At 39.1% G+C, this 144,179-nt stretch overlaps 5 protein-coding genes across 9 annotated transcripts in view; 1 reads left to right on the top strand and 4 right to left on the bottom strand.

Moving 5' to 3' along the window:
* Positions 1-33,825, bottom strand: part of LOC107188703 (multidrug resistance protein homolog 49) — a 116,609-nt gene extending 82,784 nt beyond the window's left edge. Inside the window, exons 1-5 of the mRNA XM_015577048.1 lie at positions 33,615-33,825; positions 7,720-7,818; positions 5,439-5,883; positions 4,485-4,688; positions 1,581-1,873 (exon numbers count right to left, since the gene is read on the bottom strand). The gene's annotated coding sequence lies outside the window, so the exon portion shown is untranslated. The remainder of the gene's footprint in view (positions 1-1,580; positions 1,874-4,484; positions 4,689-5,438; positions 5,884-7,719; positions 7,819-33,614) is intronic.
* A 22,460-nt stretch (positions 33,826-56,285) lies between these two features.
* LOC107187819 lies at positions 56,286-114,084 on the bottom strand. The gene is given in 50 exon segments (XM_015575996.1): positions 56,286-56,482; positions 65,819-66,062; positions 68,202-68,384; positions 68,502-68,650; positions 69,540-70,365; positions 70,613-70,725; positions 70,797-70,977; positions 72,363-72,563; positions 73,032-73,174; positions 73,547-73,646; positions 73,727-73,994; positions 74,405-74,580; positions 75,155-75,670; positions 76,712-76,909; positions 77,579-77,768; positions 81,766-81,906; positions 83,333-83,540; positions 84,349-84,487; positions 84,572-84,762; positions 85,379-85,499; positions 85,916-86,411; positions 86,570-86,890; positions 87,255-87,395; positions 87,460-87,655; positions 87,886-88,205; positions 88,283-88,413; positions 89,078-89,701; positions 90,512-90,693; positions 90,840-91,002; positions 91,065-91,147; positions 91,620-91,808; positions 92,169-92,828; positions 93,289-93,724; positions 94,048-94,537; positions 95,119-95,312; positions 95,599-95,825; positions 95,900-96,094; positions 96,568-96,856; positions 97,490-97,860; positions 98,521-98,731; positions 99,046-99,260; positions 99,987-100,184; positions 100,279-100,534; positions 101,628-101,942; positions 102,298-102,683; positions 103,103-103,233; positions 103,329-103,471; positions 104,244-104,467; positions 104,574-104,657; positions 113,675-114,084. Coding segments are annotated over 49 exon segments (12,264 nt in total). The 5' UTR covers positions 104,637-104,657; positions 113,675-114,084; the 3' UTR covers positions 56,286-56,356.
* Positions 114,085-125,181: 11,097 nt separating this feature from the next.
* LOC107188029 (glutathione S-transferase 1-1-like) lies at positions 125,182-133,496 on the bottom strand. Of its 5 annotated transcripts, XM_015576268.1 has the most exons (7): positions 133,419-133,496; positions 133,140-133,323; positions 129,816-129,976; positions 129,134-129,192; positions 128,916-129,057; positions 125,956-126,123; positions 125,182-125,403 (listed from the first exon to the last, which is right to left on the bottom strand). In XM_015576268.1, the coding sequence occupies exons 3-7, from the start codon at positions 129,957-129,959 to the stop codon at positions 125,266-125,268; spliced, it is 651 nt and encodes a 216-aa protein (XP_015431754.1). In that variant the 5' UTR covers positions 129,960-129,976; positions 133,140-133,323; positions 133,419-133,496; the 3' UTR covers positions 125,182-125,265. The 5 variants fall into 5 exon arrangements, with proteins under 5 accessions (XP_015431754.1, XP_015431763.1, XP_015431748.1 ...); XM_015576277.1 differs by lacking the exons at positions 133,140-133,323; positions 133,419-133,496 and adding an exon at positions 133,051-133,123; XM_015576262.1 differs by lacking the exons at positions 133,140-133,323; positions 133,419-133,496 and adding an exon at positions 131,183-131,425.
* Positions 133,497-134,438: 942 nt separating this feature from the next.
* Positions 134,439-141,971, top strand: LOC107187931 (tryptophan 2,3-dioxygenase). Its single transcript, XM_015576142.1, has 7 exons — positions 134,439-134,467; positions 134,937-135,097; positions 136,505-136,713; positions 139,479-139,838; positions 139,928-140,177; positions 140,466-140,559; positions 141,789-141,971. Exons 1-7 carry the CDS (start codon positions 134,439-134,441, stop codon positions 141,958-141,960), a joined length of 1,275 nt encoding a protein of 424 aa, XP_015431628.1. The 3' UTR covers positions 141,961-141,971.
* Positions 141,972-142,346: 375 nt separating this feature from the next.
* Positions 142,347-144,179, bottom strand: part of LOC107187942 (cathepsin O-like) — a 4,639-nt gene continuing 2,806 nt past the window's right edge. Inside the window, exons 6-7 of the mRNA XM_015576153.1 lie at positions 143,145-143,413; positions 142,347-142,422 (exon numbers count right to left, since the gene is read on the bottom strand). Of these exons, the coding sequence (XP_015431639.1) occupies positions 142,385-142,422; positions 143,145-143,413 (307 nt within the window). The 3' untranslated portion in view covers positions 142,347-142,384. The remainder of the gene's footprint in view (positions 142,423-143,144; positions 143,414-144,179) is intronic.

Raw genomic sequence — 144,179 nt, 5'->3', positions numbered from 1 at the left:
TTAAAATGCCGTATACAATAAACGTATAAAATATCGTATAAAAAACGTATAAAAAACCATATAAAAAAGGGATAAGATACGGTATAAAAAACGTATAAAATACCGTCATATAATAAACGAGCGACAACGTCTGTTACACTGCTCAAACGATGAAAACCTCCATGCAAGGCTTATCGCATCTTCAAATAAATCAACGGTGAAGCAGTAATTAACTGACTGCAACATTTAGTGCAATCTCGCCGATAATTGCGTTGTCGTTGAAACGGTCAATTAGCAGGGAACAGAATAAGAATCCGTGGACTTCACAATAGCTCAAGAAGTATTTCCCCCGATCCAACCGGTTACGAGGCCTGAACGTAACAGAAACGAATCGATGGATCGCAGTTAAACTCGACGGGAAGATCAATCCGCGCCGTCGAGCCCGTTAATTATAATTAAACGCGATGGACCGAGCCGCGGACGCGAAACGATTGCGCAACCATCGACACTGTCGACGCGCCGGTTGATATAAATTGAACGCCTCAATGGGAGGCCTCGTGACTTTTTCGAGTAATTAATGTTTCATCTTTTCGCGGACGTTTTCGCGCCAGCCAGCCGTCAGTGGCCTGGAAACGCCGAGCAAAATCTTCCACGGTTCTGGCGAGCGTGTCCGACGACCTCGACTAGTGTTCGAGTTCTCGAATCGGCGCGCGACTGTACGGAGGTGTGCAAATTATTTGGCTCGATGCACGTCTTTCCACAATTTTCTAATTCTTCACAGAGTATATAGTAATAATAATAATTTAGTAACTATTTATACTCTTTGGTAAGTATTATATATCCCGTCCATATGTCACTTGATTATTTTGAGAAAAATGGAAATCGAAAGAGAAATGCAATTTCATTGATTTATTCGATTTTTCGGTAAGATTGTGATCCTGAATATAAGTCAAACATCTTTTAAAATTAATTCACAGAAATTACAAAATAATAATCGGTTGTAAAATTTTGTGACACTGTCTATAGTCGAATTAATTTAGAAATACTAAAAGAAGTAAGAATACGTGAAGAAAACTAACGAAGATGTAGGGGAAGTGATTATAGACTGATTTGAGTGTAATCAGGGGAGAATTTTTTTAAAAAATTCACTGTTAAAGTGCCATGATTCTAATAAATTATACAAATTTATAAATTAACTAATTTTGTTACTGTGCTATTGCGGTATTCACTTGATACAAAGGTTGTGAAACATCCGAGAAAATGCATTATTGTAACATTTGAATCGTTATTATAAGAGTGTACTAACCAGTCATTCTGACTGCTTCGGTAGTTTTAGCGTTGAAAACATAATTTTGGATAGAATAAGATCTTTAGTGTCTCTTACATTAGTGTCATGGTGTCTAGCATTCAGTGTAATACAAAGATTGAGGTAGTTTCTATTTTATTTGGAATCATAATATACCCCTTAATGAAACGATGAAATTTTGAAAAAGATAAGAACTTTTTTATGTCTTATATTTTCTTATCGTTTCGAGCCTAACAATTTGAACACCTCTGTCAAGCAGAAGTAACGTGCATATTAATTATAATTTGGTACTCACCATTTTGAAGAAAATCTGCCGCTGACGGCACCCGAGTCGTAGGAACAAATGATAAATTCTCTTTGTAGTATCAATAACTTCGTTTCACTGAAATTTCCTCCTCTATATCCTTTAGTATCTCTGAGGCACTCTACGACTCGTCAAACTCGCCTCCCTCACTTTTTCACTTTCTATTCTCCTCGATTATGGAAGAAAAAATACTGCGTTAAAGATATCACTGGTTTACTTTGGCTTGTCCCCTTGTCTCTTTTGCGAATACTAAAAACGCTGGAAACCTAAAAGAAAAAAAGAACCTGCAAACAGAAACCAAAGATTAGTCGAGTCGTGTTCCTGGTCTGTTGTGGTTAACGACATTCGATCGATACTAATTACTAAAGGCGTCGCAGAGCATTCTGGACCGAGGATTCAGATTTCGTTTTAACAGCATGTTCATCGATTTAAGCTCGGTGCACATGGGTGATGGTGGCGTTGTCGCGATTTCGTATCGATGGCATAGATTCGACGATATGTCCGAGCCAAAAATTGTTCGTAAAGTAAAAGTATAGACATTGATAGTACCTAGACTGTGGATTTCATACATTTATAGTGTACCCTACTCTCTAACATTCAGTATGATAAAAAGCTTCGCAAAGATTTACGATGTTTCTATTTTATTTAGAACCATAATAGAACCCTTAATGGAGCGAAGAAATTTTTAACCCACTCCATTTTCTATAAATTATTATTCTTGGGTAAATATCTGTAGTCTAGTAATAACAAATACATAGACACAGGAGTTAATTAACCAGTAATGTATACAATATATAACAGATAAGATGTAGGAAACTCGTACAATTAGCCCCCTGAGGGTCGGCACCCGTAGATTTGATAAGACCTAATCTCCCAGGGGCTGAATTCTACAAACGTGCTATATCTTGGCCACGTAAAAAGAAATCCAATACAGAATAATTTACACAAAACTGGTCAAAATTTGGGTTAGCCACCACTTGCATACTGCCAAACCTCTGTTCATGTCTCTACTGACAATGTGTTTACTACTTCACTGTATTGTTATCGTCTATTAGTTGCTCGCTACATTGACCTGTACCATAACGAACCACCGAATACGAACGACTCGATAAAAACTCTCATACATCGCGCAGATGAGCGGTCATTGACACAGAAGCTGCGAAATCCCTACGCCAACGCATCGCTCTTGTGCACCGAGCCTGATTCAGTCTGGAATACTTATACACGAACCGTTCGGCTTAGCGCGAGGACAAATCGAACAACGGCCTGGGATGACGCTCTCGCGTGTTGAAATACACTTGTCGCTAAACGATGACAAAGTGCTCTTGAATAAACTCGACGTTAACCAACATTCAGTGGAATGTCTGCCCGCCATTTGCCACGAAAGCATATTGGCGAATGGTGGAACGTTCGCGACGATATCTCGCGCGTGAAATACAGACGAATATATGTACTCCTCAGGTGTGTGCGTTTCTTCTCGTCGGCCCATTCGAAATGTCCATTTTTCAACGGCAGTCCCTGCCCTCTATCTAAACGTTCCATGGGCGCGCTCGTTAGAATTTGAACTCGGGGAAAACCACGGGGATCCTCTGGCGATGGAGATACAGGCTGATTCATAACGTGTGATCGCAACTTGTCTGATAATAAACGATTATTCGTCGTATTTGTAAACAATTTTAATATTTGTTTTTTTTTGTTCATACAGACTGTTTTACTTTTGTAATATTTGTTCGATAGACTATTTCAAAGAATTAGGGAATCGCCAGTGTGGACACTCCTATTGCACACTATTTAGGCTCTAAAAATTAACAAAACCACATTATTCTACTCAATTCTTTAATCTAGAATAAATACGAATAATAATTAATCAACTAGTCAAAATTTACATACATGACAACCTTACACCGTTTGTTTCCTTTATTCTAATAAAAGAAATATTTTTTTTCAATTTCGTCTAAAGTTTCAATTTTTATAGCGAAAGGTATTTAATTTTTTCACATAACAAGCACATTCGTCATTACCCCAAAAAGTGATAAATCCCTTATGACAAGTATACTCCTCAAACACAATTAAATGGTGAAACTCACAGTTTAATCGCGAATTTTAGCATCAGTATTATACTCATCAGACTTGTGAAACTCGATTTGAAAATACTCGAACTAAAAAGGTCTCCGACTCAACAACAATATCCAACAGACCATAAACACTGAAGCTCCGAAACCCGCATCATCCTTCACCCCTTTCGATAGCCAAAACTTTTCCTTATACAAACACTTTGTCGAGACCATTCTATCCCAAGAAGACGTTACTCACGTGCAGCTTAACACAGAAATTGAAATCAGGCCCGTAAATATCCTTCCGAGAGGAAGTTTCTTAAAGACTTAGGGAAGATGGTGGGGGTGGCATGGAACTTCTTAGCCGGGCGGGGGCCAGCGTATATTTACATAAATATATATTCATCCGCGAAGTTACACCCACACGTTATAAATTATCCGGTATATACATCTTGAGAGTACCCCTATCCCCTCGAAAGCTTTTTCGAAAACTGTTCTTCCCTTATATATTCCGCTCGCACTATAGGTAGGATACCATCTCTCGGCCACGAAGAGAATCGCAAAACGCCTGGTCGAATCCAACGGGCCGTAAAGTCGTAAATTTTCCACTGTGCCCCCCCCCCTTCCCTGAGAGAGGATCGCGCGACGAGGACACGATTGTTACAGCGACACGTGATTCGTCCGGACGAACCATCACTTTCACCGGGATTCGCGGATTACCAGAGAGGTAGGCGACAGAGATACGAGACAGATACCAGCGGCGACGAGCCACCGACGAAAAATCGTATCCCTCTTTCCCAATCTGCCGGTTGCGTTTAGAAAGTTTCCTGGTTGGATGTACCTGTCCAACGCGATACAGCACTCGCTGATGCGTGTTACACGATCGGGAGATCTTTGCGTCAATTCCAATTAATCGTAGCGCGTGCCACGATTCATAATCCCCCACGGACCGGGAGCAGCCTTGTCTCGTGCACTGTCTCTTTAATACACTTCCGGGGAAGGCTGTCTACGCTCGGTCCTCGTACGAACTCTCGATAAATTGAATCTGAAAATGGAGTTCGGTGATTAGAATCTGTTTCAACGGCTGGATCAGACGATTGCGATGGAATACCTCGAGAATCACTCGTTCGATGAGAGGATTTTTTACTTTTTGATTCTGGTTTCTTTGGTGTGATTGGTGAGGCTGGCTGATTTGACGATTGTTTACAAAGCCTGTGTTTCGAATATTTCATTCGGTAGGATGCAGAGCGAGGGGAAAATGTATCAGTGTTCTAGTGACTCTTATTATCCATTGAAATAACTGCTTTGAATGTAATGATAGGTTAAAAGTTATTTACTTCCGGGTATACTGTCATAACTAGACGATTTTATGCATTCATACAGGGTGCTTTATGTCAGCCGATTCTCTCGAATATCTCGAATATCTAGGAGATATTTTAAATTCCAAATTACGCGCGATGTTTAGGGACATACTTGTGGGTATCAATTTTACGAAGGTAAACATCATACATATTTTTAATGTTTATTTTAAGCTTACCAAAACCTCTACTGGTACCATTTTGTTCTACGTTCGTTCGATTGTGAAATGTAAGAAAATATTGAAAATTACTATATTCGTAAATATATGTTCGCCACTGTATGTCAGACAAAAGGCCGAGCGTACTATAAATCGAAAGAGATCCAGCACCAGAATCATTTAGTTAACGGTTAACGTGTCATTTGATATCCGTTCAATCCTTCAAGTCTGATTACGAGTAATTATCGAGGCTCGAGAGCAAGTATAATCATCGCTTACCTGTGCGAGAAAACAAAACATCTGTGGCGTGTTACGTAAAACAGGAAACCAGGTCGCGGGCAGACCATAGCTAGGCGGACGCGTGTACCAACACGGCCGCTCGATCGTCCTCCGTCAGGTATCTATCCGAAGATCGTTGATTTTACCATTCACCGTGGCTGGAACACACGATCTTCCGATACGTCGACTGTCGAAAAAATATGACCAGTTGTCGTCGTCGTCTTCGTCTGGAGTCCCCGTAGGTCGAGATCTTTTGTCACCGACATGCAGATCGGTCGCGCGTCTAGTTCACACACTTGGTTCCTATTCAAGCTGTCAGGTTGCGATCCTCCCGTTTGAACTGCTTAAAAATCGCCTACAAATACTCTCGTATGTTGATCATCTTGTTGTTGGTGTTCCCGATGAACCTCCTCTGCTTCACCATGTGGCCGGCCGCCGATCTAACCTGCCCGAAGATAAGCGTCCGGTTAAGAGTGGCCCGATTATCATCGAGGAATCGTCGTAAATAAACATTGATAACTGCACGGGACTGGACACATTATCGAATTCGAAAGCGTTCGCCATATCGTATTGGTATTTTTTTTTTACCCTTGAACATCGTAATCGTCGATGATATTGCGTGCGTGGCTTTGACGTAACCGGTCGCGAGGATCCCTCTGGCCGATTCTAATTAATTTCTGTGCGAGCGATTCGCGCCTGAAAACTATTGTCTCAACCGTGGGGCATAAGGTCCAGCTACTCCGATGCAGAACCGGCCAGCTTTATTGGACTTAATTCGACGGCTCGGTTTTAATTCGATCCCGGGTGGTGCCTTGTGCCACCGCGTTACCGTTCGAGTTTTCCGCGCGTTTTTGTAATGCTTGAGAACTGGAGGATGGAGAACGATCGGTCGCGAGACTACGAGAAGCATGACCGTAGCTTATCGGAGCAGCCGATCGGTTGGTGATTTCGCGTGACACGCCTATGAAAAGTCATGTGCGGCGAGATAAACTGCGATTTATGATTTGTCCTCGAAAGTCTACGACTATTAAAACATCATAATAGTAGTGGTTATTTTATGAGACGTTAAGTTTTAATGGAAAGTATATATGAATGTATAAAAGACTATCATGAATGAATTTAGTGCAAAAATAAATTCGTTTTTTCTTTCATGTGGATAGTATTATTCGACATTTGAATTTATATTCAGTGACTGTGTTAACCCCTTGTCTTATAGCATCGAGTCAGGCTCGTTTAACGATTTCAAAATAGATTTAATGAACCTGAATATTATTCGTTTCCTTTAGGTCGAAGTGAAATACTATTTTACAGATTAATATTTGACTTTTCGAGTAAATACACGATTGCAATAAGTATAGACATCCTCTTGTTCCCGGAATGTTACTGACAGTAAAGTAATTCTGGAGAGTACGGTCGTCAAAGAAATCGTAAAACAAAGGATAACGAACGAATATATGCTGGCTAACGATACTGTCAAATAATTTAACACTGTAATAATATTTTTGGAGATCAGAAAAAACAATAGTGATTATGTACAATTGAAGAGTACTCGTAAAAAACTCTGTAACCGATGAAAAATCAAATGTTTCAAGAGAAAAAGGGAACTTATCAGAGTTTGAAGTATTTACAAAATTTGATTTATTTTTATTGCTAAATGTGAGTAAGAATACAGTAACCCAAATGCACCATGAAATTTTCTATTTTTTGCATTAATGCAGTCCAAATTCATGAAAAAGAAAATTGTATTTATAAAATACCCTGTATACGCCACCTCTTAGTTGTGGAAAGAACTCAATATACTATTCGCTTAAATTTGCAAACATTATAAGTGCCAGTTTTATTTATTCTTTGAACTGGCACTTACAACTACGGAGGCGACGTTAGACGTACCAGTGACATCATTATTTTAGCACTATTCGTAACTACTTACAGAGGGAAATTCCACTTACATTGTGTACTACACTTTTCCCATTGGCACGTAGAATATTTTGTAATAAAAAAATTGTTTCAATGTTGACACTTACAGTGTTTTCTCCAATTACTCACGTTCGATCGAATGAATGAACACGAAATATTCGAAAAAGAAGATTAATCGGTAGAGTGGCACAAATTCGCCGTATGCTGAATAAACATCTAATGTTAATAAAACCGCTTTAAAAGGGAATGCTATCGAAGTAACACGCGCGGTTAGAGACTTCCGCGTAGTACCGTTCGCGTAAAAAGTGAGCACTGCACGATACCAGACCAACATTTAACGCGGAACAAGGCGATTCTTACTTACACTCATCGGTTACGGGCTGTGTTATCGCACTGGCAGCTCCAAACTTCGCTATACGGCCTCTAGCTGATGACCCTGGCAGCCATTAACGAGCACGGCAGCCTATATAAACAGAAAAATGTCAATGTCAATAAATCGGTCTCCGTGGAAGAGACGGCACGATCTACGTGAAACAGAGTACCGAAACGGGTTACTCGATTTTTTTTCGCCAATAGACACGTAAAGCAAATACTTTTCTCGATTATTAAGCCGTGTTCCCACGCGTGTAACGCGCTAGACTCGCTCTAGGGACTGTCTAAGACTCGTGCACGAGCGTGAACACGGCTTTATACTCAATTCCGAGATCACAATTTAATTAACTCTTTCCTATCCCCCGAGTTTCTCGTGGAAAAAAATTCCATCACGAGACAGTGTTCACGACCAATTAAGCCCTATCATTCGTCTGAGAATCTTTTAGAGTCTTGGGAGACCTTGAGTAGGGCCGAGCTTGACCCAATGGCGGCCACGTTGGTACTGGTAGATCTTTGTAAGTGTCCTTATAAGACTGTGTCCATGACCAATTAAATCCTATCATTCTTATTAAAGTGTTTGAGAGTACGCGGTGCCCTTAAATAGGGTCAAGTCGGACGCGACGATCGCCATGTTGGCGCCAGTAGCAGAAGATCTTTAAAATCGACCAGTGTTCTTCATGCATACAATTTAAAAATTAGGTACATTACGTGTTCAATTATAACAGGCGTTAAGTGAATTGTAAACAGTGCATATTTAGGATCAAGTATCTCTACACCAAGAAAATTATTACTATCATTCGTATAAATCTTTAAAAGTGTTGAATAACTACTAGTTTGAATCCTCTACTGGGGGTCAAACTTTGCCCAGCGACCTCCATATTGGTACCAGTAACAGAAAACATTCGAAGTTAGTGCTTTTCGTATTTTCGACATGAACATTATGTACTGTAATTTACCTAAATTACACGTTTAAAAACATGAACATTAGCTCATGCAATTTATCTAAATTGCACGTTTAACAACAATAAATACTCATGTTACTTACAACAGAAGAATCGTCGTCGAAAATACCCAATTCATTCCTTTCTATATAGCCTCTACAATTTATCATGGAAACCATTTCACAGCGAAACCATGTTGATGATAATTTCATGATGTAAATTTCGCACGTAACTGGTTGAGATGGAAGCTCACAAAAAATGCAGAACAAAATAAACTCCATAATCACATTATTTATTATTTTAGTGTATGTTCAAAGTGTTGTCACCCCATAGTGTGAAACATTGTTGGATACGTTTTAATCTCCTCTTTGTAATGGCACACAAAAAATAGGGCATACCGTTTAAAAAAACGTTAATATTAGAAAAATCTTAGAAGATAAGACCTTGAGATGACCTGCAATCTCATTTCTCCCCCTAAAATACACTAACTTGCTCCTGAACCATTTTTTTGTACCGTGACAAATAAAAGAATAATTGAAGATGGCAGAGTTAGGTGGGACACCCTGTATATAACCCCACAAAACCAATTCGTAAGTCTTCGAAGCCGGGTTTCAGTCAGTCTGCCGCCATATTGGTACCCGCTGAGCCGAAGACCTTTAAAGTTAGTTAGTTACTTTCGTATTTGCGCTCGAATCGCAGCTGAGCGACGTCTTCCCTGGTAACAGGCGTGAATTTTATTCTAGCCAAGCTCATATTTCACGTCTGGCATCGCGATACGAGGAGGATCGCCGTTATCAATCACTCGAATCCCGTTCCCTACCACCTCGAGGCGGCGCGTTCGAAACTTTCCCTTCCACGACGACGAGGACTACGACGAGACAAGGTGAAAAAAAAGAGGGGGGAGGGAATGGAGTTTCTGTGCAGTAGCTCGCACGAATTTCAGTTTTCCCTTCGAGCAAGGAATTCCGACGGCGCCCCGAGGCCGTCGAAATACACGAGGGAACTTCGTCTAGACATCGAGAATCTTTCAAAAAAGGCCACCGCCGCTTCACCATCGCGAGGATTCTCCTTTTGCTGATTTCGGAGTATCTCGAGCCGAATTCTCGTGGAAACACTCTCTCCCCGATTCTACCCCGGAGGATACATCCCCATCGAGGAACGTTCACCGCGACCAATAAGACAAAAATTCCATTTTCTATATTATTAAGAAAATTTCTATTTTCCATTGCGAAACTTTCCGTTTCCTTTCAATCGTTCGTCATTATCGCGACTCCATCGGTGTTTTCCCGATAATCGAGGTCTCCCTATCGTTATATGTCGCGATTGCGAAATTGCCTCTGGGAGAAAGCGACACTTTCTTGACGAGTCCCCCGGTTCGCGTGAATAAAAAAGATGAACTCTCCTTTCGCGATTTCCTTCTCTGTGCACTCGCAACCAGATTTATACGGTGTAATTTATTTTCGTGTATAAATAGATCGTTCGCGTGAATAACTTCAAGTTGTTCGCGAAGGCTGGTCTCTGAAGTGGTTCGCTTGAAGGTTATCGGAAACCGAGATCGACGTGAAAAGCGAGCCTGCTTTCGAAAACCTCGATACGGAGGGTCGAGTGATTTTCATGGTGGCCATCTTGCCGGCTCGTCGCACAGTGATCCAGGACTAAAATTTAGCTGTTTGAATGAATCTATATCTATGCAAAGTGTATATTTTTTTGGTTGGTAATCATGGTCGAATAATTGAGAATCAAATTTGATAGGTCCTAAAACAGTATGGCAGAGAAGTAAATATTGTTCGAAAATTTCATTGGTTTTATCATGTGTTTAGTATTGAATATTAGTCTTTAGGTATTTCTTTTGTTTTTAACCATTTGATAAATTTTTAATAGATTTTTGAGTATATGAGTAAATAATTTATTAATCCCCTTAATTTTTGAAGTAGGACATACGTCCTACTCAAAATATCTTAACCCTCTTGAACAAGAAAATAATCATAAATGTTTGTTCTTTATTTAATTTTAAAATAGTAGATCTCATTAGTTCAATCATTTTTTATTTAAAACAGCTAAATTTAAATTCTGGATCACTGGACACAGCACAGCTGTTTTAAGATTTCAAATGTTTAACTCGATGTATTCGCGTTTCACTCCAAATGTATCTCAACGTTCTTATCAAGTCAAATGTTCTTTTCTACAAATTTGAAGTAAGATCGATCACAATGTTTCCATTATTCAGCAACCTTTTTGCGTTTGGATAACGAAACAGTTTTCGCTAATCAATTTATTTTTAATTATTAGTTTTTAAACAAATACACCTATTAATAATATATCATAATATTGCCTCAAAGACAACGGAAGCAGTCATTTCACGCGTTCTACTACAATCCGAACTCCTACATCATTCTGGACGTCGCGTCGTTCGAGTAAACAGTTTCATTAAAAAGATCGCGTGGAATTCACGACACCTCACTTGTGCTGAATTGGAAAAAGAATTCGTCGCAATCAGATGGGGACCTTGATCTTATCGGGAAGCTAACGCCTATTAACGGAGCGATAAATCGTGCAATCGAAGCGTGTAAAGTTCGCGATAAATGTAGCACGTTCTAGATCTCTAGTGTACACAGAATTCCAATTGTAGCGTAATTCAATCGGGCGTATCTAATTCCAGGAAAAATGAAATACGTCATCGATTTTGAAACGTCGACTATCACGCATTCTTGGATGAAGATCACGGATTATCGCGGAACGACGGCGCATTCTCGCTCGATTATTTCGCTCTTGTCGTATTTCACGATGAATTTTACCGCCAATTGACCTACCATGGACGTTCAATCAACCATAGGGCCGACGAAACTCGCGCGTTCGATCAGACTAACGTCGATGAAATCGTTCCCTCTATGAACAGGACAATAAATTCTATGAAAGTTCGCGAGTTAACGTGCGAGTACGTCGACCTCGGCTGCGATCGATCGTGTATCTCCGAGTTGTGTGCTTAAAGGTGCACGCACACCGATCTTAACCGCACCACTCGTTGCAACACGATCAATCATGCGACTTCTGGTGAATTGCTCGAGGAATCGCAAAAATAACAGTTGTCTCGAGGTCCCTTTAACACGTGGAACATTTCGAGAATATCCGTAAAATATCTGATGTGATTTTTTTTTCTGGTGGCGAGCAAAGTGGATCAAGATCTGCGGTAATAGAGATTTGTAGTTTTGTATTGACTTCGGTGAGATGTAAGTTCCACCTCGTTTTTCGAAAGTTTTACGGAAAATGTGTGATTAATAGCCATTATTATTAGTTACTATTAGATTCTATTCTATTTCGTTAATTTCATTTTCCTCTTTTAGAAGCGGAGTACGATGGAGAACGATGATGAATATTATTGAAGCGATGCAGGAATTGATTTTTTACAAAATAGATGTGCACTTTGATGAAATGGAAACAACAGTGTACATACTTCAATTTTCGCATGGAAGAACAACCTGTATCGATCATTTTCATTCATAAACGTCAAGTTAAATATACGTGGCTGTAGAATAGGCCATTTGTAACAAGTTAATAATAAAAATTCTTCAGTTTATGAATAGCTGTTCAATTTCTGACAAACGTTCATTTTTAGTTGATTTTGACAGAGACAAACTAGAATCGGAACGCTTCCGCCGACTAATTGTACATTTATTGATCCCACTTTCGTAGAAATTAAAGTGGCTGAAGTGAAGCACGCTGAGAACGGTAATTATTACGTACCTAATAACGTAATAGATGAAAAGACGTTAGTTAAGTACTAAGATAGCTTACACTGATTAGTTCACTGCGTGAAATGAACGAATAAATTATTTCACCGTTACTATAATAGCCACTAATACTAACAATTAGATTTCAAATGTTTATGCAAATATAGATTTTTATGGATTAATTTTTAAAAAACTGGAACTGAAATAAAAATTGTTATTAAGGGTTCCATCAGATTCAAAGTAAAATGAAAACCTCATTGAACCTTATTAAACATTTTGTTATACTGTGAGTTTTAGGCAACTGTAAATACTATAAATGCATTAAATTCCATTAATAATAGGTATACTAAAGGATTAACACTAGAACTACCAATGTAGTCAAAACAACTGGGTTAGTACATTTTTATAACGATCATTAGAATTTTATTACAATGCATTTTCTCAGATCTTTTACAACTTTCATTGCAATATGAATGTGAGAATAATTAATTAACTTATGAATTAGTATATTTCAGAAACTTTCCCATGTTTATCGATCTAATAGAAATGGACATACATTTATCGTTGATAGTTCTAGTGATAATATTTATGTTCACGTTATGAAGTGTTCTAATATTTATAGACGACAGTGTATGCACACTCTATGATATTACACTGATACATCTCAACGTCTTCACTGCTCCGACTTGCTTACGTTACACGTGGGAACGCGGCTTAACGCACCGAGCCTCATGTAAATCGCGACGACGATACTGTTATGCTTTCCTTTTCGAAAGTCCCCGATTCCTACACACACACGAATGTCCCCGAGTGAATAGAATTTTAAGATTTACTGCGAACCTCACTCGGGTACAATAACTCCGTCGAGTTCACGTTGACATTTCCTAAACACTCAATAAAAATTTCATAACTTTCAATACATCGCTGCTGGAAATGACGAACGCATTGGAACTCCGAGAGCAACTCGAAACCGAGCGCAGCTCGCGATTCGCAAATCCTTCCAAGGAATATTATTGTTCAGTCAAGAACACACATCTGAAACATCACACCGTCATCCATTTAACTATTGGATTCTGCGACAGATACATGAAGTCTTAAAACTAGCGAATCAAGGATGATCAATAGACAACGCAAATTTAGGTACATATTTTCCAAGAATAATTTTCCCTTTAAAAAAATTCAGAATATCCAGGAAATTGACACTTAAAACACTGCAAAAAAAGAAACCTGAAACACCGCAGCGTTAAAATTTTAACCGCTAGATACGGTGGAAGAAAACTTCATCCTTAAAACTGTAAAATCAGGGACAATCGATAGACTGGGTGAATTTAGTAGTTGTTCAGGCGGGAACAATTTGCATGAAACAACAGAGAGTCCACGAAACTGATACACAAAAACAGTGAAGACACACCTGAAACATCGAACAGTCGACGATTTAACCGTTGAATCCTGCAGAAAATCCGATGGATTCAGTTTTAAAACCGTTGGATCGAGGATGATCATACACACCGCAAATTTGAGACCAGAAACGAACCGGTCGAAAGCACCGGCGCGACTAGACCTCCCGATGACTTTCTCCGGCTGTTTTCTGGTCGTCGTGCACACAGGCACGATGCAAATTATAGAGGCTGCCCTTCCGCGTGCACTAGGCTGCACGATTAGGACGCGGCTGGAACTCGAGGATCGATCCACCTAAAACCGCGAAGGATATCGACGGAGGGGATAGGGCTGAGTTTAATTTAAAGTTTCGCTTGATAATTCCGCGACACGTTGATTCGATTAGCCTGATTCGGTTGGTCACGAGTAGAACGACGGAATTGTCATATTTTTATGGTACGATTCTTGAACATAAAGAGTAGAACTCTATTCTTCACTTACATGTCAAGAATATATTCTTCAATTAACTAATTAATCATTTCGCTTAATTAATTGTGAATCATTTAATTTCTATCGATGAATACTTTGTAAAGAATTTACAAAGATGACCATTTCAATTTGTTAATTGAACGATTTTTTATCCTGAACTATCGTGGAGTATGCTCAATTGAAGACGATTAGAGATAATTTGGAGCGACTTATTCTGCGATAAAAGTAATTACGATGGTATTTATACCACTCCAGATGTACAATAAAGTTTACACACATTTAGACGACTGAATCAGAAAACGAGAATTATCGAGAGATGAAGATGAAATGACGCATGTATTAATTCGTCCCCACTGATCAACAAACTAATATTTCGTAAAGAATAAAGTGAAGAATGTATAAACGTAAGGTAAATTAAATTGAAAATATTATTTCTCTAATTGAAATATGCGATTAGATAATAGAGAACATGATTTCTTCGATAACCTTGTAAGCTGATCTTCTTACTGTTATCATAGTCGATCGAATCTAAGGATAACAAAACGTGTCTTTCTAGTATTATCAACATTTTTACACAACATACCACTAACGCCACGCGTTTTCGAAACTAATTCCGGAATCACATTCAGGTTGCCAACATTGCCATAAAGTGTTACGAAATATCGCGAACTTAACCATGTCGACAGAACCGGTTCGCCTGCCAAATGCAGAAAGAACTGACCGAGAGCTAAGAACTGAAAAGTGACAAATGTGTCCCTTGCGATTCGAAGAATCAGTGTATCGCAGAATTGCAAACGACTACCGTGTCATATCCTTCGAAACGTTTCCTGGTTCACCATCGATTTCCATCTGCCACTGTCACGCACGACCTTCTGCACGGAATACAAGGAGATTGTTTTATCTAATTGCTTCCATCTGGCCGTTACGAATATACACTTAATTCGACCTTGATGAAACCCCAGTTCCCAGGGGCCTCCAATGACTTCGGTAGAATCATACTCGACAGAAGTTCTCTTCGGAGAAGAACCAGTGGTGACAGTGGAATAATTTACAAAACACAAACCGCATTAAGAAATAGAAGCAATAGTTCGACCGTGATGGAACTTAAGTTCTCAGAGATCTGCAATGTCTTCGGTAAAGTCAGACTCGACAGAAGTTCCCTTCAAAGAAAAACTTCTGCTGACACTGGAATAACTTTCAAAACAAAAACCACAAGAAATAGAAACTACGAATTCATTTAATTTGACCATGATGGAATCCAAGTACTCTGAGGTGTCCAATGACTTTTTAATAGAGTCAGGCTCGATAGACGTTCCGTTCGTAGAATAACGTCTGCTGACAGTGGAATGATTACCAAAACAAAAGCCGCATTGAGAAGTGGAAGCTATGAATCCATGTAACTTGACCTTGGTAGAAACCCACTTCTTAGGGGTCTTGACCAAAAACTTCTTTAGAAAAAGTGATCTAATCACTATGGACCAGTTCCTAAAATAGAAAGCATCGAAGGACTGGAGACATAAACTCACTTGATTCAAATCGTGACGAAATGCATTTTTTCAGAGTTTCCAATGATTTCAGTCGATTGAAACTTGACATAAGTCAAGGTTAACAGAAACAATCTAACCGTGGTAAAATAATTGTCAAAACAGAAATTGCACCTAAAGACAGAAGAATACTAAGAAATAAAAAATAATTGTTTAAAATAATTGGTATTGGTAGCTTATTTTTATAATTAAACAACACAACATTTTTGATAACAAATATTTCTTCGAAGTCGAGTAGTTTTCGAGATATTAAGAAAAACATATTTTTCACTCGCGACTTTGAGGGCTGTTTTGAACTCCCTAGATGTGAATGTCAGTAGTTACAAAAAAGGACGTGTCATATATTTTTCGAAATACTATCTCTGTACCAAATAGCATGAAAATCGGCGTGTTACACTTGATTGATGTCCCTGGTGAAGAAATGGATCAAACTTGCATAAGACTATAATCATTTTGGACACACAATACTCATTTCATAGATGCTGTACCTACTCAACAAATGTGTTCTCGAAATAGCTTATCTCATATCGATGCGATAATTTCCAAAATAGAAACCGTATCAAAAAACAAGAGCAATCCAATCGGCGAACTGATCGCCACGGACGCGACAGAATGACGCAAAACCGGACGAAGAGTGACACATTTCATTCACCCGTGTCATTTTAACGCCTGTTTAATCCATGGCAATTGACGGCAACCTTTTGGGGGAACGCGGTTATCGAAAATGTCGACGGCGGAGGCGACGTTTAGGTAGGCAAGGCTGGAAAATCGATACGGTTCTCGGAAGTCGCGGATGCGTCATTGAATCGATACGCGATTCCTCGGGCCAGAAATCGGAACGCACCCGTACCTACGCGGTGCAACGTGCAACCGATGTGCAGATACCGTCGCGTTCGCTGCCGTTTGCGTTTTTCAAATTCCGAAAACGAAATTCTCCAACGTTACGGCAATCAATCGTGTGTCACTCAGATGGAAGGAGAATCGTTGCCGATTTCTAGGGTTTAACAAGTGGTTAACTGTCCGAAACCAGTAAACGTATGTCGTATTTTGTAGTTAAGAAGAGTGGGGAATGTACAGGGTGAATCATTTAAATGGATCAGCGCGAATGTCTTCGAAATTGTCGATGTTAACGAACAAACTTTCACATAAAAGTTGAATGGTTTCGAGAGGGAAATCATTTGAAGTGAGTAGTTTCTTTGTAGGTGGTCCCCTATGGGATGCATTATGGTTACATTCCTTCTTTTGAATAGAGTCACATACGAAATATTATATTAGATACATCTGGTTGTTACCTAAATTTCCACGGCGATTGTAACATGAAGTAATGAAAACGATGCTTCTGATGTGTGCATTAATAAAACGTTGAAATGGCAGAATCGTCGAAAGTTCTGTATGAAAAATCTATACAATACATTATTCTCGAGTAAAAAAAAATTTTAAGTATTTAACATACACTTCAATAGTTAGCAATGTCATATCATAGTCATTGACTGCCAAGTGGTCACGTATACGTCCGAGCGTCGTCTTTACACTGGCGCCACATTTCCGTTTCGTCCGGTGGAATTTCGCTCGCGGTTTACTCACGCCTAATGTAACACGTAATCTTCTATTTACGAAACATCTTACAATAGCGAAGATAATCCACGTTGCGCGTTCTTTACCGAAAAAAAAAAGAAAAAAAAACGGTAAGTATATTACGGTCGACCTTAAAGCGATTTGACATTAGCGGTTCTTTTTCAGCCGCGTGAAAAACATATCACAAGCGCAAGACGACAAATGGAACAAAGAGACCACTTGTAGCGTGAAAAGGATGGCAAAACAACTACTTGGAAGCCACTAGTATGAAACTGCTCTCTTACAATTAGCCGACAGTTCACGTTTTCTTGTCTGCAGAACGGACGGAAACACAGGTTCTTCGTATGGTTTCGTTGCATTTAATAAAAATAGTATCTATACGTTACAACGGTACTATCTTCTTCATGGTATAAGAAAGGTGCTTTCAAATATATCAGTTATTTCCACGTAACGATAAGTGAACCCCCGTCTATTTGCTGTCGGCGTTTGGATAACGTAACGCAGCCGATATCAGCAGCATGGAAAAGATTACATAGATGTATACAGGGTGTTTCGTAAGGTAACAGAATGAAGGAACGGATTATGGAGAAAAATAAGAAAGTTTTACAGGGAAAGAAACCCAATTTAAGGTCGCCGATTTTAACGAAACTGTTAAGACTTGTAATTGATACCCTTCTCCTTAGAAATCACCTCCTATATGGGAGCAGATACTCGAAAGTTTTAGCGTTATTTACTTTCGAAGTTTATCGCAGGACCTAAATGCAAATTCTATTGCCCCATTATTCGCAGGTGTTGTAACGTCGAGGCAATATCCATGGTTTCTATCGTGACGAAACAGAGTACAAATACGTCCCTTCCAAAAATTATAACGTACTTGAATGGACATTGTCCCGATACTCCCATACCTGCCAATAATCGAGCAACATATATATTTTCTATTAAGCCCCTGTATAGAATTTATTTCACTTTCAAAATCTCTTATAAAAATCATTAAAATACAATATGTATAATCAAATAAAGCTTCACTTTCGAATCGAAAATATGAGTTACCTGTGAAACGATTAATTTCTAGGCATACGTTGACTCATTTTTCTTTCAGTTCTTACAGTTTCTACCTATTTGCATGATACACCCTTGAACACAACAATCACACACAATTTCCTCCGCCAACCTACACACAGAACCGTACACTTTCGTTACTCACTCTGCGTCACAGGTCGTCGATGACTGATGCAGCACAAAACGTATCAAATTTTAAAAACGTGACTGTAAATAAATTACGAATACCAAATGATAAATGAAATTCATTCGGCCACAAGTTCACCAAAGCGCGCGCGATCTTGAAAATTCTTACTACACTTTAACATTCGCGGCGACATATTTTCGGCGAAAGAAGTCTCTCTCGCGCGGAACTTCGTTATCTAAACGACGAACGAAACGGGACCACCGTTTAGCGGTAATTGAAACTTATGAGGCGTCCATCGTAAATTAAAAGGTTCACGACAATGAACAAACTGCCTGTCATTCCGGCGCCGTGCAACGCTCGCGATCGTTCCCATTAGCGATTGCAAGAATACGACGAAGATTTTTATTTATCTTCGCCGGTCCCAGTCGACGCACGTTATCGTTATCTGTAATAAGACGGGAGCGGGAACCGGAGGTGACGCTGCGAAGCTGATTTTCTGCAGGATGCGTCGTCCGGATGCAAAAACCGGGAGGGAAAAAAAATGGGATTGACACGATGAAACGTGGATTTCCCCCTGGGCTACCGGTTGCGTCATCGCGTCAGACGATCCAGCGGATACCGATCCTTGGGAATGAACTCCCCTTGGGAATAAATTTTGAAACTGATCCAACACTGTAACGACAGCTCGTGTAGGAACGTTAGATGATGTAGATTAACAATAAACTAATTTAAAAATTCCTTGTTTTTCTGGAAATTGATTGAAAATAAAGTAATCCCAGCGAGTTCGATTACGACATGAATTGTAAATGGTTAAGGTTGTTCATAATATCGAATAAAAATTACACTTTCTCCACAATGGGCAGAATTAATGAGAATCTTGTATTTTATAATTTAAGTGAATTTTTAACATTAATTCGTTCTCGTTCGGCGTTTAGTAGCATAAGTGTCCTTATGGGTGACTTGTGGGTAGTAGTGTATATGTAACACAGTGTTCGTTGTAAATACGAGTCCTATTGTTGGTAAACGAATATTAAATAAGCGGAGAAGGCATACGAATTACTGTATTATATTATTAAGAAGTATCGCTGAAATTAGTTCAATACTTTGAGCGATATAATTAATGATTTTCACTTGTGACTTCAAATAAATGAGATTCATTCAGCACAATGGACGTAGTCTGAGAACTTACTACACGCAATGAACACGATGGACAAAGGGGGAGACGCCTGTGAAGTGGCATGTTGTTTCACCACTGGACTTCGAAAGCTCTCTCCTATCCATCGAAAATTGAAGGGCTTGTTGTTAAAGCCCCTTGAAGCGTTCCCATGAAATCTCGGCTTTCGAATAAGGCGCTTTACATCACTGGCTACTTTGTTGAATGGATTAAAAGGGCTGATATCGACAACTGATAAAGGGATTGAATATTCGAAAAAGTAAGAATCCAGATGAGTAGAATCCCTTTACAGGAAATCCTCAGTAACTAACGACGTACAGGCTGATCGTGGAATAATGAATGAAAGAGGGACAAATTCGAATCTCTTTATTAAAAAGTGAGCAATGCGGAAGCAGAATGGATCTCCCCTACCATCCATTAAAATGTTTCAATTTATAATCGACACACTTTGTATATTAATAACGAATAAGGAAAGATGGTACTGAGAACTGCTACTCACTATTACAATGAGATTCAAAGTGGGCCTCACGCTAGACACGGTGAGGAGTGAATCCCATACAATGCATCCCCTTTTAGGGATACTGATCTTACAGTGAAATTAATGAATAACGACACTTGAGATACATGTTACAGCTCTTGATAAACTCAGAAATTCGCACTTAAAATTTTTTGTGAGGAGGGTAGTCCCGACCTGCCATGACATTGCTATTTAGTCTAGTTATAAACAATCCTTTATTACACAGTATTTCCATCACACAATTTCGCTCTAATACAGTAAGAAAATTAGTGAAACCGCTGATTAACGTGGTTTTGTTTTAACACGACTAAAAAATTGTGTAGAATAATGTAGTTTTGTTAGTTTTTGGAAAATAACTCCCTTTTTCTGTGTATCCACATACTAGTTCTAAATTTCGTATAACATGAATTCGCAAAACACGGAAATTTTTAGGAGCCTAACCACCGTTACACAAGAGTTACCTATAATTATCACCTTACTATATGGTTACCGTCAAACATGCCAAATGAACTTCTTAATAGATATGTATATCTCACCTCAAACGGAAAAAAATAAGATAACCTGTTCCCTCATTTACGATCACTCCTCCGTTCTACTCACTCTGCAGCCCAATACCTGGTGTTCTAGAGACAGACATCCATGTTAACACACCAGAAGCGTGAACTTCATCTCAAACAACCGGGCGCGAATTCCGTCAACGGACACCGTTCCGACATCTTACGTAACGAAAACTCGTATATTCATAAAACTTGTTCCGACCTTAAAAAAACATAAAAACAACAATACGTATACAAGGACAAGACGAAAAACGTGTACGCTCTAAAACTCTAAACATTGAAAAGGAGAACAACTGATCTATTTATAATAATTAGTAATAGAATAATTGATATAACCTATTCGAAAGTTTTTACTTTATACCGTAGGTTTGTAGTGGAGACAATTTTTAAGGTAAGTTCGTCACGTGTGAGTCGTACTCTCACCATGTATCGATTCCGACCAGCCGGGAAAACTAATCGCATCGACGCGCCGCCATTAATATATTCCTATCGCGGCGCGCGTTTTAAAAATCGAATTAAACGGGCGAACGCGCTCGGTCAAAGCGGTTGCATGGCCGCCGCGGATTTTCCCTCGCAAAAGGCCGGTTAATTACTTGTGCCACGGGACGAGGAGATGATGCATCGCCGTCGAAACACGGGATATACATAAATTTCGAGGGTGAAACGAATACTGGCGCGTGCTTGTTCGCCACGAGAACAGATTTCATTACGGCGCAAAATATTGCTGCAGAAGCCGTCCGATTCTAAATAATTTCAAAGCCGATAATGCACGGCTTGAGAGCGGAATATCAGCCGGCCTGTGATTTTATTAACCAATATCGATGCCCCCTATACACTGCGCGGAAATCGACGTATAACTCGTTGCTGGATTCCTGGTCTGTATGCAAATTCGTATCCTTGTGGCTCTTTCTTGTTTCTTTATTAATGCAGTAACTGACATGCCTGTTTACAACAATTAAGTGTAGAATTTTAACGTAAATTCTGTTTATTCTTACTATTTTCAATTTTTGGAATACATCTATGATACATTTTTATTAGGACATTTTTTTGGGTGATTTGGACAAACTAATACGACGACTTTTTGTGAACCATTCTGTTTGTTACTGCTATTTCATTATGTTGGAAATGCAAGAAAAAGTACATTAGACATTCGAGAAGTTCAAAGCAGACTTTGCACAAGTTTATTCGAAGAGTATATAGTAAAAAACAGGAATATCTTGACCTTTGAACTATTAATGAGATTAAATAATTGTTTGCCAGGTGTCTACTCACACCAGAAGAAATATTATTGTATCATAAAAACTGGAATTTTTCCGTTTTTTTGTTTTACCTCTCGTTTATTATGCAAAACTCTATGTAGATAATTAATTTAGTCATCTCTGCCAAAGAGTAACTTATACATATTTCTACCAGCGATTTAAAAGTGACAGGTGTGCGAAGATATACATGTTAATGAATTGAGAACATGTTATTGATTTGTTTTGAAATTGCAACTGGCATTATGACTGCTTCGGTAGTTCTACTATTAATTACCCTATTAATATACCACATAAAGTCCATAATATATTCATTGCCCAGATAAACAGTATTCAATAACAAATGAAGGATTAGAAAGTAATTACTTATGTTTTATTGAATGAACTTATGAAATGACAATGTATGTTTTGAATGAGTAAAATCAACCAGGTGTTTAATCAAACTATTTACTCAAATTTCAGGATTAAACTTTTAAGTACTCCTACTCGCTAAGCTTCTTAATAGAATGTCGAATGAAGTATATTTTAAGTCTTTAGAAAGGGTCTTTGTCCTTAAAAATGGCTACACAAATAAAGGCAGTGACAAATGCTGGTTTAACACCTATATTCCTCCCTGGTCCCAAGTAATCACCATCGCGCAGTCGCTTAAAACACTTCTTGCCAAAAACATTTTGTTTTAGCAATCTGTAGAGAAGATATTCGAGACTGGATGAGTGGGTTTAGTACGCCGGTATATGGATAACACAAAAGCCGAAAACGCGTATAATAGGGTTAACCGATTAAACGTGGTAAGGAGATTAAAGAGGATCGAGCGGGAAACACTTCGATTATCTTCTACTTACTTTGGCTAAAATACGGTTACTCGGGTTAATATTATAACTGTGGAGAATTTCAAAAGATGTTGTTGCGTGTAAAATAAATTCAGATCGTTCTAATATAGCGTATTTATAGGATATGATAGATTATGCTTGAGTACGGAGCAACTTTGTTAATCTTAAGACAGCAAAACATGATTAACGATTTTTCAATGTTCTCGAGATCTTTTAGTGCATTTGTCAGTTTCCCATATGAATGACACATTTTTTATCTGTAGTACACCATACTAAAATGTTGAAACGAATAAATTTGATTATAATCTTGAGGGTTAAGAAGTTTAAAAGAATACATTCCGTGGCAAATGTTGGCTCATACACAAGTCTCGATTTGTTAAAGAGAGATCTCTAACTCCAAGATCGTTTTAGATCGACGAAGTGTTAAACGAACGAACTTCGATTGAAAAATTCAATTACATTTGAACCTTCGCGAAATCATTGCGATCCGTTAAATCTAATCATCCGGTTAACGGTAACGCGAGAGCATTCGGTTAACCGTAACAGCATTATCCGTGGCTGCTCAGTGCTAACTGAACAATCGGTTGCTAACCGGTTAATCGTATACCGCTGCGGTTAGAATGGAACCGGTTAAATCAGGACCGTGTGTCTACACGCCTATCACAGATTACACAATAAGTACCAGGAAACATTTAGTTCGAGGCATGCCTTTTTGTGATGCTGCAAAACCACGATTCCCGAGAAACGCGCTACCGAAGATCATTAAACATTCTCCTATGACATATTTTCTATTGTAACATCTGAATAGCCTTCGCAAAATCTCGTTAAGTAAATGTAAATAACATTCATTTTCTGTCGTGCTTAATACTTGATCATGCATACTTCACACTTGTCAGGCTGAATCGACGAACGAGCAAAAGTTTGGATTCAGTCATTGTCAGTGGATTTACTCGCTAAACAAACAAACTTAAATAAACGTATAAGTTATGCAACTTATGACGTATACTAATAAAAAATCGACTAGTTCATTTTAATAATCTGGTAATGTAGTTCACATTCAAAATATCTTTCTGCCCTCTTTTCCACTAAAAATAACGGTGAGAGCTGCAAAATGGTATAAGTATCACTGGAACATAGGTTTCAGATTTCTTACTAATATTGAATTTAATGAAAAATAATGTAGTAACGTGAAGAAAGCAGTTCCACATATGAATGAATCAATCATCGTAGTCTCAAAGATTTCATAAGGTCTCAACGTACCGCGCGAACCGCATTCAAATGAGGCGCCACCGAACGAGATCTCGGAACTTTCCGATGCCCCGGGACACGTGAACTGGGTCTGCAGAGAAGCGCGCTCTCGCCTCTGGTTTTTACACGTCGCCCGAACAACGGAGACATTTGTTTTCGGTCGATCAAAACGGTCGTGGCATGCGTGAAAACACCTCGTACACCGTCGTATCCACATCCCGTGGGCCTTGGAACTGTATAGAAAGCCTGTTCCCATGCGACACACGTTTCCCGGACGCTCCACGAAATAGACGGGAACGGGTTCGAGAGGAAAATATGCAGCCATTCATCCGCCGGGAATGACAATGAACAGATAAACGACGTCCACGTGTTCCTACGCGCACGAGAAAGAGGTATAATCGGATTTGTTTACCTCTGAGGATGGTATATTCGCGACAACTCCTGACAACTCGCGCCGCCTCTCGTCGCCAGGGGCCAAACACACTTCGACAGGGTCCGTTAGTGATTCTTCTCTTGTTGAATTTGAACTGGGGCTATTGAAGATTGTACAACAATAAATGTTCACGAAGCGTCACTATCCGAGTGTGATGAACTCGTGAATCAACGTGTGATTCAGTGGTCCTACCTAACATCTAAGATAACACAACTTATAAGATAAAAACGATGACTTCTCCCAAGTCTAAAAGCAAGCAACAGGTATATATGTACAGGAAAATTCTCAGGTAAGGTCACTGAATAATTGCACAAAGTTTCATCCGAATCGAAAAGACTTTGCAGACTATTTTTTGTACATCAGTGATATTAGCAAGTTGCTTTGAATCGAGAATATTATGATTTCGTAATAGAGACGTTTACCCGCTGTGAACAGGTCTAATAATGTATGGAGGTCCAAAACAGGTTAGCCCGAGGCTGTTGACATTGAGAACATTGAGATAGGTTTCGAACAACGAAAGTTTCATTTCAAATGCACTCTACTCGCGTACTCCATACTTTGGAGAAACCTTCAATACAAATTTAATTCGATTGTATCTAGTACTTATCACGAATCGATTCCGAGCACAAACGTATAGGCACACATGTTTCTTTCCAGGAAAGAAGGTATTGAGAATATGCAGTTGGTTGATGACCTGACGTCACGCCGTCTAGGCCTTGGAAGCGTTATGTGGCCAAAGGTCTACCTGGAGTGGGGTGAAACGATCATTTCTTCTGGTAAGTAGTGTATATCAGACTGTTACATATGAAGATTGGAATAATATAATATTGTTTTATCAATGAAAATTATCGACAATGGCCATTGCTATTAACCTAACTACGTATATTACTGTTTACGAGGCTTTAATCGTTTTCACAAGAAAATTGACCGATCGTTGTTCAGAATGAACTGTAATTAGCACTGCATACATACAAAACCCTGTTAATTTTCTTATACACATACAGTGGCCTCTAACTATGTTGCCATGGTCGGGGCTATAGGGGAGCAAATTGGCAATGAGTTCAGAACCCATTCCATGTTAAGTTTTATCATCATAGCCTCGGCCTCAGTGCCTGCGCAAACGCTGGTTCGTGCTGGTGCGCCGGCGTACGGAACGTGTTGGGAGAGCGAATCTGTGTGGTCGAAAATACGTGTGAGGGGGAAGTGCCTCGCGTGGCAATATGTTTAGTGGCAATATAGTTAGAGTACACTGTACGTTCATATTCTCCGAATAAGACTTTGGAGTGATCTACATTCAAGTAGCTAACAAATCCAGTGTTCCATGTACCAGCAACCTGTCACATAGTTCGAAGAACAGAAAGCCTTCACGGCTAATTTCTCTAATCTCCCCATTAAGTTTGCCCATGTAATGGCAGCCACCAGAAAGCAATTACATTACACGACCCAGCGTGGTAACCAGTATCCCCGGATCCGGGGATCCGAAATGTGAACGGAAAAGTAGCGATGTTATAAAGTATATGGCGGGTTTAAGATAACAGTGCTCGGCTCGACCAACCGGTAGATTTCGGAGCCGGCGTGCAACCACCTTTGTACCCTGCTGTTATCAAACTGACGTAAGATTTGTGTCCGCTAAGATAAGGGCATTCCCGCTCGTAGGTAATGCCTCCTCTGTTTCGACAATCGAAAAACTGCTCGCTCATGATCGCGCGGAGCTCTTCGCGTGATTCACGACGGGACTATTTCTCGCGCAAAGGACGCTCGATCGCGTGGAAATCGCGTATTAGAGCGATTCGCCGCCTCCGCTCCGTCTCTCGCTCCGCGATACTGCTTATCGTCGTGGCGTACCACTCCAATCGAACTCGGTCACTTACACCGCTCGTTCGAGATTGCCTCGGAGTAGAGGTTTGTATGTAAACTACAGAATTCACGCATTTATAGAACGAGGTGTGACAATAAAGTTTCGGGAATAGTATTGTTTTCATCAAAGTGGCAGATAAACAGTTGCCGATCGTTTTAGTTGTTATGCAAGTTGGTCGCAAAAACGTGATTGAGTTCCGTATTACGTGACAAATAGAACATAATTTAGGAGGTGTGACAATAAAGTTTCGAGAATAATTCATTTAAAAATGCTAATTTGAAAATGAAACAGATACGAGGCCAACGCTCTCAAAGTAGTCCCATTGAGGTAAAATTTGTAATAAATTAACTCATATGTAGGTTTCGATGAAAAGTTCGTTGTGGATGAAGGTTCACCTACATAAATACTCAGGAATTGACATTGCCCTGGTAGTTTTTACATACAACATGGGATCAGTTTACTATGTGATCGTAAAAGTATTAAATTCTAGTGTATCTATCTATCAACACACAATTCACCACTCGACTATGGATGTTTATGCAAATTCAGATTTTTATAGAGTAATTTACGAGTACAAATGTTAAATAGGACATTACTTCTTCTCTCAATGACTTCATTGCGTGAGTTAAAAATAAATCGTAAGCTTCATTAACCCTCTCGCACTGTTCAAAAAATTATTACTCTATTATTCCATAGACTAGATGGAACGAAACTTCAAATTGAATTGAAAAGAACGGATTCATGAGTCGCTAAACAGTAACATGCGTTAACTACTGATATCAAATTAATACCTAAATGTTTGTACTCGAAAGTGCAATTAAAAACTCAACTTCGACATTGAATCAAATTGACTTTCAAAAATTAACCTCGTACTGAAAATTCCAGTTAATTACATTCTTTGCATTCGTGTACGCCATAAATGCATTAAATCCTCACTCGACTGATCACATGACTTATTAAAACAACTGTTTCCGTAACAGATAACCCACTCATTTTGATTGAAAATAATTTTAATAATGACTCAGACCGTTTCTATCGAAACGCTGCTCAATTACAGAAGACACGCCAAGCAATAACAGAGAGACACGCCGCAGCTTGAATCAGCCTTTATGCGGTGTGAATTTCATTTAACACGTACGCATGACAAACAATCGTACCACGGCCGAAGGCTTTGCGAATATTTACACGTTTTCAATTCCGAGGCAAATGGAACGCGCGAACGTTTTCACGGCAGTAAAAGTCGTTCGAATTTTCGTTGTCATCGCTGGAAATATCGCGAACGATTCGAACCCTGACACCGAAACCGTTTATCTCTTATTTTGCATTTCTTATTTACTCAGTCGCCAGTTTATTGCCGACAAAGTTGTTCCATGCACGAATGTCTGACGTTACCAGCTCTCGAGCTCCCCACTCCCGGAACATCTAACCCAGACCTAACCTAGAGGAAGCGACCTCTGTTACATTTAACATTATTTTACCATTCTGCTTATAATCCGCTGATAACAGTGTAAGAGAGTTGAAATACGAGTGTACAAGACCAGGCGGAGTGCATGTATACTCAGATGTCAGATTTCGTTTGTAATAGATTGCTTTATAGCATGAAGGCACCGATTGTATCGTTTTTCAACACTTTAAGGACCGGTTCCAAAATTTCTGTTTCGATGTAATTAGTCGAAGAATAATAAATTTCCATATATTTTGCACAATCTGATCAACACACGATTCACTACTATTCACCTTAGTTTCACAATCTCATTCTCTAAGTTTATACTCACAACAAAAACATCAGTAAAACAACACCTCAATCTAAACATATGTTATCAAATTTCGGTCCAACCACTTCCAGCACTGTATTAACACTGAACACATTGCGACGACGATCCTTCGCATCAGTGTATAACTACAAATTCCTCATTTTTATAAATTCACACCAGGCACTGATTGATCGCCAAGCGCGGGAGATTCAAAACAAAAGCGTTCGACGGTCATTCAGCCACGTACTTGACCCAACCATTTCTAGCACTGAATAAACACTGAATCCATTATGAAGACGATCCTAAGTATCAGGGTATAAATAGAAAGTACCGATATTTTTATAAATTCACTCCAGGAATTAATTGTTCGCCCAGCGCGGGAGATTCGAAACGGAAGCGTTCAAGACGCTCGGTTCCGTCGACACGGATGCAGAAAATCGATATTTCTGTCGTGGATGCCGGAGGTCGCATGCATGTAGACATCCTCGGGGTCGATCCACGACTCTACTCGTGACACCCGGTGTTACCTGGCCCGGCAGGTCAAACCCAACCAAACAAGACGATGCACGCACACAAGGAACAGTCGACGATCACACGACCAATACGGAATTCACTTTACCTGGCCCATGTATATATACATATACCCCCCGCGTGCCGACTCGACTGACTTCGTATTCGGCCAATACACCGGTCCCGTACACCGAAATTTAAATTCCATGGAAACGCCTAACACCGGCAGCTACGTAAACATCGCCAAGAAAACGCAACCGGTATTCGACACAGCGGGACACTGTTTGCTCTTGACTCCGATGCCGTTTCCGGGGCCACGGAGATTTCCTCGCACCCCCCTAAGGGAAGTTTTGCTCGAGCGGGATGCATCGTGTTTTCCGGGCAGCAGCGGCAAGAAAGCACTCAATAGAGGAAAATTTCTTGGAACCTCTTTCGAAGTCACCCACGCGACGTGTCTCCTTTTCGTTCCTTAGAGAACTTTAAGCCCCTTTCACGCTGGCTGCTTTGAAGTTTATATGGAATTCAAGGGGACATCTTTCTTATCCATTGAGGTGTTTTGAAGATATTGTGCCGCTTTTGTTTACTTGGTTTTCTTGTAAATTGTTGTTTTCTTTATTTGTTGTATGGGTTGGAAATAAAGGCGATTGTAGAACGAAGACGAGAGACCACGCGGTAGGTCATGGTGGAATAGTGTCTTGAGCTGTTTGGAATGTTCGTGGCGTTTCGCAAGTGATGTCTTTGTTATGTTCTTGGGAACGTGTAGATATTGTCTTGGAGGTATCTTCTATGCACGTGATTCGTCTGCGTTTTGTTTGCTTTTGTGGGAAGTAGCAGCGGAAATGTGTGTGTACAAGAATCTGCACTACTAGGATTGGATCATTTCACTGTGTACACCATATATTGTGTATCAAACATTGATTTATTATGGAATTGTTCATTCAAATTGCTGAAATATGTAACTTCTATGGAAAAGAATAAATTGACGAGTCATCAAGAAGATTTTTAAACAAAAGGAGACAAATTGTATGTAACACATGTAATGAAATAATATGGAATATTATTATTTCTCGACATTACACACGCGTCTGAGATTCAACTTCTACCAGAAAATAAGGATAAATACTTCCAATAACAGACGATGTGGAAATTGTTCAGTATTAATGAAGATTTTCATGAATCAACGTATTGGACACTAATAACGAAATGCATAGCAAGTGCGTTAAATTTCACTGAGCCTCAGTTGGCAACTCTTATTTTGTTCCTATATTTATGACTACTTGTCAGTACTAGCTTCATCGTGGCCTTATACATAACGTTATGCTAAACCTATGAATACATTAGATTCCGATAAACTCAGAGGGCGCGCAATACTTTGGAACATCGGTATGGATTGTAGATATTAATATGTTCTATAGTTCGCTTTAATATACATTCGATGCTGGTAGTTTTAATGTAAATAAACAATTATCTCGATATAGGCGACATATTCCGGAACACCCTAATAGTTTGATATTACAAATAGAAAATATGTCCCGGAAATGAGTCTCAAGCAACTGATTGCGTCTCGCTTGTATGTGAACCTCAGTTTGTTATCTACGCTGCATTCTCGCGTATGCGTCACTTGTATATGTGTCATTGTTACAGTATGAAACGATTCGATGCTTTTAATACTTTCCATGTGGGTCACTGGTAACCTGCACTTTGCGTCAAAAACGAGACTGCTATCAAGTACACGACTCTATACTTCATTTGAGCGTTGAAATAAGACAGGTAGAGAAGGTCAGCGAAGAACTTAGCTACTACTTCCTTCTAATTAAATTTTCGCACGAAACCTGAAGTTTCTAGCAACATGGCATTCAACTAAGAAATGAGCAAATTCATTATCCAGACACGTATTGCACAAAGTCATTCAAAATTTTGGAAAATCCACTGTTACTAACTCCACCAATTTTTGTAAGAAACTACAAGCCAGTCATTTTGACTGCTGTGGTAATTTTACTGTTGTTTTATTGTATTTTATATGTTAGTATATGCTATAGTTCGTAAAATTATACTATTTATTATCGGGATAAAAAATTTCAGAGAACGAACAGAAGATTTTTTAAGAACTAGTTGCCTATTTTTCATAGAATACACACGACAAATAGTACTATAAAATAAAATAATACATCATTTTGATCATTTTGAGGATGATGCTTATAGATACTCTATCTCTTCTTTATGGATTATTCAAATAAAGCTATACCCATTTCTGCGTAACTTTTTCGCAGCTGATGTATATGTATGTATTATACGGTAGTGCAAAAAATATGGATACTGCCAACCATAAATATCATTACAGTTATCGAATATAAAGCAGACTTTAAGAGGCGACTGAATTATGAGTTTCTGGAATAAATATGATCTAGAGACCATCAAACCCTCACTAGACCATCCTTATGCTAATATCAAATAAAACTAATAATGCAAAATATGTGAATTTTATACAATATCACATTTTCCTGATACACAGTAATTGCCACAAATACTTATGGAAAAAAATGTACCCTATAAAACAGTGTCGTCACACATTAGATCCCCTTACTCGATTCACTGGTAACAATTTTTTAACGAAACACATTTATGGTATTCGTTTTAAAGAGACGTTGAATTCTCCAGACGATTTTGTTACCAACAGACGACACGCAAACATCAACCCAACGATAAAAAAGTTAAAATGCTCCAAAAAAAAAATTCGTCTGAACCACGTACGACATGTTCTTGCACGCGAGAACGCGGCTTAATCTCGATGCCTTCAGAAACCTCGTCTCCGTACACAAGTCTTCCATACCCGAACACGTTCCTTTCCGCACACAGTATTCAATTTACGAGTTCGCTGTGTATCTCTCCGACCAGCCTATGCTTCCATTCCTCATCGCGTCTGGCGAGTGTCGTCGGAGCAGACGGCGCTCGTCGTCGGCCTCGTCTCTGGAAGCTACTCTTGGCGGAAACGATATATAGCGTGCTCGTAAAACAGACTTTCCGCGAGCGAATTCTATTGATGTTACAGGAACCCGTTGCTGTGCGCGTTGCTCCATTTTGACGCGTCAAAGAACGTGCCAGGTAACTAATGACTAAGACTGCGGAAATCCACGAAAATTCCCAATAATTTTAGACACAGATATGTAAAAAGTGAAATTGGATTTGATTTCCCCGCACTATGGGCTTTAGTACGTGTCAGTGATAATACATGAATAGTAGTAAAATTAGAATCTCTATTTCGTTGCATTTTGCAAGGTGAACAGATGCTGTAAATAGATAAATGACTGGATTGCGAATCTAAATTGGTTCACGTGTAAAATTAATGGTTCGGAAGATACTGTGAGATGCAAACTTTGGTAAAGATGCGTAATGTTCTGGTATAATCTTTAATCGGGTATATCTCGTCTTATCAACGGGGCTATTGCGCTGTCAATTTATAGTTCCGGAGCCAGTGAAATTTAACCTTTTTTTTTTTGAAATTCTTATGCTTCTATACTTTCTTCTACTATTTATTATTACTATAAGCGATTTCAGCAGGTATCGAATAACGTAAGGGAGTTTCATTTCTTGACAGCTTTAACCCTTTGTTAGACAACTTTAGCAGCCAGGTAACTTTTGCATCAGTTTTTCGTATTTAAACTATTAGCGAAATAAATTTCAGATGACATTTAATGTCGTGAATGCAATATATTTTTTTATCTGGTTAACACTATAACATCGCGAATTTTTTTCATTTTATACTAAGTTAACTAATGCATCGAAATATTTTCAGCAGTAATCAAATCCCATAAGAAAAAAGGTGACTGGCTCCAGGAATGTTATAGCTCAGACGGGATTTGTCGGAAACGATATGTTTGACACAATTTGCGTCATCTGGTACAAACCCAGTACTCAATTTAATGCCATACCGCGTCATCCATTGATAAGGAGTAACACATGACATAAATTTTTCTATAGTTTCCGTTTCTGTGAAACGTACTATCAAAATGGGAATTTGCAAGGACATCCACAGTCTACTAGTTTATTTAAGAGTTATTGTATCAATTTCAGACTACGTTTTATAACACGTTTTATGCGGGGGCTGTAACTCGCCCTTACGTCTCATAACTATATAAAGACATTTGTGTTATAGACACCCTTTTTTCAATACTTTTTTAAAATGATCGGTTTTGCTGTTCTAATTCCTACCTTTTTAAAGGGTAAGGAAGGTTTAGTTTTATCTACAAGGGAATAAAATTAAACATAAAAATACCAAATTCTACAGAAATCACACAGAAAGGCAAAGACTAAAAGAAGAAAAAGAAATACATAAGCGACTACAGTCAGCCTAAGTCCGTGCACCACCAAAGGAGACTACGCTTATTAATAGAAGCTTGCAATGTTAGCATTTCATACAATATTCAACTGACCACTGGTGTCAACTGGAAGCATAGAAACTATCGAACATAAACAGAGTCGAGACAATTCTCATGACCCATCAAATATAGAACTCTTCGCACCCCCACGATTCTATCAATTCTTTCGTCATCCTTTCTATAAGCCATACGTGCACTTTGGCTCTAGATCCATCTAACGAGCAGAGTTTTCCATTTTCCATCAGAACTGTGAAACATCGCCTAATTCTGTCAGCACCGTTCGGCCCTGTCGTTGCCGGATATGCTAAAGCGAATGGGGGATCGATAAGAGCCGGTATTACCCGGAGTGTCGACCTCGAATATATTCTGTTCTCTACCCGACGAAAAACCAGCTGGCTAGAGGTGTCTCGGTCCAACGATCGGGCTAATGTCCCTCGACAGAATCCGCGAAATCACGGACATCGATGCTCCGATCGTGGTTAATCGAAACAAAGAGGATCGATCGAATCGCACGCAAAATCGCGATCTATTTACCTTGGTCGATTTTCTGTAACGTTCGCCGAGCGTTTATCAGCGATGCCCCCTGCCCCGGCTCGCTGCCACTGGCTCTCTGTGTATCACCGTCTCTCTCTATCGGACGTCCGCGAAACGTGTTTGTAAACGATCCCAGCGACACCACGAAAATCGACTGACTCTCTCGGCTCTGTTGCGACGAGACGAGGTTCGACACGTTGCAGACAGAAGGCCGTTTTACACTGACCCCCTGCCACTGGAACTTCTACGTATAACCATCGTCTACGTCCCTGCCCACGGTTGCCATGTTGCGTGTGGCTCCGTTCCCCTGTGGTCGTGTGCCTCTACTCGCGCGTCTCTCTGCTGACTGTATACGTGGGTGTGGGTGTGGGTGTGGGTGTGTGTGTGTGTGTGTGTGTGTGTGTGTGTGTGTGTGTGTGTGTGTGTGTGTGTGTGTGTGTGTGTCCGCGCTCGCGTGAACGCGTGTTCTATAGTCTGCTCGATGGTACACGACTCGGCTGGTGATCGTTTTTTGTGCCTCCCCCCCCTCCCGCCCCTGGGAGAACCGACCGTGCGTGCACGCTCGTGAACGACTGTCCCCGGCACGACAAAGAACTCCGAAAACGCTTTGTGACAGCGATGGTCGCGAGGAGATCACGACGATCGCCACCACAGTCCTCCTGTGCTCCGGATCGGTTCATGGCTGATCCAGTTCACGCCTTGAAACTGTGTCCTTTGAAAGATCGTGATGGAGAATGACTGGATTGGTGAAACGAATTTTGACAATTTCCTTCCAATTGTCGACGGCTGATCCAGTCGATGCCTTGAATCTTTGTCAATTGATAAATCGTGATGGAGAGTGCTTGGATCGATGCAACGGATTTTGAAAGTCTTTTTGTAATGGCAATGGTCACTAGAAGATCGTGGATATCGATCGTTTTTGTAGTTTGAATCGATCGACGATTGATCCAGTTTGTGACTTGAATCTTTGTCGATTACAACATTGTGGGGGAGACAAAGCCTCTGGATTGAGGAAAGGAATTTGGAAGGAACCTCTTTTTGGATAGCGATGGTTGTAAGATTTTCCTAGATCATTGCAGTCTCCGTGCTACATATCGATTAACGACCGAAAGAATCGACACTTTGAGTCTTTGTCAACTGGAAACTGTTAAACACAACTCGTCTGTATTGATGAAGAGAATTCTGACACTATTCATTTTCATGACTGCGATGGTCGCCAGATTTTGTCGTTTGGTAGTCTCCGTACTCCGAAATATTTCACAACGGCACCGGTTGATACACTAATTGTCTGTTAATATGAAATTGTTGAGAAATGGTCAGTAGAGACCAAATCTTTAAATTCGATAACAAAGACTTTAAAGAAACCTGTATTGCTGCGACGATCACAAAAGTATTTCAGTAATCAGCACGATCTAGGCGCTCTAGTTCGGTCCACGATCTACCAAAAAGATAGTTTGAATCTACGGTTAGTATAAAATATCACCCACGAGTCATTGCTTCTAAAGGATTTTGAAAGCTAGGAACTAGAGCATATACTGTCGATTTGAACAACCGATTTCAATCGAGATCCCCAAACGCGTCACATTCGAAACCTCGATATTCGGCAAGTATCGCCGATTTTCAGTCTCTTATGCAATCAACCGATAGCCCTCGAGAACATCTTGTCGAAGAAATATTCATCAGTCAGAGAATGCACGTATAACGAATCGATGACAATGAAAAATCACGAGGTACACTCGATCGTGCCCGATGTTCTCTGTAATCCGTTCCAACGAATGTTTCGTTGTGAAACCGGGATCGATGGTAGCCACGAAACGCAGTCCACTGGGTGCAAAAATTTCCACGCGATTGCGTAATTTCCTTGCCAAATTATTGCCCAATAAACAACGGCGTTAACGACGAAAAGGAATTCCTCCGTATTCTTAATTCTCCTCCGTAAATTAATGAACGAGATCCAAACGAACGATCCGTTTCGATAAAATTCTGCAGCGAGTTGACATCGTTCGATTGATTCTTCGAGGCTTGTTAACACTGTGGTTCCAGGATAAATTCTCATTTTGTCGAAAATTCAAGCGTAACGTGAAAAACACAGTGAATCCAATTCGGCTGTTTACGGTCTGCATTCGCAGCCAATTAGATAACACCGTTTGACGTCATCGGATTGCATTCTGTCCGAAAAATGAAAAATGGTTGGCTTCGCGATTAGAAAGATTTATGTAGATAGAATCGTCCGCGAAAGGACGCTGTCTCGTCGCAATTTTTGTTAAACACACGTAATCGTTCTTAGGATGATTAGGCATACCGACGTAATCGAATTTGTTTTTTGTTTGCAAAAAAATTCGCGGATGAATTGTAAACGATGCGAAATAGAAAAAGACGAGACACTTTTTAGGCAGATTTACTTATCTTCGGACCGATTAGACCGTCGTTGACCTTTGGCTCTGCGTCTCGGAAATCATCATCGTGGATTTCTGTTTTTTTTTTGTTTTGGTACTCTTTACATTTCGTACTACTTTACAAGAAGATTTCTACGTACAAGGACTGGCATAATTTTTCTGAACCACTTAACGCTAATGAAAGAAGACAAATAACTCGATATTTATACCCTTCACCTTTCAATAGTTTTTTACTTTCTTATTTATTAACTGATTATTATTTCATGTATGTGTATCGTAATACCTTTATTAGTGTAAAGTAATATATTACAATCACGTTTCTTGCTTGTAGACTATTCGCCAGATTAATTCCAATCGTGTTTAACCCTCGTGTACTGTTCGGGTCAATTTGACACGAACTCAAACTTTAACTTTTAATTTGTATGTCTTTATCAGAGAAACATGTAAATTAATTTGACACCAGCAGTTTACATAATAACGATCAAGTGACACGTAAATATATTTCCTTAGTTCAATTTTAATTGTTATACCAAGTAAAATTCAAGGAATAGTATTGCAATCATTTATTGAACAAAACACGAAGACTAATTATGCCTGCGTACGTGTTTAAGCTGGAAAAATCATCCGATTAACAGATTCATCTTACTACATTTTGCTAAAGTAGATACTCTCTAAGAGCCCTGCGGTTCTTTCTCCACTTAAGGTCATTATACTTTTACTCCTCAAAACTTTTTTAGTGCCCTACGTGGCTACGGAATGTCCCAAAAGTCGATTATTGAGTTAAAAAATTCATCATTACAGTAAGTGAAAGGTATACAGGGTGAGTCATTTAAATAGATCCCCCGAAATATCTTGGAAACTATTGATGATACGAAAAAATGTTTTATGAAAGTGAAATTTGCTTTCGAACAAAAACCATATATTTTTTAGTGCAGTCGTATATTTGTTTAAGCTAATTTAATAGAATTCTAGATTTTCCTACCATACTTGCTAAAAAAAAATGTACCAGCTTAAAGTTTCTATATTAGTGCGTATCACTCATATCTGTTATAAATGCATAAAACTTATACTTTACTCGTTAGTAACCTGTAAACGTCATAAATGTACAGCATACATATTTACACTATAATCAAAGACGTTACTAACTTTTATCATGTCTAAATGTCTCCTGAATGTCTGTACATTTCCATTTATCGAAAACCAAAGTATAAACCTCATGAATTGTCCAAACATGCACAATCAAGTCATTACTATTATGTACGAATTCCATTCACGTTATTAGCAAATTTACCGAACCAACCATTTTTTCTGAACAATCTTTTCAGTGTTATGTTTCACGTGTACAGAAAAATTTTGGCTAAGGAAGGGTTAAGTGATAAACGAGACAGCGAGAGGAAAAAAACGAGACTACGAATACACACACGATGTATCGCGACGAAACTCTGTGACCGTGGATCACGCATTATCATTAATCGCTGTGAGGCATTCTTACGTAAAATTCCCATACAGCTTTGTCGACCAGTTGCATAACGACCGGCAATTCGTTCGCCGATCTTGTCAATCCGCTCGAAACCAGACTCCTCGAGAAGACGACGCCCGCAGACTTTTCGGAGTGTTTCACTCGGATCTCCACTACGTCGATCATCCGTGGCCCGTATAGAACCCCCTGTGTCTTTTCAGACCTATTTTATTTTATCTTACAGGCTTACAAAAAATTTGAAAAAATTCAGAGATACTACTTCCTAGGATCTCTAGTACATGGTTCAATACTTGTTAAAGTTGAATATTAAAAGCTTTTTTAAATAATAATTCCTTCGTTTGAGAGATATTTGTAAGCGAAATTCCGTTTATGCCATAAAAAACCCAAGGGGGTCACAAAAGGTTAAATGCATAATAAGAATCAATATACTCGATAAAACTGACAACGCCAAACCAATCCGGAGGATCCATCCAACCAAGAATCGTTCCGACAAATCGGCCCTTGCTACGCAGGGCTCAACGGCCGCCATAAATTCGCGGACGTGCCTAGACCGGGGAAGGTATTTCGAGGAGTTATTTCGAGATAATGAACGATATCGGGCCCGCAGCTAAAAATAAAGATTCGAAGCCGCGTAACTCGGGCTTGGAAGTACCCCTAAATTATTTCGCGAACGCGACGACCGAGCTAGTGGCGAACGAAAGTGGTTTATTCGGTCGATTTTATCGGCGACGAAAGCCGCTTCCGCCGGCCGAGAAGAAAACCCGGCCCACTCCGGGTCCGGTGATTTAGTAACTTTAATGCCATTCTGAAGTCAATTTACGGGAAATCAAGTTAAACGCGGCTCCCTTCCGGTAGCGGCCATTCCGCGTGATAAATGAAACACGTATTCCGGAAGGACCGCGAGCACGGATGGTCTTAACTTTTCACGAGGATGATGCGAGCTTTGATCCGTTATCCCATTCTCTGTCGCGGAATTAACTCTGAAAATGCAGCCCGGTTCGCCGGAAATGAGAGAACGGGAAGTTCTGGGGAGGGAGAAAAATGTATTTGACACGGTCTCCTTCCGGTCCCGCCTGTTAAGAGGCGTTTACATTGGCCCATTAAATCCCAAGCAGTGAAATATGGCGATTTTTACACATATAATTGTTTATTACATATAAATGTGTATGAGGAAGAATACAAATGCTATTAAAAAAATGTAAGATCCGTACTTTTTATGTAACCAAGCGTTGCGTTTATGCAACTTTGGGCAATTTTTTGTTGAATATATAACTTATATAAATAAATATAAAACAAGCCTGTAACTGTTTCCTCTGTAAAAGTCTGATCCTCAAATTGTTGTTCTATGCTGCAATTCAGTGGAAAAAAAGTTCTTCTGTACTTCAAATAAAGTTAAATTCTACACAATTATAACACTGACAGAGAGATAACTGCGATTAATTTGAGCAGTGACATCTAACCCTTTGCGATCTGAAACTTTCAACCACAGGTATAACACATACGTGCCACTATTCATCAAGTAGTTAATCACCTTCATTGAAAATTCAGATCTTTTCATGAAAATTCCAAATCCACAGGAAACAATATCTTTCCATCATCAAATCCCTATAATTCATAGTCAACGAGGTTCAGTCAGCTATTATCGACTCTCCACGACCCAAAGATCGCGCTTTGCATTCGCAACAAGATCGTAGAGCCGCCTTCCATGTAAATGAGAACAGATTCGTCGAGTAGTCAGCGAGCCATTTTCAATTACCAAAATCTCGGTGCCTTACCGAGCAACTATATTCGATCTTTCGTCGTCGAGGTCTCTGGATCTCGCGGGATCTTCTCCCTTCCCCCCTAACGTCGGTGTAATTTGCATACGATTAATCTTGATCAGCAACCCGCCGCCCTCGGAGGCTCGTCTTCGTCGGCTGGAAGCAGGTTAAACGGCGAATACCTCTACCGGGGCCCATGATGGATCGTTACCCCCGCGTAGTCGGGTTACCGCAAGGACGAGTTCGCCTACCAGAATCGATCTAATTAGAGATAGCCTCGATCCGCGGTACCGGATGTGTTTCCGTCGAACACGGATCCAGAGGATCGACGCAGCGCGGCTTCCGGCCTGGAGAACGACGCTTCTTGCCGCGCGCGCGTACACGTATCTCGTCAATGAAACTTATACAATTTCGCTTCATTGATCAGAGCGAAAATCTGAGTAGAACAGCAAGGATTGCCAGAAGCGCGGATCGTTCGGTTGGATGTGCCCCGTTAATTAAACGGCACACCATGATCGTAGTGTCGCGAAACGGCTGACAGATCGGCCACGTGTTCACACGATTTCGGGTTCTGGCAAAGTACAGTCTGTCTAGTAAGAGCGTGATAGACAAAATGTTTCGCTGGATGCAGCTATCATAAAAATTTCAGTGAACTCAGGTAGTCTAATCCTTCCTCTACGACGCTTTCATGTCAATATATTGTCCAATCTCCGTTATTATTTATAATTGCCATGAATTTTCTAAGTTCATACGGAATTTGACGGATTTTTATATTTTTTCTTAAAGCTTTCATCTCATATATCTCCACACATTTTCAATCGGGTTCACGATTATGAAGGCCAGTCTAATTACCTAGAGACAATTTCCGGTTTTCCGCTCCGTGCAACCACGGTTCCAATGGTTATGATCATTATCCTCTTGCAATATCGATTACTCCTTCCAAACCAGTTCTCAATTGATCTTAATAAACCTCTTGTGTAAATTTTTATCATTTTGCAAAAGCACTCCCCAACCCGTGTACCTTCGCAGGAAGTTTCACAGTCCGTTGAAGTTGTTAGTTTGATGAAATTGACCAAACACGATTAATAAAAATTCACACTCAAGAAAAAGCTTCAACGTAGAAAGTCACGCTTTCCCAATTCCAGTCGATATTTCCGTGTGCCCAAACGTTCTTTTCTAAAAATACTGCTTGAAACGTGTCGCGTACAGCGCACTCATACTTCAAAACGTCGTTTCCTCACGAATTTCCTCCGACAGTTACTAAAAATTTACTTCCAAAACTTCCTAGAGGAAGTGTCAGGCTACCTGAATTCACCAGACTTTTTATAATATCTGAATCCAGGAAAAACTTTTCCGAATCATGCTCTTATTAGACAGACTGTATGTCTATTTCGAAATTAGACGCAGTTCTGTCCCGTAGGCTGAAACAGAAATAGAGAGAGGATCGAACTGGATCATAAAGAGTCGTGGTGAAGTTCACAAGGTGCAGGTGACCGGATTTTCGAGAACGACTCGGCCTTGGCAAGTGCTGAGTTCGTCGCGATGTGCTGGATCGTGGGGACCGTGATTATAATTAATCGTTCATTATAATCAGGCCCTGGCGAGGTTCACATGAGGGGTGGGGGATTGAATTAGACGCCGACCATCTATTCCTGGCCGGTGTGATGGATCGTCCCGCGTAACGCGTTGAGACCACCTCGAGACACATTCGGTGAATTGATCTAATTAGACAGTCCTCCCCTATCGGTCGGGCAGTCGAGGAACTAGAGATTGAATTGCTCTCCCGCGGGTTCCGTCGGAAACCGACGATGCCGCGCGCAATATCCGATCAGACGTGGCGCCGTGCCCCGAAGACGTGTTCTAATCAAGCAAAACGGTTTATGCGGATTCGCTTTGATCGCCACGTCCTTGGCGCGTTGCGATTAGGGTATGGGGCTTTAGAGCTAAATGACATTTTCTGGGGAAGGTTACCATTTCCAGCCTTGTTCCTTCGGTCGAGGTCAGATCGTTTGGAGAAATACTATTGGGTGGCCTAAGAAGTTCGTGTCAGTTTTGATGCGTTAACATTTTGATGTCCTTTTAATCCCTTTGACCCTTAAGTAAACGCACTGGCAAGATCACAAGTGGGAGCATGGGGATTGCAGTGATTCTAAGTGTGTTTCTAAAATATAAGTAAACCAAGAGGTATTAAAAAATAAAAAAGATTAGTATGAAAATTAACATATTTTTACAAGAAACATAAGTCAAATAGATAAATTGAAGCAGCTGTGACCCCATGCGTCTATTTAAGGGTTCATCGTTGAAGTAGTCATCACAAACCATTCTTCGAATCAGCACAAACCATTCTTCTACATATTTTGAAATCAATATAGAATGGACTCGTACAGTTACTTTCTAGTTGATAGACTAATAGTTCAGGAAACCACTTTTTGATTATTGGATTCTTATTCGTAGCTTGCAGATATTGATGGAATTTTATATAAACAGAGTTTTCGTTCTTCACTTTTAACAGCTTTTTTAGAATAAAGAAAACAAGATGTCGTTATTGTTTTGAATTGTTGTGAAAGTGTTTACTCCTCTGTTGCGTTTTGCATATTCATATCCGTTTATGAATACGTGAATTCCACGTTCTAGTTACTAACAATGGACTTCATGTTGGTAACAATAAACTTCATGTTTCCAGCTTCAAAAAGGGATAAAAAAGTGCTTTACGAAGGGCTTAATACTATTATATTTGTTGCGTACGGTCCTAAAATTCCACCTCTGTAATATTACGTTCGATAAACTATAAACGACTCTTTTCTACTATTCAGGTATTATATTACTACATATTGTATTTTTTTATACAAATTTTCTTGTTTTCTTTCATTTTTTTTTACATAATTTAATTCTACCTGTGCAAACGTAGCTGGATTTTACATGTACGATACCTTATTATACACATACAATATTACATGTATAAAAAAATAGGAGTTTTTTTTCGAAAACTAGTGTTTGATACAAATTTATAATCATTTATACAATAAAATAATGAAATAAACAAAGGCGAATTTTTTTCCTTAATTTTAGCAAGGGCTTAAGGGGTCGAATAGCAATAGTTAAGTTAACTATGCATGTTTCAATTGATGACATTGTTTAGCCTCTGTGCACCATTGAAATACAACAACGACACTTGAAAATCAGTAACTATATAGTCTTGGCATGCGTTCACCTGTCTCAGTTTTGCAAGACAAACATATTTTGTAATCGCTGTAATCCCAACGATCGAGATCATTATCCAGAAGCGTGACATACCGAACGTTTTATCTGTTCTCCAGGAAAACGACCTTCGCGATTTCGGTTTACGTGTCTGAAAGAATGTTCGAAATTTTCCACGCCACCAGTAAATCGTCAGGGCAACGAGCTCGGTATTTTCGTTTCGCGGGAAGAGGGGGGGGGGGCACGTGAAGTTAAACGAGAACCAGCGGGAGGCAAGGGTGACCGAATAAATTCGGCCAGTTTCAATTTCCCGATAGTAATGGCGGACGGCGTCGTTGCGCTACCCCCCCTCCCCCCTTCGTCCTAGCCCGCTTGCTAACACGAGACGCCCGCGCATTTATTCTCGTTTCGTTCCGTATGAATTATTCCCACGGACCAGCGATTTCGCCGCCATAATTTTCGTTTGGACCTGGGTTGCCGGCCGCGCGCAGTTCCGTCTACATTCTCCGTTCTGCTGGAACGTTACTCGTTTGTCGCGCCGCGCCGGGTGGTTGTATTCGATAAAATTACGCTTAATTAGCGGTCGACCTTTCTATTTAATCGCTTCGTCGATAAGCCTTCGGAAGGACGAGAGGTCAAGGAGAAGTGGGTACCAATGCAACCTAAAAAGTTTATGGAGTTAACGATCGATACAATGATTTTGTGCAGTGAAAGTGTCTGATTCATTGAATGATAAAAATGATACTATGTATTTATTAGACAGTAAGGACATGTACAAATGTCAGTAATAAATATATAGGGAATGGTCCACGCAGTTGGGACCAGTCAACTCTTTTTTAGACTACAATTAGAGCAACGATTCCAAATCTTTTTTGACTTCCGTACCACTTGATAATCAGTTTTCCGAAATTGTAACCCCTAATATACTAGAAAAATGTTTGTAATTTGTATAATTGTTGTTATTTTAATATTTTATTGTACCCCTAAAATACCAAACATGTACCCCAGGTTGGGAACCGTTGAATTAGAGGATAACAGAAAAGAAAGAAGTTGAAGACTTTGAAGTAGTTTATTTTTCTATGAGAGAATCCTTTAAAGTGTAGGTAGTACACATATAACGTGCAGTTTCAGATTTTTCAATAGCGTTTAAGTATTTTATTTAATTAATTGAAAATATTGGGGGCTGAGGTCTACCACCTGAACTCCATCAGTGCCTCTCTACTCCGAGTTTCTAATTATTCAGCTGACCAATTAAAATGTCTAGTTGGTGATCATTGAACCGGAACTTGATCATTGTATATATTATAATAGTGAACCACCTAGTCAATGAACATCCTTATCAGTACCCAAATTGGCCCCTAATGAAGCTAGCTACAGTGCATACGAAACGTTGGAATAATTACTCCAGAAGCACCCTAATGATACCCAAAAGCCTCAACAATAGTAACCATGCGACGTCATGGAAACCTTAAACCTATGATCAGATCAAATCTTTTCATCTTCTCATCGACGCGAATGACATGGATGATAACTCCAGTATCAAATTGTACTGTAGACTCGAGTAACTTTTTGGGTGAAATCTTTTAAAACAGCACTTGGTATATGATTCGAAGAGAAAACTAACAGTTTTGGAAAGGTATGAAAACAAAATTATCTATATTCATCTAATCTATCAGAACTTAGGGTACTCGAGCTTCGACACCTTATCATGATTCTTAATTACTGTTATATCTTACCTTAGATCGGAAAACCATATACTAGATATCAGTACGATAAGTCAGCTAAGACTGACAAGTGCGATTGCTAAAATTAGGTGTCAAAATTATAAAAAAAAAGAGAACAACACATGGGGTACCTACTCGGTTACCCCAGCTGTTCAACAATCATGAACATATTGGTTGTCCACACAAGGTTCAATTAGTTAATTAGTCAAACAAATGCAAACTACCAAAGAACCAACATATAACAGCAGCAATTAAAAAATGCAGTTCGCAAAGCCATTCGTATTCCCCCGTATTACCCCGTAGATTCCGTCATTCAGCCACATTCAAAACGTCGCGTTCCCGATTGGCCGCGAGACAATTCGATTCTTGCAGTACACCGCCATCGAATCTGTCGAATCATGAAATAACAATGAATAACAAAGTCGTGGGAAAGCTTGTCTTTCAAATTCCTTCTTTCGTCGATAATGGAATCGTTCCCCAATGAACGGTCCCGCTCGATAAGTGCATCGAGCTAGGTTTTGCCACCGATCTTTCGGCTGAAAAAGAATCGATCGGCACGAGCTGGCGTCCAGTTCGAACGGAAGTAAATAACGGGAAAATTGCGTGTGGTTGTTTACGCAGCTATCCGGCACGGATTTCGCAACCGGTGAACGGCGGTTAACCATTAAACGATGACGGAAGAATCGATAAACCGCCAGCGCGAGCGTGCAACCGATCCCCTGTCGCGTATGTCCCTGCGTATTTTTTCTCGCGCATATCACACCCCGTTCGCAAGTGTCGAAAAGTCCGCATCATTTACACGGATTACAACACGAAATACAGTGGGTAACAAAAGTATTCGGACACCCTATGAAACAGAACAACTTTTTTAAAATTTCTTCCAAGTGACTTGAGTTCCTTTGTGAAGTTAGGAACATTAGTTTACTAAATGATGTGTGAAAAAAACATCTGAAAAAGTTGCAATTGGACGGAATCGTGAAAAAAAAGAGTAAATGTTGCTTTTTACAACTTCTTTATTTGAGACTGTAATGAAAATTTAATAAATACATTTCGACGATTTATATCAGTCACATACATGATGAAAATTTCATCAAAATCGGTGAACGTTGCTATGAGATACAAACGATTAAAAATGTTGAAATTGCTACTTAACTAACATAAATCTTCGATATGTATTTATTAAATTTTCATTATAGCCTCAGATTAAAAAGTCGTAAAAAGTGCCCTTACTATTTTCTTCGCAATTCCAATCAATTGCAACTTTTTCAAATTTTTTTACACAATTTTGAAAAAGTTGTTCTGTTTTAAAGGGTGTGCGAATACTTTTGTTACACACTATACATGACCTACCGCATCGACGGTTTCACACTGATGTAAGAACAGGAAAGAAAAGGAAGAAGGCAGCGCTTTCCCTGGGACTGTTACGTGGACCCGTCAGTAAGGCTATCTATCAGACCCTGCTTAGACACGGGGATATTTGATAGTCAATTAATCGTCGGTTGTGGCACCACCTTTTTCAAACGTAGTTGTCACACGACGAAGTTTGAGCATTGTAGATTATATTTTCATGGTTGAAAATTAACATTGAAAGTTTCATCATGTTTAAAAAAATTCTTGTAATGAAAAACAAAATTCTGGAAAAAGTTCCTTTTAGGATACCTGAAGTTACCACTACGTAGCGCGAGTATTACCATTTTCAATTATGTCTCATAGATAATGTACTTCAAAGTCAAATTCTGGGTCGCCTTGACCCAGTATGACGATGGAGGATTAAGGGCAGTGTTTGTAGAAACCGACGATATATTTGAGTAGTTGTTGAAAAGGTGATATTAACTCAGAAGCTTTCTAGTGGCGAGTACGTGAGGTGCCGTCACAGATATCTCGAATCGCCACACGCGAGTCGTCCAGAACAACACTTCGAGGGTTAAACCTCTCGACTACGTCCAAACTTACTCTACGGATGAAGGGGAATATCTTCGAGAAGATGCTTGAGAAAGGTTGATAGAGCGTCCCAGTTTGACCGAAACGCGACCTAGTGTCGTGTCACGAGGACTCTGAATTTCATGGATAAATTGTATGGAGTGGCTAATGGCTAGAACTCTGGAACTCTCCATAGGAATCCTCATTTGCCATCGATAAGAGTAATGTGGCGTTCATGATGATTGTAGTGTTCCTTTCCACTATCCTTTCTCTCTCCATAAGTAAGTAGGTTATGGTCAGATCTATCAGAAAGTTGTATTTTCATGACGTCCAAGGTAATTATAGAGAGTGATCATCAGATCTACCGAATTATTGAATTCGCCGTATGATCGCAATTCTACTGTATATTGTGGGTGGTCCACGATCATTCATGATCATTCAGTGTTATTAAATTGAAAACAATATAAAACGAGCACAAGACAGGGTTACATGAGCGTCAGCTCTCATTATTCGAACGAATTAACATAACCAGTGAAAGGGAGAACGTACTGAACTCTTATTCTTCAAACCATCTTGTCATCCCAACCGCCTGTCCCTTCATATCTACGCACAAACGATATCCCTCCACTCTGCCGTGAATACACTGAATCGGACATTCATTGGCCTTAATCGTCCCCCCCCCCCCCCCTCCCCACCCGCCGTTTGCGCTTTTAATCAACGTCTGGTTATGTCCTCGACATTTATTCCCTGAAAGACACTTATTGATCGATCGTACGCGCCAAAGTTACCGGCGGGGTTAAACGGCTAGGTACCCTGTCTCGGGCGAGCAAATCGATCTTCAAGGTGCATTCGTTTTAACAGACGAATAAATTGCACACCAAGGATTTCCAACACGGCAGGGTGTTCCTCCCTCTCGTCGGGTCCGCGGGAATTCTCGAAAAGCGAAACAGCCGTGGACTTGGGCGCCTAATACACAGCCTACTTTCTTGCGTTCGCCAAACTGAGAATGTATATATATTCTAGGAACGTCGTCGTCGTTGGTGCGCGCATCTGCGAATGACAGCAGTTGTTTCCAAGTTTCACAGGAACTGCGCTACGTAGCCGGTTTTCCGATTCGCTCGGTTACTTGCATTCACGGCGTTTCTCCGTAACAGGATAACGTTCGTAATAATTCTACGCCTGGAGCGTCGCCTCGGCCCTGGCCCCTCACGGTTTTAACGTAATGGATGGTAGATCGAAGATCGTTTCGAGAGAAATTTCGTAGGAAGTAAACACTATAACGATGAATTTTAAATTTTACAATTGAGCTGTTTATTTTGAAAGTGTTGTAGTCCAGCTTCGAGATAGTCGGGAAAATGGTTGCTACGGTTATAAATTAATATGAATAAATTATGAACATAGAAACAAAAAAAAGCGTTACCTGCGCTAGTGTCGAAATAAACCGCTCAATTATGGAAACCATAAAGGTGCCTTGATTTTTAATTTATTGTAAGTTGTACGTTATATCATATTTTATTATATTAGGCGCAGGCAAATGTAATGGCCGCTGCGTTTATTATATTTTATTAAAAAGGTCTGGAATAACAAGTACTGTAGCGATTAATTATACTATTTTTCCCATGGAATGATCGTTAAAAGAACTCATCGTCAGCATCCCGGAACTATGAGAATAAGAGAACAAATGTTTTAAATTCATTCAGTACAAAAGTACAGTATCAAATATTCCTAGTAATATTCTAGCAAAACCACTGTTATTCAAAACATTCTCTGTCACAGTACCCTAAATACTGAAGGTGGTAATTTTTGTTGATTCACCCCGTATATGTATATATAGAACTCTATACATATTGAATACATGGAATTGACGAAAATTGAGTAGATACTTAAATAACAAGGCCAATATATTATTAAAGTATCATGTATTTTTAAAAAGTACTTATTCCGTCCTTCCCTCCAGGGAATCAATCATAGATCACACTCTGTCAAACATCAGAAATATCTCCAACAAACATACCAAATCGAACACCTCGCTCCGTATACAAGTTAGCAACGAATACATAAATTAGAAAGAAAAAATACGTTCGTACACGCCATTTCGCGTCGTACGTCTCCAATTCCGAAGTTTCCAAGTTCGGTCCCGACAGACGCGGTCCCGTCACCGCGGCGCCTTACCCTCGATATCCCTTGCATCGATTACATGTAAATTGATGGCAAATTGATATCGTTACGACACGTAGTCAAGCGACACCGATCATCGATCCATCATTCTGTCCGGCGTCGTTAAGAACGCGGATAATTTGTCTATTCCGCGGCCGCTAGTTTGAAACTGAGGAGCCATTAATGGCTCGGCGAAGTTGAAAGATTAAGGGATCCAACTTGATCGGAGAGCTCCGCCAGGTACCTTTGGAAAAGATACAGCGGGAAAGTCCGTGTGAACCAGATCGAAAGATACGTGGAAACGTCAAAAGGTAACGATCGTTTAAGACATTAGACCCTCTAACGCGTTGACGAAACCAGACCGACATCTATAAAAAAGTACGAAAAAGTGAGACTAATTTTTTTTTAATGCTATTATTTTAATATTTATGAATCTCTAAATTGCTTTTATACAGCATTGTACCATAGAGGTGAGCTCTTACTTTCGACCTAAGTATTCCCTCAGAAATTATGGGTGACATGATTTTCAAGGTATTAATACCATCTACAACACTCAAGTATACATAGTCTATTTTTGACATAATCTCCCCTAAGCTTCACTTACATTGTTCGTCTCTCAATTTTTTTTACTTCCTTCAAAAATTTACTGAGAGCTCTTGAGTATAGCCATTCTTGCACTGTATGTTGCACCACTTTTAAATGGAACTTAGGACCAATAGAGATACGTTCACGTTTTAGGTGGTCAATTAATTCGTAGACATTACTACCACTTAAACCAACTTCTGCCATAAGTATTAGCCTCTCAGAAGTCAAACTCATCAACTTCACGTGATAAAACTTAAAAAAAACCTTGATGAACTTATTAAGCTCGTTTACTCAAATTTAGCTGCGATAGAGTCTTTCTAACACTGACTTCATTCGTTCTACAGTATGTCCAATCGAAATCATGTAACTACCTATTTGTAAGAATAATTAAAAATTTCTTTTACTTTCGACTTTACTTCGTATTATAATGTCTGAAACGCCCTTGGTTAATCTACGCCACGTGTCCTTCGTAACTCCTTCGTCATTTCGTGTCCTCTATCAAAAGGATCGCATCAAGATAACAATGCACTTTTGGCCACACTTCGTATCAGCGATATAATGGCGGTAACATTGGAACCCCCGCGATTTCATAATCACGATAATATTCCACGATGTGTTGCGATTTAGCGATTATTATAATTTTAGCAATTGATTACCGAGCTGCTTAGAGCGCAAGTTTCCACACGGTATGGCCCCGTTTTATTTTGCGATCGTTGAACAATTTCCCTGAATTATCAATTTACTGAATTATTAATAACGACTGTTCATAATAGATAATACGCTGCGCTGCCTGGCGTTATTTAACGTGATGATTGTTCCGGGGCCGATCGCGACGCGTGCAATTCAAATTTAATTATATAACGCGCGGAAAATGCAGCTCGGTCGATCGTCGTGTTCACGTCGAAATTATTTTCAATCATATTCGCGATATTCACTGCGTTTCGTCGTCTCTCTTGTTGACGGAGGAAAGGGGGACAAAGGAAAACGACGCAAAAGGGTGATCGATCAAAAGAGAGCGACGTACACTTTGAACTTTAAGTCCATTGGGACTCCACCGCGATCCACGACGATTATACTTCGCTTGTGCACGGTCAATCGATAAAGAGCACCGTGAATTGTCGCTCGTAGGTTAGTTTCATACACGATAGTTACATCTGAACGATAAGAAATCGGTAGGATCGTCTTTGCTTTCAGATCACTGTAGTTGTTCTGGTGTTACCTAACGATTCATCGATTGGATGATGAATTGAGTACCATACGTAATATTAATAATTATTATTGGTATGTTATAGCAACCTTGACGCCGTACTCTTTTCATAAATAAAATCTTTTCAGCTATCTACAAAATGGCAGAAATATTTCAGGTGGACAAAATTGTTGCCCCATCCCGCGTATAGTTCTCAATCTACAATGAATACTTCGTCGAAACCCAAATGTAGTAAATTCTCGATAAGTGATCGGAAAGATCTCTACGTTAAATACTTCTGCTTCATCCCCACTACGGTAGAAAGATTAAAAGACTGTATGTCGATAAGACAACATTAATGCAATGATGAAATATTCTTATCTTTGGTTTTTTTGTTATAAAAATTTTATTAAAATATTGGTGAGATTTTTCTGATTCAAATGAGACCAAACACGATATAATTTGGATCATGTGTAATATATCAGAAACAACAATGGAAGAGTTAATTAATCAACATAATATACGTAAATATGATCCAAATTATATCGTCTTTGGTCCAATTTCAAACAGAAAAATCTGATCAATATGTTAATAACATGAGAAAACTATGAAATGGTGTCTCTCTACGATAACTGTTCCAAAACAGTCCCGTGTTTTGAGCACTAAACGAAGATTTTCTGTATGCGTTTATAGTTCTAAAAGAGTTACATTGACTCCGTCAGTATCTTCGATATATTCGAGCCCCGGCTATCGTAGAAATGAAAATCCATTGGCGACAAATCGTCTTCGTTCGCATTTAAATCCCAGCAGCCGCGTGAAACTCCGCTTAGACCTTTTCCCCGGAGATTAATTCAAGATCAACCGGGTCTAATTCCCTATTCTTCTTGCGAGCAGAGCACCGACGAAGAAGGTAATAACGTGTCCCTCTGTATCGACGGGACTTAATCCCTGTCCCCCGTTTCTTTCCTTTCTGGATACCATTCCGCCAGGAAAGTCCCGTCACGTAGCCAATTCGGCACGGAGTGCTCCTTAGCATGCTCGCTAATTCTAGCCGAGGCTTTAGGGCTCCATTCGTCTGACGAACGGTAATGTCGGGCCAACCTTAATGGCTGTTTCATTAATAAGAGTTCGAGGGAAAGAATTGAAAATTTCTCCGAGTGGTATTACGAAACACTGGGTATCAAACAGTGAAGCTGAATTTAATATATGTATATGTGTTAATTCCAGAAGAGTTCTGTATTATGTAGGAAGTTTGTTTGTTTCGAGAAGTCTTGTGTAAATCAGAGATGGACAATGAAGGCTGGATACTAAATATTGAAACTAAGTTAATATTTATGTGTACATTGGAGATGAGTTTAGTATTAAAGAAGGAATGAAATTAGTTTGCTTCAGAAGATCATTGATCAAATGAAAGTTGTACAATATGAGATATGAAACTTAAATACCTTCCTCCGTTTTATCTTCTCTTGTTCCTTCACTTTTCTCATGTTAAATTTCCATCGTTCAACAACTTCCATTCCATTGCTGTATCTTGTTTTGTTCCCCAATTTTCTATTAACACATTGGCCACAGGTAATATGAAAACCCGAAACGAGAAATCTCGTTTTCAGACGCGTGCAATATCTGTTTATTATTTCCTTGGGCAATGATGTTTCTGTTACGTTCGATTATTATTGGCTTTGTTACAGAGTATAATTTCAGTTTGGTGCTAGAGTTCAGTGGACGAACAAGTACGAGCAAAATGTTAACAAAACATCCTGCCGTACGTTGGTGTCTACTGGGTGGTCGTATTATGTTCATAACAATACCACCAAGTACGAAAATTTGTAGGTGAACAACTAACATACCAAATAAATTACTCGAAGACCCGCTCAAATGCAAATGACAAGACAACGAACCTTCTCCAATTAACAAATTAAATCAAATTCTATTTCCCGCCATAAATTCGAATAACGTATCCACTAATCTCCTGATGTCTGATTCATACACACCTGCAATCTATAAACCATCGATCTTCCAAAATCCAACAAACAGTTACAAGAATAACTGAATTCTTCCCTTTCACATCATAACTCACGCTTAAATAAAATATTTACAATTAGAAAATGGAACGAGATATCAATAATTCTTCCAGTTACCCACGCGGATATCAAGTTTTCCTCGATATACGCAAATAAACCGCGAAACGACCGAGCAACGAAAGGACGAGGGTAGATCGATTTTATTGGGAACAGCAGAACGTTTCCCCCGAGGGAGACTGAAAACTCTCTGACAAACATTAATTCGAGCTTTATCGGCCGTGAAGAAACCGCCCAGCAGTAATATCACGGGGACTGTATGTACGGCTGACAAATCCGCGAATGATTGCCATTATAAATAAATAAAAAAAAGGCAAGGGGTGGTCGTGGACGTCGGAAGAATAATGAGACTGGTCCTGTTGGATGGAATTATTGTTCGGTAGTTAACAAGGAGAAGCAGGATCGAGGAACGATTCCGTCAGCAGCTGTTTCGCGTTACAATGGAATACTATTTCCGTGTCCCTTTTACTGTCTGTGCTTGACAACCGTCATGGTTTTCTCTCTCCCGTGACGAGTGTAGAATGTGTTTAATCGAGAATGAATTTTGGAGAATATTCGAATTCAGGAGGAACACAAATGGTTTTGTATGTTTCATATCATTGCTGGGAGAATTTTTAAACCACGAATGTTCGCTTTGGTTAAAGGAATAATCATTTTATTGGGGGAGATTAACGGTAAGTAGTTCTTTTAACACTACAACTACCGAGAATAAACACATCTATTACTATCGATCGATAGACATCGCAAACTTTGGAAAATTTACAAATTTATAAATTAACTAATTTCTTCACTTTTATATCGTAATAAGAGTGTAGAGAATTCTGAACGTAGTAAAGAATTCTCCGCCGGCAGACTGGCGTTCTGATTAGTCGGGATTTTTCGTTAATATCTCGTTAACATTTTTGCTAAGGAAAAACTTGTTCCAAATCACCTTACGAGTGATCCATTTCAGGGATCTACAACACTTCTGTTACACCCTCTAAATTTTCACTCCCGTACTATAAATGAAAGCCTAGTTACTGTTGGGTAGCTACAGAATGGTAGGAAGTGTAAGTGTTTCCTAACTCTCCTTCAATTTTCCTGCACCGTAATTTATTATCCCTCCTTTCCCATGCCCTCCTCTAATTTTCTTGCACCGTAATTTATAAGCGTAATAACTTCCCATTATTTCCTCTTTTAATCGAAGATATATACTTGGTGTCGGAATCTGGGCGATTAAATCGACGCGGAAATAGGTTCCACGGCCGTAGACCATCTCGTGGACGTTCGCAGAGGAACACGCCGAAACATTTCCTTTTCCTTTTTACGACGACACGATTATTTCGCTGACCACGACGGAAATTTCCGCCGAATCGAAGAAACACGGAGAGGTGAACACGATTCGTGCCGCGTATTTCTCGCCTAGCTCCGCGCAGATTCCCGCGCGGAAACTTTCCGACGGGGACACCGTTGACGGGCGCGAGAGACGAGTGTCCGTCGACGATCCTCCAATTCGATGGACATAAAAAGGATGGACGAGCACGTGTCACGTCCACGCGAAAACCGTCGTCGTTTGACCAACGATAGTCGTCGAGAAAATTAACGCGAGGTGACCACGTTTTTTCTGGACGAATTCGTTTTCCTTTCGACTCTTCACAACTAACGTTGGAAGAAAGTAGGGTAACCAGGATCCGATGTTTGCTTGGATAAACAAAATGACTTGTTTAGTCCAACGATTAAGGGCGTTAATGAAAATGGGGAAGATTTTATTAACGATGAAGAATCCATTAACGTACACCGATTAAAACCGTTTAGAAAATGTCTTTAATAAGGAACTCTAAATTACGTACATCTTGCAACGTTTCGAGTCATGATCGAAACTTACGATAACCATTGTTCAATAAAACCTTAACTAATCGGCTACGATAAGACCGTGTGAAGCGTTCACGGACGCTATGTTACCTACAATTTAATCGATGCATCGCGCGACCCAATACGCCGAGGAAACCGGCACGCAGCCTCCGATAAGTGTTACGTGTCATCGTTGGGGGACTACGTGGAAATTTTCGAACAGCTGACCCGGTTTCTTCGTTTTTTTGCTACGCGAATCCCCGACCATATCGTTCCGCGGAACGAGCTGTTATCGGTGGAACGCGTGTCAATCGGCGGTGGAGGGGGAAACGAGCAGTCGCATCCTGAAATTAAAGCCACGCGTGGCTCTTGTACACGGTCAGCGACGCTTAATTAAAATTCTAAATAATAATACTAGTGCACCGTGTGCCGCGTATCGATTGAGGATCGAACGATCTGTATTCGATTCGTGGAGAAAATAATGTCGTTTTTCAGTGACCATGCAGAGTTTCGAAAATGTTCTTAAGCTTGTAGAAACAAAAACAATTGTGATTATTAGACTGCGGATTTTTATGTAAACTGAAAGTTTATAAAATAATAGACGTAGACAGGAACAAAAGTAGGATTTTCTTTTCGTCCCTTAAGTACAGTGACAATTTATTCACACCTTTTTGAAGTAATAGTTAAGTGTAACAATTTTCATGCAATTCTTAGTTATGTATTCCCATTATCTTCACTTTTAACGGTTTTCCATTCCAACACTTTCTTAAATTTTGAAATAAAATTCGCAATTTGGTACGTGATTTAGTAAAATAAATGTAAAGTCACTGTATCTTATTGAATTTAAGAATAAAATGGAGAATTCGTTGCATTCGATCGAAGTTTTGTCTTTTATTGCATTTCAGAGGTCCATACAGGCTGTAAACGCATAAAATCCGCAATCTAGTAATCATAGTCTGACCTAACACTAGAACTACCAAGTCTGTGAAAATGACGGATTTCAAATTTCTTCTTTTATAATTACTGAAAGAAGATCCTTTTGTCAGAATTTATGTTCACGTGTAATTTATTACAAATTTCACATTACACAATATTCTATCGCCTTGTATTGTGTATTATACAATTTATTTTATTATACATTCAACGCTGGTAGTTCTAGTATTAAAGTCTTTTGCAATTTCTCAGTAGGTAGGCCATAGATTTCTAGCAATTATTTCGTTTACTACATCGACATAGGTCAACGACGACATTGATCTGATTATCAAACTGTAAATCTTAACAGTTATACGGGATGTCCAGTATATATTATTGCAACTGAGAATGCACTTCAATGTGCAGAAATAGAACAATAATAATATTTGTTTATACAAGCTTTTATCCTTGGGAAAATCAAGTTTGTATTCATGTTTATAATGTAACAAATTATTTTCCAGGATAATTTGATGTACACTAAAAATTAAGATATAATAATAACTATGGAAAGTAAATAGTACTACGGTACTATAAATGCTTCGAACAAGTAGAAGTAGTAAGTAGTAGACAGACTCATTAGCCAGTCATATCGTCGTAAACACAGATTTCTATGGACAAATTTTATCCTACACTTTCGATTTGTTTCTGCGAACACCATCTGTTTCTCGATTGTCCCATGATCTACTGAACATTCTGGAAAAATTCAATCCTTGTATTTGCTACAAATACATCACAAATATTTTTCATTCAGCTATCTGCATTCATACAGTTTTTATAATTGTTATAGATAACATAAGACGTTCAAAATGAACTTTACAGTATAACACATCTAATCTCCACAAAAGCTTAATCCGGACTATGGTACGAATTAAGTGTTTTACGATCACACACCTCTTCACTACCAACACTGACCTGTCGCTAAACTTAGAAATTTGTCCCTGACCTGAAATTGTTCCCATTAGAAAAATTGAAAAACGATATTACTTTCCCACCGATTACACCTCTTCACTACCAACACTGACCTGTCGCTAAACTTAGAAATTTGTCCCTGACCTGAAATTCTCCAATTAGAAAAATTGAAAAACGATATTACTTTCCCACCGACCCAATAGATTGCACAGTTCACATATCAATTCTTTTCGCGTTGAACGTCAAACGTTGGTAAAAACTCGCAATAAACATCTCTGTATTCCGACAAAATATGAAAAATTATTAATTGTTAAAAGTAGTGAGCACTGGTTTGTTGAACCGATAGGCAGTATCAAGGCCCCCATCGTGCGTCAACGTGGCGTTAGAAAGAAAGAAACGCAGCTATCATAGAAGCTACTGCGCGATCTATACGCCAAAAAACGATAATTTTTTTTTGATATCGTGTGAGGCTTGAATTAAGTACGACTGGAAAGTGCGGTAAGAATCGATCGAATGGTAAACTCGAATCTACGCTCGCGGGACACAATCAGAACGTTTCCATGTGTATGGTGTCCCTGCTGGAGTAGAGGTTCGAGACGTTGTTGCTAGTGCCCTGGGTGTAAATCGAACCGTCCTCCTCGGTGTCCATTTCCTCCGAGAAATTAACAAGGACCTGAAACATTCGAATCCTTTTAGTTCACTGTTCACCATTCTGTACGATGCAATTACAATCGTTACACTGTCCACGAGTAACAAGATATTCGAGAGGAAAATTAAAGATCGTTTGAAAAAGATTTCGTTTTTTGCTTTAGACCCAGCTGAGATTCAGAATGTTGCGAGCACAGAAAAAACATGACTCCAAAGGAATATATTCGTTATATCAGGTTTTACATAAATTTTATACGATGTGATCACAACGATCAAAGTTGTGCATTAATACAATTAACTGAAAAATGAAAAGGATCGTGAAACAGGTTGTAAATAAAAATATGATTTGAATTGAAAAATGTAGATTCTAACTCTGCCCTTAAAGACGTTACGAATTTTCCGAACAACCCACTACAATAATAACATCATTTATTGCATCACTGGAATCTTGAATTCATTATCACGTATACCTCTTGTATTATGAATACCAGGAAAATTAATTAAAACAATTATTCATAGCAAGAATATTCAACTCACTAGCTTGGCCAAAATAACTTACATAAAAATAATAATTTTTATCAATCATATTTTTGCCCATGAAAATTCTGCCCACTATCTAAACTTGATGAATATTACCAGTATACTGTATACAATAACTGCTTATCAATCATATTTTTGCCCATGAAAATTCTGCCCACTATCTAAACTTGATGAATATTACCAGTGTACTGTATACAATAACTGCACGAAATCCACTGTCAATTAGCTCTTTCCACCCGAATTATCTCTTTCAACCAAAAAAAAAAGGAAAACTTTTTTCTTCCCACAGCTATTTTCTGGATGTCAGAAAAACAGGTAAAATTAAAAAAAAAATAAAACCATTGTTCGTAAACAAAAACAATTCATTAAACAATTCCTAAATATTATTTTCGAGAACGCTATTCGTCTAATGACAAATAACTATACGACACGATACCACATTGAATCTTTAGGACCATAATATGAGAAAATGGAATTCTACAATGCGAAAGAGTTAACGAAAAATCTCGTAACCAGCGTTGTTCACCCTTCGTCAAGCGAAATCATCGCAGCGTGACACGTTTATGGGACGGGAATATTTCGCGAAATTTATCCGCGATCCGTTGGCAGGGTTGCCCGGTTGCGTGAAATGTATCGTAACGGGTAAATTGACAATTATTGCAAATGCGATCCGTGAAAGTTGCACGAGGGGAACAGAGAGGGGAGGGGAGTGGTTACGCGCTCGTTTCAACGGAGACGCGTAAACTTTCGGTCATTGCATCGTCGCGCGGGTCCTCGTTTATCGTGTCCTCCACGGCGAGATACGGTCCTCGAGCAGTTGGGGGGAGGGAATAAAACAGGAAGAAGAGGGACTGGATGGAATAGAAGCATCTAGGACGAAACGCTCTCACTCCACCCCCCATCTCGTCCAACGAGGAACCATAAAAATCTCGAAACTCCCGCAACGAGGCGAGTTTACGCGGTTTACATACAAGCCCCGTTCTGGAGTGGCAAAAACTGCGTCCCAGCGTACTTGTTTGCGTGTAATTCCGCGGAGACCGGCCGGAATTTTGTCTCGGCGTGCTGGATTCTTCGGGGGAAATTTGTTTTCACCTTCTTTTTTTTTTTTTTTTCGTTTCTTCTTATGATACTTTCAATTCGCGAATGTAGGAGGACCACGATTTTGTTTGTAATGTGTACCAAAAGCTCCCTAATGCCGAGTGCAGAAGGTGCAGTCTCATACTAATCGTTTCCTGTACTTTTCACTAGCCTACAGTCACAAGACAACAACCCGAAAATCTCCTTTCTTTCGTCTCGGTTTAAATTGAGACACGGTCGAACACATTCGCCGCGCCGAATTTAATTAATCCACGCGTAACGCTCCCCGTGCACCCTTCACAGGGAATTGTCCCAAGTTTGTCAATAACACCGCGACACGATGATCTACTTTCCAAGCGAACTTCTCCATAAGTCCAAAAGCGCTACGGCCACGCACGATACTTGGCCTTAATTGGCGAACACGTCCCGGGATACATTCGAATCATCAGCGAGTACGAAGTTACGCGCGCGCTCGGTACCGACCTTAATTCACGGAACTTAGTTCCCCGTGGATATTACATTAAAGGCGGTACACTCGGAAATCCCCGGGTCCCGTAAACGCTTTCGGCAACAATGGCGCGAACAATCTCGCAGTTCGAAACGTAAACCGAATCATGCGGGCGGTATCCTGGTAGCGATCGAGCTCCAGGAATTAGGAAGTCTGTCAGAAAAGTAATGGGATTTACAGCGTGGAAATTTATATTGTCAAGTTATCTACGAATCATCATTATTGCCTTCACGGTAGTTCCCTTGGGGAACAATAAACTGGTAAAGACGATGAAACACTTCTGGAAACAGTGCTGGACTTACTTCGTCTTGAACTGCTTTCAGGTGGTCTGTCACAACTTCTTGGATGTTGTCCATACTTCCAAGATGATACCTAACCCATGGATTTGAATCTTTGGGTATAGACAGAAATCACATGGACTCGAATCAGGGGAGTAAGGGGGGTGTGGAAACACAGGAGTACCCTGTTTGGTCTAAAAATTCGTTTATAGAGAGTGACAGGGAACGTTATCATGATGATGAGTTCGAGAAAAGTTTCTGTAAAGTCTAAGTGACTAGTTTCTTTTCCCAAAAATAAAAAGAATAGTAAATAATGGACAGCACCCAATAGGTTAGGACAGACCAACTGGAAACAGCTCCAGTTGAAGAATTCCTGCAGTGTTTCCAGAAGTGTGAACAATACCTCTAACGGTTTGTGGCTTCCCAAGTAAACTATATCAAAGGGGATAATGTTGATTTGCAGTTAATATAAATTTCTACGATATCAGTCTCCTTACTTCTCTGTTTATATTATAATTAAATTGCTTCCGTTTGATCGCTTTTGACCGCGTGACCATCTGTCACTACGAACGAATTTAGTCTCCTAGACCAGGTCGTTTGGTGGATCGCCCTTAAAAAGGATTTCCTTTCAATTTCATCCCTTTGACGGGAAATTCATTTCGTTCGCCGTGGTCCAGCGGCTTCAGAGGCTGAGAAATGACCGGCCAGAAGGCGGTTCGCACTTTCGGAACCATAAAATCTACATATCCACCGAGACGATCCGGCCACCGGTGGAAATCGGCCCTATGATTTACGCTGCCCGCCCTCTGCTAGCTTATAAACCATCCCCGCGATTATTCCACGGTGATTTCGGTGCTAGCCACGAGCATTCGTCTCCAGGAGGACTTTATTCCCCATATCTGTAACCACTGACTAATTCATGACGTTCTTGAATTCGTTTTTAATACCCTAATCATTGTTGTGGATTCATTCTGATCCTTATATTTCGCAGAGACACGCGTTTATTTTATCGCGTAATAGTAGTTCGCCAATACCTAAATACGCGAGTTAGTTGATAAAAACTCACGTGTTTATACTTAAGATACGAATAAACATGTACCTAAGTGCTATTTGAGGTACTTACAGCCTATTACGTCTATTGTTATCTTAATGTTTACAACTTATCTAGACGATATTACTTCAGAAATTGTACATACATAACGCGTTGTTAACCTGTTAACCAGGGAAAACAAGCTAATACATCTTTTGAGAATTTGTTTACCTGAGATGACGTTTAAATTATCACGATAAGGTATTTTAGATCCATCAGAAAGTTTTGACGTGTTCTGTACGTTTTACTCGAGCGATACGGTAAGATCAGTCATTAAGTTAGGCGTATAATTACGGCTAGGCTGATCTTACACATTCACACCACTTATGATTTCTTAAAATCCTACATCTTTTTTATTTTCTTTCTCTTTTTGATTTTGTATTGTTGACATTTGATATTTATTTCATTTTTTTTCCTCATATTTTTAGTTATAAAGATCTTTACAATTTTTATTAATTTTTTAATACAATGATTTCAGATAATTCTATGCATGGACAGTTTTTAACAATACCTCCTTCTCAGTTACATTATTTTTGTTTTGTTCTACAAAATCGACTTATTAAAGTTCACAGGAATCGGAGAAAATGAGATCGGACAAACAGGGGACTCGAACGCACGATCTTCGGGTTCTTGGACTAACCAGTCCGTGCTTTAATGACCACATCCACTGCGGCCTCCCGCATTTCCTAGTTTCCTAACTCTTCTTAACGTGTCCAGCAATCCTGATACGACACTGATATACAGAGTATCCCATATAATATGATTACTCAAAATATTTCTAATGTTATCCCACAAGTCCACTATATCTTATCCACCAAGTATATCACTGAAAATATAGGAAATATTTTAATTGCTCACGTTAGCTGGAACAATCTTACACAGGATGTCTGGTAAACGGTAGTACAATCAACAAACAGATATTCCTTCTAAAAGAATAAGTGAACGATGTAAAAAGAAGCTCTGTTACATAAAAATCAGTTAACTTTGTGAATGATAATAGTGAATGAGGTTCGTAGAGCGCTAGGTGAGAAATTAAACGTAGTCGAAACGAAAGGATCAAGTGAATGTTTACATTTACAGATATCGGGTTGTATTTATTACCGAAATAATAAATATTTACTACTGAAAGTAACTGTTTCCTATCAATTTCACACATTTTTCTTCTATGAAATAATGTTACTTTGTCATGTCTAGGTAAATTTATCTGAGGTTCCGTAATTTTAAAGATTCACAAATTGAACTATTTCTCTCTTCATTATATTAATTATTTACTTTCATATCAATTTGACACCAAAGGACAGATTAAGTTGGGAAACAAAGGGACGGATGAGGGTTAAACCAGTAGCACTATAATTTCACGATCAAAGTTATTTCACTCAGAAACTATGCAAGGAATCCAAAACCATCTTACTTATTTCGTTACAAGAAATCACCTCTTTGTCAGTTATACTATCTCGTGTTAGGTCTTTTCTGTGCTGGTTGAGGTTCAGAAAGAAACCGCGTCAGATCACTTTCCATGCATTTCCAGCTGCCTACGTGGGCGTCCTCGCGCGAAAAGCTATCAGGTGAACAGGTGAGACCAAGAGTAAAACACGACGTTCCACGGAAACGATTGCCGCGGATAGATCGAATGTATTCTTTCGCTTCGTGAAAGGCGGCCGTCCTGTCCTTCGACTCGAATTACACCACGTTCGCTGCGTCAATTGTCTCCTGCATTCTTTTTTTTTTCCACGAGATTGCATAACGCCCTTCCCTCGACGACGGCGTGTTTCACACAAAATGCAATTAGAAGCTGGAACTTGCAGCGGCCAACGGAGGAGAAAAAAAAAAGAAGAAGAGACTTCTGCATTCTGGCGTCAAATTCAGTTGGACCGCGATTCCAACGTGAAATTCCCACACAGATTCAGCCCGCCTCCGAGTTTCCGTGAGCCGGTTAATAAGGGAAGCGTAATTTAAGCGACGGTTTAAAAAGTTACACCTCGGAATTACGCGACTCCGTGGACCAGCTGATTATAATTAACACTCTTCAGACATTTATTAAGTGTGAAATTATTGTGGTCGGTCCGAGAGACTGGAAGAAAAAAATGGAACCGTTGTTCCAGCGAAATTTATTCCTGATTCCATTAAAGTTTCACGATGGAAAGGTTCGTTTCTATTTTGGTAGAAATGACGGGACAGATGGTGATGCTGAAGCAAATATCCTTTTGTTCTGTTATTCCATGCCAGTTCGAAGACTATTTATTAGTTGTTCATTGTAAATAAGATTTCTCGAATAAACGGTTGATAAATGTTGGTAAATTTTGCGTCGAACCGGACGTTTTTTTTTTTATGGTCGAGAAAAGTTTGAGAACTCTGGGTTGACAAGAGACAAGTGATTTTTCTGCGCCAGGAAAAACCCACGAGTCGCACTCGGCGGATATGTAGATAACACTAACCCAGACCACTACTTTGACCACCTAAACTATCCATGCAGCCATGAATCTATTTCACGTAATTCGCATAGCCTACACAAAGAAGGTTGCTACCTTCTACCATTAGCGCACACGATTCCATCTTCTAAAAAACTATCAATAATATTCTCTCTTACTCTCACACAGCCATGAGTGAATCCCAACGCGAATGGTTAAAATACTCTAGAAGGAGCAATCCATCACGTATTTTTTTTTGCCGAAGTCAGTAGGCCCGCCTAAATAATTCATAGTCCCGCGATTACGAGGGCCTGGCGTCGGAATAAACGCCAGATTCCGCGAGTCCTGGCTGCGTTCAATGGAATCACGTTCACATCGTTTGTTCGCGACGAGGAAGCCAGTCCTGTCTCCTTAATGGAGATAAGATTCCCAAGACAGTGCACACACCGGGCGACGCGGCTGTCGCGGAATTCGTTGATCCGGTTACGTTTACCCCGTACACAAAGCCGATCCCCGGGGGATTAACTCGGCTCGAGGAAACTGGGAGTTCTTAACCACGGCTGTATCCACCGTTCCCGTGTCAACCCCTTCGAATTCACCCTTGATAACAGTTTCGAACACCTTCGATCTTAATTAATCGTCATCGATCGAGATCTATTGGGATCTATTGAGAGGCTGTCCTTAAATTACGAAAAGGTAATTTTGGCAATTTCCTAACCCCTTCCACCCCCAATATAAGAAATCGTAAGATTTTATGTTAGAAAAATATTTCGAATTGTTCTTACAATATACATTTTCTTAGTATAATTAATATGTAAGTTTACTCGAGTATTCAGACAGGTTTCTAAGAAGAATAAATACAAATTCTATCATTAATGTTCCAGAACAGTAATATCAGTTTAAATGCCCCAAAACCAAGTTACAGGAATTATATAAACCTTTAGAAGAATTTTAATAACTGAAAACATGCAATGTAAATAGTATAACGTGAGGAAGGAGCAAGGGTCAGTGTATAAAATCTTACGAATTCTTACACTGTGGGAGGGAGGGAGTAAGAAATCGCCAAAATGACCCTTATACGAAATTTAAATACGGTCCCTAGGACGCTATGGGTAACAGCTAAGACTCCCCCACCCCCACAAGTAAACATAAGAAGTTGCCCCCTCCCCATCCAAGCCTTACATAATTTCAAGACCACCCCATACCGTGCCCTTCAACATTTTCTTCCGCCCTACGCGACCGTTATGACCTTAATTAACTCGTACGAATGAATGAATAGCAACAATGCAACCGATTCGTCGCATTTTCCCGGAAGTGCAACGTTATCGACGATCGTCCATAATAACGTGTCCGCGATGCAGAAGATAATTAAAGGAAAATAAAATGATAACTGGTTCGCTAGAGTGTCGATCGAGCAGGAACGAAGAAATTGTATAAACCCAAAACACTGGGGAACATTAATTAACCGGTCGGCGAAACCGGTCGGTCGAATAATACATTCGATATCGACGGAAAATTATGAAAACAGCTGAATAATCTGGTTCGTGCATTATTCACCGTTAACCGATCCGCCACGATCGGTTTTGTAATTGTTCGAGTATTGGGGTGGTTGTTATATAGTTGCCGATGCCACTGTCGGCAATCTGGGTGAGAAACAGTTAAGCCGATTGTATGTTCTCATCAAATTTCCATGCACATTTTTACGACGTCGTTTTTGGAATGTGAAACTGCAAGAAAATTGATTTCTTCTTTATCCTTGGCGTGCGCAACCTGAAATGAAAAATTCTTTCGGTATATATCGGGGGCGGAGGGGGGGGAGAAAAGCCAGAGGGTTAATAAAGGCCTCTGGAAAGGTATCGGTGTTGCGGCATTAAAATTCTTCCGGCTCCCGAGGAAGATTAAATGGGACGAAAGTTACTTCGTTACGTGGAAATTAAATTGTTCCCGGGAAGTAATTAATTACTGGAACAGTTTTGCAGGATACCCGGAGTCAGACAGCACGATACAGCGAATCAGAAAGCATTTAGGCGAGCTTAGAAGCAACGGTGATTGGGACACACCTAAACCAGTGGAGGATTGTAAATATACAGGGTATAAAAAAATGTATTATCTTGGCTTCAAGAGAGTGAATTTACACCCCTGGATCGGTCAACATTCGTAGGGAAACATTTGCCGTAAAATTATTCGTGACATTGACAATTAACCCTGATTCCTCTCTTGTGCCAATTTGGCACACTTCTCTCCTAAGAAATGATGTTATTTTATCATGTATAAGTAAATTTATCTGAAGATCCGTAAATTTTATTTTTAAAAAAAAGGTAATTTAAAAGAATAAATAAACATTCTTTTATTTTAAAGCATTTCCAAATTTAACTATTTATGTCCTCTAAAGATTAATTTTCAATGTTAGATACAATTTTGCTGCAGTCTTTCTTACAAATGTCCAAAGGTGTAGATTCACCACCTGAAGCCGTGACCATTAATTTTTTCACACCCTGTACACAAGTGGAAATAGTAAGACGGCGTCGGGGGACCCATTAATATTCCTCAGGCTAGGTGGGACGTAAACGAGGATCGTCCTTGGTCGAACGGATGGAGGGCAGCCTGCGTTGGCAGTGCATCATCTGTTCGAGACAAGATCCGTGGTATATTGCGCGGACAGAACTTCATCGATTCCCGTTTGATTCGAAACGTTTGTTTGGAATTGCCCTTCGACCGTATTTGGTGTCAGTGGCGCTGGTAACTAAATGTTATGGGTTATTGAGTGCGATTTGAGAATTAATTTATATCGTCCTGGGAGATGAATTGTTAATTGATCTAATCAATTGCGGTGATGGGAATAATTGCCCCAAGAGGCTACTACTATTACCATATGAAATTATTATTCTGAAATGGCAAGATCATCTATGTGTTATAGTGTTATACTACTCTGTCACTACAATGTGGAATTGTCCTTGATTTGCAAATTGGCACTGTTGGATGAATATGTTCTCTGTGGTTGTTTTCTGGAAACAATTCACCACAGACCAGGCAACATTTTTTATGCTTTTGTTTAATACGGTACGTATAGGTTTTCCATCATTCCAGCTTACAGGAATTAAATAAAGTATATGTATAGTTGCTTATATGTATTATCATTTCATAAGAATGCCAACACATTCTAAAGAAATTCATTCCAAAACACATCTAAAGTCAGCTGAGCAGGGACCTATCCAGACCCACGTACTGCCGTCTATTTGATAATTAGGGTTAAACTCTAATATTATCGTTGTCTAATAATAATAATTGGTGCACTTAAGAGAAATAAAAATACCCAAAAAATGGTTTAAAAATTTCACTATCAATTATCGATGAACATTCAGTTCAGAGAAACTAGCTCAAACCGAAGTATCTCATAGTGAAATAAGGTTTCTGGGGTTGTAAATTCCACGGACATCCCCAAAACTATTACACTACATACCTGATCCAGCGAACTTTGGGTGAGCGTGTAGTCGGTGGCTTTAAGTTCCTCGGCCAACAGCTTCACCTTATTAAAGCTGACGCTCAGCGGCATGTCCTGGCTTCGCGGTAGCAATAGACGGGCCGCCGTGGCCTGCTTCGAGGAGACTACAGCCTGAGGAAGGTACTTTGTTAGGACTTTCTTCAGATCCGTGGCGGACACTGGCTGCCGAAAACGTAGGAACGCAACGTACCCTTCGCCAAATCTGCAAGCAAACATATGAACAAAATTATTTAACATTAAAAGAAATAGAACTACACTTTCGAATCGTGTGACTATTGTTACGTCGCAACGTCCTTACTTAAAACATTTTACACCGATAAAACTGAATATTGAAATTTGCAGTTCAAAACTATCAAAAGCCGCCCGACTACAAAACCAACCAAAAAGATCAAAGGTTACACACACACACCCTGCTTATTAAACCGTCCTCTGAAAACCTCCGACAAAATCAATTTCACCGCACTCGGGTCGCCTTTGGGTCCCACAAAAAAATTTAAAAAAAAAGAAACGAAAAGTATAAGAAAGAAAAAGTTTTCCGACTAAACGAAGATCGTGGACGATAGAGGAGTTCGAATCGAGTTTTCCGCGAACGCAGGTCGTAAACGAACTTTACGGTGTCCTCCGGTAGCTCTCGGATATTGCGCACGGTATTTCATACATCCCCGGGAATATCGTACCGTTTATCCAACGAGGAGAAAAACCCGCGGGGTCCGACTCGCTTCTTGCCCTCGGAACCTTCTCTGGACGAACGGGGGATGGATTGTAGGACGCTGGTCGCACACGTGCGCGCGAGATATCGTAAATTCTCCAGCCACTCGATCGCTCTGGCTAAGAAAGAGAAAACGGTACCGACAGAAGGGGGCGTAAGAGGGACATTTTCCATCCCTCGTGGCATCGTTTCCGTGGGGCGAATAGGGCGCGACGTAAATATTTATGGCCACGCACACACGTTATTTCGTGCAGGAAGTTAAACGGCCGTGGCATTACAATGGCGTTGGTCTGGTAATGCGACAGACACCGTTGTAATAACGGAACGTAGGGAGAACGCATCAATGAATGAACACTTGAGAGATTTTTTAACTATTAAAGCCGAATTTTAAATTGTTGATGGTATTAGTAAATATTTGGCACGTGAAAATTATATTTTTTTAAGAAAAATTTGATTTTTTAAGTATAGATTTTAATTTTTAAAAGAGGAAATATGTAATTAACCCTTACTGTAGAAATACATATATGGTATCTTAATGTGTACACGTGGGTCACGACATATAGTATCTAAAAGTTGTAAATTAAGATATCTACTCAACAACTTTTTTTAGGCAAGGAGCAGGCTTGGTATAAGTTAGTTCTCCAGAAACCCAGAACCTCTCGAACTAGCTCCGCCACGAAAGACCCAAGTTTAGACATTAAGGGTTAATTAAATTAAAAAGAAAAAGTACTGATTTCACCAGTGAACGAATATTAACTAGAAAGTTAAAATTTCTAATCAAAAGCCTGAAAATTGTTTGAATATGAAACAAGGAATTGAATAAAATCAATATTTAATCATTTGTTCGTTTTAATAACTTAGTGTACTCGGTTTTTAGGGGGTTCTCCCGTTGTTTCAGGAAATGACGGTTTGGATTAAAAATGAATCGGCCGCGTTTGGACGGTCGAATTAATTGTCGCGATACGAATTTCGCTGGAAACCGAGAGGAGGGGACAATCGAACGGACACGGACAATCCATCAGTAGAAACAACATCATTAAAATGCACCAAGTAAAATAAATCCAAAGTGGATATTGGTACTGTGCATATTCGACGGGAATATTTGAACGTTTCGTCGCGACGAAATGGGTATTTCTCTATAGTTGAAGTTTTAGGCAGCACGTGGTGCTAGTCGTTATGTTCGCAAACCGATAATGGTGAAAATGAATGTCTTCGCGCGATGTGTACAGAACACAAAATATATCATTCATTTCAGAGTAATAAATAGATGCATAAGAAATGGCTAATGGTACTAACGAGTTCAGCTCTGGAATATATGCATGTCCTAGCGATTAATTGAGGCCCACTGCAAAAGGGAGTTGTGCCACAAAATGTTAAAAAACAAGATTTTTAATAATTCTGGCACCTCTTGACGTCTAGTTATTATCCCTTCATTTACAACTACATTATAGAAATGAAAAAGGATTCCTCCTCTGACGGAATTATTTCCTTCGTCCATTTTTACACAGTTTAGCGAACACCATGTACCAAATAACTGTTCAATCCTTTTTTTTTATCGCTATACAGAGCCACGAAAGGAATTGAATATGCAAAGAGATACTCAAAAAGTCCAAAGAAAAATAGCAAACTTACTTGTGCTTTAGATGCTGCGGTGTACCTATACACCTGAGACCGGCTTTGGCAAGAATACCGACTCGGTTGCACAAATTTTCGCACTCCGCCACGCTGTGCGAGGTCAGAATTACGCAACTCTGGTTCTTCGTCATGCATCTTATCGTCTTGGCTACCAGATCCTTCGTGGCTGGGTCCATGCCGCTGCAGGAAACGTAAATAAAACATGAACTTGGTGTTTCCGTTGTTTTCAAACGATTTTTTTTTGTCTCTTTCCCCCACCCTTTAAGTTCCCCACATTTTATGCTTTATCTACCGTACCTGGTTGGCTCGTCCATGAGAACCACGGACACCGGCGCCATAACGCTCAAGGCAGTGCACAGTTTCCTTTTATTGCCCCCGCTGAGACTGCTCACCCTTTTGTGAGCGTATTTCAAGAGATCCAGCCTCTTCAGCATCGACTCGACTGCCTGAAACAATTTTTCACGAGATTACATTATCGTAAAAGGGAAACCGTACAATGGAACTCCTGTGTTCCATTAATTATGCGTTACAAAGATCATTCTTGCGTTATATTAAATTATAAATAGTAATGAGAACAGGAAGACAAGATTTAATACAGTCTACTATTCATAACTTTGGAAGAAATGTAAAAATGTAAAAAAGGTTATAATTATTAATCCTAGAATTGTAAGACACTATTAGCTATACGTTGTATGTTTAACCCTTAAAAGCCACCGTAAAAATAATCCCAAACTGAATTTGTTTGTTATGTTCATTGGAAAATATGAGTGAGAGCTGATTCTTTTATAATTGAAAACTATTGATAATATAACTAAATACCTAAAAAATTAGTCGAGCTCATCAAAAAGTAATAAACGTGCCCTAAAACATATAATTTTCCTGAAAAATCACGTTTTCTTCATACAGTCTTAATACTTATAAACGGTAATATACCTGTATAACGCATTGCATAGTACCGAGTACTTCCTGTGTAAAACAGTACTAAAAAATCCAGGCATATACACTTAATAAACAGCTCCTTCTCAACGTCCACAGAGAGTGATTAAACCAAATCCACCTCAGTCCCGTTTATTCACATCCGTACCGAAGAAAGTCTGCAGAATGCTTCGAACTTACCTTAAGAAAAATCGCAGCCAAAAGTTCCAAGAAGTTCAGAAAAGAGCAAATTTCCAACTACTTAACGTTCCATACTTCCCTCATTTCGTACCCATTCCGAAGCTCGAACGCGAAATAATTAAAGACACAATCCTGCGCCGTGCGAGACTGTGTTTCAAAGATTCTTTGTAAACCCGCTGGGACATGTGTCGGAAGGTCCAGCCGTGAATCAAGCCTCACCTTCGGAACGTTGTTCAGCCCGCAAACTTCTCCGTGAATGGTCAGACACTGATGGGGACTGAGAAAACCGTCCAGGCCGTCGCTCTGGGGACAATAACCGACCTCCCCGTTGCATAACGGACCCACGCCGATCTCTTTGCCCTTCAGGATGATCCTGCCTGATGTTGGTATGATCTCGGTGGTCAGCATTCGGAAGGTGGAGCTTTTCCCTGCACCGTTCGTCCCTAATAGCCCGAAACACTTTCCAGCTTGTACGCCGATACTTAAATTCTGCACTGCCACGTTGGTCCCGTAAACGCTTCTGTACTCCTTTCGCAGCTTCACAGTCTGCAGGATGTCGTCTGACATACCGCTCTCCACCCTCATCCTCTCCTTCGAGACGTCCTCGTCCTCCTCGACGACCGAGTACGGGCATCTTTGTTTGTTCCAATTTGGTATCACTCGACATTCGATCATCAGGTTCAGGGAGAACAGAACGCTACCCACTACAGCAAGGAAAATGTAATGGAGACCCAGAAGATCCCAGCCCAATGGAGATTGATAGGTGTCCATGTTGAATTTTTCTAGCAGCTGAGCGGTGATGTCATTTCGGGATATTTGAACTAGGGCGTCGCCTAGGACGTATTGAGGGAATATTAGCAGGATGTGGTGCAAGATATTCCTTATGTTTTCCGCTGTCTTTGTTTTGCCGAGAATATCGAGTACCAAGATGGTGGCTAGCGAGGCCACGCCTATGAAGGTGTTCGTGCAGAAGAGGACCATGTTCGAGAGGCTGGAGTCGTCGAAGGCCTTTTCGGTTAAGTGCGAGAAGGGTATCGCTGCCCATCTGCAACAATTTCGTCTTGTTCAGAATCACAGGGATGTGAATTTGGTACATTCAAGCTGTAAAGGGATGAGCAAGGGGAGCTTCCTTCGAAGCGCGAGTAATTTATAAAATGTCATTTAGCGTAAAAATCGACAGTCTAGTGATAAATAGACGTTCAGAACATTCAGATATGAAGTTGTTCTTATTACAGAGGACAATATTACGTTCTCATCAACCCAGTAAAATGTCAAGTATGGTTGATACTTACGCGAAGAGGAAGAGTAAGAGGCAAATACCAGCCAGATTGTCTCTGGCGACGTAGGCAGGCAACCCAAAGATCTCGAAGACAATCACAGCCAAACCAATGGACAGACCAAACACCTGAAAATCCAGGATCGAATTCAAATCAGCCTCGAGACTTTATTCGTATTCCCGTTTCATCTGCCACTCACGAAAAAGTCCCAGATTAATGCAGTGGTCCAATAGGTGACAGGATGAACGCCCGCCAAGAGGAGGATCCTCTTTTCTTCCGACAGCCTTTCCCGCACCAGTTCCTTCGATCCTTGAGCGGCGACGAGATTGAAAGCGATTAGAAGCACCAATGCCACCCCAACGTCAGCCACGTGCTGTAACCTAAATCAAACAATACTTACATCAAGTTTCTCCCATGTACTTTGTCACTCGAAAGTTTGAAGAATCATTTAATTTTATCTTTTCTATAGAATGTGTATGGTAAACTGAACACTTTTTTTACGTCGCTTCCGTTGTACGGCGGAATTTTTCGATTGCGGTTTAAACGCTATTATTGGTTCCTAGGAACTACTAAAATAGTTTTGTAGTATTGAATAGTCTTGAATAGTTTTAAACTGTCTTGAATAGTTTTGAATACCTACTTTTAAATAATATTGAAATGTTTGAAAATAATTTTGAATAGTTTTGAATAGACTGGAACAGCCTTGAATAGTGTTAAACAATCTTGAATAAGTTCAAATAGATTTTAATAATCTTAGATTGTACTGAACAGTCTTGAATAGTCTAGTAATCTTGAACAGTCGTGTTCTTGTTTCGTAGTCTTCAAGTACCTTCAGTACTTTTTTTATTTTTACTTTAATCTATTTTCAATGAAAAAAACGAACATCAATATTCAAATATCTTGGTGAGTCGTGAGAATTATTATTATTCAACTTTTTATTCATGTATTAAGCATCCAAAATCATGCAAAAACATGGAGCGAAATTTAAAAATAAGAATTCCAGCAAGGTAACCCTAGCACTCGAATTCAAACGAGACGTAGCGATCACGGAAGCACGTCGGGTTAATTAAAAGTAAACGCAACCCACGCGACTTTGTTATATACATTTTCCGGCGCATTCTGTGTACACGCTACGATCAGCCTGGAATGTTAACGCCTGGACCCGGTAATTGGATGGCGCTTATCGGGAAGCGACAGCGCCTGTGAACGCTCTTTTTTTTTAAATTTTCGACATCGTTCGAGAATTGTCGAGCACGCAAATGAAAACAATGAACCAACTGCATTTTAAATTCGAGGCAGACAGTGAGCACACTGTGAGCAGCTGCAGTCTCTTCAGTTTTTAACGTTTTTTTTTAATGTTTCCATGTACTTATTGTTAATAAGCTTGCAGTTGCCCAGCTGCGTGTTGCGTTCTTAAAGCAATGTAACTAACCTTATTTTCCTATTCTAGTTGGCCCTCCTTAGTTAAAATCATTTTTCAAGATTTTTCGAAATATTTGACTACTTTTTAATTTGTTGATTATAGTTAGAATGCCCAGGGTACTTTGTGGGGTTCTTGAAAGAATCTAATTTAGTTCTCTTAACTGCTTTTCAGATGATTCTATTAGTTTATATTGTGCTATGTAATATCTACTAACATTATAAATTACATAGTAGTAAGTGATCACTTGAATGGCAAAACAATGAGCCGAGAAAGAAAGAATAAAGGTTGGGGGATTTCGTACGCTGTCGACAAGATGGCTGACGCGTGTCAATTGAAACTTACAGAGTTGTTCGGTTCAATTGATCGCTGGATAACCTTAAGGGATGGTTAAGGGTCGTTAGGCGACCCTGAACACCAGATGCTCGTAGAATCGCCTCGTTTAGGGCGCTCAGGTACGACGGCAACGCGTGATGACCCTTGTTGTTGTACCAGACGACGAAAAGTGGGTTGTCGTTGGCGTGAGACAACGACCATCCGCCGTATCTATAAAAGAAAAGAAATAAATTATGGGTGAAAAATGTTGAACTATTCAAAAATATGTTTAATTCTTTTGAATAATTAAACCCTTAAGATTATTACGTTCAACGACCATATGATATTCTTTTTAGTAGTACTCACGTATTATTATCAGTATCTGTTGGTAAATACGTAATAGCAAAAAATAGAATTTTTTAACATATATACATATAAGTATAATAAAGTAATTAAATAAATGCAAGGTATTTTATTTTGACACATTTCCCTAAAATATAGTAAGCTCTCAGGGGCTAACAAAGCTTAACAAATTCGAAATCGAATATTGTAAGTAGATGATTTTCCATTGGAATGGGCTGCAGAGAATAGAATGAGAATAGAAATCCTTGAGAACCTGCATAGATGTAGCTACCGGTTCTTAGATCCAGCAGGCCCTCGAAGAGTTAACATAGTTCTTTTCTAGTTTAATGAAGTTACCTTTTCTCTATGTACTCGTGATGGGTCGATACGATCCAATCGAGAGTCGGCCTTCCAGGCAAAACTTGGAGAAGGCCTTCGACTGCCTGAGACACGTCGTGACAGACCTGTTGGCCATCTAGACACTCGCAAGTTCCTGTATCCTGATTAAATAGAAAACTTCTTTTCGTCAGTTCAATTTAAAAGTATAATCACTCGACTGCAAATTTGATACACTCGTAACACGTGTGTGTACAACAAAGTTAGGAGAATCATACTTACAATACAATCTTACGAAACGCCTGCTGTTTAATGATTACTATTACATTGATAATAGATTTTTAGCGACAAATTAATGAAAATTAGAATGGGTCAGAAATCTTTTCACTTCTCTTAAGGACTCTATGAGGTTTCAAGTACAATAAAAACCTCGTTAAACATTATTAAATATCATATTGCACTGAGTTTTAAGCAATCACGTAAACTACGAATGCATAAAATTTGCAATTTACTGATAATATTTCGAATCATCATACATTGGGTAATGTCTGCCAAGCGCCAGCGTAATCATCGCCGAACCGATCGTGAAGCTGAAGGGACACATGTTGCAGGAACGAATCGTCACCGTTGTCGACGCTGTACATGATTCAAAAAACAAACATAACATTCAATAAAGTGTACATGGAGTGACCATTCGTCAGATCGAGTCTACGTACCTGTAGAAGTAAGTCGGATGAGTATCGTACAATTTCGGTGTGAGAGGGAGCGCAGGTTCATCACCGGATGGAGGTCTTATCAAAGAGAATCCCATGGCGACTGCGACGAACACCGTTGGCAAGAAAAGTCCGGCGAAGAATGTCATCCAATCCTTTCTGAAGTGCCATACCCTTTTCTTCAGCAAAGCTTTGACCTGCCTAATGGGACTGGGATTCAGAGAGGGATCGACGTCAATCAGGTCGACGTCGTCGTTGGGCATCGATAGACCTATGGAACAGTAAGTCCCATTCGATAATAAAATAATATCCTGTAAGTGTGATTCAAACGCAGACGTTTCAACATAACAATTGATGGAACCCGATTTCATTAAAATTTATTCATGTATTTATTCAGTAACACTTAGAAAGCAAGTAGATGTCTCCCAACGGGTGGCTACATTGATTCCAATTTACAAAGTAATTACTCCAATTTTGTGCAACTATCTCCATGAAACAGAATGTAGAGAATATTGAAAATATTATAAACACAGTATATGAAATATATGGACAAAGAAACCTTGCATAGTTAATTGTTGAAGGTAAAAAAGAAGTTGATTAGTTTGGCTGTTGGAAAGTCTATGACTATACTACAGTGAATGTGATAATCAAGGTATATTGTACATATATTCCACTACATACCAATGTGATCCACACTGGCGACGCTATCTTGGCTAGCTCTAATGACGGATGATCCACTCTCCGCACGAGAACAGAGATCTAAAAAGACTCTTTCCAGTGTGTCGCATTCCAGAGAAAAGTGGGAATAACCCACCAGTTTCCTACTGTCTTCCAGCATCTTCGCAGCCTGTGCAATACTAAAGAATACATTGTTTAACAAGCCATTGCTAACCCACCATACTTCTTGACCAAGTAAAGCAAACATAAAATTAACCTTCTTGGTATGATCACAGGTGTACGATAAATGCTCATCTACGACAAAGCATCGACATTAACCGAAACTTTAGTTTACCTTGTGGAAAATGAAATGGGACGTATAATATTACTACACATTGCTGAAATCGATGACAATACTGTGTATATCAGCAACACTATTCCTTTATCCCAATGTTGTTGCAATAGTGCCAAAACATAATTTTTTCAAGCGAGAAGGAAACCACTTAATATATAATTACATTGCACTGATTTTATCCATCAACTATCCCATTTATATTTATTTGTTTATCCTTCTTTAAATGCATGATGTGAATCTAAGTTAAATAAGTAGTAGTAAATAAAAATATGAATTTAGCTCAGGTTCGCAAAAATTGCAGTTACATAACTTTACCATTATAACGACAATTATATTCCATAATCTCCACGTAAAATAATTGCCCTCGTCCAATTGACTACCAAAAAAGTTAAAGCTCCAAATCGAACAGTTCAACTCACTTATTGTGCAGTCCACTCTTCCCTTGAAAGGGTAGCGTGACGGCAACCTCGGACCCAGAAACCTCACTGGTCACGGCGTTAGGCACAACCTCCTCGATCACACTCTTTAACGTCTCCAACCTAGTCTTTTCAATGGAATCCGTGTTCGCGTCGCGTTCTCCAGGATACGACACGAGCAGCCTGTACCCACGGCCGTGCATCATCTTCAGGGACAACGGCGATCCTGTGCACAGTATCTTCCCTTTGTGCATCACTACCACTGTGTCGCTTAACATGTCAGCTTCGTCCAAATGATGAGTCGACAGAATGACCGTTCTGCCGATTCTGTGCTGGTCGATCAGCCTCCAGATCCTCCTTCTCGCCGCAGGATCCACGCCTGCCCCGGGCTCGTCCAGGATCACTAGTTTCGGGGAGCCTAGGAACGCTAGAGCCACGCAGAGTCTCCTTTTTGTGCCGCCTGACAGACGGTACACCGGCTCGTGTTCCTGTTTGCCTAGCTCCAAGGATGTTAGCATTCTGTGAACGGACAATCAGATCGATTGCTAACATTTAGCAATAGATTATACGAATAGAAAAGAGGAACTTAGCTGCCTCTTGGGATAGAGGATATTTGTCCGGTTTTGTCAAATGAAACGTTGCTATATTCCTTTTATAAGATTGTACAGGGTATCCCATTGTGACTTTTTCGCGAAGATATCTACGAATTTGATAGGTATCGAAAAGCATTTCGGACGAAAGTTGATCGAAGGGGACATCTTGTGGTCAGACGTTTTTGTTAGAGGTAGAAGCTCTTCGGAGATTTCAATGTGAACTCTGCTTTTTTATCAGAATGGACATATTTTTTCTTACTGTGTGTGGTTAGCAAAGATAGCCATCTTTGTCTGGGATATACTGGGTGCGTCTCTCATTGGATGCCCCAAAGAGATCAGCTATAACCTACCGACCGATCAACATCGCGACATCAAAGGCCAATATCGTCCCTATGTCATCGGCGGCTACCATCGTGGAATCGACTGCGAGTGTGCACAGTTATCTGTCAAATAAAACTCTTTGGGGCCTGTAGCGGCAGAATCACCCTGTATGAATTGAGAATAGAAGAATCACAGATGATCCAGGTAGCTAAGTTGAGCATAGCAATCATCAGACCTGGATTTAATCTCGAAACCCCCGGTATACGTTTCTCTTCCATATTAAAAATGTATAGTTTATGAAAATAGAACGAGTCCATTAGTGTATAATAATATGGATGGACCAAGGTTATTCAAGATAATTCGATATTATCACTTCAGTCACTTTAATCAGCCAAACCTCTTGAAGTCTACTATACTCGAGCAAATAACGTCAAAGACAGAGTTTCCTAGCGATTCAGAAAGGCGTTCAATAGAACGAGAAGCCGCGTCGGTTAAACGTTAAACGTTTGACTCTGTAAAAAGCTTAAAGGTTTCCACGTGACGATTCGGAATTTAAGCAAAGTCAAGGGATCGGCAAAGGGAACTGGAGAGAGGAAGATGTTCCGTGAAAATGGAATTATAAAGAACAGTTTGCCGATCGACTCACTCGTCCACGCTTCGTTGCATATTAACCAGCTCCTTGGGCCGTTTTAGCTTCGCGTAGAAAATCATGTGTTCCCTGGGCGTCAAAGTACCGATGAGAACGTTATCCTGGGGGCAGACCCCTATGTCAGGTTTGCAGTCCTCTTCACCGTTCAAACAGATCTCGCCGGTGGTCGGGGCCAGCATCCCCGTCAGCATCTTGCTGAAACGAAAATACACACTCAAAAGACGGGAATGAATCCGATTCCGGCTCGCTTACGAATGGAAATCCTGGAGCCTTTCGTCGACGTTTTAAAGGGAAACGGTTACGACCCCGTGAACGCCACGGAATTTACGGGAAAATTGACGAAATTAGGGGAAACCTGGTAAAATAATGATTATTCGATGATCTAACATTTATTATAAATAGCTATTTAACCCTTCGAACCCTAAACACATTCGAATCTGAGTGTGACTGCCGCACGAATCCAAGGTGACCTTGGATTCACTGCGAAAAAATGTATCTTCGAAATGTTTGTTATCGTTATATGTTGTCCACTTGAAATAAACAAATTTTTTTAATAGTTTTTTTTATTAGATCATTGCAGACGCCTGAAAAATTGTGGTAGCTTTGAGACTTAACACCCTGCATATGGGTCCTTAATCTAGATTGTGGGTGTGTAATCGTTAAAAGGATAGAATAGACCCAAACCCAGACCTAAAATTAACTGTCACATAAATATTCAATTATGTCGAAGTTGATTGCAAAATTCAGACAGATGGGAAGTCAAGTGTTAACCGAAATCTCACATTAATAATACGACTTCAGTAGACGTTTTAATGGCAATACAAGTTCATTACGTGTTTAATAGATAAATAAACATGGACGTACATGATAGTCGTCTTTCCAGCCCCGTTTCTCCCAAGAAGACTGGTCACCTCCCCCTCGCAAAGCTTCAAAGTGAAATTGTCGACGGCCACTACCTCGCCCTGATCGGTGTTGTAGACCTTCCTAACTCCCTCGAACCTAACACCCGTCTGTTTCTCGTTCACTACTAAACCGCTGGCATCGCTTTCCTCGTCTGTACACCGTACCGCAGAAAAAAAACAGATATCTTTAACCATAAATGGACCGATATTCATATACCAAAAGGAGAAGCAAGCTCTTACCATTTATACAGCTAATCAGATCCTCGAGGAAGCGTGTTAAAATAGTTTTGGTAAAAAAAAAACTTGCATGCTTCCAGCAAATCTTTTTATTCTCGATTTTTCACGAGATATTTGTGTGTTAAATAAAAACGAGTTCGTACGAAGAAAGTCATGCGATTCATGCGACACATGCAGAGTATGACGGCTTTAGCCACACTGATGTGCCTAAATCATCGGACGCTTGATGTTTTGTATTTTAGGCGGGAGTTTATGGAACAATGTTATTTTGTTGTTTCGTTTGTATGTGTTACGATGGCTCTCAACGTAAATTAAACGCCTCTCAGAATTATTTTTTGACAAATGAGAATGAATTTGCATCTGCTCGGAATTATAAAAGATTTTCCACAATTGACACTCGTTAATAGAATGAAGAAGTTGTAGCGCCGATCGTGGAAAAAAGTGAAGAGGTCAAGTCTAAGTCAAGGTAGAATTTTGTAGAAAACTTACAAAATGATTTGCAGAGTGTCGTAGTTAATTCGAATAGTCTGGTATAAAATAATTAACTAAACAAGAAGTAACATAATTTACATTTTTTTTTGTAAAGAGAGGAATCAAAATTTGTTTATATCATTATTTATGTAGAGTCGTAAGATCTATTTTTAATGGGCATTAAATGTCGGTTTGGTGAACCTAATCTTGAGACAATCTTCAATTTTCAATTCGTTCTAATTTTACAGTTAACCATGCAAGTGTCCAATGACTTATGGACGACAGTGTATGTGTAGAGTGTTTCATTCATTTTTATTACCTGGAATAACTTTGCACCGCTTCTAGAGTAACTTTTACATCTTTACGTAATCTAACTACATCTGACACGAGTTCGTGCATTCAATTGAAACTGAAATCCGTTTACCGTGTCGCCGTAAATAGAAATCAAAATATATTTTCGTCCTCTTGCACCATTCAGCCCATTTTGATCAGAAATCGATGTTGCATTTTCAATTATACCTTCTATTAAAATACTAGTAAATCAATTTGAGATAAAAGCGTTTAACATATATTACAATCTAAAGACAGCTGAACATATTTTCTCCGATCGATCTCAACAGTTGGATTCAATTGAATTTAACGATTAGAAATGTAACATCCTAAACGGTACAGGAAACTTAAAGTATTATACATTTTTACATTGAAAAAATAAGTCCTACAATATTTTTTTTTTTTTAAAAAGCTGTCGTTCCTTTATGCAAGATATTCTAAAAGTCATTATACCATAATACACGTAACAGTCTGCAAACAAAAATGTTCACGATCTTGATGTCTGCGAAAATTTGATTTCGTGGAACCAGTATTAATAAAAAACAAAAATATTCCAGATGATTAAGATGAATGGAGATACTCCATTACACAAAGTAGAAAACACATCAGAAAGAAATACAGGGAAACACGGATGAATGTATAATACATATAAGGCGGATGATTTAAATCATTCCGAGCCTCGACTGTTCACGCCAGAATCAAGCAAACGCAGGCATGCATACTATCAGGAAGAATTTCACCGGTTCCCAATGGGCCAGGACCGAAACATTGAATAAATTAAGCGTTCCGGACGCGCATTCTCATTTCCTCCGCCGGTAGAAGCAACAACATGCATTTGCATATTCGGCACGTTCCAAATATTCGAATGACTCCGTCTCACGCGAAATTTTACGAAACGGACCGATGTTTATGCAAATTAGAATGGCATTTCGTCTTGCTGGTACAAGTTCGATGTATTACGAAACCTGTGTTTCAAGAGGTGTTAAAAGAATATCGGGATCTAAAGATAAGAAAAATTCGTGTGATCGAACTGACCAAAAAGTTCGTTTCCTTTTACTTACAATTTTTCTTTCTTCGAGTCAACGAATAAAGAAATTTCAATGGAACAACGTTCTTATATTAGGTTGTTGCACGTGAAATAGCCATTTCATTACTGGCACTTAATATTATATTGAACATTATAAGAATTTTATTAGACGAAGTAAGATTAAATAGAATCTGTATACGGTTTTCATGGAAATACAAGTGTTGTGCTCTTGTTATACAATGTACCTGGTTGCACAACCGGATAGGGGATGATTCTGCGTGGGAAAATAAGTCGAAAATGTAAAATAAAATTTTTCCATTTGAGACTTCGTTTCCGAGAAAATCGACTTTGAATATCTGCTGGATACGCGTGCCATTGAATAGGACTTGGGTAGCACGTCTGGTCAGTACATTCCGTTTCTACTTACTATCATGTAGTATTATCATGTAGTACACGCGTTTCAAATGAGTCTTCAAAGTCGAGTTTCTTGAAAGAAAAGTCTCAAGTGACCAAATTTTATTCTATATTTTCAACTTATTTTCGACTGTATAATTATTATTTTGCAGTCGACTCTTCGCTAAATACTATTTTCTAACAGAGATTTGGATATGTTTTTATGAAGATTTTTTATGAATTTGGCTTAAGTGTCCATCTTTCAATGCATATGAAGGAAATGTGATTAATTCTTCACGTTAATTAACTTTACAATTTAACATAATCGATTTTATTGATATTAGATAATACCTTGAAACGAACGATCACGCTGTGTAATTTTGCCATAATGAAAAGTGCTATGGTAATTATGTTCATTCCTGAAGTAACATCAAGTATATCTATCGGGAAAATCGGACATTTCACGTGCAACGACCTAATATTATATGCAAGTTTGACAAATGATATATCGCGTGTTCTCAATTTGTTGGAATTAATGTATTGTCCGCGATATGAAGATCCCAAAGCCGATGGCGATACAATATTCATCGTACAAAGCGAATGTTTCTGATAGACAAGCAGTTTAATGGGTCAATAAAAAATGTTCATTTACGAAAAGAAAAATCGTTAACTTCCATCACGAAATTGCTTTTGATATTACACGCCATCAACGAACGTTCTATCAACGAACTATCATCCGTTCCCGTCAGTTTTTAACGGTTTAAATGGGATGAAAATACAGAAGACAGCTTCTTTAAAGCAAAAAAAACAAGCTTGTAGCTTTTGGCATACGAGACTCTGATATCTACTATCTAAAGCCTTCAAAGTCATACGAAACAATGTCCCCTCCTTTTATTAACTTTCTTTACCATTGAAAGGAACCTTTTTTACCTATACTGTTTCATATCCAATATTTAGACTTTGGTTACAAATTTATAAAACGACTTGCAAGAAAAATCATTTTTTTACTATGTTTTATAATAAACACAGAAAAGGTAGTATTAAAATATTAATGATACATTATATTTTAGTACAAACTATTGTCCTGGTAATCTACTAAGATTACTTATTGATACACCTAATAGCTGAAAATGCTTGTTATGTCTATCAACATTTCTTCGTATCTTCAGGCTTAACCATACATCGTCCCTTCACTGTATGATACATACGAATAAATATTTCACTAATATTACCATATCGACCAATCATAACAACAACCACAGTGAACCCTCGTAATTACTACTACCGTACACCATTATCACATTTCGTAAATTTCAAACTGTCCAGTAACCTCATCAGAAAAATCAAAATAACCAAAATACATACTCAACAAAAAACCAAAACCCTTTAAAAAATTCCCGCGAATAAACCACGAAGAAAGAGAATATTCTCCGAAACGCGAACGGTTCGAATCTAATCCTCCTGTCGTAAAAAGTTTCCATTCGTCCCTCGAAACCGAAGTGAAACACCGGGAGGAAATAAAGCTCAAAAATATATCAAGGACGCGAGAGGACGGAACTCGAATAGAAGGAGAGCATGCCACGCCGTCAGAAGTGGCCCCGGAAGCGAGAGAAAAAGAAAAAAAAAAGAAAAAGAAAGAGAAGCCTCGAGATATCGTGCGAGAGCAGAAAAGCAGGGGCGGAGTGCGATACCTTGGTAAGTGGCTGAAGGGTGGAGAACGTCGTTAGTGAAATAGAGGTTGTTGACGAAGGCGAGGTAGCTCGGACCGCCATAGAGGGACCGTGTGTCGGCCCACCATAAGCTACGGGACCTCAAATCGTGAAAGCGCCTGCCTGGAAAATTATTGGCCGGATATGGCTGCTCCGTTCGTTCCAGAAAACTCGCCGCACGGTCATCGACTTCTTTCAGGGGGCGGAGGGGGTAGAAGGATTCTTGCTCAAGGTCACTCAAGGACGCGCCTCGACACCTCGCCCTTCTGGCTTTCTCTCCTCGGTCTGGTGCCTTGCGGTTTTTGTTAGATGGGAAGAGGGACGAGGTCTCCGTGAAATTTCACGGGGAACTTTACGATCGTTGGCGAGTCGGGGGTGCATGTGAATGCATTATCGTTACTCTGTTCTGGTTGCCCCTCAACGTTTTTATCGCGTCATCAACGGTGGGCCGGGATGAAATTCGCCGAGGAAACTTAACGCGCACCTCGTACGCTCCTTGATAAAATTCAACGAATCGACGGATGTGGGCGGGCTTGCTAAGAATTTCATGGCCATTTCATTGGACCGGCCATTTACAAGGGAAAGTCAAAATGTAAAATGGTATTTTCGATGGAATCTAGGGGATGGTGGTACTGATGATATTCGGGGTGAATGGATGCAGGTAGCCAGGTAATGGCCGCCGTGCTTCGAGCCCCCGAGTATTGGTTGCGAACAACGTGGATAAGGATTCCTGAGTGGTTATGGTTGCACATCGCGTCCAGTCGTCTCACTTATCACTGTATTACTCTGTTGGTGCATTATTATGTTACCGTGTTACTGCATTACTGTATTTATTTTGTTTGTGAATAATTGTATTACTGTATTACTCCATTACAGCATTACTCTGTTACTCTGTTACTCTATTACTCCATTAGACTATTACACTATTACTCTATTACTCTATTACTCTGTTACTTTATTACTCTGTTACTCTATTACTATATTACTGTCTTACTCCATTACTGTATTACCGCATTATCGTAATATTATATTACTATATTATTAAGGAAAAATGGGGTAATGGTGGTTAGCAGGCAATTTTGGTCAATATCATCTATGAGCGTATTACCTAGTTTTACCCTATACCCTTAAAAGTCCTTCTACTTTCTGACTTTCCCTCCTCGTTCCTTACGTCACCTTACCAAACGTCGTCGACCATCTCAGTGACTGTTACCGACAAAATACCGATGATAAAGAAAGTACACATACAGCATAGAGAATCGTAATTACCTGCACCAGAGAGCACGAAGGTGCTACCGGAAGCGGAACGTTCTGTGTTAGAGTATTATCATCGTGTGTTCGTGATCTTTAGAAATAATCGTACATACGTAACTCGAACGAATTGTCAGGTACATATAAGAAAATGTGAAATTAAAATTAGAGGATAGTAGAGAATTTTGTAAAGTGACTACCGCTCGCGACACCCTCCACCAGACGTTGACAGATCGGATTCAGAGAGTCCAAAGAGTGTTTCCATTTCGGAGATTAGATGGAAATGGTGAGTTTCTACCTGAGTTCGTGTATCTGGCGATGATATAACCGATTAAGGCGTACAGACAACCGTCGAACGCAATCATCAGGAGGATCAGACCCAAGGTCATCGGATCACCGGAACTGGACTCCTCCCACATGGAGGACCAAGTTAGCCCGACACCTTGGACTTCCTTTCGGGCTGCGTACAGGCAACCGTAACAGAAGCTGGTCGACATACTGAGGCACTGAAAATTTCATTGATTATATGAATATGAAAAATTAGAGATAAGAATGGAAATATACCATGCTCAGAATAATTAGAGGATCATGTAGTTGCATGTAATTAGAATAGGATATATAATTTCCGAAAAGTTTTTTATAGAAACATAACAAGGTGTTAATGATGTTAGTATTCTACACTATAGTATACTGTGCAGTATACTATAGCAATTGTTCTCTTTCTTTCACTTGGTGGGTGCAGCAGAACAGGTCACATTAATGATCTTCTAATCCTTTTGAGCAGTGTAGATCGGTGCAAAAACATTGGGCACAAAATTCACAAATGTTTAACTGTTGCTTAATTTTAAATACACATATTTTTGGAGGTGTTGCCCTTTACGGACCTACGTCGACATAGACTCGACATCCAATTCTACTTCAATCGAGAACAGACAATAAAACAGATAATGGAAGCTCAGCAAGAGTTCAATAAATCGAGCCACGACGAAAATTTCGTTCCGATAAATCGAGTTCAGATAAATGGAATTCTACTGTACTTCCTTTCCATATACATTTCCATAAAGCGATCGCCAGCTTCGATAAGAATCAGAGGCGAAACATCGCGATTCTTCTGGGTTGTACGATAGAATCCGATACTATTCCAGGACAGCCGTAAATCGTTTTTTTTTTTTTCGTAGACTTAAAATTTTTCGCACAAAAGTGGGGCTGTGTGGGGCATCTTATCGTGAGCGGTGCAGTTTGCGAAAATGAATCGTTCGAACGCGTTATTTATCACGGGGGAATGCTCTCGCAACGACGTGGACGATAACTTACGATGAGAAGCTTATAACCGAGACCCAATGCGGCCTCCATAGCAATGACAATGACGTACGGCATGAATGTCAGTAAAAACATAACCACGGTGGTGATAGCGGCCAGGCTCGCCGAGCTGCACACCGTCGAAATCATGTAACTGGAAAATTTATCGGTATCCTTTAGCAAACGAGATGATCCCTGTGTAAAGAATACCGGATTCGACGGAAGATAATGCTTTTACCAGAATGTCACTATAGCGAACGAGTAATCGATCATCATGATTAGAACCAAGAACGGATCTGACTTTGGCAGAATCTTCCCTGCCAGGAGGACCAACGCGATCGAGATCATTACGATCATCAGCTCCGTGAAGGTGGTGATGAACCAGGCCACGGTGTTCCGCCAGGGCTTCAGCCCCATTACGCTCATTACCTGAAAATGAAGAAAATCTCAATATGTCTAACAACTTAAAACTTGAAACTATAAACTTGTAACTTTATAATACTAAATTCAAGTTATTCCGACTGAAGATAATTAAGTGTATAAATTTATAACGTTAAAAAGTAGGTAATAGTGCTTGACTTTAGAGTATCAATAAGTAATAATTAGACTGCGGATGTTCTTCCGAATTCACAATTTTAGACACTAATTTAGGAGGAGAATTGGCCAAAAATTTATTTTTGCACCAAATATTTTGCAATATCAAGGATAACGTATAAATATCATGCATCCTTAATTATGATTTTATTTTGCAGTGTTTTGCAATTTAAGAAGTTCCAGAATAGATACACATCCGCAGTCTGGTAAGGATTTTTTAGTTTATACGTCAATAAATGTTCTACCTAACAACCGTTAAGTTCATATATCAGTAAATAATAATACAGTGACTCACAAATTTGTTCGTGGAACGATGTTACGTTCCACCAAATTACATAAAAAATTGTAAACTTTATTCTGTAATAAGTTTTTAAAAACATGTGTGAGTGATTGTATATAATATTATGTAGTAGTAAATAATAGTGTTGTATTATGTCAAGTTTACAATTACCATTGCATTCTGCGACTCCCTCTCCCAGACAATATGTCTGACAGCCGCCCCGACGCACATCATCAACGCGAAGAAGAAGCACACTTGAATCCCTTGAGACTCGTATAGGGTTGTTTGAAACCTGCAATTACATTTTGTTGCTAATTCCATTAGGGTGTTCTAAACAATATTTAATTTTAAACGATACAAATTAGCTTGGTTTATATAGGGTCAACTGAGTTTCTCATTATGTGTTTAACCCTTTAAGACCCAGTTTGTTCAAACTTTCAAAATAAGTGTTGCACCGTTCAACAATGAAAGTAAAAAAGTTAAACAGGCTAAAAAACAAAACATTAATGCCAGAGTCGACGGATAAAATCAATGCAAAATGATTTTACATAAATCAAGAAAGTGAGTTTCTTCTCTCCTAAAAAATTACGCTTCAGCGACTTAATTATTTAAACGACGATATGTCATCCCATTAAATCGGCGGCAACCTTACGTCAAGTAATTAATACACCTGTCAATTGATTGATATCAAACCAGTGATACACTCACGGTACGTCCTTCCAACAAGGGTAAGGCATCTGTTGCGTCATAGTTCTCCACTCCTGGTCCCTTCCGCTCTTCGTCCTGATGATCGCGCGATCGATCGAGTCCTGAAGCTGAACGAATCCCCTGAGATATCTCAGGTGCTCTATGAAACTGCTCTCCGGCCCGGGAATCCAGAATTGATTTTTTAATCGTTTCGTGGACTGCACGTAGTCAACGTCCATTCGTATCTTGTACGCGACATTATCGGGCAGCTCCGATTCCGTCGATCTTCTCGATCTACTTGGGTCATTGTCCAAAAAGACAACGCCGGCCAAAAACTCTCGCGTCTCCATCAGAATCCTGGATTCCGCTTCCATCTCCTCCTCGCTACGGAATCCTCTTACACGGTCGACAAGCACGCACCGTAATAAATCATTCAGCATACCGACCATCGCGATCAAACGCTTCGACTTCTTCAGCTGCCACGAAATCTCGCTGAGATTCATGTCCGAGAAATCGCCTGGAATAGAAGACAACGTTCAGATGGTATGGTCGACGTCCGCTTGTTCGAATAAGGGACAAGCAATTTTGTTGGAGCGAATAGAGTGATTTCTATAGCACAATGGATTTGGACGAGATAGAGAGATAGTATTTGATTATCTTTTGAAATTAACTTACCGTTGAAGTTCCCGCCACCGAAAGACTTAATCGCGATCTTCATGACATCCGAAGACATCATGTCCTGTATATCTTTTAGATTGTCGCTCATCTCGGAAAGGTTCGCCAACGAAGTGAGAGTCTTTTCAAAACTGTCCATCAGCACCCCAAAACTTTCCATTTCCGCAAAAGTCTTATTGGCCAGCGTCATGACTTCATTTATCACCGTTGTATTTGGCGCGTAAAGGATTTGTCCGCGTAACAGGGGTTTGACATAGGACCATACAATCTTCCCGCCTCCCATGGCGATGAAACTCTTGTAGGTGTCTCTACAAAAATCGGCTGCAACGAAAAATATTCATTTTTTTTCTCTGCGGAAATTCATTCAATTAAAAATATCAATTTTCATGGGCTAATTTACAGATACCAGAGTTTGAGATCTACAGGGTGGTAAACAGAAGAGTTCAGAACATTAAGGGTAGATAGTATTCGCTGGAAATGAGAGGAGGACATACAGAAAATATTTCTCTAAATTTTCCTCCATTTGAGTATCTACCTTTACATTTCTGAACCCTTTTTTACCACCCTGTAAATACAATAAAAACTGCATTAGTCCTCAGTAACCTTTCTACTGAACTGTCAATCAGTAAAAGTATGTATTATAGGTCCATAAAGTCCACTCACTTAATTTGATATTTATACATACTGGGTAAGGAATCAAGCTCCGCCTGGTCAAATTCTTTGGTATTGTCCTCGATCCTTGAAATGATCTTATACAAGTCACCGTTGTCGGAGACCATTGCCTGACCGCACAACATTTCACTAGAATCTTGCAGGAACCTCGAAGCTGCGGAATTGATAAACATTTATTTGTAATTTAAACTATCTTAGTACCATTAAAAACAACTTACTGGAGACTGATTGCTCCACCTCTTCCTTCTCCACGTCCGATTTCAAAGGTTCCGCCGATGACATTTTGGAAGTCAGTTTCTCTTTGAAGAATGGCAGCAGCTCCGCTGCTACCCCAAGATTGTCCAACACCATCTTCCCTTCAGTTTCTGTTAAGTTCGCGTTAGCCAATATGTTCTTCACGTTCGCGCTCATCACCTAGAGAAAAATTGTGTCTAGAATTGTTAGGGTATGTGTCTAGACAGTTATCTGAATTTTCGCTAGCAGTCGTTGAAAACACAGCAACAGCAATGTCCGGCGACTAAACTTCTTTGGACGCCTATAGACGTCAATCGAACGCTATGAGCGAATTTTTGCAAAGCATCGATAGGCGCCAAGAACAGTGAAATGATTAAAGGGTAAAATACAATTGATGTTTTGGTACTCACTGTTTTGAAAATATAATCGAAGTTCAAGTTCTTGATCAACGCTACCATCACGTTCTGCGTCTGTGAGTCCTCCAGCTGACAAATGGCGGCGCTGACCTCCTCCGCGGTGATCCGTCCCCCAAAGCTTAGCATCTCGCCGAGTTTCTTCGGCGAGCAAATGATCTCCTTCAAGCTGAGAGCTCTTCTTTCTTTCATGAACACGGAAATCATGTCGATTTTCGCCCGGCTGAGCATCAAAGCGACGTCGTTCGAGATCCCAACTTTGTTCACCAGATACGAGCTAACCACATCCCAATTGTCGAACATATCTCTAATACCATCTGGAAACAAGAATCGAATGGTACTGGTGGCATGTGGTATGATATGATATTTATTGAAAGATATCTCGAGATCTTACATTTTATGTCAAGAAGACCTAAGTTCTTGAAGATGTCCATCGACTCCAGTGCCACAATCATACGGTAGACATCGTCCAGGACTTTTTCATCCTTGATGAACGGTTTCACGTCCTCCACTATTTCTCTCATTCTGCAAGATCAGAGTGTAAATTGACGGAGATATTGAACTGAACAAACTATCAAGTGGCGTATGAATCCAGTATGCTTGTCGATCGATATTGAAATTGCACGATTGCTTATTGTCTATATGTATACATTAAGTATATCAACACGTTAACCGTTAGATGAAGTTATGAGTTATATATGTATAGGAATCGCGTAGTGATACCCACATTTCATGGAAAATTTTATGTTTTTCATAAATGTTAATTGCAAGAAGTAAAACTGAAAATCCTCAACACTTGATGTTTTTGCTCATGCGAATTCGCACCAATGTGCCTACTACGGGAGGACTTTCAAAGGAATTCACTAATTTCTCAAACATTTAACCACACCATCAATTACCGATCTATAAAATCTTGAAGCTTGACACACGATCGACAAGTAGACCGAGCGTTCAACACATCAATGTATGTACATCCACGAGAAAATTCGGCTACAATTTGGTACCGGGAATTACTGAAATATATGATAAATTAACGTTCGATTTAACATTTATTTCAGTACTTGAAATAAATTTACCAAGTGGTAGGAAGCTTTTCTCTTACGTCACTTTTTCCCCTAGCGGAAGCCGAGTTTGCTCACGAAGGTAGATTGGATCACTTTACTCATCCGAGTTCCTCGATTAAACTCACCCGTCGAAAAGCTTGTCCACCGTTTTATCCTTCAGTAAATTAACCACTCCATCGACGATGTCAGGAACACCAAGGACATTCGAGTAATCCTCAAAGTCGATTTTACTGGCCACGTCGAGGAGATCGCCGCTCTCCGCGAAAACGACGGACAAGTGGCTCAGGATCTCTTTGAGCCACGTTAGATCCCACGCGGCCTCCATTCGCCAGCCCTTCAGCTCACGATCGATGCGATCCAGATCGAGACTGTTAGCCAGTCGATCGGAGATTTCCACCAGAGAAGGATACCCAGACGCTTTTGGATCGTACCGAAACAATTTTCCCGCCTTTTTCGAGCTCAGAACGTCGTATAGGACCGTTGCGTTCCGACATTCCAGTTTTGTACGACACAGAGAACCGTTTCTGTCGTTCGAGACAGCGTTCACGTTGATCGTCGCGCCAGGTAAGAAAGACTCGATCATCTTTGTGTCCGACGGTTTCACCACTTCGCTGAGGTGCTTCCAGATCGGTACGTATTTCTCCGCTTTTTTGGTCAACGTGTCGAGGGCCTTGTGATTTCTGGCTGTGTCCAGGATGAACAAGTTGTTCTGCAGGGTATCCAGGATACCCAGCACCATTGAAACGTGCCTTGAACGAAATTTGTTGGTTTTTAGGTCTTGTAAAGTTAGACGTTGAAAAACATTTGCTTTGGACTTTATGCGTATCATTCTTAAACTCTCAGGTATTGTAGTTTGTTACTAGACTGCAGAGGTTTATGTATGTTCACAAATTTCATACACTAATATGTAAAAATTGAACTTTAGTAGACTCTTATTTTCTATACTACTGGTTTCGGTACGTTAATAATAGTATACAGGATACGATCGAAAGGTTTGTACATCTAGACAGGAGGAGATTCCTGATGCAAAAATAAATGAAGAGTAGAGAAGAAAATTTTCTTATCTGAAGCTTTGTTTCCGAAATAATCGAATTTAAAAATTTGTTGAATACACGGGCAATAGAACAGGACTTGGCGCACGCGTCTGTTCATTGCAGGCCGTTTCTACTTATTACTAGTACAAAATATGTGATTTAAATGAACTTTCCAACCGAATTTTCTTGAAAATGAAACCTCAGAAGAAAAAAATTTATTCGTTCTTTTCGACTTATTCTTTCTTATAGAGTAACCTCCTGCCTGCTTGTACCATTCTTACGGCCACATCCTGTACAAATAGTGTTAAACTCTGTTGAAATTTTCATTTCAACGCATTTTACATGTTAGAAGATACTGTATAAAGAGCGTAGACACCTGCAGTCTAGTAAACATTGGTGAGTTGTGCAATCTTATGAAGGGAATACCTACCAAAGCACCCCAGCAAGACACTTATCAAAGATTCGAATTCAAAGCTAACATTTTTCTGGTGAACAATCAACAGTTATTTTAATCAAACTTCTTACAATCCCGGCCTGGATAACGGTGGTTGCCCGAAGAACTTGTAGTAGCATTGGCTGACCCTGTCGCTGTAAGTTTCGTTTTGGAAATCGACCATAATGTCGACCACGTAATGCAACGTCTTCTCCAGAGTCTGCATAAATTCATACCTAGTCCGTTTCACGTTCAGTGTCTTATAATTCTTCATCTAGAAGATCGAACGGAATGTTATCAAGATAATCAACCGTACCCAAAGATTTTACAGGGGTAGTTTGTGTCATAAGCACCTCAAATACTTTATAGAATGTCACTTTTCATAAAAATCCGCAGTTTAGCAATAAGTATGGGGCTCACCATGTCGACAGTCTCGTTCCAACGAAAATCACGCATTAAAATCCCATGAATCTCCGACACATTCAATCGATTCAGCTGGCAGAGGAGCTTCGAGTAGAGATGATGGTTCGCCAGCTGGGAATTCAGTACATCCAGCGGAAGTGTCGAGCACCAGGAACAACCCCTGAAAAAGGCCACCGTCTAATAAGCTACCAGGCAATAAACAAAATTCTGCGAGCTACTTACTCGGTATTCTCGGCGGAATTCAGAATATCCCCGGCGATCCTGGACAGTTTTTTCACTGTCAGGTGAGCAAGCGTTCTAGAGTCCTGAAACAATTCGAGTCGTGAAACGTCGGGAATTCGTTGGAGTTTATAATTAAAATATACAAGATGTTAATAAAAATTTCATTCTCGGGGTGGATTCTACGTGCCAAACTAAAACGAAAATCATCAAAAATGACGAAATTGTGTTCGAGGCTTCGTTTCCGGGACATTAATTGTTCAAAAAAACAGTAAATCCTCGATGAATGTTCGACGGTTTCTCGGCACTAAACATTAAATATTTCATAAACTAATAGCCATATGCGACTGAAACAAATATCATTGGCTACAGAATTCCAAGCTCTATCGCTGTGCTATACTTCATTAAAAAGTGAGCGTTACACCTGGGGACCTTTCCTTGTCAGTACCTAAGTGTCTGCAAATTCTCATCAAGTATTTACTGTACAGTGAATTGGCACCATGACGCCACTGTCGCGTCATCATTCGTCATAATTGAAAGACAGTAGTTTCTACGTACCTCTTTTTTGTATTGGGTTAGGAAGTCTTTAAAAGTGCCCTCCTTAAAAGATGTCCACCAAGTCGGAACTTTTGGCTCTTTAAAACCCTCCGACATAATCCGAACGAACGTCGATTGCATTCGATCTATTCTTTCCAGAAGGTAGGTTTCATTGAACTCTCTCGAGTTATTATGTAACATTCGATTTTCCTGAAAACAATGTTAATCATTCGATCTAGAATCTCGTGACACATCCATCATTCTGACTAAACAACAGATCACAATGATACTCGGAATTTTCAGTATACTGAAACTATAGTGAATTACTTATTGATACACTTAATAAAATAGTTCAATGGTTCAATTAAATGTATTCCCTCTCTACAGTCGCATTACTCAGGACTGGCGTCGCGCTTATAGAGAGCATCCCTCTCACTTGCTCATCACTACCTTTAAGAATCCTGATGCTATTATAAAAAAGCGAGCAAAGTTTATAAGGAGGGAATACACGTGTCTAATTGTTTCATAATTTTCATAAAAAATTGATGGTAAGATTAATCGTACGTGTACCTCATACTTCGCGTCCAGAGGCAGTATATCCACCAACGTCAGCTGATTCTCGGCTAGGACGATCTTCTGGCAGAATTTGGTGATGCTCGACAGAAGGACCTTCTTCCTGACGAAACCAGGCACGATCAAGTATTTGTCGATGTCGCAGGGATGCGCCTTCCCGAATGCGAGCTTCTCCACGAAATCGTTCAATCTGTCCGACTTCACGAAAGTGTCGACCACGCTGACGGCGATGTTCGGCGTGTCTTCTACTAGCGTCAGGACAGGCTTCACCTTCGAGTTCTCGTAGATGACACGCAGCTTCTGCCAAATGTCCCCGCCGGCCATTAAATTGACGGTCGCGTCCAGAAGTTGACAGAACCGGACTAATCTGGCGAAAGCATCCGGGGCCCCGATGATCTTGCCCAATTTCGACTGTCCTAGATCCGCGTTCCTGGCGTCCATTGAGTATCGACGCACCCAGGCCTGGCCGATGCCACGAATCTCGGATAGTGTCTCGTTCGACAGATTCCTCCAGGTGGTCGAATTAAAAATATTCGATTTTATCGACAGATCTGGCATCTCGGTCGTGAGATTCAACGCAGAGTCTATTAACTTGGACAGGGATGCGCTCAGAGGTTTTAATTCGATTACGGTCGGTGCTGGTCCTGTCAAGAGGCGCTGGAAATTTTCCGTTTAGTATATTTAGATATAGTTAATAAATGAAATTTTTGTAGTATACTTAATTTTAGAGAACGATACTTTGTTTCATTGTTGAGGACAGCGGTATAGCTTGAGGGGGTACACCACCTTCTAGGCCCAAAAAGAATAGGTGAACTTGAGAGTTTTTCTGAGGTAATTAATCGATAAAATTTTCGAATCTTTTTAAGGGATGTTGGGCAATATGTTAACTTTATTTTCATAGATTAGTTATTGTTTAAAATTACAAAATGGTGTATGTAGTTGTACTACATTTTCTACCGCCGTGTCTAGTTCAAATATCACCTAACATCCCTTACAAAGATCTCAAGATTTCACTCGATAATTACCTGAGAATTAATATTAAATTTACCTATTTCTTTTAGACCTACAAGTTAGTATACCTCCTTATATTCGCGCATCAGAGATTCTATGAACTCACGGAATATTCCTCGCTGGTGACGGTCTTTAGCAGTTGATAGGGGTCGAAGGAACATACTTCTTGGATGAATCGTTTCCTGTTTGCAGTGGACCAGTACGGTAAAGGATCGCGATTGTTACAGATAATTTTTCGTATATCCTCGAAAGCGGTCAAATTCCCTGTGTTTGCGCTTATCGTGGCCACTTGAGCTGCTAAAGCGATGGTTTCTTCGGGGTGCACATCGAGGATCTTCAGCAACTGTCGGACGTCACCGCTTTCGATAAAGTCCCAGATATGCATGCGATTGTTCTGTACCTTGACGTTGTTCAACGCGTTCGCCACGTGAACCAGAACTTCGGAAACGCCTTCGATGACGAGTCTGTCATTGGTCCATTTGTAAGACTGTCCTTGTTTCTGGAACATCACGACTTCGCGTTAATCTACTGGTAATATATGACTAAACTACGGATATTTATGCGAGTATAGACTGTTATGGATTAATTTGGAGGTAATATAATCAAACAGGAAGTTATATTCTATTGTATCGGCGCCAAAGTTTCGCTAGATCTTCTACAGATAATTTGTTCGAATCATGTCAATATACAATTCTACTGGTGAACGATAATTACTCCTCTCGATGAGTACTATAAGACCCTAAAGTCTTAGACCCTTTTCTTAGACCCTTTTCGAACACCCTGTATAAGATTCGTATCATCTACCGATGACTCCTTCCTCACCACGTAAATAGGCTCTCGGTGCATGTAATCTTCCCAGCTGGACCGAAACTTCTGAAGAAGTCCGATCAGATAGGTCTTCGAGAATGGTACCTCTACCTTCACCTCCTTCTGGGTCATATTCTGAACAAGATTCGCCAACTGGTGAACGTCGTTGATCACAGTCATCAAGTACGACCGATACGTGTTCACCGGTTTCCACCAAACCGCCGTCAAAGACATGTATAAGTCCGTGTAGGCGTTGAATTTCTCGGGATCATGGGCACAGAAGAACATCTCCAAGTTCGCGCACTCTTGGTGGCTGAGGCCAGTTCCGGAGCTCGAGCACCATTTAGTCAGTCGTGGACAAGAGACGTCGGTTTCGTCGACCAGCCCATTGACGGTTAATTTATCCTTATTGGGATCGGTTAACCCGTTCGCCAGCGTGGCCAGGACGAATGGTAGCTTATTGTACAAAACTGCAATTGGACCAGTGCCCCCGAATCCCAACAGGGATAACCAGTTGATCCGAACAACCGAGTTGGTCCACGTCGATGCTGAAAAACAACGGATGAACTTTATGAGAGGAAAGGATAATGTAGGAACAGATGCTTCGTTTTGTTTGAAATAAAAGTATCTACATATCTGGACTCTAGAGCCAGAGTTTGTTAAATCACACTTTTCAAACTTTAGAGGAAAACAAATCGACAGTGCAAGAACCTTGTAATTTTTTTAAACCGTTGTGTAAGAATTCAAGGAGAAACAATCGCTACTTTGGAACTAAATGGACTTAAGACAAGTCTCGATGTGTAGAAATGGTGATCATTGCATTGAGTCCTCTATATAATGAACTTTACATGGTTTGGCTCGGAACAAGATATTGACTTAATGTCATTTCTATACTATTATATTGAAAACTAAACGACTTAGAACGAAATATTGTTTATCATTCGAAAAATTGAGAAATTTTATGAGGGAAACATGTAAAATATAATTTTTTTTTAAAGTGAACTTAATACACTCTGTGTCTGGAGTCCAGATATAATATAATTAAAATTGTTTTCTACCCTATCGCAATTTTAAAAATATTTTTCCGCCCAGTTGCGTAGGACACCCCGTAGATTTCTGATAGCTCCACGATACTTACTATCACGTAGAATATCAGTCACGAGGTTCACGGCTTTGTGAACAAAATAGGAGACGAACTTCGACGTAACCAGAATACGATCGTCAATGAAAACGTCCGACTTCCAGACGTCGCTGGCCCGAAAATCACTGTGGAATGCCGCCACAGTCTTATCGAGCTCCATATCCATGTAGTCGAGAACACCTCTAAATTACAAAATCAACGTTTTAATTATGCCGCCTGTGCAGTAAACTGCTTGAATATCAAATAAATTCTTACTGATCTTTCTAGAGGAAAGTGTAAAATTCTTAAAAATTTGTTTATTTAGTTATTTATCAATTCAAACAACAAGCCATTAAATTTTCATTCAAACAGTTTTTTGATACCCACTGTATTTTTCAGGAAAATATGAGAACACAGAATTAAACGCTAAATGTATTGCATACAATAGAATAATTGTACAGTAAATTTATACACTTAAAGTATCCGTACCTCGTGTCATTTTCTGTACTCTGCCACCTCTCCTCGAACAAGGTCTTAACTTCCAAATATTTGCCCGCCATACGAGACTTCCAGTCTGCCCAGATAGTCGATCTATTCGACAGATATTGTTCCGTTTCGTTTATAAAATTCTCGAACTTCCCCGTCACTCGACGGAACGCCTTGTAGCCGAGGGTCCAATTAACGGCCGGTGGATGGACCTTTTCGTCGTTCTCGAACTGGATACACAACCCGCTTCCTTCAGACGACGCAACACCTCGGTAACAACCGAGAAAAATAAGGGACCACTTACCAACTGTCGCGCAGCCTTCAACAACGGATGCTCTTTCCATTCCTGGATGAAGGCAGCTGGATCGCAGGATATTCTCTCGATCGTGTGCACAATCTGTTGGCTGCCCAGTCGCAACTCCATCGCGGAACCGACGCTCTCCGATCGCACGCAGGGCCATTCTTCTTCACGAGACTTGTAATCGTCCAGGGCGAATATCTAACGAAAAAACACGATGACAACGGGAGGAAGGAATGGAGAACTTGATTTTAGTTAGCTAAAAGTGTGTGCAGGGTATAAAAAAAAATTATTGATCATGGCTGCAGGTGGTGAATTTACATACCTGGATCGATGGACGTTTGTAAAAAAAAAAGACTTACCGCAAAATTGTTTGTAACGTTGAGAATTAATGTTAAATTTTTGTTTTACGTCAGCGTGTTTTATTTGTCGAGAAAATGTAAAACTAAAATGTAACATGAATTTAGCATTTATTATCTTTCGCGAAATAATTTTTATCTACAAATGCCCACTGATCCAAGTGTGTAGATTCACCACCTGAAGCCATGACCATTAACTATTTTACACCCTGTACACTGGATAACAAAAGTATTCGCACGACATGATCCAAAGTGCACGATGTCGTGAAAGTTGTCCGTGTCTACTGTAAGATCCTAAGAAAATGTAATACGTACAAGATGAACTGGTTTCATGGTAATAATGTCGACCACGTCGAGGATTAGATCGTTCAAATTGTGGAAGATCATGCTGAAGAGAACGTACGTCACAGGCATGCCCGGTAACACGTCGAAAGGAACCGCACTCTGATTGTTCTTTTTCGTTTCATCGAGTATCTTCTCGATCATGTCGGACACCACCGAGGACCCCCAGCCGATCGCGTGCAAGTTCTTCCAGCCGGTTTTCTCCTGGATGTTGAACAGAGGGCTCTCCATCAGGCTGAAGAACTTGCAGATCAGACCTACGCTGCAGAAAGACGTAACTTGTCACCCAAACACGCATCTGTTATTGAATAAGCTAAAAAGTTTTTTTTTTTTTAGTTTATTTTTTACCACAGCGATTTCATTACAATCGACTGTATTTCGCTTGTTTTTGTCCATTGCATGGTTATCAAGTAACATTATTACAATACTAACAATATTATAAAAATATTAAAGGAAAATTACAGAATTTATCTACCAAAAAATATTTACACGTGAATTCTAATGGCGAAAGTATCTTTAGAAAATAAATTAGATAGTTAAGAGAAAGATGGTGGAATGTTGTACAATTGCAAACATTATATATACGGGATGGTAAATAAATGTGTGTAACACTTTAGGTGCTGATAGTACTGAAGTAATCTAAACAATGTATAATCCACTTTGCATGTAATCAAGTTAAACGAAACACCCCATATATATATATAATTTATCAATTAGTATTATATATATTTTTTTGTTAAAAAACGATGAAACATTGGCACTCAGCTCATGTAAGATATAAAATGATCATCAATTTTTCATCTTACGCACAAAATTCAGTGATCCAAATGTACAAATCATTTTTAAAGCTCTGACTAAATCATCCAGACCAAAATTGTCCTTAGTATTCACTAACCTGATCTCAAAACCATCCCTGACAGAAAGATCAGCCGTCCAAGAGACTACGAAGTCCCTCTTCAATTTATCTAGTTTAGCCAAATGGTCGTCTGGATCCTTCTGATGGATCAAGGTATCGATGTAACGATAAATCTCGATCGTGCGCGCGTTGAAATCGGTCCAGTTGAAGTCAGCCTCGGAAGGTGGTAACCGATCCTTGATCGCCTCCATGTTTAACTCTAAATCCGTTTGTACGGCGCTCGAGAGGCGGCAGACGAGAGCTTTCAGCGCCGTTTCGTTCGAGCCTTTTGGAAAACTTAGTAAACGCGGCGGACTCTGGTCCATGCAGTACGACTTGGTGAAATTATCGTACTCCAAAATCTTCAAAACCTACGAATAACAACGTTCCTCCTGTCACATTTACTATCATCACACCACACTCATGATTAGTCATGGATCCAAGACTAGACGAGTCCAAACATATTTGAAAAAACGTTGTCCCAAACGTGTCCAAACCTTGACAGTCCAGAGTTTAGTCATGACGAGATGACCAAACTCAAGGTCGTGACCAAACTCTGACCAAACTTTTTAAACAGTTCAAACATTCCACATGACTCGAGTCAGTCAAGCGACTTAGGGTGGTCTTTGCGACTAGTGGGCAAAGAGTGTATCAATAAACAATTGTGAAATCTGCGATACTTCAAATCACGTGGTCAACTCGAGCTGCTTGAAACATTTGAACTATTTGAAATATTTCAAATGTTTGAGAAATGTTTGAAATGTTTACAATGCTTGAACTGTATAAACTCTTTCAACTGTTTCAACTGCTTAAACTGCTTGAACTGTTTGATCATGTCCTTGTGTTTGGTCACCACACCACGATCAAACACAGTCCAAACTTCTCATCAGCAGTCCAAAACATTATTGAACAGTTTACAGACTTATCACTAGTCACGATACTCTTACTGTTATTGCGTCCAAAATGCGTTCTGGAAAAGATATTAACATTCCTAGCTGGAAAAACAATATGTTTGTCGATTGTTCACCGACCTTATCTCTGTCCGTCGCTGTCAAATAGAACACCTCAATCAGTTCCGATTTTCGTCGCCTGACTTCCTCCACCCAACTGCTCGGGCTCTGTCGCAGATCCTTCACTATCACCTCCGCAAGCAAATCTATGCTCTTCAGGTTTGGCTTGATAAAGTTGTAGGACAAACCGCAGCAACCAGTCATTTTCGCTATGCTCAGATGGATTCCAAGACTGCAATAGTACGAAAATCGACGTTTCTGTTTACCGACACTCTACTGATACAGCCGACGATAATGATATATCTGCTTCTATCACTACAATACCAATAAGTAAGTCTCTTATATTTTTCATCGGGTTTACCAATAAATAATTCACTTACAGTATAGTTAATACTGCAAAATAACACACTACAGTTCTACTATGATGGCAATAAATCTTAGATTCGAACGAAACGATTTCACAGAAAAAATAGCGGACCACTTATTGGTACACCTAATGGGTGAAATGTCAAGATCTATGCATAACGTGTAGTCCAAAGTACTCGCATGTTCAGTCTGCCTTGAGGTCTAGTGTCCTCGTATACTTCGGTCCACTTCTGGGTGAATTTGAACACCGACCAATCAGGATCCGGCCTCTTGGGTGAAGTCAGATACGAAACGAGTCCCCTTATGCTGCTAACGACCGCTGTTAAATTAGCTTTCTCGACTTGCACGGTTTGTTTGAACACCATGCTAATAGCAGCCATCAAAGTGTCCAGCGTCTATCAAAGACAGTCGATTGTTACTGAGTTAATGCACCCGTCGGTCACCGATGATCGACGCAACGAAACGAAAGAAGTGATACCATGGTATTTAGAAATCAAAATAACTTTACGTAAAAATAACTACACGTAATCAACGTATTAAACGTAATGATTTGTTCGGATAGTTCGTAGCGTTTTTAAGGGCAGCATTACAATTTATACTTTTCAATCTACATCATACACTTATTTACAGCTATTCTTACAATTTCTTCTCATTTTTCATTTAATTCCTTTGTAACTTCGATTGTATTTGCTAAATAAATTCTTGAACCTATTTCTAGATGGACTTTATTTTCGAAGCTTTTGCCTAAAATATTCTAGCAATCTGAAAAAATAATCATCTGACAAGGCAAAATCTAACTAATTGAATAGGTAAATACTATAAAATTTTTCATACGAAATAGTGCAATTTTTTCACGAATTTGATTGAACGTAATGAAAATGGACTTAGGGCTTGTTTACACGTTCCATCGGTATTTCTCACAAAAGAAATCACTGTTGACTTATACAGCAAATGCATTCAGTACATACCCAGAAAATATAGTATCTATTCATCAGTTGAAACAACTTTTCCTTCGTCCAGTATAAAGATAACAAAGACATTCTGCTCGAAACGCTACGAACCTTCCGAACGACCCAACATTTACGTAAACGGATCCATCGACGGTATAATGAAATACATACGTTGTTCTCGAAACTATTGAGCTCCATACTCCCGTACATCTCAGAAATGAACTTCTTCCCCGAATCGCTGCAAAGTATTTCCGTGGCGTACTTGGATTCGTGCCCGATGTCCTTGAAGTGCTCGAACATTTCGTCCAGAGTGTCGTTCTGGCAGAAGTAGTCCTCGGGATTGGTCTTCTTTACTTCCGTCACGAATCTCTGAAAGACCCGCGAAGATTGTCTAAACATTCTTGTAATAAATAGAAATAGACCGAAGAGAAAACAGTCACGTTAGAATGGAAGTGTTATTAACCTCCACGAAATCCAATCTGGAGAACGTGCGTACGAATGTTCGATAAGCACTTGGGTCCATATGCGTGAGCAATTGTTGCACGGTGTCTCTGTTGTTCAGAGAAATATTGTAGAATCTGTGCTCCAAGTCCTCGTGAATGATCGCCGCGTGATGGACCATTCTGACTATACTCTGAGTGAAGGCGAACACGTAAGTCAACGAGGCGAGAATGTTCTCCGAGAAGAAATTTCTGAGTCCGTCCCAGACTTCGGTCGAACTGTAAATATAACAAAACCACCATGTATAGTGATATTAGTAATTGATTCGTTTATTACGAAAGTTGTGTATGTTTCATTTCGGGAAAATCGAGAATACTGTTGCAACGCTTAGAAATGATTATTGATAAATTACGAACGAATAGGAGAAAGTGGTGCCAGTAGAATGGTTCAAATTGGCAAATCATTGAGGATGTAAAATATTTGGGCGGTAGGAATTTTCTAGGGGGAGAGTAAATTATTAAATTTAATTAAATATGAAAATAAAAGCGTATGGTTCGGATTCATTCCATTAAATGTTCAAAATGGTGCGTCCATTCATTTCCAAACATTTAATTAATCCTTTTACGACATAATGCCACACATCTGACAACGTTCTTGGAATTATCGATTTACAAGCACTTTGTATTCTTCTCGACGTGTCTTCTTTCGTTATATTATAGTGCTTTACAGAGCCCCAAAACATTCTTTTGTGTACTATGTAAGCACCTTTTTTCGCTATTTTTAAATATTCAATAAAATGAATTTGAATCGTATACATTTATTTCAATATCTTAAGTTGGACGACTACTATCTAAATAACGAACAATCAATACGCCGTTCCATTTAAAAAAAAATAAGAGGGACCGTTTCTCCTTCAGGAGATTCCCTCCCGTCAAAATATTTTACACCTTAAAAATATAAGTATTATTAAAATATAATTCACGTGGATATAACGTCGATATAAATAACTCGTAACACTTTATATGGTACACCCTGAAGTAACACTTTATTTAACACTAGAACTACCGACGATAAACGTGTATGGATTTCTATCAGATCGATAAACATGACAAATTGTTGAAAATCTACATGTTTATAAATCAACCCATTTCTTCACTAACATATTCCAATAAAAGTTGCAAAAGATCTAAGAAAACACATTGTTTGGAATATTTTAGTTATCGTTATAAGAGCATACTAACCAGTCATTTTGACTGTTTTGGTAGTTCTAGTGTCAATGTTAGATTTTTCACATTAATCCACAGAAACGCAAATTTCCATAAACATCTATATGTTGAATATTTGTATTTTATTTTGTAGAAATAAGCTTACAGCTCAAGCTCGTCCTTGTGACGGTCCAATATTCTTGCGCTGAGTCGCGCGCAGCTCTGTAAAATGGCGAAACCGAGATCCAAAGCTTGAGTTAGATTCTCTATATTCCCCGTGATAAAAGGTGCAAATTGAGCCTCGTTCGTGAGTCGTTCTATCAACGTGAAAAAATCGCTCGAAGAACCATCGTTCCGATCTTCCGTCATCCCTTTCACGAACTCCAACATTTTCTGCAGTCTCAGAAACGCCTGACGGGCGATGGACCAGTCCTTTTCCGTGGAGAACACCGGGTCCAGAACGTTCAAGGTCTTGTTCACGCTGAGGAAACATTCGAAAAGATTCTTAATACCATTACAGTCTACTAACTTCAATATTTCCAGCTCCATTATTGTACAAAGGTTCGTCAAAAAATTAGCATTAGAACTCGGGACCTTCCATCGTTAGTGGAAATTACTTTAATACAACGTAACTAAATTCTTCTTTCATTGACGCTATTAACTAAATATTTCTTTGTTATGGGCCAATGAAATTAATGGTCGACCTTTATCCGAAACAAGCGTTCACATTCATTCTTCATAAATAAAATAGGAGACCAGTAAATTACGTGACGGTGAACAATCGTAGACGTAAAATGTTTACACACAAAATGATCCTGAAGAAAATGGCTACTCACAAGGTGAGATCGATCTCCTTGAACGTGACGTTCTTGAAGACCATTATTATTTTCGGCATCCATTCGCGGATCCTCAGATACACAGGTATGTATTTTCTCGAGGTCTCCAGATCGAGGATCGTTTCCGCGGCTCGTCTCAAATCCACGAAGAAATCGTAGCCCCGAAACTTGGCCATCACGCGATCCACCATCTCCAGCAAGCCGGTGAAATCGAGATGCTTGGACAGATTCTCGAGGATGCCGAGCATCGTTTCCGAGTCGATGTCGCAGAGAATCTTCGAAAGATCTTCGAAGTCCTCCTCCCTCGGTAGGATCAGGTACTTCCTCAAGCTCTCCGGGGAACAAATCACTCCGTCGATGTTCGACGATCCGAATGCTTCGATCAGCTGGAGGTCGTGGACGAAATATTGGAAATTATTACTAGGCGCACCGATGTATACTCCACTATTTTTGTTTTATCAATGTTTTTGTTTTATCGAAGCCAATGTTTTATTTTTGATTATAGAAATTTGTTAATTAATTTAACACAAATAGCTTATATATCTTATAATCTAGCGACAGGCTAATATATTTTCTTAATTCGTTGTTAATTCAAGCCTAATTTAATTCTAGAAATATTAATGCGATAGTATATTAAACAGTGCACGAGAATTAATGATTATTTTTTAAGGAATTAGAATTTGTTATACGGAAGAATCTATTATACGGTGCAATTCTCATGAAAGTCATATCAAACGATTCGAAAAATTTCAGTCAAAAATGTAAAAGAATTCGAGTTTCCTCGGACCGGTGCTATGATACTGACGTATAATAATTTTACGGAGGACTCGAACAATTCATCGATCAATCCGTCACGGGCGTTCGGCATGTGCTCACGTAGAGTTCTCTTGATTTCCTCGTGGTTGTTGAAGAGATCACCCAATCGTATACCGCGATCTAGACATGGATAATAAATTCGCACGGTTATCGAGTGGTAAACACTGGATTCGAATTCAGGATAGTAAAACAAAGCCGCGTCGTGGTGTTCATACCGAAAAGTGCCTTGATTTCCGGTTTGGTGAGTATCTGCGCCATTGATTTCAGGAGCTGAATACTGTGCGGTAGCGTCTTCACCGCGGAAAGTATCGTCTGGTTGTTGAGCATCGGTTGCAGTTCCGTAACTAGCGGGCCTAGACTATTCGTAATTGTACAAACATAATATATCGAACAGAAATTGAAAATTCATTAACGATATTTTTATAATTCTCAACAATCGACACTGTTGCTCAAAAGTTTGAACTATAAAATACTAAACTTGTTCATGAAGATATTTTTTACATTCCATATCGTTAGTAAAAATATACTGGTTTCTCTAACATCGTTCAACATTTTCATAAAAGACAGTTCATAGAAATGAAAATTTACTTGTATGAATATTTTGATATAAAAAAATTATGATCAGGTACCCAGACTTTATACCCAACGATTATTTCGTTAATTATTTATTCCTAAAGAAACATGAAAGTACAGGGAGTTAATATGAATTTAAATTACGTCTCAAGATTATTAAAAAGTAGAAATTATTTATCGGTACATAGAGGTAGCCGGGGAGGAGGGCAGAGAGGGTCATTTGCCACCCCCCCCCCCTCTAGAAGAAAAAATATTATATTACATTAATTAATAGTGTATATGTAAAAATAAATCTAAAATCCATTTCAAATAATATTCTTAAATTTACCTTAAAATAAATTTTGTCTCCCACCCCCTTCCCCCAAGTGATAACCTGGCTACGCCTATGTATCGTTACTAATCATTAGACCTAATAAGAAGCGAAAGGAACTGCAAACTTTTGGGCGACACTGTACATTCTTCTATTTACAGTCGGAATTGATATGAAATCGCGTGTACGGTTTACAGTGCAAAAACTAAAATCCCGTGGTAAAATGGTATGTATTTCCCGAACTAACGTGGCATTCCTATAAGAAGGAACTTCTTCGTATTCCGTGAGGGGGTCGCAGGGATTTCCGAGGCTGCAAATGAAACTCTGCACGAATGGAAGCAGCCCGTTCTGCGGCATCGACCTCGCAGGAAATTGGCACGTCGGATAGTACTTCGGGTCCACGTTGTCGCGGATCGTGTAGAGGATCATGAACACGGTCACCGGCCACACGAACACCAGGGCCAATATCCCCTAAACATTGAAATTTGTGGACGTGCTTTTAGCCAAGCTTCCTGGGTTATGACGGGGCTCGACTAGGCGAGAGAAAAATATCACAGCTCGCAGGGAGAATAGTTACCGGTTGGCGTTTCCGAACGATGTAGTTCTTCCATAGCAGCAGCCCGATCTGGTCGACCCTCATCTTCGGGAGTGTTATTTAGATCTGAAATATTAGTCGCAAAGATCGTTGGAAAATAATTATTCCAGAACTACACAAGAAATCTCTTAATACTACTCTAGAAATTATAGTTTAGACGACTGTTTAGTAGTACTGTAAAAAGAGATACAGAGTAGATACTAGAGGATAGAGATGGCTTGAAGAGATCAAGGAGTCATTGACAGACGAAGGGACAAAGATGGCCAAAGAGGCAAGGGCAGGAGGCGAAAGATGGCCAAGGGATTGAAAGTGGCCAAAATAGTCAAAATGGTAAAAATGGTAAAAATGGTAAAAATGGCCAAAATGGTAAAAATGGTAAAAATGGTAAAAATGGCCAAAATGGCCAAAATGATAAATAATGACCAGAAGGGTGAAAATTACCAAAATGGTGGAGTGAGGTGACCAAAGATGCCCAAAGGATTTTCCGTCAAACTTTCAGATGAGACGAAGAATATAAATTTTTACATGCACAACTCTACTATACAATTCTCAGGAAAACAAATATTACACTTTACGCATGCACGAGATCGACTAATGGATCTATTGATGCAGTGGTGTCATCGATCCATAAAGGTACAATGAAGAACAAGTTGAGAGAATTCTATTCAACTATTGAAATTGTAACGATCACCATTTTTTATTAAATGAATATTCAGTTACTTATAATAAGAGTAGATTTATAGTTGAAAGTTGTCTGCTACAACATGTTACTAATCATTATTACACGAACCCAAAACATAAAGTAGTTTCTATCAGACGATCATAATCCTTCTCTAGAACTGTAACTTCTATTCTGTAAATGTTAATGCTTTAAACCTTGACAACTACGTATATTATTATCTGAACAGTAATTTAATGTCTTTTTTCTCTATTATTTAAATACGATTATTATGATAAAAACATTTATCTCTTACGTTCTAATCCTCTAATAATCTTGTCTCTTACACTGTACACAGCGATATCAATAATAATCCGTCCATTTCACCGCACACGTCAATTTCTCCTTTTTTTCCAGACTCGGACGATCAATTTTCCACCGTCTTTCGAAACCACACAAAGAAGAAATCCCGTGGCGATGCCACTGGACGAACTAGTCGTGATCCATGATACAGAATCGAACGACGAAACCGTACGGTTCGATGCACCGCAGAGGGCAGAACAAATATTTGCGGAACGTAACAAGCGTGTTTGTCGATACACCGGCCACCGGAAATGCGCTTCACTCTGTCGCGTGTTCTGCCAGGATCTATTGCGGAAAAAACAGAACAATGAAACGAGCGGATTGTTTTCGCGGACGAACAAAATCGATCCACTGATGCTGGACAATACAATCTCAGTGAGTAGATTCTGTGTCTATATGGACTTACAGCGTATGTATAAATCCTCGAAACAATCTATTTCACTTCAATTTCTCGAAGTTTCTCTATAAAATATAAATTTACGTAAAAATTGACAGTTTATACAAGAGTATCACGACTATTTTCGGAGGAATCATCTTCTATGATTTTCGACGTTAATTTTTGAATATAGTACGAAAACATCGAACTTACTTTACAATTTTTGAAATCATTAAGATGCTTTCGTTGGAATATAGGTACGTTGACTTTTGATTTATTATACATTTGACATTATACTATATTGTGTTATATTATATTATCAACGTGGTATTGTACCAATCAATGTATTATTCTATTTATTTTAGTGTACATTCAACGATGGTAGTCCTGGTTTAAAAAAAAAGTCATGTTTCTTCATTTGATTAATGAAATTCGCAGTGTATTTGTCGCAAATTTACCTCTTGCACATATCGTGCACATCTTCAAATTGTCACCGAAAAGAGTGTTCGATATGTTTAAACATTTTCTGCATTACGTTCCCTTTTATCATTGAGAATTCATTCTACGTATTTGATCACGATTTCCAATAAGTATATTAGTCGAAATGAAGGTAAAAGCCAATCTGATGCTTAGCAACAGAACGTACATACATCGAAAATAAATTGAACAAATGCGATGAAACAAACATAAAATAATTTCTTTCGTTGTTATACAAAGCTTCTATAATTTATCCACCGACGATCATTTATTAAACAGATAACGTTGTCCACGCGGATAAATCATTTATCGCATATTTTGCAAGCAACCTCGCAACGGCTCGGCAAAAAACGCCGCGGACTGATTTATTTATCAATTTTCTCCGGACGTCGCTCTTTCGCCTCGCGTTTTGTTTCAATTATGAAATTAAAGCACGGATCGTACAGTGCTCCATCGATTCCTCCTACTCTTTTCCGCGCTCTCGATTGGTTTCTCGATTTCCCGGCGTGCCGCTTGAATTATGAAATTAAAATACCCGGCGAAGGTCGGTCAGGATTATTAATTGCTCTGTTTTGGATCTTGAAACGAAAAACTGGCTCAACGACGAGGTGCTGTTTTTAAAAACTTGACCCTTTTCTCGCCCTTTTTGTTGGACAGACCAGATGAAACCGATTTCACGAGATTTTGTGACACCCGAGTCTCGGAAATTGAGAAGAGCTCGCAAAAATATTTGGCCATGTGTACAATAAAAAAAATTTTAGACGAAATTACAAGTTTGGCAATTAAATTTCGTATCTATTCAACGATGGTAGTTTTAAGTGTGAAATAAGCATTTATTGAGTTAGTAATATATTTCAATTTCTGTTTCTCTACCTCGTCTTTTACACTTGTAGTTACTACATTATGTAATAAAATGTACTTCCTTAATTACTAAACCGCGAATGGTTTCGCAAAGTCATAATTTTAGAAGCTAATTCAAAGAATGGAAGTTATACAAGACTATATTTCTGGCATTATAAATTTTGTAGCAATAGTCGATTTATCAGGAATCGATTTATATAAAATCGGGACAATAATAAATGCGAATAAAAAAACTACGAAGTATGTATTTCATGTATGGTAAGAAGAATCAGCATAAAAGGTTACTTCAGCAAACATGTGTTTAAGTATAACTTCTCATTATTGTACCTTGTGTGTTTGCCATCGCAGCACGCTATTACGACTTCTTAGATCTGTTATTAACATAGATGTTACGTATAGTTTTAATAGATTCGCCAATATCATCATCGCAAAAGAAGGTTTCAATACCTCACTAAGTAAATAACAGCTGCATGATAAGCAAAGAAGATCAGTTGCAATACAAACGATACTTATGCAACAATAGAATATAAATCTCTTATTAACCTATAGTTTTGACACATTTATTCTTCTCAAATTTCATTCTCACCAAAGAAGTTTTAAGTATCCTTTTCCTACCAATACATTAAATATCAGTTGCATATAAATAAAAAAGATCAATTGCAATGAAAATGGTATTTCTACATCAATATAATACAATTAACACTAGAACTACCGACGATAAACATTCATCTATTTCTATCGGATCGATAAACACGTAAAACACCTTTGAAACCATGCAAATTCATAAATTAACTAATCTCTTCACTTTCATATTGCTATATAACTGACGACAGATCTCAGACAATGCATCGTTGTAACATTTTAATAATCGTTACAAAAAAGTACTAACGTGTCATTTTGATTGCTTTGATAATTCTAGCATTACCACCGACATACAAAAATATGAATTTCAATTTGGCACGATCTAACATTCGTTGCATAACGGATAAAAAACAGAGTTCCATGGACCGTTTCAGAAGGGACATTTTGTCCCGATCCGCGACCATTCGAAACGGTCCCGCGGTTCGCCGTTCGGCCTCGAAATCGACGCTCGAACGCAACCGCGCACACACACCAGCGTGCCAGCTCGTTTCGCATACCCGTCATTATTCGGGTTCAAGATTACGAAGATGCGAAATAATTATTGATTTGGAAATACCATCTCGGCACTGTCATTTCGCGTAATCGCCGGTATCGTGGATCCGTTTGCGAAATCCTTGGCTACTTCTCGATCGCGACCAACGCAGGACAACGAATAGAGAAAAAAAAAAAAAAGACACATTTCAGAGGAAACGAATATCGCGACTGAGTCTTTCAGAAAAAAATAAGAAGGATCGACAAGGTACCAATGACTAACGTGGAAGCTATTCTTGCGACGGAAAAAATTCTTTGTTGAACTTTGAACCCGATGAAAGAATATCCTGTTGTGTATATCCTGGAGGTGTTTGATGCACGTAGAAACATTGAACGTTATGTTTACGTTGAAAATCATCAGTAACCCTGAAACTTCACACTTATAGTAGATAAGTGTTCGAATACAGTATATTGCCGATATAAGAATGCTACTATTTTTTAATAAATAAAACTATCATTTTGTGCTGTCTTTTGCTCATCTGAATAGCTTCATTTGGTTAATTTCTATCGTTAATTTTTCTTTAGGACTCGTATTCGCAATCTTTTGCACTGTTAAACTCATTCTAATCAAAGTCCTACATCGTCCTACTGTAATAATTGTATTATGTATAAATTGTGACTACAATTATTTATTACAAATTGCAGAATAATATTTAATATAATGGTTATTCTTATTATTTATAATTTATAATGATATATTTGATATCGGTATTGCTAAAATTAAACGTTGGGGCCCTTATTTCTGCATTCATCCGATACCATGGAAATACGCTATGATGTGTGTACTTCAGGTGGTGATTACGCGATCTGATTATAATTTAATTACTGTTAACGTAACTTATCGATTTTCACGCTAGGAGAAAACTTCGATGAAAAACGTGATCCAATATGTTTGTATTTATTGACACATCGCGTATACTTTCACGTTACGATGACCACGATTCTGCTTGAATAAATTATCCAACCGAATAATCCTGACGTTCGATGATTACCAGATTTTGTTAATTATATACCGAATATTCATTGAATATTCGCATTAACAGGAATGGTTCTTGATTTGATTTGATTTTCTGTATTCAACTGTGTTCAATAAATATTCATATAATTCGTTTTCTTTAAGTCAAAGTGAAATACTGTTTCACTGGTATTAACATATAAGATTTAGAGTGAATGTTACAGTCGCCATAAGACTAGAATTCTTTTTGTATCTAGGAAATTATTAACGAAAAAATAATTCTTGATTGTGCAGTCGTCGAAAAAATCGTCAGGCAAAGGGTTGGAAAATAACCATTCAAGGCTAACTATATCAACTATCTATCGAACAGCAAAACAGAAAAAATAACCAGTTCATAGTAAGAAAAGGATAAAAAATTAATTAAATCTTTCGTTTCCCCAAAAATTAGATAAATAATTCCGTGTACATACTCGAGTATTGCCTAGCTTTCCTCTAAACAAAGATTAAAGAAATGACCGTCCACGTTTAACTGTTTCCAACGTTTCCTAATAATAATCGAGGACATTCCACCGACTATTGTACAATCCTCGAGGCACAATAATTCCAAACACCAGAGCTGGCCAAACGAAATTCAAACCGCCTCTCCCACTTCCGCATTTTACTGGATAACCGCAGCCTCCTTCTCGTCGAAACACAATTCTCGCTCGACCATTCATAAACGAACGGCAAAAACTGAAACGGAGATCAATCTTTGCCGAACAAGGAAAACCTGGAATCCACGTCGAATCAACATTATTCAACGTCAACGTCGTTCGCGCGATCAATCGCGTCTCATTCCGCCGCCGCGGACGATCCGCAATTTGCTTGATGGAAAGCGAAATCGAAAACACCGAACCGACCTACGGCTATCGGGATCGCGTGACAAATAGAAAATCTTACGATCGATTCTAGATCAAACTGCCTCCTGGTATCAAAACAGTTTTTATCGGCGTGAGAGATTCATCGAGAACGCTGCTCAAAGTCTACTAGTCGTGAGATGAGACAAGAAATAACTGTAATTAATGCCCCTCCCTTCTGCGTTACTGTAGAATGATTGTCTGTGTTGAATCTAGTAGTATCCTTGTACGATGATTTGGTGACAAACTCGTTCAACACTAAAACTATCGAACCCGTTAAAATGACAGATTTTAAATTTTTTATTTTACAATTACCGAAATCCTAAAGATACTTTTATCGAAGTTTATGTTGACCTTTAATTCTTTACACACTTTATATTATACTGTACTAAGCTGTATTGTATTATACAATACACATATTAATAAATTACACAATTTAACTTAGCATAAATTTAATGCTGGTAGTTCTAGTGTCAACAAGGAATATGAAACCAACAATGGAATCTTGTCAATGTAGTCACCGAAGTAAATAGACATCTCTTTAAATGACTATTAAATAAAAATAAAATATTCTAAAAATATTCATAGTATTTCTCATACACCACTTGACCAGTTAAGGGTTAAATAGAAAAACCAATAGCCAAATAAATAGAAGAAAGTAAAACTCCACTGAAAAATTAACCCAAGAAAATATACCAATGTTCCATTCAACGAGCTAATGAGCAAAGAATATTCCGCATTGTCCAACGATAACGCATACGAATAAATCGATTCATCCAAGTCTTACGTTCTCACGAGATCACCTTGTAAAATAAAAAAACCTTAAAGCGCCGACTACGGAGTAAACAATAGATCCTCGCCGTGTTTAGAGGTTCGGAGTAGCTAACGACGACCCTTTTTCGCCCCATCGGCCGATGACATGGAAGCAATCAGCATCGACACAGCTTTTCTCGGAAGTCGAAACAGATTGCAGGGGATCCGCAGCTGGTCGAGCAAGTTTCCCGATGCCCCATCGCCTGCCGTGGCCCTTGCCGATAGACACAGAGACGAGAGAAGGAAGAAGAAGAAGAAGAAGAAGAAGCAAGAAAAAAAAAAGGAGAATCCTCGAGAGCGCAGCGACGCCGTGGCGAACGCTCCCTCTTTCTCTACGAGCACCGTGTTCCTCCTGTTCTCCAAAAAGACGAACAGTGGGGGGCTCTCGTTCATGCCGCGGAGTGCCGAGGGAAGAGGAACGAGCGGAATCGAATTTTCTAAACGTCGACAACATCGTCGTTCCACGAGAAACTCGCGCTTTATGCATACCCAATGGCACAGAGAAGCCAGCCACGATTGAATTGCAAGCAGGACGATACAAGAACGGAATAATATCCACGGGTGAAGATATTCCGTCGATGGTGCGCCAGACGAACTGCCCGCATTGAAAAATCGTTCCCGCTTCGACGATTTTAACTCCCGACGCGCTGCGGTTAACCCTTTGACCGGTTATGTCGTGTACAGAGTCTTAATAAATGTGTGGACCACTTTCACAGACTGGATTCTAGATGCCAAACTGACATGGTAGTCAAGAACGACGAAATTGCGTTCGAGGCTTTGTTTCCATGTTATTAATTGGTGAAGATATAGGCAAAATACGCGTGAAATACCTTACTGTGCACAAATCAAATTGTTTATTCTCCTGTAAGAAAGCATCGAAATAAATAAGCATCTTTTTAAATGACTATTTAAATGAAATATTCTAAAAATATTCATGGAGCTCCTCGGAACCCACTTAGCCAGTTAAGGGTTAAATAGAAGAATCAAGAGCCAAAAAAATAAGGAAAGCATAGGTCACTGAAAAACGAAGCTGAGAAAGCATATCAATCATCTGGCCCGTTCAATGAGCGTAAAGAACAAAATACGTCTGGCGCGATGAGTTATACTACTGGGACATCCGATTCCCAGCTGATAGATGGGTTCGATCGATGACCTAGTGAAACTGATGAATGAAATAAAATGAAAGAATGAAACCAACTCGTGAAACAGTTGAAAAGCCGCACCTCTCAAGTAGAAAAAACCGTTATTTAGTAGCTGCACGATTTTTTCGATTACAGATTAGAGATGATCACCAGAGAATTGAGGGTAATATTTTATTCTTTTGTATTTACTCTATCATTATTTTCTTTTCATAATTCGTTTTTGTTGACTAAGTAAATTAATTAAAATTTCCTAACTCTTTGATGGAATTTTTCCGCTGCAACTGGACACATTTTTGTTAAGAGACGCAGCGTGAAAACAATTGATACCACTCTTTGAATTTAATTTTCAAATACATACGAAATTCACTAGGTATTTTGAATATAACGCGTGTAACGTTAAATGTACTGTTTAACATATCGGACGTTGTTCAAAATCGTTATTAGTAGTCAGCAAATGTCTATGCAGACATAAATTCTCATGGGCTACTTTGCAAGAACTGGAATTGAAGGATTTGTTTACTTTACTTACTATTCTGCCACATTTCAAATAAAATAAAAACCTCTTCAAACTCATCACTCTTGACTATACTAAATTCTAGAGTATCCTCTATGATACAAATGCATAAAATCCGCAATTAAGTTATTAGTTTTAGGTTTTATTTATATTAACTTTATAAATGATATTTGACATTATATTGTCAGATTAACCGGCTATTACTTTATCCAGTCAGGGGTCTAATCCCATAGGGACCAATTTACAGGGTGTTTACAATACAGAATATTAAATATAAAGAACACATATAAACACTTAAAACAAAACATCATCTATCAAAAAAAAGTTCCTATATCGTGTATTACCGTTTTTCATTATACCTCATTGTGAATACACACAACTGACAACAAGACCCGCGTCCTAACTCTGCTTACAACCACCTTACCCACAGCTACTAATACATTCCTAAACCATAACTAGCTCCACAAATTCCACTAATCATTCTTACAATTACATACAAAAATATCCTCCTCCTTATCACCGTCCACCAAGATTGATCGCTAGACTGCGAATTTTTACGCAGATATCAGTTTTTAAAGATTTATTTACGGAAACTACATAGAAACAATCAGAAATTTCTTTACTGCATCAAAGATTCTATCAACTCTCACGTAAAATGAAAACTCCCCAAAAATTGATCAGAATTCATGCTGTACTGAATTTCCGACACTTAGAAACGCTATAAATTCATAAAATCTGTAGTCTATTGATCACATCGACGTCTAATTACCGACAAACTACACGTCATCCACCAATGCTCCGCTCGAAAGACGATAAACACCGGTCGAGACTCCTAAGATAATCACGATCACTTACGTCGTCTTCGTATAGTCCCGCTCCAGATCGATGAAGATCAGCTTTCGTCTTATAGCCGTGTAACTAAACCCGACACACACACACACACACACAAACACACACACACACCCACATACACACTGTTTGCAAACGTCACTAAAGCTTCATTGAGCCTTCACCAGGTCATAAACTTATGAAACTGCGACCACCAAACCCTGAACGTCCACCACGATTATTAAAGAACGTTAAATCCCATCGATCACCAGCCCAACAATTGCCACTGGTAGATCACTCGAAATTGTCACATTGGTGTTCCAAACTGTCGATGATCCACAACAACAAAAACACCGGTGGTATTATCCCCGTCGATCGTTCGTAATCCTGCCAGATCCTGGGCGAACCGTGCCCTCTCCACGACAGCACACCGGTAAAGGTAACAACACTCTGTAAAATGGGGCCCCCCAGACACCTGGTTTTGTTCCTTTCGGTTCTCCGATCTTCCCTGGTTTTCTTGTTCCCCGTTCACGCGGCCGAGACAGCCACAACACCGGGGTCTCTCACGTTTAATGCACACTTGGAACGACGCGACGACGGTCGGAGGCCGACTGTTGCCCACCACCGTGATCCACGACCACGTGGACCTTAACAATGCCTCAACATCCGCTCGTGAATATGTATTTATAGGCTCTCTCTCGTATATATGTACACACACACACACAAACGGTCGCGCGCGTGTTCCCCGACGATCCGAAATGACCCCCCCCCCTGGATCACCGATAATTCAACGTTTTGTTGCACGCCTTGTTGTTTGGTAATTTTTTTTTTCTTTTTGTTTTGGATGTTGGTCGACCTTCGCCGTGGATCGAAAGCAAAAGTTGTCCCGGCCCGGAGGCAACTCGAGGAGCAGGATCCTCGGAGACCCGTGACTCGGAACAGTGCTAAGGTGACGTGTTTCTGTTTGTTTTAAGATCGTGACTTACGCTGTGGATTTTAGGAAGGGGACAATTCGAAGAATAAACGGGGTTTGCTTGATTATTTGAAATAAAAAGGGACAGAACCTGATGGAACTCACACTTTCTGTTGTTTTATGTGGGAGCAATTAAGTACTGAATCCTGTATTATTGAAACTGCGATTTTTATTTAGTTTTGGAATTAAATACACTGCTGTTCGTCAGTAGTAGGACAGTTGGACCTGATAGAAATGATATATTTTTAGTCCACTCGAATTATTTTGCATTAAATCCTGTAGATAATATTTATTCTAGACCGTCAACAATTTCGTAATGCTTCATTAGATTTATCTCATGTTTGACGAATGTCCTAATACTTATAAACGAGAATGTATTTTGTGACCCTCTTGAATATTGCATTTTTTCAATACTAATTTAACTATTTAGCCATTGAGTGACCTTTGAATGTTGACAGTTACTGAACATATCTTCGAATGGTTACGACACACTAGTACATAAATCGTAGGAGTGTCGTTTATCTTCGAACGTTCCTATAACAACGCTGGATACACAGATTCTGTTTTGCTTCGGCACTGCAATATTATATACAAAATGGACCAATAAAACTCTACTACCTAGAATACCTTTTTAAAATTGTAGAGGCAAGAAAAATATTTTTCGAATACAAGTTATTCAGATTTGTGTCATCATATATGATAGTCCGTTTAATACAAAATCAATTTTATGTAAAAATTTGTTTCTTACCATCATAATTCAGGGGATATTCAAGGTAAAAAGTATGTATATGTACACATATACAGGGTGAAGGATATTGAAAAGATACTCTGAAAATTTTCTACAATTACAGATAGATCGAAAAACTAGATATTTTAATAACGTAACCCGAGAATCCACAAAATTACCGGTCTCCTAGGAAGGATGCTGAATAATGTGCTAGGAAGAGATAAAAAAGGTCGACCTCCTGAGAGAAAAAAACGAGTCGAGACAAGGGTCCACCACGGGGATTCCGTGTAGTCGCTCGAACAATTATTTTTCTATGTAAATTGGAACGTCCCGCCAGGTAGAAATTGCAACCTGACGTATCCTCAAGGTGAAACACAGTTCGAAGAACTCGCGTGTAAATTGCAAATTGCAACGCGTTTAAACGAACGCGTGAATTTTCCATGATTGAAAATTGAAATGAACTTAATCTACATTATCGCTCGATCTAAATTGAAACGTCGTCGTTCGAGCTTAACAATTCTTCCTTTCGAGGACACTCCGACAAATGACTCTGAAGAAAATGCAGTAGAAAATTCTGTAAGTATTGCTGTTTCGTCGTGATTGCGGTTGAATGATTTATTCGATTAACTCTAGATTATTAATTAAGTCCGGAACCGAGGTAATTAGACGTACTTTGCCGATGTATTCCGATGAATCATATTTCTATGCAATGTAAACGTCAACGCTGCTGAACAGCCGATATGTGTATAGCAAGCGCTCGCGGCTTGTCGCCAACAGGTCGATCGACTGACCCGTTGTAACGCCGACATGGTTCACTGAAGACAGTTAATGAGAAACTAGAACCGTTGTTGTTATTAGGCAGTCCAGAAAGTTCCTGCGGTTTTCGTAGCTCGGTAACTACACCGTGTTTCTTAATTGTTTACCTAATCCCTAGACTGCGGTTTTTATGCATGTAAAGGGTTTTCCAATAAGAATGAAATGATTTTGAAATGAAATAGCAACCATGTCTAAAATATTATAACTGTCACTAGTTATCATTTGTGTTTAGTATACTCTGACAATTAATATTTATTATCGCTCACCATAATTATCTTCATACTTCCATGTACGTCCATCCTGTAACTCGTACGCACTTTCCCCATCGTTTCATCGACACGCCAAAGGGACAAAAACTCGAGTTACTGTATCAATTTCCTATAAGAGATTTACAGAATATCCACCCAAGTTCTCTCTACGACCCACGAATCATACAAAAAATTACTACCAATACAAGAATCGCCTCATTACAGTACAAATAAATATCTAAGACATCTTCTAGCTCGTTTTATACCTTATTTTCTCTTCTCAGGCTACCATAGTAACGCGAAGATAAAGTTCAAAGAAGCAAGGAAGCCAAGTTACGCGGTAGGAACAACCACTAAACGTCCTTGGAGAGCAAAAATCTCCGACCCCGATTGTACCGTTTCTTCATCTTCTTGGTGCAACGATCTCCCACGAACCGTTCCCCCTTTCCTCTCACTTTCGTCGCGACTCACGCAGTCACCGTGGCTCCTTATCTCGCCAGGATAACCGATACCAACCACGAGCAACAGGACGAAGGAACACCGCCGCCTGGGCCCGTTGTAACGAGCGTGCGAAACAAGAACTTCTCTCCATTAAACCGCCGCTACGAATGAAAAACCGTGCGAACCAGTTCCAGGAGGTGGTTCAAAGGGACTCTTCTTCTTTGGACAACGGCAGATGGATCGAGCGTTTCCGCCGGGTGAATTTGCGCGCAGATCGGAACGATCGAGACGTCCCACAATTGGTCCATTCCGCGACTCTGATTGGACAGAAATAGAAAAATCGAATTTATCAGAGACACTCGTGGGATTGATTCTTTTTCCTGAAATAGACACACCAAATACCCTGCACTAGAATTACAGGGGAAGTTAGAATAGGGCAGCTAAACATTTTTCCTTTTGTATAGATATAGAACGATGATTCATAATTATTGATACACTCCGCAGTGTCGGCAATTTTCGTGCTCTTGCAGAATCCACAACTTAAGAAGATTGCGACATAATTAGTTAACACTACATCTGGCCTCTCGAACTAATATTAATTCATATATATTATTTGTTTTTTCTATTTTGTTAATGCCTCTGAAAGGGACAAACAAAATAGACTGCTACGTGAGATTAATGAATTAGTTTTCAAGAATCACCCTAGTACACGACAACTGTTCGACCTCATCCAGGTAGGTATATTGGTAAAACTGTGTGAGGTAATTGCCTTTTTTTTTGCTAATAAACGGTTCACCTAAATTCCAATTTTTTACTGCAGACTGTACGTCTTTTAAGAATTTTCTATTACTTTCGACGAATATAGGCATGCGACAACTATTTGCCCTCACTAATCAATTTTTCGATTTTGAAGGAACAGCAACAGTTTTTTTGATATGTTGCTTGCTACTGAATTGTTTCGTTGTGCCGATTGGTCAAAACTTCGAGTGGAAAGCGTTTAACTTTTGAAGAAATTTGGCAACAGTTTTTTTGATATGTTGCTTGCTACTGAATTGTTTCGTTGTGCCGATTGGTCAAAAATTCGAGTGGAAAGCGTTTAACTTTTGAAGAAATTGGAAAAATTCAGGCTTTCGAAGAACTCTAATAAGGAGCTCGCCAGAATAATTAACCGTAGTCCACGTGTAATTAACATGTACTTGGTGAATCCTGAAGGTACTTTGGGTTTCCTATGGCTCTAGATTTTACTTTCTACAGTTTCGTTGCTGTGCCACTGATCCATATGTTGTCCCATAAATTCCTATTAAATCTTTTTAATAAAAGCTTTCGCGTCTAACAAACTGGTTCTATAATTTCCGTCCCACAATGGTAGGTTAGTTGAAAAAATCGCCTATAGATCCTACAAACTGGACTAATATTCCACGTTCCCTTCCATCTCTATAAATCTGTCAGACATAGTCCCGGCTTCGGGTTACCACGGAGGACAAATCTCGAAAGGAACAGCAATCATTTCTGCCTAATGTCTCCCGGATACCAGGCGAAATACACGACTGGAAGCTGTAGTCTGTAGTAAATATTCGTCCGAGAAGCAGTTGGCAGGGCCATAGAAAACGAATGTAGGTCTTTGGATTCTGTTTTTTCGGGTCTATCCCCAACGAAGAAACCCGTGTATTCTCTTCTTCATCGGCCACAGGTGGTAATCTTATTAACAACGGGGATTCCAGCCCAGTTCCACGTGATCGAGTCGAAAATTCTGATTTTTTTTTTGCCTATCGTGCGGAACGCATAGGCGAATCTAAAAATACGAGGCGAAAGATCTTGTGAAAAAAGAAACGAGCCGACAGAAATACGGAGGAACTTGTCTGACGGGAGGTCGTGGGAGTCTAAGGTTTGTCTCGTTTTCGTGGAAATCAAGAACAACTCGGTTGCATTATGCGACCGGTATCGAATGATGCGGCGAACGAGACGGATAAGAAAGGAACAATTGCGTCAATCGAGGTACGGGAAGCGAATTCTACGGTGGGGAGGAGGGAGAGAAAGAAGGCGAAAAGGCTGAAACTCGTTTTCGTTGGTACAGGAAATGTCGAACTGTGCCTTCTTGATAAACACGCGGGAATAGGACGCAACACGTCTGGAACAATGGATTGCTGCACGTGAAATGTAATCTTGATTATTCTTTTAGTTTCTTATGTACGATTTCTAGATGATCTTTTCTCTTTGTTTCTCGTCGATGCCACAATGGTCCATTTCGCGAATCTAGCTGGACGAAAATACTTTATGATGTAGGCCGTATTTTAATTTTTTTTTGTTACAGTTTTATAAATTCCGTATACAAGGTGTAACAAAAATGTTGCAGGTCCCTAACATGGGAGACCCGTGAGGCGATTTGGAACAAGTTTTTCCTTAGCAAAAATGTTATCCGAGGCTTTGTTAACGAGATATTAACGGAAAACCCCGACCAATCAGGACGCGTGTTTGTCGGCCGAGTTTCCGCGGTTACGTTAGGTGCCAATCGCAGCGAATGGACAATATTACCGCGGGAACTCGGCCGGCAGACTCGAGCTCTGATTGGTCAAGATTTTTCGGTAATATCTCGTTAACAAAGCCTCGGATAACATTTTTGCTGAGAAAAAACTTGTTCCGGATCGCCTCACGAGTGTCCCATTTCAGAAACCTGCAACTTTTTTGTTACACTCTGTATATAATCATTTTTTAGTGAATCCGTTAAAAAATTTAAAAAGAGTTGAAAATTTTAGTTTTAACACCAGAACTATGTCCAATAAAAAATGGGGGTTCAGACGGTTTTATAATATTGAAATGCAGTGTGGATTCGTAAAATGAAACACTGTGCAATTATTATGGGACACTGTGCAATTGCTGACTACTGATTGTATTCAATACTATTCTTTCAAGGACTGTAATCTTGAATTAACTCGTAGGATCAGGAATAACATATTTGATTATTAACTTGGTATACGTGAACTGTAATTTTCGTATTATTCGACAAGCTGCAAAGATGCTGATAAATTCTTTAACTTCTTCTAAGAATTCCTATGCAATTTTTGTATTCTCTTCTTAAGAACATTCTTACCACGGTCTTGAATACGTACGTAGGATGAAACACAACGCATTTGACTACTGGGTTCTTACATATGAAATACTAGGTTCATACATATCAAGTATAGGGTTGATACATAAAACATATTAAGTATAATTTTCGTATTTTAAAACAAATTACAATAGATGCATGATTAATTTTTCAATTTCTTTTAATGATTTCTTTATGTAACTTTTGTATTGTCTTCTTAATAGCATTCTTATCACGTTGTCGAACAAACATGCGGATGCAAACGCAACACGTTTGAAGCTGGATTCACGCATGCGAAATGTAATTTTCTTAATTAAGTTACGAAGCTACTTGATGCATTTTTTACGTCGTTGCACATAATTTCCACAACAGATTTCTGTGCGATTGTTGTACTTTTTGCTTGCAAATGGCAAACTTTTTATCATGTTCTTTGGTAACTATGTGTGAGAGAACTTAAGACGTCTCAGTACTAAGACCACGCATAATATGAAGTGCAATCCTCTGAGCACATTCACCCTCATAGTAGTCACCGATGACTGGCACCGTGAAATTATACGAAAAAGTAGTCAATTTCTAAACAGTAACAATAAGTACAGAATTCAATACGTAAATAATTACATCCTCAATAGTAAGAACTTATAGAAATGTATGTCTAGGTCAATGTAGATGTAAAAAAAAATGGACAGTGAACGCGTTAATTAAGATGTAGAGAAGTATAAACAATTACGTAATTTTGTATACGTATATAATAACGACTGGCTTATTACCGCGATCTTGAATAAACACGCGGAAGTAAAAGCAGCCTAATTAAGTATCAAGTCGGTACACGTGAAACATCGCGTTAAAGTAAAAAAAAAATAGTCTAAGTAGAATCAACCGTTCCAGACAGCCTATGCGTTCTCGACATAATTTAACATACATTTACCTAGCGCTGAGTTACATCAAGGTCACATTACAGGCTATCACTGAATTCATCTTCTTCTATCCACCAATTTATCGATCAGAAAATATTCCATACCCTCTGATCCTCGAGACGCTGGTTAAATAACGTTGAAAAATAGAAAGTAATTTTTATTTTTGTTCAACTTTTCGATTTATTATCTTATCTTGGGACACCTTTTACTTTCCAGGACTTCGTTATTTCTCCTCTGTTACATGGAGCAAAGTAAAGGACAATTAAACATCGCTGAACAGGTATGATTGCATCGCGAGAACCAGACTTTAGAAAAACGACGCCGTTTGTGTGTGTACCAATGTGAGAGTGACTAGTAATTAACAGACTTCTGGTACAAGGCACGCGTTTCCCACAACGTTGCTGTTTTCCATACAATATATGCGCCAACAATGGCGCCTCGCGGCTGGAAACTTAGGCAAATCGGTGATACAAAGAAATGCGCGTTATATTCACGCGCATCGATATCTCCATTGATACTGCACGATTGCGACGAGAACGGGTCATTTATTCTTTTTTCAACAATTTTTACCTTGACTAGAAACGAAGCGTAAAGAGAAATCGGTGATCAATTCTTAATTGGTCAGGTGGAAATCTTATTACTTATTACACAGCTAGGTGTTTTGCATTCTCATGTAAGAAAAACATCTCAGTAAGTAACAATTGATTAAAAGTAAAATATTCTAAAAATATTCGTAAGGTTTCTCAGACCCCACCTGACCAACTAAGGATTGAAAAGGATGAAATGTACTTAATATTCTAAAATGTACAGATTATATCGTCCTTTTAGTTTAATTAATCGAGAATTTCTTTCAATTATTAATTAATAAATTGGTACACAGTTTTGAATATCTAACTGCAAGGAAAATACACATTTAGTCTTGAAGATATTCTACTTTCTATCTATTATGAAGAATGTCTGATCAGAATGTTACACGATTCCAAGAAGACATCTTCAATGATCAGACCCGTTCCTTGTCAAGGTCACTTGTTCGATAAATTCTATAATTTATGTTTTTCCATAAATCCATGTTAATAGCTGTGCCAAATTTCCCTGACCAAATATATAATTACAAATTAAAATATAAGCTTGGGTCAAATTGACTCGAACACTACACGAGGGTTAATTGAAATCAACCACACCCTTCTACGTATCTTCCTAAATCGTTAAATACTAATATTTCGCTTCCACAGATGACATTGTCCATCTATCAGAAGATTTCCTAGCAACAGTCCTCGATCCACGGTGAGATCGCCACGAACAGTTTTCCACCTGCGATTTCGCATCTATTTTTGGCGAACGTAACAAGCAACGTTTCGCGTGTACTCGCGAAATGACTACATTGTCCCACATATGGCTCTTTGTATCGAATCGGTGAAAATGTAGTAAGTAGTGTTAAGCAGGAAAATCGCCGGAAGATACAAGGTATTAATTCATGCAAATTACGGTCGACCGTCACGGCGATCAGGCCGCGCGAAAGAGACGAACGAAAGGAAGGGGGATTAAAAAAAAGGAGGATAAGGAGAACGTCTCTGGCTCTCAGCATCAGGTTCAATGTCGACCATTACGTGCAGAATTACGCGGAACTGTCCGAAGGCTATCTTTAACACCGTTTCGAACCTCCTCGGTGACGATCGAAGACCATGAATTTTCCTGACCGGCAATTAAGCCCTCGTCTCGTTTGGTACTTCCGTGTACGGTGCATCCGGAAATCAAATATGTTATTTGGATGCTTGATGCAATATTGAGGTACAGTATGACAATGGACATTTTTATAATGAAGTGTATGCAAATATGTTCGAATAAGCATCTTGAGCACCTTATGAAATAAGGGGTTCGTCAAGATGTTTACAACGATCGTCTCCAATGACAGTATTAATAATATGACAGACACTGAATCATAATATTCACTGTCTTCTAAATGTGAGGTGTATCAAGAAGTAATCCACTATTCCTATTTAATAAACTGGTATAACAGTTTAAAGTTAAAACATTTTTCTACCCTTTTCGTCATTCCAAATAGTGTCGAGAGTGAGAACAAATATCACTGGAACAGTATAAGCTTCTGATTTGAGAGCATGTGAAAGAATATAGTGGATTACTTATATTCATACACCTAATATGACAGGTTTCCTACTACTTTTAAAGAAGTTAAATTAGAACATGTACAAGCTTACGTTTTTTCTGAAAATAGCGGAGAATGTTGGTGAACTTCAGCATCTTCAATTATACGTATTAACTCCAAGAAAAAAGTAATACGTTAGTGGTATGAATAATGAATATACAGAGACATTCAAAACAAATTAAAATTCAACAGAGAAGAAGTAGAGTTTGCAACCATTATCGATTTATCCGAAAGACATAGTAAAAAAAAATAAAAGAAAGGTCTGCAAATGTTACCAAGTATGTATTAGTTCTAGCAATGAATCCACTATTATAATATTTGATAAAATTAATAGTAATCTCTATGAATCTTGAGAAAGCTTCATTTGTAGGTATTCAAAATAGTTTTCAACATCCTACATCATTTTTATTCTATATCATTTTAAAGATCTTTACAACATAAAATAATATCGTCTCCTAACATACAAAAATGATGAGTTATTTATTGTAACATCCGATACTTTATTTCTTTCACTTCTTCCTCAGTTTTTACCAGAGTCCCTCGGATCACCACTCAAAAATCGTTGTAAAATCACCGAAACTTTCAGAATATACAATTAACAAAGTTAATTCTTGAAACGAACTAAATATTCCAATTTACCAGCCATGACTGTTGCTAATGCATTTTCGGTAATTAACCATGAAAACGAAGTGTCTTTCGTGTCGTTTACCGTATGCTAGAATTACGAAACAGTGGTCGATGCGACAGATTCTGAATAGGACACACCTAATTCCCTTCTAACGTTCGTTTACGTAACGATACCGTATACGGACGGCAGGACGTTGTGCATCGAAACAGTATCTCGGGACAACAAAGTTCGTTGATTCTTATGCCCAAGCCTCGTGGTATATCGCTAGGGTGAAAAAAAGACGCGTTGGGCAACGAATGGCAGACGACACAAGAGACAGCATATTAATCAACGAGGTTGTTATCAGCCCTTCCGGGAAGCGTGGTGTCCGGCGAACGATACGCCTGGCGAATTGATAGAAATGCAGTGCAAGCTGCGCTTTATCGATATTGCGTGTCAGTCGACGTACAAACGCATCGTATTAGCAGGAATTGAGCAGCAAACGATTGAGAAGAAACATTTGATGGAAAGCGTTCGATGAGGTGAAATTGTGAAATCTTCCGTGAATGGACGGTGAACAGTGTGAACAGATAGATTGATGATTATTGCAAATATTTAGGAAAATGTTAAGTTGTATTTAGAAATACTGGAACTGAACAGATACTAACATTTCTGCTCATACGTATTAGGACAGTCGTCAAATATGCAATAAATGTTGCAAGGTATTAGGAAATTGTTGAAAGTCTGAAATGGATAAAGTTAAGGGGATACATTAACCGTCCGAAACCACACTATACGAATTTGCACCAGCGATACGTGGTTTCGTTTGTAACATTCTATCGGACTAGCGTAACGGTTTCAAATTTTCGTAGTTAGAAAATTATTTGTCACTTTGGTAATTATTACCATGGAATTTCTTAGGAAATTTTACCCTAAAAAATTTGTTAAGAATTCAACTTGCTTTTAGTTTCTTCCAGTTCTTAATCATCAAAAATTCAAAATCCCAGTTCTCATTAATGTGATGTTTACGCATGTTGGGGTGGGGGGTGATTTCTACAGGTTAATGCTCGATGGGCAACATTTATGCCATGATGAAATAATAAACGTGGTCTAAGATATGTAACTTTAACTAAGTGTTCGTATGATCGATAGTGTACACAATATTCTCCATTAAGGATTTACCTAATTGTGATTTGTAAGCAAAGAATTTATTGAAACTTCATCGATGTGTAATGACCACTTTAGGTTACAGTGATTTGCATAAATTAAAATAACATTCTGAACTGTTAGGAAGTAATTACTTCTTGATAATAATACGAAACGGTGTAAATATCAGGTCAGAGAGTTTACCGTCATCGCATTGAGGTAAGTAAAAAACATATTCTGTGAACATAGATCTGCAAATGAATTCTGATGATGTTGACACTTTATGCAAGCTCTAATCACTTCATCGCGAATCAGTAATTTGAAAATATCCACAATACAGAAAGTAAAATTATCATTGATCTATAGAATCGCAAGAAGCTTCTTTCTAAACACGAAAGGCCAAAGTACACCACACAGGAATGTTACTACCGATAGTGTATATTTGCTAAAATACGCTGTACGGTATAAAAATTCGAATACATTAAAGTATTTTGCGCTTAACCGAGTTTTGAACGTAATATCTCCTGTAATTTGTTAAGTCCAGGCATATTTATTTCTTGATAGCCGGGGATCTCAGCTTCGCATCTTTGCACCCAGTCCTTCACGTTCGGGTAGTTGTCCAGATTAAGAAGAGCCTTAGAACCATGAAAAATAACATATTGTTATCGCATCAGAAATTAATCGTTTATCTATTATTCTAAACTCTTTATCTGGATAACTAGTTTGCTCATCTGCCTCGAAGTGTTCGTATTGTGTCGTTCCATTTGAAACAGACAATTTTCTCTATAGGTATATTTGATGTTATCTTTATGAATGAAAAGTATTAACATAGTTACTTTTTTTATTGCGAAATTACGCAGTGTGCTGTATTCATTTCAAGGTACTACCAACAATGATAATGAGTATTCAAATAATGAAAACTTCATAAACATGCATCTACATAAGGTTCTGTTGAGAAATATTATTTAGTGATGACAAACTTGAGCGTAAAGATACCAAGCAGTTAATAGTGCTTTTCGAATTCTTATATTTTATTTCTTAATAATGAAATATAAATACACGTATATTTCATTGGGAAACGTGTGTAAAATATATTTAATTTTACTTTGTCTAATAAAATTCGTATAATTCGTAAATAAATTCGTATACATTTCTAGTGCAACGATCTAATAGAATATTGAACTTACGATACCACCGGTGGCGGTGACGACGCAACTGATGTCAGCGATAGTGTAGGAATCACCCACGAGCCACTTCTTACCCTCCAGAAGCGTGTTCAAAGATGCATACGCATTCTTCACTTCGTTCATCGTCTTCTCCGAAACCGATTTTACTCCTTCCCGAAAGATCGGTCTCTGTACCAAACGAAGAGAACAATTATCAAAAAAAAGAAGACAATTAGACAATGACATAAAAAGTCTACTATTTATTTCACTTCGCATAATTTTTCGTTCAGTCACTTGCATGCAGATTCAAGAAATATTTATGTGGACCAACTTCGTCCAAATTATAGAGATTCTTATATTAGACAAATTTTCCTTATCCACCACCAGCTTCGATTGTAGCACAAGCGAGATATAAGGATAGACCCAGCATGCAATGTAATTTTCTGTCACCTGCATTTCAGTATTCCATTCCCTGTTAGCGAAACCGGGGCAATAATGTATGTATGTGTCGCTGTATGCAGTCACGGGTGTGGGTGTGCTGTGCGTTATCACGGTGTCGAACGTCGTTCCTGAAATCGGAAACTTTTACTATATTTCGTGAGACACTAATTGTAAGTCCCATAAGATGTTAGGTCTATTCTTATATCTCGTCTGTGATTGTAGTACGCTTGCTAACACAGTAGACCCCATTTAATTGACGCAGGCTTGGGTCCGCGTCACGACAGTTATCAAGACAGATAGGTATTCTAGGAAAGGCTAGGACATTGAGAAACATTGAATGAGAGTGAAACAGAGAGCAAGCTTCTACGCAGGCTTGGGTCCGCGTCGCGACAGTTATCAAGACAGATAGGTATTCTAGGAAAGGCTAGGCAGGAACAGCTGTTTTACGATCTGCAGAACAGACGTGGACTCTCTCCGTGGAAGCAGTTCCAGAAATTGATGGGAATAAGTTCGCCCCAATTAAATGAGGAAAAATGTGTCTATTAAACGGAGACTACCATAGTATTAAAAGACACTTGAAACAAAAAACAGGCATAAATGCCAGTTATATTCATATTTCCATCAGTCTCTGATTACAGACATTAATTTCATAACAGAAACTACTCAACCTAAAAATTCAAATTGAAACACTTCCCACGACTTCGACAAAATTCTAACAGGTTCCTCGTGTCTTGTTCACGAAGCACAATAATTCCCAATAAAACGGACATATCGAACGAAAGAAAAGGAAGGAAACGGAGGCGATTAAAAAGGCATGAAAAGAAGTGTGACAAAAGTGGATGCTCGGAAAGAGAAGCATCCAGCCAATTGGTGGTTGTAAAAATGTTTTACGAGCGAACCTTTCTCTGTGTTGCGTTTAATTTCGAATAAGATCCTTCACGCCTAGCGCGTCCGGTTTACGTAGGAACACGGTCTAAACTGGCATCGGGTCCCTCGCTTCGAAAATGTAAGACACGGAGAGGATCGTTTAAAAATTTCACGACACCCGGGCCACTTTTCTCGCGTAAAATTAGTTCGAGCCGGCTGCCACTTCGAAGCGTACGGGCTGAGGGTGTAAGGAACGAGTCCGTAGTAGTTGGCCCCCGTCACGGGCAAAAATGCCGCAGTTAGCCGACTTTATTAGACGTCGTAAAAGGCAGACAGGATGCCCGGGGAACTTTCTGCCTCTATCGCACATAACGCCTCCTGCGCGCCTGTACTGTATATGGTACGCGGGAAAGCGAATCGCATTAACCTCCTTTCGCCGCGGCTTAATTGGCCAGCCACCGATGGACCGACTATGCCTTTTGCGGAAAGCCCATCGACTGAGAATACGGGAACGAAACAGATCGCGTAAACGAGTCGTAACTGATCCACGATCGGTCCACTTGACGGTGATCGATGATCAATCGGTCGAGAGCTTATCGGGATTGCTTACTTTGGCGATCTTGCGGGTGTTGGAATGAAAATCGTTTTAGGAAGATGGGTCTGGTATAGCCCTACTGCTGGGTGTTTAGAGGCGGCCTTTTCCAGGAGGTAGTACATTAATGGGAGCCAATGACATGTGGGATTTCGCCGTAGGTCGGTCGATGGATCAATTGTTGACTACAGGAAGGCGACAGACAGTGGGGTGCGCGCACGTGTGTGTAATGCATGTGAGCTGGAACGTTCCTAATGCTACTTTGAAGAGCAGTATTTTAGGGGTGAGTCTACTGCGCCAAGGTGGGAACATTATTATTCGTTTAGGTCAGCACTGGACAGCTAGAAGCTCCAGACACGCTTGCTTCTCCTTCCAACCGTGTTTTCGCGACGTGTGCCTTCGTGGATACAAAGAAGATCAAACTCTTGTCTCTGTTGCTCCATGGAATCGCGGACGGTGGTGGGGACAGCGTTTAGCTCCCGGAAGGGGGACTTGCCCAGCGCTGGTTTAAGTGAAATTATGCCTGTTAGCGTCAATAACGTGTTTTAAATGGAATTGACAGCGAATAGTCTGTCATTGTTTCGCCTTCGAAGAATTTATTATAAGGAGTTAGGCTGTGCGTGGTTCACTGGGAGAGAGGGAACGAGACTGAACAGCCCTGATGTCACGCAGTGGTGATGACCAGGTTGGGTCCTTCAACTGTCGACTGTCATTGGACTTTTTGTTTGGAATAGATGATTGTTAGCTGTGGCGAACGGTGTTACATTAGAAATAAGGATATTGTTCTTGGAAGAACTGTCCGCACAGTGAGTAAAATAAGGGTAGAGGACTAAGACTTCTGAAAGAGGACTGTGTTGGGAAGTTCATAGGAAGTATAACAGTCCTAATTCAAATATTCCGACATGCATGAGGTTTTTTTTGCGGCAGAGATGATAGGAGAGGAGCATGATGTGTAGCTTCAATAGGTATGTTTATTGCTGGGTCTGTTAGTGGACTCATTGATGAATGTACCCAGTAAACCCTATAGACACACGATTTCCTAGGACACCTTAGTAATGAAAATTATTGAACAATTACTCACCAAGGCAGTCTTCATGGTGGCGAAAAATACAGATGCGTCAAAGAAAAGGTGCTGATTAACTAGCGCGCGTTTCTTTATATCCTTAGGGTATATGTCGTCGTTGTTGGCGTATTTGTCTACCAGATAGGTAATAATAGCATGACTGCAAGAAAAATTCTCATAAATGCCAGAAGCAGCGGAACCTATGGTCGAAGTTCACGAATAGTTTCATCGTTTACCTGTCCGAAAGGAGGAAACCATTGTCGTCTATGGCCGGAATCATACGTTGGGGGTTGATCTATTAAGAAGAGGAAATAGTTAGAAACAATTATGTTCACTCTTTAACCCTCGGATTACGGACCGTTAAACTGTGACCCATAATACGATTTTCCAGACACGTAGATAGAGAATGTTTCACTTATCTAGATTATCCAAAATATTGCATAGACGAAGTACAAGGCCAACTGAACTAAAGATATAAAAACACTTGTAGGATATATTATCAATGGCATATACAGTACTGAGAATAAACACTTTATTACTTATACCTCTCTCATCATTAGTATACTAGGAAAATTAATTAACACAGATATTTATTGCAAACATGTTTGCTGGGTACGAATCGTTTTTCAAACGAATTGCCATGCACATTGTGCGTCCTATGTAAATTCGTAAGTGATGTAAAAAAATATTGTCTAAACAAAATCGAATACAATCTCTATTAATGTGAAAACTTGCTTTCTGAAACACTTTCTGTATGATCGAGTTAGATGAAACACCCTGTACACAAAACGCTATTCGTTTGCTCGCTGCATAAACAATCCGGTTATTGTTCTCGTTAATGTGTTACCCATGACCCGACCATAGGATCGCGAGGGTCAAAAAAGTATCTTATATATCATCCAAAGAATTTCTTCTTACTTTCACGAATTCATCCTTCGTCTGATCGTGGTTCGTGAGGTTTATTTCGTGAATATTCAACGGAAGATCGATTACATGGGCCACCAACAGGACTGAACGGCATGGCGGACTGATATCGTGAGAGTACAAAGTGACCTTCGACATTTTGTCTTCGGGTATTTCTGCAAATAATACTAATTCATTAAAATGTCTTCTTCGCTAATACACGTATTCATTTATAATGTTATACGTATCCGGAGAATTTAATTGATTGTCTTTTTCAAATATACGACATGCAATAATTAATTGCCCACTTGAACTTTCGTGTATTTTATTTCCCTGAAATTTCATTTAACGATCCTATTAAAGAAGTTCACAAATAAGATGAGATCACTATTTAACCGCAAAGAGTATTTACGTTATACGTATAAATATGAAATTACTGTTGTTGGTGCGAATGGAGCTGTCGTTTTAAGGCTAAACTAATCTTTTTCAAATATAAGTATTTTGATATTTCCTTTATAGATAATTCAAAAATAGATCTGTGGCTGATATGAGATAAAAGAAAGCGGAGAGAAAAGAGTGAAAAAAGTAGCGTTTCATTTTACATTTATTAATGTATAAAATAATACGAAGTGTGACAATAAAGTTTCGAGAATAATTCGTTTAAAAATTGTATTTTGAAAATTGAACAGACGCGAGGCTATCGCCTTCAAAGTGAACCCCTTGAGACACAACACACAAATTCCAGTTGTTTACCGTTCACATACAGTTTGAGGGGTGATCAGGTCACACATCGGGGTGTCGTGACCGTTTAGATTATTGTCACTGGAAACGAAAGTACTCTCGAAACTTTATTGTCATAGCTTGTATATGGTTCCATTAAAAACGATGGAATTAAACACGAAATATTTTAAATATTTGTAACTCTAAGACGAATTCACAGGACACGTTCAAAACTACTTAATTTAAAATAAAAAAAGCTACAACTTAAATTTTGAGAAATGCTGAAAATTAGTTACACGCGACACCTTCTATACTCGATACAGTACAACGAAACATATCTGATACGATAGATGTAACCAACGTCTACATTAGCTTTCCTCTCTTCATTTCTCTGCTGCTAGATATGCTTATGTATTCTAATGTCTGCGTGATATACACGCAAGAAAAAAGAAGACAGTCAACCGCAGACGTAACAGTAGTTCTGCGCTGTCTGTCCATGTTCAACCCTGTGCTACTGTCATTAAGTGGTGGATGTAAAATCGGTCTCCGTTTCATTCCAGTTTTTTTCTGTCACTCCGTATCATCTTACGTTTCACACTTGCTGCAACCACTCCGTAAACTTTGAAATTTTACCCCTCGAATAACACAGTCGTAACTCTTACCGGAGCACTTCCGGGGATTTTCGATCGCTCCTTCGTTTTCTTGTGTCGAATGGAAAATGAGTTATAGGAAATTTCAAATGAATGAAAGAAGAGCTGACAGGTGAGTCAGGTAAAAAGAAAAAAGCTGGTTCTAGAGGATTACGATGATTAGAATTTTCCGTGGTAAATTTAATACTGTTTGAATAATTACACAGAACCATCTTTGTCACGCTAGTACCACGATTTACCGCTACGCCCTGCTACGAAAGTCGCGGGTTAAACGTGCCTCGAATAACAATAAGGTGAAGAGAGCAAACACCAGATCACAGAATCGTTTTTATTGACTAGAGAGTCCGTGCCTGCTGCATCCTTACGTTATTACCATTTTTTCTCATTTAAATATTATCCGATTACCTACAGTATAAAAAATAATAAAAAAAATAATAAAAAAGTACGAAAGAATAATAAAAAAGTACGACCTTTCGAACGTTTTAGAATTCATCGTTTCATTTCGAATGATCAAATAGAATTACAAAATTTCTAGTTTCATTAAAATCAAACCAAACACATTTGACCTAACGAAATCCTACCGATTCAGTATCGTGTTCAAGCTGAAATCTGTTTTTTTTTAGATATTGCACTTCCTTTGTTTTAATAGTATCAAACTCACGACTAACTCGACCGTAACGTTAATGTATAACTCAACTTGTACCGAATATTTTCCACGCAGCAATCTGTTTATCATTTAAATATTAACACCTAATGTGATAAGTAATAGTAACAACACACGAGTAACGCTGCACGGTAACACTTGAAACCCGATTAGAAATACAAACAATCTGTGATTCTGAGCGTGGAGACGCTTTCTGTCAATATGTACCTGCCAAAATTTAATACGATCGACACTGTAGACGGCCACGAGAACACTGGAGAAATTTATACATGGCACGGGATCGGCCCGTGAAAGCGGCCGAAATCTGCAGAGCGGTTTGGTCCTCGATTATCAAACAGATAGAACCGACAACTCCAATATAAACCGAGTATCCATTGAACCAGTCGTATCCCGTTCTTCCAGGGAACACCAACGTAGACTCGATACTATTGCTCAAGATACGCCCATGGGCGATCAGTGCCGTAGCTCATCGTTCTAGTCTCGAAAGATTCCATCAGGCCTGTTGAACACGACCTTCTATGTATTTGTTTAAATTACTAATACTTTGATGCTGTGTATTTATCTTATTATTCTGCAATAAATACAGAAGCTAACGTTATTGATTTTAGTATTTATTAATATTATATAATTCTACAAACTCCAGTTATTCGAAACAGTTTTTAATTTCTACAACCTTTTACCAATTTTTGACAAAAGTTCACTTTCTTCCTCGATAAAATAACATAGAACCACAATACTAACTCAAATCCGACAGTCATGATTATAACATACACATAGTTAACGAAATATTTTAGTGTTTAATCTTGGAGGAATTTTACATAATTCAGATTTTCATCTCAATAATAAATAGCATTAACAAGTTATTTTATCAGATTTTATTTTTCGAAGTTCCTGCAAGATTTAAGACGAAATGTTTCGTGAACTATTGAACTGCTATACATAAAATCTATATCAATAACTTAATTACCTTTAGATCTATCACTGCATGCAATGCAAGTTTCATTTCTTAAAAAAGAACTCAGAAGAAGAAATGAAAAAATCACAGATACTATTGAGACTGTATTGCTCGAAATTTCTACATATGTTGAAATCTACTACACATAATGAATAAAAGAAAATATTACTAAACATGACTTTTTTGTACAGAATATTTGAAAATTTACTACAACTGAAAATAAAGTCAAACATTTAGATATGATTTATCAGATCTCTTTACCAGCATTTCTTCCATCCGCTGTAGATCGCCTTATTGAATGAACTCCGCCCTGAAAATGCACATCGAAGATTCCACGCTGGTCCACCTACCTGTTGCACTGCTCTTGCTACGGCACTGGACCACAAGTCGACAACGATCACTTATTACAATCGTGTATCATCGTTGGTTGCGCCATCATGGAGAATAATATCGCGTATCATAATACGTTACGCAATGTCTCACGGATAGATCCACGACTCTTAACGCCAACTGTTCATGATAACACACGCTATCCTAAAAGAAGAAAATGCAATTCGAAAAAAAAAATCTCTTTAATAATTTCATACAAGCAAATATTTACATAACACAACGAGATTGTGAATATTTACATTTATATAGCTTGATAAAGACCTTGTAATTTTTAGTAACAAACCGGGTAGAAAGCATTTGTTTCGTAAAAACTGGAGTACGTAGACTGAAATCGATCGCGAATAGATCATTCTGTCGATCATCAATTGTGGCACAACTCGCGACACCTAGCGTCTACATTACGAATCACCATCCCTCGAAAACGATCATTAACGACATCCGTCGGCGACCCCAGGAACCGCAATACCAAAACGTCAAACACATTCAAAATCTCGAACAATTTTTACATTTCTTTTTCGATATCGAATCAACGATACAGTTTCTTTTCTAACAGCAGTATCACTTTATATTGCTTCACAGATGCCTTTGTGTAATTTACAATGTCATCTACAACAATTTCGAATGTATTCAACGGGATATTGGACGCAGATAATAAATTTATATTTCTGTTTGTTTCGCGGTTTAGTAACTGAATATACTGCAATTGAGAAAACGCGGATGGAATTACAGAATATGTCGATTTAGATCAGGCGTAAGATTTCCATTGCTTTCGAATCGAAGATTAAAATTAAAATTTTTTTCGAGACGACGGTCCTGTTGGATTGTGTTGGAATAATTGCCGGAGATGACAGGCGGGTTTGTATGGCGGCTTTCGTTCGTAGAAATGTTTAGGGAAGCCATGATCTTCGATCGTTCATTCACATGCCCTCGCTCTTGGAAATATAAGAGGCATAGTTTCATGAGTGCGGTGGTCATTCAGTTTTTAGTCGTGGCTTAACCACCTCGGCGACAGCATGTGTCGCTTCTTGCCTCCCTCGCACAACCGAGCAGTTCGCTGAAACCCAACGAAATGTCCACGTAAAAGGGATTGTCCTTCGATCGAAGTATCAGTGGAAATTATTTGGAATTTTTCATTCGGTTTCGAAAATAAACGTAATCATAAGATTGAGGAGCACCGTTGAAGACAGTGTCCCGTACGAAGTTTCTTTCTATTTTAGTTGTTATTATTGTTGATTTGTGGAAAGCACAGCTGCCGAAAAATGGCCTGCCCCTTATCGGATGGCATTCCGTAAGTAATAATTAATTAGATATCGTTTCACCGACCGATTTGCGATTAGGGAGTTTGCAAACATAATAAAATTAAATCGAATTTTTGTTTGATAGTTTTCCTTAAGTTTGTAAATGAAGGATAGTAGACTTCCGTTATCCAGCAATTAACACTCGTTAAAATGGGTCAATTATTAACAGAATAATTAACAAATATTCAGGGAAATTGATTTCGTCGATTTTGATATATCGATAAGCTACAAATCAACGTTAATTGATAGTAATATGTAATGATTGATAAATTTCTAATTAGTGCCAAATAGTGGTTGTAATTACAATTTGGAACATTACTGGGAATAAATTACTCGAAATTAATAGTGATAATTTTGATAAACATATCAGTGTGGAATTAATATATTAATTGGCCATTTCGGTTAAAAATGATAAAAAAATCTTTTAATTTATATTGATAAAAATTCTTGGGTTATCAGAGAGCAGCATGGTCAAGAAAATGATCAAGTGACCGAAAGCCCGGGTATGCTGTACGGTGAATATCTTCGATTAGACAAAATCTTAACTGCCCAAAGATTGTTGAGCGCCGAGTACAGCAAGGAAGTGCACGACGAACATCTTTTTATCATCACTCATCAGGGTAAAAATGTCAATCTTGTTGCATATCGCCTTAAATTATTACAGTCGACAGATATATTTTCTACAGACTAGTAAAATGAAGATCGTTAACTATTGATTTGACATTTTTCATAAATTTACAACCCATTAGGGACAGAAAAAAATATTTCCTTCCTGATCTTTTTGGGACCCCTGTGATATTGACACCCAAACTGCGCATCTTGTTGCATCTTCGAGGTAATCTACTCCAAGGGGCACACTCTATGTATATTTTCATTTATAAATATTGGAACTATTACTGAATATGAAATAAAAATAGCAAAACATTATAAAATTACTGAATCGAAACTTTAAATTTCTGAAATTATAACATCGATTTATTAATATTGTGATTGTTTATATTTTAATTTTAATGATGTAATAATGAAACCATTCTTATTTGCTACTTTGTTTAATTCTGGTTGGAATATATTACAAACATACTGTTCAGCGAATATAAAAGCGCAACAAAGTGACGACACTGGTGTGAGGTCACTAATTTCTCTGAAACGTCACATTTCTCATATTCAGAACAGGTGCCCTTAACTTATGGACCGTAACGTACACGTCACTCATTCAAATTAACCATCGTCCAATAAATTGTTGCATTACTATTCCTTGAATTAAACTTAGTCTAAGCTAAAAACAAATCAAGAAAAGTTACTTACACATCGTTTATTCGTTATATATAGAAGGTGTTTCCAAAATGGTGGTACAACCCGAAAGGATGTGATTCTAGATGCAAAAATAAGTTGAAAACGTGAAATAACATTTTTTCGTACGATGCCTCATTTCCAAGATAATAAATTTTCAAAATTCTTCTAACGCGTATAGTATATGCAATAAGTAGAAAGAGAACGCAATGAACAGACGCGTTAGCCAAGTTCTATTCAACTGCACGCGTATCCAGCAGTATTCAAATTCGATTTTCTCGAAAACGAAACACACAGCTACATTTTCGACTTATTTTTCCATGTATAGAATCACAACCTCTCGGGTTGTATCAACGTTTCGGAATGACCCTGTATAAGCCACTGTTGTCAAATTAATTTAAAAGTTTCACCGACAAAGAATACAATGAAAAATTAAAATCTGAGTTTGGGTTAAATTGACCGGAAACACTTCACAAGATCCGTAGAGAACGAGAAGCCTATATATTATATATAGACCCCAGAGGGGTCGCTTATTTTTCGTACTATGGGACTATGACAAATATATAAAAAATCTAACTGGAAAATATAAAAAGTCCTGAAAAAATATGCCCGTTCTTTCAAAATTAAATAACAATTCCAAATAGCCCAACGATCAAATCATTCTCCTAGACCGTCCCACCGACAATAATCCAATAAAAATGATGCTTATCGAATATGTTTTGCTGTTCGTACTGCAGCGTACGAGCTATGGTTCAAGCAGATCATCTACGAGCTAGACACGGTCAAGGCGCTCTTTAACCCCGAGCCGAGCAGCTACGACCCACCATCGTTGAATGGTAGCTCCAACAACCGTTCCGTCCCGAAGAATCGTCTCCCACAGGTCCTGAACGAGTCGAGGACCTTGGAGATCCTGAAGAGATTAAATCGCATCGTACTCATTCTGAAAGTAAGCGAGATCTTCCAAAAATCCCCGTGTTAGACGATCTCCATATTTTCATGGCCTCTAACAATAGCCAGCCGCTGCTGACGGATACACGGAGAAAAATGCTGTCGAGCGATGGTTTGTCACTTGGGCATCGAGAACGCATCGCGGGGGTAACCCTACACCCGGGAAACGAGGCCAGTAGCCATACGTTGACAATGACAGTGATGGAAGGAATGTGAACGACCCTTAATCGCAAGCCAATTAGAGCCATTGCGATTTATGACAAGGGTGCTGATCCGTCGCGGTGACTCTAATCGAATTTCTTTGAAGTGTCGCTCCTCGAGGGATTCGCAGGCGCCCTATACTAACCGTCCTAAGGTACAGGATGTTTAAGAAAAAGAAAGACAACACCATTCGACATTCGTATCGAGAGCACGTAACACGAAACCACAGAGACACTGTCATTGCGCAATGTGTTATTTACTTGCTGAGCATTCTCGATCGTGAAACTGTTATCGGAACTATGATCCGACTTTTTTTTCAAACATGCTGTATATTGGTCAGGGTCGTAGCCGTCGATTTCGATACACGTATATAATTCTAACGGGGACAGTTAACAAACGTTTTTTAACATTTTTTTTTTTTTTTTTTTTTTTTTTTTTTTTTGTTATACTGTTACCATCGACTTCTTCCCTTCCCCCCTCCTTGGCTGCGACCCCGTTCATGACGGAATAGGAAAGATTGTGGGAACTGCAGAAATAACAGCGGGCACCAGAGTAAGTTAATACCGCTAGATGACATGCGACACCCCGCCCTGACACGCATAGATGCGTTAGGTAACAGGCTCGTCGCTCTGATCTTTTCCATACCACAGAATGCAGGTGTGGTGGTCGGATTTTCTCGTCTCGTACCCACACGGAAAAATCACCTTGCAGGGTTAAGTAAGCGCCCAGAACCGTAGTTACGATCCACTGTCGAGATGTACGATCCGAGAACATGCAGTCGAATTGTCTTCGAAATTGAAATTTTCTATCGAGATAATAGAAAGAGGGATGAAACAATTAACACGATCACTTTTGGCGCCTATTTTGGCTGACTTTCCAATCACGTTGATTGTATTATTTGATATTGGGATTTGTATCGCATGACGGTCACTGGTGACCGACGTAGCGTGAACGGAATGTTCTGTGTCGGTCACCAGTGACCGATGTAATGGTAAATGTGTTAATCGTTTCATCCCTCTTTCCATTCTCTTGATAGAAAATTTCAATATCGAAGACCATTCGACTACTTATTCTACGAGTCGTATATTTGAGAGAACGACGGTTCGGTACTTTATACCATAAGTCTAGATAAGATTTATGTATATTGTTATTTGAAATCGTAATGCGTGATGTAACATACAAAAAAGTAATGAAATTCCTTTTGATATTTTTGTTAACCGGTTCGCTGCTGGCGATATATGCGATCAAATAAAAAAGGTCTTTGTAAACATTGCTGATGACAATTTGACAAAAGACATTATTTGTGCAATTTGTTTTGACTCAATTGCTCAGACGATTTAACTTGTTAACTGGAGAAGACGAGTTAAATCGTTCTTTATATTCGCCTGTATTTTACAACAATTGTTCATTTTCTTGCGTCATTGTAACATATTGATTGTAGTTTTGCAAATTACATTACATTCACATTTGTTGCAAGACAAGCAATTTTCAACTGTGTAATAATTGTCAACTTCAGCTTCTGATCGCGCAGTTATCGAGTCCACTGGTTGATTATTATCGATCGAGTTGCAAGCATCACCTGGCAGCGAAAGAGTTGATACCTTTTGAAGAAGATACATTATGTTGTATAAAATGTAATGATAAAGTACAATCTGTGAAAAAACAATTGCCAAAACTAATGGTCACAGCAATCATATTAATCTATTTCAATTGATCTGTCTCCAATTTTCGTAATCTTCTACCGCGGTAAACTATAATATAGCGAACAGATAACATATCGCACCCTTTGCTGCAAAAGTGACATAACTTAAAAAACGTGTTTTTCGACTTATCACTATGATAAAGTTGCAGAAACACTGTTCGACCAATCATCAAATGTACAATTTGTTTGCTTCGTAAGTTAGCTGATAGTGAACAATTGTTTGCCAGTCAAAGTCAGTCCTTTGTAGTTTTTTTTTTTAAGAACTAATGTTTTCGAGTTGTGTCACGTTCGTAGCAAGGGTAGAATATATTAATGGTCGCCTGTTACCTGCGTAATAGAAGCGCAGGGGTGGCAACCATACAATTGCGGACGTGGGTGTCTTAGACGCGGGTAAGATCGATTGGTTGTCCATGTATAAAGACGCGTGCAAAGTTGCATTTTACTTTGATTTACTTGACACGATCGCTACCGCCATCTTCTTTGAGAACCGTACATCACAGGTCATGCTATTTTTCGAATTTTCCATTCATTGTAATTCATTTGCTTTTGTTCTTGATTAGACTTTTAAAATATATGAAAAAGAGACAATAGATGATGAAAATGATATCAGGAAGCGTAACATACGAAGAATGAACAAATTTTACGGTCTATCATGACAAGTTCAAGCGCCACATACCTTATTGACCAAAACTTTGGATGCAGTTGTACTATTAAAATTTATTTCTATTAGAATACGTACGAATAAGTATAGACAAATATAGTTCAAGAATTAAAAATCTCTCTTAAGTTTCACTTACTTACGTTATTTTACAAAAACAGAGGTACTTACAAAAGTGTTCTTACTGTTTCTTCTTTGTCAGCTTCTAGTGGAGCAAGTGACCATTCTAGAGACCATGACGCCCCTGGACTTCATGGCGTTCAGGGACTATCTGTGCCCAGCCTCGGGGTTCCAATCGCTCCAGTTCCGTTTATTGGAGAACAAGCTGGGCGTGAAGCAAGAGCATCGAGTGAAGTACAATCAAAGTTACACCAGAGTCTTCGGAAGGGACCCGAAAGCGATCGAGGCGATCAAACGTTCGGAAGAGGAGCCGAGTCTCAGCTGCCTGGTTCAAAGATGGCTGGCGAGGACACCAGGTCTCGACAGCCACGACTTCGACTTCTGGGGAAAATACAAACGATCCGTGGATAAATTATTAGCCGAACAGGAACAGCATGCTCGTGTAACCATCTACTTATACGTTCGAACTTTTACAAATTGTTAATAAGGACCAGATTTAATAAGTCTTCGATGATACCATTCGTTTCGTAGAAACAGACGAAGGAACAGCTCAGGAATTATCATCTGTCCAACGTACGTTCTCGACAAGCAGCCTTCGAAACGATCTTCAGTGAATCCCTTCACAATGCGTTGGTATCCCGAGGAGAAAGGAAATTTACGTACGCAGCCCTTCAGGGAGCTGTGATGATCACTTTGTACCGTGACGAGCCGAGATTCAGTCAGCCCCATCAGATCCTGACCTCGTTGATGGACATTGACTCCCTTATTACGAAATGGAGGTGTAAGAAAATACAATAATTCTGTATATTCATTTATAGACTCTGGATGTTTATGCAAATTCACCATTTTAGGCATTGATTTTGCAAAAATGAACATTGGCCAGAAAATTATTTTCTTTACCAGGTGCTTTATCATCAGCAATGATAACGTATAAATATCATCCAACCTTATTAAAGTGTTTATTTCACTGTATTTGCCAACACAAGAAATACTATAAATGCATGAACATCCGCAGTCTGTTCATATATATATAAGATTGTGAAAAGTACATTTACTGACTATCTTCTAGATAATCATGTCCTGATGGTACAAAGAATGATCGGGTCCCAGCAACTCGGAACTGGTGGATCTTCCGGCTATCAATACTTAAAGTCCACATTGAGGTAATGTATACTGGTGTACATTCATTGAGACATGAGATCTACAGGGTATCCCAGCTGAAGAAGGCCACTTAAATATCTCCTTTATTGTTAATGACATGTGAAATGTTTAAAATAATTTCGAAAGAAGAATGCGACAGAAAAAATATATACTTCCCTACAAAAAAAAATACCGGTGATCTTGAAATAAGACAGAAAAAATGTTTCATTCACAGTATTTCTGTTTTAAAACCGTTCGAATTGTGCTTTAAACATTTCTCATACCATTAAAAAAAACGAGATATTTAGGTGGTCTTCCTCAGCTAGGACGCCCTGTATATTACGAGGAACTTTCTGCTTTCGTTTTAGAATATACATAATACATATCCAATCATGAATATTGTTATGTCTGAAAATGTTGCATACATAATAATTACGCACTTCGCTACGTGTGTTACCTTATAATACCATAAATGTAGTGTACGTAGATCGTTTGAAAAGTTCTCGAAAGAAAATATAGATGGCAACAGTAGTTCTACAATTTTTAACCCACCGGAGATTTTCATTTGTTACATGAATAAGTGTAACAGTTACTATACAACTGTTTGAACAAAAGTTTAGAACATTGGTCTATAAAATTGAAAATCGTTTGTCCAAATGTTTGGAAAAATCTTAAAGCGGATTATATGTGAAAAACAGAAATATTTCAATAACAATGTTTACGTTGTCTTTCCACTGTATTTCGTAAACTTTTCAAATAACGTATTAAGGTTCTATTGATTCTTAATATTTATTCACGAGCTCTAATATTTCGTAATGCTTTTTCAAATCTTCTCCACATTCAGTAAATGTTCTAACATTTATGAACAAACGTACAATACCAATTTTGCTAAGAAGATAATACACTATTATTAAAATAATAATTACTGTTGAATATATAGGGCTTTATCATACCGACAATAATATGCAATTCCCCAGAATCGTTTCGCAATGTATACTTGCGTTTAGATTGAATTTATTATTAGAATTCTTGCTGTTTTTATCTGCCACTTGAATGCCTTACAAGAACTTTGACATATTCAATAACGTCTTATTAGCGAAGGTCAATGTCAACAGTATGCAAAGAACAGACGTGACAAAATCGTGCTATTTTTTTACTCTTAGAAATCGTATATGTTCGTATCTGTGTCGGTTCCCTGATTATTAATCAGAGAATTCCAGATATACAATCAACATGCATGTTTCGATAACAGTGACAGATACAAGGTATTCCTGGATCTGTTCAACTTGTCCACGTTCTTGATACCCCGTCAGATGATACCGCCATTGACGAAGCAAATGAAGACGAAATTGTCAATCGCCTGTAACGGCTGGAACCCGGACGACAATCAAAACAACTCCGACTGCACCCTCGAGGACACATAAAACGATAGACGCGTCTCAATAACGATAACGCGCATAATATGTTTCCCAGGAAATGTGCAACAGATAAGTACGTGAAAGAAAAGAAAAAAGAACAAATGGCAAGAAGCGAGTTATAGGGACAATAACTTAAGTCGTTTATTACAGGTCTGCTGCTTAGCACACATTAGAAAGTTTGTAAAAACTATAAAAAAATATCGCGTAGATAATCATACAAGAGAAATACTACTTGTAACAAACGCGTTTGTAACAAAATATCGCGGTGCGTAGCGTATAGTCGATGTTATTAATGTTATTGTCGTTTCGGATGGTACCTTGATTAAAAGCACTCTTATGAACTCTCTCTGTACATTTAAGCATTAATATAAATACTTGACTTCAAAGAAATCAGCGTAATGTCCTTTATTCCTATCTTATCTGCCACGCCTTACAAAACATCCAACGATGAGACCTGATTCGCTATACCTGCGAACAGAAAGTTTACCGTATTAATTTATGCATGACGTGCGTAACGGGTTTGCTGACACTATTCAGACATTCAGATCTCTTACAGTAAATATTTTGAACGGTAGAGAAAAGATGTTATAATGATGAAAAGCGTGACATTGTTTGTTCACGTTCGCTATGGATCACACCGTTTGGTTTCTCGATGACTCGGCAATACCTATATACGGACACAGACAGTTGACGTTGCGAATTGTTTCATGTTCCCGTTATTATATCTGTTCTGTACTTCATTAGTAATTAACTTGTCATTTAATACGATAATTAAAATTTAAACACAGTAGTTACGATCACGCCTAAATAACATTTAAAGTGAAGAACCAAGGTATTCGACATTTCCTGTACATCTGTTAGTACTATACTTCTGTAAGTATAATTAATAACATAGTCTTTTAGTATCACATTTTTACTGTACGAATACTCCTGCCCTTCACTATATGTAACAAAATTATACATTACAATAATCTATACAAAAATGAATTAAAAAGTGGGTGTGCATAAATATATGTTTTACACATTGTTTATCTTCCAACAGCAAAAACTAAAAGCGTGATTGTCCGAAACATTGATTATTTAAACACGTGATCGTTCGTGAGCAACACTGGTTCGTCAATGAAACGTCGGGTTTATGACCTGGTAGCGAACGTGTCAACATTTTATTTTGTCTCTCTGATTAATCGTACCGCATAAATTACTGCCTATCGCTATGTACATGTAGCCTTTATCACCGAAGCTCGTGCCCCACGAATTCTTAATAATATAATGAGGTATTTTGTCCGACTTGTCGTAACCGATGATTTGTACAGCATGGTTCAAGCTCTCGAAGGAACCGTCGCAGTGGTACTGTATCACTCCGCCCAAGTAATTTTGCCATGACAAAGCGTTGACCGCTGCCGCGACCGGTCCGTGTGTGGCCAGTGTCTCCAACAGCTCATCCTCCGCATCTACGAAACTAATGTCCGTTAAACCTTTAATCGCCTTAACGACAAACGCTGCAACTGATTATTACTCGTCGCTGGAAACGGCCACATTCGAGTTCATTAAGCTTAGAGAAGAAGAAATCTGTCGACCATCTTGACATCATGAATCGTTTAACTTTTAGACGGCGGTGTCTGAGTCCATTTTGACCCAGGATTTCAGACACCTCCCAGACTATTTCAGTTTATAGAAACTAGCTAAAACGTCACAGTTGTTTGGACGTAGATATTTTGAAGAAATTTGATCCAAAATAAATCTAAAGTTAGAGGAGTAGGGATCTATGTGGGCCCAGGTACCATCATCTATACGATCGTCAAAAACGTCTGTCTCCCTAAGATTAATCAATGATCGAAATTCGAACACAAGGTTAACGAACTTTAACTGACCGGTTTGGGTGACTTTCCAGTAGGATTCTATTAAGTGATTTAGAGGACGTCAAAATAGACCCTACTTAATATACTGACGTCTGATGAAGCCAAAAGTTTTACTACGGACACGGTGTTCGATAGATTTTTACATTTCATTCGGTTATTTTCTTTATACACTGAAAATGTGCACTATACTTTGATGAAGAGCAAAAATTCATCGGGATTTAACTGGTTTTTGCAAAAGAAAAATAGTGTCCAGCGAAGTTACACAAATTTTGGGACACTTACATTTAATTACAAGAAAACCTAGTAAAAAGACGAGAAAAGATTATAAACAGTGAAAATAATATACTGTTAGCTATTTATTAATAA

The sequence above is a fragment of the Dufourea novaeangliae genome, unplaced genomic scaffold (genome assembly GCF_001272555.1).
Source record: "Dufourea novaeangliae isolate 0120121106 unplaced genomic scaffold, ASM127255v1 scaffold16, whole genome shotgun sequence".
Classification (NCBI taxonomy): domain Eukaryota; kingdom Metazoa; phylum Arthropoda; class Insecta; order Hymenoptera; family Halictidae; genus Dufourea; species Dufourea novaeangliae.
The sequence above is the reverse complement of the archived record's forward strand: the minus strand, read 5'-3'. Positions and strand labels throughout refer to the sequence as shown.

What these genes read in the sequence shown, in the direction of transcription:
- LOC107188029 (XM_015576268.1), bottom strand. Translation starts at nt 129,959, where the DNA reads ATGTCGAAGGTCACTTTGTACTCTCACGATATCAGTCCGCCATGCCGT. An exon ending in CGAAGGATGAATTCGTGAAA is followed by an intron (nt 129,193 to 129,815) that starts GTAAGAAGAAAT and finishes TCTTCTTAATAG; the next exon opens with ATCAACCCCCAACGTATGAT. An exon ending in TCACCGCCACCGGTGGTATC is followed by an intron (nt 125,404 to 125,955) that starts GTAAGTTCAATA and finishes CATGGTTCTAAG; the next exon opens with GCTCTTCTTAATCTGGACAA.
- LOC107187931 (XM_015576142.1), top strand. Translation starts at nt 134,439, where the DNA reads ATGGCCTGCCCCTTATCGGATGGCATTCC. An exon ending in TTTTATCATCACTCATCAGG is followed by an intron (nt 135,098 to 136,504) that starts GTAAAAATGTCA and finishes TTCGTACTGCAG; the next exon opens with CGTACGAGCTATGGTTCAAG. An exon ending in CCTTATTACGAAATGGAGGT is followed by an intron (nt 140,178 to 140,465) that starts GTAAGAAAATAC and finishes ACTATCTTCTAG; the next exon opens with ATAATCATGTCCTGATGGTA.